Source organism: Lepeophtheirus salmonis, chromosome 14 (assembly GCF_016086655.4).
Source record: "Lepeophtheirus salmonis chromosome 14, UVic_Lsal_1.4, whole genome shotgun sequence".
NCBI classification, from domain to species: domain Eukaryota; kingdom Metazoa; phylum Arthropoda; class Copepoda; order Siphonostomatoida; family Caligidae; genus Lepeophtheirus; species Lepeophtheirus salmonis.
In genome coordinates this window covers 27,899,095-28,043,273 of record NC_052144.2, presented here as the reverse complement: position 1 = coordinate 28,043,273, position 144,179 = coordinate 27,899,095, and the positions used below count along the sequence as shown (strand labels likewise).

The window sequence follows — 144,179 nt, the reverse complement described above, 5'->3', positions numbered from 1 at the left end:
TTTTAAGAACTGTCAAATTAGGCATTTATAAAATAATTATAAAATTTTTTCAAAATTGTCTAAGACACCCTTAAACAAAAACCTGATTAAATCACCATATTATAACTTGACACTTGCAAAAAAAAAAAATATATATATCAATTTATTTCTTTTTTTGAACGTGTTTCGTGAAGGACTCGGACCTATCCTTAAGAAGGGACTCTTCGGCACTTGAAAACTTTGTAATTTACACATCCCTACTTTGTACTTATGCATATTCAATTAGCTTTTAGACTTTACATTTGTTAAGGGGAATTGAATTAAAAATTCCCCTCAATTTCTAAGATAAATTTTTAGGAAGATTCATTTCATTAAAAAAATAGTATTATAAAACTCAAATTACATTTCCATTTATTGAAATTTATTATTCCAACAATAATGGATAAAATGAGCGGGGCGTCGGAATGAAGAAAGGCAATTGTGATCTTTATTGTTGTTTGTTAAAAGTTATCATTTTCATAGTAGGAAATCCAAATCCCTCAGTTTATTTGTTCTATTATCACGTTTGGGTCTTGATTGGGACCAAAAACATACCTATTGAGTAATTAAATGTAGGTAATCGGGAATGAAATAAAATAAGAAATCCTTGCATTCAAAGTGTAATTCGTACCAAATCAAGAAATAATTTATGTTCTGTAAAAGTTGATTCACGGATGGTCAGTGGCGGTTCTACTTTTGAATGAATCCCTGAGTGAAACTCCCTATAGACACTAAATATTATGCCGCTAATAAATTTTCACAAACTTCAATGTAACTTTATTTTTTAAAAGTAAATACATATTTTTTTAATTGTTTACATTTCAGAAACAATGATACTGTAAAAGAATCACATAGTCCAGGTTCGTCCGCAAGAGGTAGGCTGGAGGGGCTGTAGCACCCTCCCGCCAAATATCTAAATTTCAAAAAAAAAAATCTATAAAAATAATTTCAAAAAAATGTAATATTTGAAATTTTTGTACAAAAATCAAATTTTGGGTGAACAGCTGTGGATTTTTGAAATTTTATTCCAAAAAGTTTAATATTTGAAATTTAATTTTTAATTAATTTTTTTTAATAAAAATTTTTATGTGTGAAATTTTTGTGAATATCTATGAATTATTAAATTTCTTTTTCTAAAACTTTTAATTTTTGTAACTTTTATCTCGAAAAAATTTAAAAAAACAAGCCCCCGTAACCTTTGCCATAAATTGAAATCAATATTTTGAATATCAAGTTCAATATTCAATATGTTTTGAAATCAATATTTTAGAGTTTTTAAAGATTTATATTATTTGGCCTTAAAATAACTATTAATAGCAGCAATTATATTAGTGCCCTATTACCACTTGTATATATGACAGGGTATGCGTGAGTGTGCGTGTTTATCTTGATTATCATTAAAAAAAACAAATAACATTTCTCTATACTTTACAGGGATGTAAATGTCAAAATATAAAAGTATATTGAAAGTCAAAATCACATAAAGAAAAAAGTAACGATTCACTTCAATAAATGTAAATAGAAGACTGATAATAATTTGTAACGTCCTCTGCTGGTACAATAATGTTCTCTATGTATTTTCTTTTCATGTAGCAACCTTAAAAATATAAAAAAATAGATAGCATCGTGTTATTTTTATTACATCGTACAACATTTCCTCCTCTTTAAAAAAGAAAAAGAAATAGAGAAAAAACACTAAAATCAGTTGGCCGCAGATAGCCCAATCTTCCCAACTGTGGGATGCAATTGTTTACGGGTAATCAAGGTTTTATTCGAATTCAACCAATCAGTCTTCAGAGGACCGATTAGGAGAAAAGAAGCAGGGCCATAGTTGTTAGAGGACAAACATATAAACTGTAAGATAATAAGGTAGTTAGCTATTACTTTTATATTATCTCGCAACCTTTACTCAAATATGAAAAGTAAAAAAGGCCCAAAATCAGCTGGTAGTCGCTAACCAATACTCCCCCCCCATATTGGACGCATTATTCAATGACGGGGTATATTCGTTGTTTACAAGGCCAATGATACCGTCTTGTGGCTAAGAGATTGAAAGGAAATACATCACAGAAGTTGTTATTGTTTATTGGTAGATTGTTTACTTATTGGTTTATTACTAAAGCTCAGTACATTCGCGCCATCTTAGGGATATGGATTTGTCTTTAGTTTTTCCATATATTCAAGTTGTAAATTGTGCATAACTCAACAAAAACTAATTGAAATTCAACCAATCAACTTTCAAAGGACTCATAAAGACAAAAAAATGTATGAAAACGATAGCTGACAACACATGTTAGTGGTCTAACAGCGATAATGATTTAGTGGGAAAAGAAAAAACATCGATAGCTGATATCAAAATACAGTGTAAATTATGTTGTTGTTGAGGTAATGGCGTTACTCTAAAACTGTTAAACTTATGATCAGTTGGGGAAAAACTTCAAAAGACATCCAATAGAGTATCTATGTATGCATATATTTCAAGAATAAAATTATTTAAAATTAGATAACAAAAACAATTTAAAATTAAATAACAAAAACAATTTAACAAATTTGATTAAGAATTTGAGTCATGAGACGAGAGAGTCATTTGTGTTTGATTAAATCAACAAAGCTTCAATCCTCACCCCCTTAATATCCATGATGTCCTCCATGATGATGATCATGATGTTTATCGTGATGACCACCTCCATGATGATGATCCCCTCCATGATGATGATCTCCTCCATGATGATGACCTCCTTTATGATGGCCTCCGTGATGTTTGTGTCCATGACCTCCGGAATATTTCACATCCGCTACGAAACCTCCTTTATATCCTTTATCCACATGGTAAGTGACGGTTTGTAAACGACCGTCGGGGAGTTTTACATGGTATTGCCCATGTGTTCCATGCCCGTGTTTACTTTCATGATGACCAAAGTGTCCTCCCTTGTGTCCTCCATTGACTTTATATCCATAGTCATATTTAGCATGCCCGTGCCCGTGTTTATATCCTCCATCTGCAGAAATGACGGAGATGAGAGTGAACATTACGATCAATATCTATAAATAAATGTTGCAAATATTATTTTAACTACATTGACTCGGGGATCACTGGATTCTTTTATATATAATATTTTTTTATTTTCTAAAAATTACCTTCATTTTACCCTTGGTTCTTCCTTTGTTATTGTCGAAGCTGTGTTTGTAAACTGATGCCATATCTTGCAACATGTGTAATATTTATATACGAGCCCTTTTTTTCCTGCGTTTTGTTTGGATGGAATGAAGTCGAGGAGTAAAACGATAATACTATTGGGAAGCGAAGAATGGCATTTATGTACGATCATAATAGTCATTAAATCTCACATCAATATCCTTTTTTTCGTTAAATGTTTTTTTTTAGAAGATCAATATTAATTAGTTATGTATAATTAGGGGAGATTAGATGTGAGATGTCATCACGTACTATGTACTCTCCATCCAATTTTTGACATACAAAATGGTATTATGGTAATGCCCTAGACAAAAGAGTAAAACAAACATCAATACTCTACGCTAACATTTAATTAACAACGTTGGTAAATAGTCTCTAACTATATAAAATATTAGGAATTATTATGGAAGATTTCCTATTTCAATAATGAAATTTAAAATCGATGACACTGATTTTTATACAAACGTTTATTGATTTATATATTTTGTTTATTTCATCTAATAAATGTACAGTGTTTCCATTTCCTCCTTGTTAAAGAATTAGGATTATATGGAAAAGAGTCATTTTAAAAAAATATTCATATGGATAGGATATATGACTGATAATCCGGGGTTTCCATTAGAAACTCCACATATACATTGAGGAGCATATACACTACCCATAGATAAAGATAAATATAGTCTCGGCAAGATACTTGACCGAGTCAGCAAAGACTTTAGGTGACACACAGGGTGACCTCACAATTAAGAGGTTAAGAATTGCATTGATATAAAAATCAGCAATTCAAGCCGAGGTTTATATATATAATAACTAGAGATTGTATTTGTTTAGGAGCACGAGGAGAAGTTTGGAGCGAAACGTATTGTATTACTGAATTAAGACACTTGCTAATATCAGTAGCCTGTTATATAATTTTGTGAGGTGAAAATAAATCACTGCCATAAAAAGGAGAACCTTCTACATTTATAATAGCTTAAGTGCAGGAAAAATATAATTTATGTATTTATTTTATTATGTATTATTAAAACAATTTACACCAAAGATAGAGAAGAATACTTACACCAGAGGGAAAAGTTGTCACCACAACAATCTATCAAATAATTAACATAAAAAAAGAAAAAGTGCACGCAAAAACTGTTTTTCCTTTTTTAATCCCTTTACTTAGTTTTTTCTTTACACAGATCCCTTCTTTAATTGTAACGTCTGGACAGTAGAAAATAAAAAAAAATCTCCAATCACGTCTCTTTTTATAATCACTTTTGAGACGTGATTTTACGCTTTTTACCACTCACATGCACGAGTTTTTGATAAAACTGATTCACCTAAAGCTTTTCCGAACATTTTCAACGCGTCAGCACATAAATTTTGTTTGCAAAACAAAATTTAAGGCAAATTCTTTTTTCAATAATTTCATTCATTCTAAAAATTGTTGAGTACTAGTGGGGTAGACTGACTTATCCAGCTGTTGCAAGCAAACTGGTCTACAGATCGCGCTTAAACTTGGAATCATAATGAAAGACTGTGCTGCTGACATAGAAGAAAATTTAAATTAACGATTCCCGGTACTTTTTGACAGAATGTATGTGTTAATAAATCAAAGTTTGTTTAAATGTCTGCCGATGCCTCATTTTTGAGTTGTTGCTTAATAACAAAATAATCTAAGAAATAACAATGTAGCAACGAGAGTTTGTGGTTCAAGCTCAGCACGTCATATTAAATTAAGAGAGTTCAAATTTTTATTATAAAAGAAAAGTGTGTCGATAATTGTGTCTGTTTGTCGTCTCGTAATCATCATACTGAAAACATTAACTGATGAATATATTTTTTCCAGTCTTTGTGGAAAAAATAACCACTGGATCAAACAATATTTATGTATATATTAGGAGTGTGCATTTTTTTCATTTTTTTTTTTTTTGATTTTAGAGAAAGGTCTAAGTTAAGGAAATTGTAATTCTGAATTTGCCAAAGAAGTCCGAAATTTAGTTACTTAAAAAAATATAAAATCCAAACTTCTTCTAACAAACTGTTAAATTTTTTATAAATCTTTAGTGCAGACGCCCTTAAAATTAATCTGAAGATGTATAAAAACAACTTTTATTTAATGTGTCCTCTAATTTGTTCAATTACTCCTTCCATACGACCACTGGAAGAGAAACATACCCTGGCTATCTCTACAGTGTCAGGATTCCTCACTACTGAGATAATGGATCGCTTTAGGGAGGTAATATTGGCATGATTAGTCCTACAGGTACTGATTTCCAACCTTCCCAGAAGATAATAATCACATGGATTTAAATCTCGTGAGCTTGGATGTCATACCTCAGAGGACCAAAAGGAATGTTCAACCATTCAATTGTTCTCCAGGCTTTTTGTGCTAGCTGTGAAAGGCATACTAGAAGCTACAGTCTTCATCCAGGGCACAACATCCGTTTCTAAAACATCTATATAAACATCTTGGTTGGTTCTGAGGCTAACACTTAAGAAATAAAGATTCATTACATGATCTTCACTCCCTTCACTCCTGATGACACCTAATGTCATAACAGTATTCGAAGTTTTGCTTCTGAAGATTGTAGGAACTAAATTAACATCTTGGCAGATCCACCTATTATTTTTTTCCCGTTAAATCAACTATCCAAAAATTTCATCGGAAAAGAAAAAAGATTAATAATAACCACCAGTACATTTTATAGAAGAAAGAAGTCTCTTCCGATGGATCCCTCTTTTGGTCTTGATTGGATCAGTGAGAAGATGTCAATGCTTTAGGCGATAAGAAGTAAGGCCAATATCATCAGAAACAGCTCGGTATGTGGCTGCCTTGTTAATCTGGCGATCTTTTGTCAACTTACTCCGTGGAGGACTTGAGTATACTGTTACTGACCGTTTGAGTCCAGCCAAGAATCGCAGGATACGTTTCTTATCTTTTCAATGATTATGCTTCTTCCTGGTAGCATTGTTGGACTGTTTAGATTTGTTTATAATACGATTGTGGAAATTTAGAGCTTTGCAATATCATCATTTGCTTCTTTGCCCGTGTGGAAGAGAGTAATAACAGCATCTTTTTTGCTCTGTTCCATATTTATCAATTGCTTATAAATAAAAAAACAACAACATTATTTTACTGAATTTAGGGATCTTTGTAAAAATATTGCTAATTATTATGAAAAAGTCTTTCAAAAGTAACAATGATTAAATTTAGGAGTCATCTAAGGTTTATAAAAATACAAGATTAGACCATAATGTAGTCGGGCTTGCAAGTATTTTCAATCTAATGTATTGTATCGACTGTTGGGCAAAACAGGCAGATTTGGACTTTGAGTCATCTAGCGAATAAAAATTGATGTGTGTATACATATTTGAACCAAATGAAGGCACTTTTAATCTAAAACATAACAAATAGACAAAGTTAATCTCTTAGCCGTTTAACATGTAGAAGTTAGCGTGTATAGAGGGTGTAAAATTTTATTTTCAGAAGCCTGTTCCACTTTATATAGTGCTCCTTGATCTATATCATATTCTTATTTCTGATCGAACAATTAACAATGTATTCTTTTTTATAAATGTTGAAGTTTGATTTGATCAAGTTGATCACTTCTTCTTTTTTTCTTCTTCTTATCTATCTAAAATATAATCAGTAGACATTTGAACTTTAAATACTTTACATTGTTGACCACGACGTTATTCGAAAAATGCCCCGAAAGCAAACTTCACCACTTGTGTCTCCCCAAAAACAAGCATGGTCGATTAAAACGGAAGAGGCGAATTTGGCAATGGCCGTTGCGGAGCTCCACCTTCCTAAGTTCTGTTATTCGGATGTTGAAAACTGGTTCTGGAGAATTGAACATGATTTTGCGTCGAGAGGGATTTGTCAAACAAAAGTTAAATATAGTTTTATGGCGTCAGCATTGCCGGGTGAGGTTTTCAATATTATTCCTATTAGTGAGGAGAATCTCACTTATGAGGGAGCGAAGAAATCCATATTAGTCCGATATGGGCTATCATCTTCCGCAAGGATAAAAAGAGTAGTCGACATGATGGTTGACACTTCCAGGCTCTCGATCATGGAGGTAAAAGATAAGATAGAACGTCTTCTGGATGAGGAATACTTAAAGGATTGACGTGGAAGTTTGATTAAAGAGGCACTAATAAGGAATGCTCCAAAGGAACAACAGGTATATTTGAGAGCACAATCAACACTTACGAACAAGAATTTAGCAGATATGTGTACGACTGCGAAGGAAGTTACAACCACTTCCATTTCTACTGTCGAGGATCCATCTTCTTCTCCCACTGTCGCACCTTTGATTAAGAAGATACCTAGTGGAGCTTTTTCAAAGTCTTCAACATCTTGAAAATTTAAAAAAATATGTTATTATCATTCAAAATTTGGTTAGAATGCAACTGTGTGCTCTGGTCCTGATTGTCATTTTATTTCATTGATTCAAAAAAACTGAATTATCCTTGGTTGCATGGGACCGAGTCATTAAATAATCCCTCAAATTTCTTATTAATTAAAGACAATATAATTACAATTAATTTTCTTGTAGATACGAGTGCCTAGGTATTTAGCATAGGATCTAGATCTGTTCTTCTTCCAAATTTAAGGGATTTCGTGGCCAACCTTAGAGGGATAAAATTTTAGTAAAATGGACTTGCACAGAGCTTACAATCAAATACCCCTGAGTGAAGACTCCATCAGTGAAACAGCTATAATTACCCCATTTGGGTTTGATGAGTACTTGAGAATAACGCTTTGCCTTAAAAACTGCCCAGACATTCCAACGACTCGCCGATTCTATTTTGAGGGGAATTAAAAATGTCTTCGTGCATCTTGATGATATATTGATTGCTTCTTGGACAAGGGATAAACATTGGCAGTCCATATATGTAGTTTTATTGCAACTAAAACTTCCGGGTTGGTAATTTCTCTCGAAAAATGCGAGTTTTTCAGGGACTCTGTTGAGTTCCTTGGACATTCTATTTCACCGGAGGGGTTTAAACCTCTTAGATCAAAAGTTTTGCAAGAATTTCATCTCCAAAATCGAAAGATGAGTTACAGAGATTTTTAGGCAACACTCAATTCTATTCACAATTCATCAAATATTTGTCAAAATAGAAAATGATGTTATATCCAGTTTCAAAGAAAAAATTTAAATTCATATGGAATGATGAATGTGAAAGAGCACTTCAAGCTATAAAATACAGTATATGCTCAAGTACTCAACTTTCATTCCGGGACAACTCCTTATCTTTAGCCCTTACAACAGATGCGTCTAATACTGGAATGGGAGCTGTTCTGGAACAGAAAGTGAATGGGCGCTGGAAACCACTAGCATTTTGGTCTAAAGCCTTATCTGAAATACAAAAGAAATATTCAACTTTTGATAGAGAATTACTTGCTATTAAGCAAAGCATTAAACATTTTCTGGTGGAATTATACGGACAAAATTTTAGAGTATTCCCAGATCATAACCCTTTAGTGTCGGCGATAGACATCCGCAATCCCTCCAAGACGATTCCGTACATTTGCATAAGTAGCAGAGATACATGTTTCAGGAAAATTAAAACCACACCGTGGATATTCTTTCGAAAAATGTCAACAATATCAAATTAGTCCCAATTTTCTTAAGGATGTCATTGCAGATCAAAGACTCCATTACCCTAAATTGTTAAATTTTAAAGTTAAACCTTGTCTCAAGTGTGTTGTTTTAACGAAGACTTATTTCGTGTCGTAGTGTCCTTTCCAGAACTTCGCCGACGAATTATTCATTCAAGCCACAAAGATAATCATCCGGGATTCAAAGATACTTTAAGAAGGGTATCACTTTTCTATGCTTGGCTTAAATTACGTTCTGATATTAAAAAATTTACGGAAGAATGCATTGCATGTCAACAACCGAAGCCTTTTAGAACCTCCAAGCCCACTTCCTTTTTCGATCTACCATCCGCGAGACTTGCCTTCATCCACATTGATGTAATTGGCCCGTTCATAAGTGATCCCAATTCCTAATATCACCTCTAGCTGGAGATTTATTGGATGGTTGGATATCAAGATTTGGAGTACCTGACATCATTGTGTCAGACAGGTACGCAATTTACAAGTGCTATTTGGACGTGTGTTTGCAGGGAACTTGGAACCGTAAATAGGACGACCACCTCAAATCATATTGAATCAAACGGGCTTATTGAACGGTTCCACAGATCCCTAAAAACTGGGATCGTTGTACAGATACTAGAAGAGAAAGAAAATTGGATGAATGATCTGCCTGTTGTTTTGTGGGTACTGAGGAATTCAGTACCAATTGATCAAAGATCTAAAGTTACTTACTAGTAGCTCTGGATCTTTGGTTTCAGGCTTCTTCGATTCGTATCCTATTCCTAAGGTAGATGCCGATGTGGGGCGCCTCTTCGAGACGATGGAGAAGGTGGCTCACGTTTCCCCACGAGTAACCCAGAGAGAAACGTTCGACAATCGTCTGAGAAAGGCTGACTACGTTTTTGTTAAAAATAAGCCAATCAGAGAATATCTTTCTCCAACCATCTTGGTTCCTTTTAAAATCTTTGGAAAATACGATCGTTATTTTAGATTGGACTTGGGCGCCAAACTCGACAATGTCTCCAAAGATAGACTCCGTCCTGCTATTGGAATCGCCAGGATCCTACCAGAATCTCCAACTTTGCGCGTTACAAGATCCATTTTATAAATTAATTACTCTTGTTTTTATGTATATATTGTTTGTGTGATCTACTGTTTATTTTCTTTTGTACTAGACGATAAGAAAAAAAAGTTGTTTTTTTCTTTCGTCGTAGTCATGTTGAGCAGATGTGTCCATTTAGCATTGAGCATCAATATAGCGATCCCTGATATATACCATATACATATTTTTGATCTAAGATATAAAAATGTAATTGTATTAATGAAATATGTGTTGCAGGCTTGTACATGTAGCATTGAGCATGTATATAAGAGACACGGTAAAGCAGAGCTGACAAGTGCTCTAGAGACTAAAGTGCTATCTGGATCGTTTTCAGCATCATATTAAAAAAAGTTTGTCAAACTCTTATTATTATTCTTTCATTTTTGAAATGAGAACACATCTTATGAATTCATATAAGTATTGAGTTACTACATGAGAGTGTGCTCATGAAAAACGTTGAGTAACACTCAGGATATCATGGGGACTTTTCTTCCATATTATCAAAGCAATACTTGTCTTTCAGCTGACCCCTAATTACTCCAGTAATGTAGGGTATTACAACTTGTTACCTTATAAACTTTAAAAGAAAGAAATATTGGACTTTATTGCTACTTGTTTAATTTTAAGCTTAGTTCGGCACCTTCTATTCTTGTTTGTTCAAGATACTAAAAAAATCATAATTTATTTTTTGAGATAAAAAAAAATCAAATAAAAAAAAACATTATTATATTTTTTGGGACGCCGTAGACACCTCAGTATTTTATATTATTTTTTAATTCCTAATATTTTGTGGCAAATACAATAGTTTGTTGTCACCCTTCGAATTAATTTTGCCCAAAAATGAAATCGATCCCCAATTCTACTTTAAGTCCAAAAAGGACTTACAATTATATCCACACAACAAATCCTCAGGTATTTCGCTCCGTCTTTTATGAGCAAAAACGAATATTAAATCAGGTTTTGAAAATAAATGAATATATATTTTGGAAAGTATGATCACTACTCAGGATTTAAATAATAATGACAACTACTAAGGAAAGAAAATTATCATTTACATCATTCTATATAGTAATAAGACGTACCCGTATTAAATATTTGATTTCGAATTATTTTATGAATGCTTTTAATAACTCCAAAATTTAGTAAAACTTGTCGATAGACAACATACATACTAAGACAAACTTGCTAATCCTCTTCCTAATTCTTTTTTTTTTTTTAGTGTGTTTAATATACATTCTCCCTTTTTCCGTTTGTACAATAATTCGTTTTTTTTTACTTTAATTTTTTTGGTGCATTTTCCCCTCTACAACCCATACTTTTTGAGACACGGGGAATCGATCTTGTTTTATGAAAAAAAATCAACTAATTAGCGATAATAAACAAACATAACATACACGAATATTTAATCAGGTTTTGAATATAATTGAATCGATTTAAAACGTATGTCCAATACTCAGGAATTAAATAATAATGAAAACTATTGAGGAAATGAAAATTCATTCTTTAGATTACAAAAAAAAACAAAAAAACAAAAACGGACCAGCTAAAAAAATCATAAGATTTACATCACTAGACATGACATGGTGTCAAGAATGAGTGCTTGAGATAGATTTCTACGGTTGATTTTAAATATGAATTTATCTCAAAAGAGCTTAAAATTGTACCCTTTCATAACTTAAAAAGGATGTATTTAAATATATAGTCATAAAATAAATGTCATAATTTTTTTATTGATTTAAAAAAAAATAACATATTAAAATACGTATTTTTTAGTGGCATCCAATGTGCCGTTACATCCCTTTAATAAACACTTGTCTAGTAACTACGAATGATAGATGTGGTAACTAGCTTTTGATAATTTTCAGGATTTTTTAGCTAAATATGTCCACAAAAAAGAATTTAATAAATTTCGTGACCTTGAGTTGGCTGGACTCTCTCTCTCACTATCTCTGTTTTTTTTTGTTATATTTGGTATTATAAAAAAATCTTCTATAGTTTTTACAATGAATGGCACTATAAAATGATTTATTGATAATGAAATAGCACAAATAATAAAAAAACGAAAAGTTGCATTGTTTTTAGACAAAAATCACTCGAGGTTAATAAAAATTAAATAATATTTGTGAATAACAAATAAAAATTGTATTTTTCACATATTTAATTCCAGATTGATTTGTTTCCTTTTTTGATAGAGCGTTTTTTTGTTACATAATCAATCAAATATTAATAAAATTATATACTTTTTTCATTATGATTTAGATGTTAAAATGGAACTGACAAATTAAAAGGCTTAAACCTTAATTATCGATCAAAAATAATATCCAGCTATACATATAATAATAAAGCAAAGTTTGTTCATCTTTTTTTTTTGCTTGGGAGGACTCCTTTTTAACAATGGGAGTGTGTAGCCAAAGCTCAGCGTGTCATATTAAATAAGAAAATGTATTCATATTATTGAAACAAAGTTTGTGTATATTTTGTGTATGTTCATTGCCACCTAATAATTTCCAGCAATGCCGGATACTCCAGCTAGTAATAAATACCGTGCAGGTGGTACAGGCCTTGGACTTAACATGCACCCAAAAGGGGAAGTCCAATCGATTGGCATCTGGTGAGTTGGGGGCCTCATTTTCTTGGGACAGAAAGGCAAGTTGTCCTCCAACCACTTCTAGACCTTTTTGGACGTATGTGCAGGCACACCATTCTGCTGGAACACCACGTTCATGTCCGGATATTTGGTTTGGACCCATGGTAACAATGCAATCTTCCTTGGTTTCTTGCCAGCCCCCAAAAGTGAGGGGATCGAAATTCGTTGGTCACGTTCAGGTGGCATTTTCTCGGGTTCTGAGACTCGTGTTTTTTTAGTATTTGACCAGAACTGCATTCACAAAAACCTTGATTTATGTAGCAAAAACTAAGTGTAAAGTGTTTTTCGCCGGACCCGGTATATTAGACCCTAAATTGTATTTAAAATATTTTATTACTTTATAAAAAATTTGTTCATGTAGCCAATACATTAATAATTACACCTACATGGAACATATACTTTTCTCCAATTATCCGACTTTTCTCGTCCCTAATTTATCGAAAATAAAAAAATAATACACATCTAGCCATTTGATAGGGTTTTTATGTAACTATTATTTGTTTAAATCAAATGTTACAGTCTTTCAAATTTTATTATATATCTAATATATTTGAAACTAAAACTTTGCAAGGGTGCCTCTTTTGAACAAAAATATTAATTAATCTGGAACCTTAATTGTCAAACATTATAGCAAGCAGTTGAAGGAATGACAATACCTTTCAATTCTCCCACTTTTAGAGACTTCAAATAAGTTAGTTTATTTGCGATACCAGTCTTACAATTTTAAAATAAAACATGTTACTTTAAATTGTAAGGCAGGTATTGATGCAGATCAATTCTATAACCGAAGGCTTTGTACGAAAGATCCAACAAAATCCCTTTGAATGAAATGTCTTTTCCTGCAGTTCTAACTCTTTTATTTTCTTCTCTTCTCTCAATCCCCTTCAAATTCTTCTGCAGAGTAATTCGTATTTCGTACAAAGAAGGATGAAGAGGCTTTGTGAATTAATAGGGCAGAGATCAATCCTGATTCTAACTGGGCAAGTGACTTACAAAAGTTACGCAAACGCGCAAAAGAGCAAAGTTTATCCAACAAAAATTGGAAGAGCAATAGAGATGAGGCAAAGTAGAACTATGATTTCATAGTTCTACTTTGACCCTTAGCCCGATGTTCCACAAAAAATTAACATATTACTATTAAATTATATTCTGAATATCTCAAAAATGATCTAATTCCTAGAAAATACGTACAATAATTTGAAGATCAATTTTGGTGTAAGACAACCAATATATTTGTCAACCCATGACATAATTTTTATCTAAAGATTTGATTTTTATCTATAAATGTCATCATTTAAATTATATGCTTTGTAATAATTTCAATCGGCCTTCCATTTAAAAATGGACATATACAAAAAAATATCTGTTATAGAAAAATTGAACCAAATAATATTCTAGTCTACTTAAATTTTCTTGGACGTCAAACTTACATTGTAAAGTGATGCTCATCATTTAACATCTTAAAAAATTCAAACTGAATAATACTTCAAAACAAACATATAAGTACTGGTACGGTACAGGGTTGTACCACGGTTCGGTTTAGTAAGTTTTTGATTTTGGTGCGGTACGACGGTACGTATATATGAGTATATAATCCCATATTTTGATATTATAGGATTTTGTTTATTTTTTTCCCTTGGTTTTTCTTGCTTTGCTAAGAAGGACATCACCACGTAATAAATTCAATATTTTGCGATGAAGTCATAAAAAGATGCAAAAAACTAAATATTTGTCTAATATGTCCAGGCTGTTTTACACGTCCAATAAATTGTCTGGTATCTTAAGGTCTAACAAAGAACCAATTTCTTATAGATATATTGATGTTTTCAAAAGATTTAATTGAAACTAATTAATCCATGTTCATAATAGGTGAAGTAAAAAGTTCTGAGCGGTTTTTTTTTTGCTTTGTTTTAACAATAAACTTAACATAGTTATGATTATCCGATTTAAATAGTTTCAAAAGGTTTTCTGGCTAATTTTAAGGTTTTGGGTAATGGAAAAGTGTGCCCATACTGGTCCAACTCGACAATTTCCATTATTTTATCGACACTTTCGACGTCCATATTACCAGAACCGAATCGTTGGAACCCCCGCCTTGCTATTGCATTCGATATAGTATTGGGTTCATAAACAGTACAATTTTTTTGGCCACCTGCTCTGCCTTTTCACCTTGGTCGTAGTGATACTGAAGAATGTATTGAATTTTCTATTCTTATACTTCCATTATAGAACGTTGTAACACACAACTGGCTTCATCAAACACAAAACTGTAAATGATCTTTTTTTAATTTGACGCTTAACCTTTAAGCATACTTCAAGTTTTTTTTTTTAATGCAATGTACTAATCGTGGGATATAGCTCACAAAAAACATCTAGCGAAAAACGCTCAGACTAAGCTAATATAATGAATCATTTTCTGATTTTTTTTTTATATAAATGACAGGCAATTGTCCGTGCACGAAGAAAATCTGATGAATCTAGGTTAGGACCACCCAGAGAAAATCACTACTCAAAAATTTCTTTTTTTGAATAAAAATATTAGACAACATTAAAATTTGAAAAATGTAAATTTTTGAAACCGAAAGTTCATACTTTTACAAAATTGATAAAATTCACGTTAATACAAGATTACAAACTGTATTGCACAAGATTCTACGTATTAATTATTTTTTAATGAGATTCGTTGTCATCAAATTCATAGAGCTGCATAAAAATGACCTTAACACGTGTAAGATATTTTGCTAGTTTGCAATCTGAAGATTCTTTTGTATTTTCAAACTTGTCCTTATTACTTAATTCTTGAAATTTAAAGTAAAGTTCTCATGAGAGTAACACTGAGGATTTGTTGGGGATTTATAAGTATAAGTCGTTTTTGGACTCAGAGCAGAATTAAGGATTGACTTCTGGGTAATTCTTGCTGACTCATATGTTTTTACTAGTTACTGAGTGGGATTTGTATTTATTTCCTTGCTCTAACGGTTGCTTGCAGTTGATCAAATAAAACATCATTACAGTTAATCTGTTCTCCTCCCAAATATTTTTTAAATTGTCAGGATTACAAATATCATGACATATTTTGGTTTATTTTATTTTTATATACGGAATGATCATATTTTATACAGCTCTATTTATAAATTTCTTTTAGCCTAAATTCTCGTAGTTTTATTTATCATATAAATAGATTTTGACATTATTACAAAATATTTAAAATAATACTTAAATCAGATCCTTTGCAGTGAAAATGACTTCTTACTTCGTTCTCGTAGCAATTACGGGGCTCATGATGTATCAACTGACACTCTATCTGTAGGTTTTATGGTATCCTTTTAGGTGTAGTTTTTACGTTAATCAGCAATGACACTTTTTCAATTTAGGATATGATTTTTGAGTGGTCGACGACAGCCAAGGTGGACTCTTTGTTTAGATATCATATGTCTTGATACATTTACTCCTTGTTTTCTACAAAAGTTAAAACCACAACTATTATGCTCTTAAATTGTTTTTTTGTTTATAAGTATCTTTATCACTTATTTATATAAGTGTCACTTTTGAAGAGCAGAAGGAAAAGAAGGGAGCAAAACATTTGTCACTGTTGACCTTAAGACCTTTTGTTCACATCAGCTACTCTTAATATGATATGGAGGGAGAAAAATGTATTAATATTAAAAATAGCTTTAGTATTATAAGTTTATTCAAAAATATATACCGGATGTCCACTTTGATGCACTCTCTTGGACAAACGCAGGGATTTAGGCAGCTGATTTTTTCCCCATAGCTTGTTCATACAGTCACAAGTTGAAAAGAAAAAAATAGAATCAATAGACAAATTAGTGGTCCCGAAAATTTGGAAAAATCACTGAGCCCTCCTTGGAATCTGTCCTGGCAGCGAAAACATAAAAATTAGTGGAACTCAGTGACTCAGTGTTCGTTTTTGTGAGGGGTGAGATCGAACGAAAACCCAAACAAACTCCTTGTAGCATCAAAGACGAACTTATCAATCGAATCAAGAAAGAATTTGATGATTGTCCAATGGATCAAGTGTTGAAGCCCTACTCACGCTTTCGGCGTTGTATATAGAATGTAATTATTGGTAATTAATGTTTATATTGGAAAACAATCATGGATTGACGAACAAGAATAGTATCATAATTATAAAAAGATAATTCATGAATATAATTAATATAAAAAATAATATTAAGTAAAAGAAGATTAATAAGTTTACTTGTTTCACATATATAGCATATGAACTATACTTATTTATCATAATATGACTTAAATCGAATTATAATATACAATCGCATATATCAATATATTAAATATCTTTTTTTGGTCAAATGTCCTGAATGGTCATTGGGCGAAATATCCGTTCAGCAAATCGCCCTTCAACAAAATTTGAATACTGCAAATTGTCCGTCGGCGAAATTTCCTGTTGTTATTCGCCCAAAAAGCCCTCGGTTAATTGTCTTTGAACCGTAGCCCCCTAGTCACGGGCCTGCTATTAACACTTGCATTCGAAATACGTGACATTGTTCGTAAAAATCCTTTTTTGTTCATATTTCAAGAATATAATTGGTATAAATGTTCTTTAGAACGAAAATTGAATCAATACTATCATACAAAAACCTCTTTCTAGGAAGTTTTATTACATTTTCTTTTTTGTATTATCATCTAAGTATTCCACTTAAAGAAAGACTAATAGAGGATCTTAATCTTATATCTTAAGTCATTATTTTTAGGAAAAAAAGTCTTTATCAATTTCCTCAACTCATTCAATTATCCATTTCACATACAAAATACAACGCTAATCCACATGAGGAAAAGGCACGTTTTCAATTGTAAATTGGCATTTCCGAAACAAATCCTTCATAATCCCTTCTAACCTTTTTTCAATTTAGTTTACCTCTTCTTTGAAGTTGCTGTTTTACCTTTATTGTATATAGCAACATTTTCTCCAAAAATAATCAGAAAAAAGGCCTGAAATAATCTGGTAGTTAGCCAAACGAATCAATCAGAAATCTAAGACTTACAAAATCTTATAGGTAAGGGTCATTCCACGTCAAGTGTACACACATTTTTTGCAATTTACCGATTTATCGGATCATCCCCGATTTTGTTGATTCTTTTTCAACCATTATTTAGACAGCAAATCATTTATTAAAAAATTAGAATTATCTAAAATTTTCTGGTGAAGATGTATTTACAAAAATATAATTAAACGTTATAGTTGATTTTTTGTGAGTTGGCTTTTCTATATGAAATAAGAGAAGGTTTTAAATATTAGGGCTCTGTGACTTACTTGGGCTGTTCTAGGCCACTCAAACTTGGGCCTAATGCATTGAACTTTTGATGTTCAGAAGGCTATAATTATAGAAGGCGTATACAAAATACGTGTAAAGATACACAAGAACACAAACTTTAACTTACATTCGAACATGATCTTAGTATTATTATTTTTATTGCGTTTTCATTTTATTACATAAGCAATAAATTAAGGAAGAAGGTTCACGTAAAATGATCACATGAATAAACATTTTAGTTTATTATTATCCCTTTCCAAAAAAAAAAAAAAAAAAAAATCCTAAGCACTATAGACATATTACTGATAAAAACAACAAAATAAAATCCTTTGACATACATAATTTAGAACACACATACAAGCATATAACTAAAACCGAAACAGGAGCAAATAAGATCCAGAGGTGTCACGAACCATCAAAGAGAAGGTATCATACCTTGCAATAGCATGTGATGTTAGCAGCTCTTATATCTTTAGCCGCTAAGGGCTTATAGATTTTATTTTTGCTGGCAATAAGAGCTTTGGAATTCAATAACGCTAATTCCAACGACTTCATCTTTCCCGCAGATCCCTTTCCTTTTGAAAGTCCAAACAAAACCAGTACTTTTTGTCAATTTTGATTATTGGTCATCTAGTCTTTTTACATTTAAGGAAATAAATAATTTCAGTATGCAAACACTGGGTCAATCTATGAAAGCGTTTATGGAGGAGTTAAAAGTTTTTCCACAGTCTCTACATGGAACATTATAAAAAATAAGGCCTGCCCAAAATTTGAAACTGCGATTTAAATTTTTTGTCTTCATAAATATTTGGTAAGGATCTCTTTACTTTTTTATTGCAAGATTTCGTGAAATATAAATTTCCTATAAAATTGTCTCATATCACAGTAAGAGTACTCTTAAAATTCTCAAATTTAACATTTTCAAATGCCATGATGTTGAAGGAACGTGGTTCTTAGCAGTCCTACAAAACGGAAAACAAAATTTGCCCTTCACAAATACCAAATTAGGGTATTTTCAAAGGTCTAAATAGATTTCTGTATATCCATACTTTCTAGGCAGCTCAGATCCTTCGAATTGTTGAAAAATGTTTCTTTTCTACGTTTTGATGAATTATATCTATGGTAGTGTTCTACTCACACATTGGCGCTCCATACCATAAAACACAATAAGTAGCACCCCATGAAAACGATATTTTCAGGACTGATCTGTTTTATAAAATAGTACCCATCATTAGAAGTATGTATAGAGGAGTACCTGATACAGTAACTCTCTATTCCCAGAGGGGATTTTTTGTTATGTCAATAACATTATTCTGGTATATCTTGGGGATAATAGAAGATAGTAGAGTAATCTTATTTTAATCAAAAATAATTGTTTGGGGCTCTGTCACAGCCTTCAAAATGGTGCACCTGCAAGGCAGAAAAAACGATTTTTTTTTAAATTTTGGAATAAACATTTCTCAGTATATTTGTTCAGACATATCCAAAATTCAGAGTGGGATCTTATTGGTATCACTTTGAATGAGAGCATTCATTAGAGTATGTAGGCTGCTTTTATAGTATATTATTTATTTATTTTCAAAAAAAATTCCAAGGAAAAAATATATATATATTATCCTGTGGACACCCTTATATCAATTAGTAATTAGATGTCTTTCTGTATAACAATGTTATTGCATTAATATATTTTTACATATTTCATAAGAAACTTCAAAGAAAACATTTTATTTTGGGAGATTAAAAAGTTATTTGCATGGGACACTATTCTCTGATATGCTTAATTCTTGGAATCATGTTTACATCATCACATAAAACAATAAACAATGCACATTCTTAGTTTTAATCAAAATAACAATATGTAATCCGAGACATTAGGGAATGCAAAGTTCAAAAATTGCAAAAATGAAAGAGGATTCCAAACTTTATATTTTGAATACCCACGATATATTCAAAAATGACAAATAACTGTGAGTTACCATATCTGTCATACTTGTACATGCAATTTACTTATTAAGAGCTTTAAATGTTATAATCTTGAAACCTCAACAAATCTCTATTTCAAAATAAATAAGTCATGTTAGAATGTTTCTTGTTTCGGGGAGGGGAAAGGAAATATCAACTTAGTAAGGTTCTGGGGGATCCACAGGGTGTGTGCTGTAGCCCCCCCCCCCAATAAGGATTTCCCCTTTTTACTAGAAAATTTAATATTTGATTATTTTTAATTATTATTTGAAATTTAATTTTTTAATTTTTTATGAAAAAAAAACATTTCCTGTGAATAACTATAGATTTTGAATATTTTTTTTTTAAATTTTATATTTATATTATATTTTATGTGAACAGCTGCAAGTTTTTGAATTTCTTTTTGAAAAAATTGAATATTTAAAAAATTTAATTTTGGTGAACACCTGTGGGTTTTTGAAATTGTTTACCAGAAATTTAATTTTTGATGAATAGTTGTGAGTTTGGAATTTTTTCGACTAAATTTAATTTTATGTGAATAATTGTGGATTTTTGAAATTTTTTTCCACAAAAAAATAATATTTGAATTTTTTTTTCCAAAAATTTTATATTTAAATATATTAATTTATAATTTTTTGTGAACAGCTGTGAGCTGTGAAAAGTACAAGCCCCCCCTTCACACCCAAAAAAATAATATATTATCCTACGGACGCCCCTGGGGTTGGATCGGTTTAAAAAACTAAAAATACTATCAATCCGGTCCTAATAAAATTTTCAGGCAAAGGGGCTAATGTCACCACAGCGTAGGAGTGAGAAAAAGTTTTGTTCATTAAAAAGATCATTTAAGGAATTGTGGAAATTAACCCGTAAAACAAGTTACGGTCATCGGCAAGTTTGTGCCTGATTGAGGTTCAGCATTTCTATTCGTCCTGGTTCTTCATTTCAACAGTCTTGGTTCTTTTTATATAAGCTCAGTTTGGTAACAGGCACACTTAATAAAAGACTAGAAAATTTGGGCCCATGAAATGATGCATGCAAGGCTGCAGAACCCTCATAGGCAGAGTGCGTAGTGCCCCATGTTCCAGCAGTGAATCAAAACTAAGGTTGCTTAAGGCAATGGCTTTCAAACATGGGCCATGGGAGGATGCTAGGTGGCGAGAAGGGATACAGGAAGATGGATAATTGAGGATTGCTTTCAGTCTGCACATACAATGTAAGCATGTTCGTATCAAGGGGGACGTAGCTACGCTTTTAATGAAATATTACTAAGCAATATTTGAATAGAATATCGAATAAAATACTATGTATGAATTATGTGCAATTCTGAATTTTTTTAAAGAAATAATAGTCAATGATAGTCTCGTAGTCCTTAAAAGAAAAAAAAGGGGCTGACTTATTTGGCTAACTATCTGATGACTTTTGGCCCCCCTTTATGGAGGAAAGGTTGTGTGATACAATAAAGTTAACAACGTGTTTCATTTACATAAAATTATGTAGATGGAATATTAAAATGTTATAAGTATACCAAAAATTCAACAAACGAAAATATGCATAAGAACCCATACCGATATGAAATATATTGTGATCTCGGTTCAACTTTGTCGGTTCCGATCTAACAGTTTAAATTAACGAAATTGCAGGAACTGTTTGACCGATAAGGGCGCAGCCTTGGTCATTGGTCCTATCCTGAAGATATATTATTGATGAAAGCATCAATAAGCACTTATAATACGAAATATATCCTAATTCATGAAGAAAATAAGACCACCACCAAAGTGGACTGTTATTATTATCAATTTGCGAAATGAATTCATTTATTCTATATCAATCAATCAAAGAACGGAAGTATTTTTTTTTTTTTTCGTTAATTGTTTATCAAGGCAAAAAAAAAAAAAAAAAAAAAAATATATATATATTATCAATATCATTTTATTTGACATCTCCTGTGGAGTCAATATTTTTATTTTATGGTCAAGGATCCCTGTTTAGGGGTGGTGACCATAACTAAAAGAAAAGAAACAGAAAAATCGTCATTGATATACATACCTCCTTTGCAATTTTTGAAGAGTATTACAAGCTACTTATTATTCATAATATGAAGAAGCAATAATGTTCATAAACAGGATGTGATATCGGTTGTGTATAATTAATTTGCTAATGATAATATTATTATGGAATATACGAATTATACTTTTCTTTGAATCAATGAAAAGTACAAACATAAATTTATATTTGAAGGATATTTCTTCTATAAAGCGTTTTCACTGACGTCACACATACCATCATAAATCAAAGCAACCCAATCTATAGCCCTATAGAGCATTTTCAATGACGTCATAAATTGCATTAATATCATGCCACCATTGACCATATCAATCTTCATCAATCAAAACAGATCCAAATATCTTAATAAAAAATACTATGTTTCAAATGGAGCCACTGCAAGTCCCATGTCCCCAACATACATGCCTCAAAACAAGCCACAAGTGTCGTTCAATGTTGAATCGGAAGTCAATAAATATGTTTACTTGTATGCTGAATTATGTTCCATTTATTAGAAGTTAATTATAAACTTTAGAACTCGATTACACGATGACGTTGTTATGTATACGTAGTGAAATCAAAAAAACACCTCCGAACTGATTCCAAAACTTAAGAGCCCCTTCTAACAGGACTGGGCGTTAAAGAGTCCTTATAGTATATTGAGCGGTTTCTTTTCAAATCACAATCAATAGGCAGCACCATCAAAATGCATAAAATGTACTAACCTAGCTTTAAAATATTCATCTACTTATTACTCTAGACAATAAATTAAAATTTATAATAATGGTTATTAAACCATGACGTACCACTTGAGAAATATATCTTTTTATTATAAGAAGTACAATTTTTTTAATAACCTTTCTTTAAGAAATGCTTTTCTCTTATGAAATACATATTTTTGTTTTTTTTCTATATGTTAATACCATATTGGTAAATTACCTTTTCATAAAACTCACCCCCTTATATTTAAACCTCCTCCCACAACAGAAGGGGAGAGTTCGTGTACCAAAGTTTGAGAATTATTAATTAATATCTAATCAGAAAAATTTCAGGTTTCTGATCAATTCTGAATACTACTTCCCAACTATATCCAACATTCCTGGAAATATATACGGAGTGGTCCATTAAAATCTGAACACTTACTCATTCTATAATTGATGAACGTTGTGTGATTGAAATAATTTCATATTTCAATATATTAAAGAATAAGCAATGAGTTACAAAAAAAATCTGAGCTTTCTAGCTTACGTACAAGTTGAGAAAATGACACTTGAACGTGATTGACGAATTTATATTCGTGCAGTCCAAGTAGTTGGGGGTCTCCAGGACCAAAGTCTACGCCGTCAGCAAGTCTGAAACGTTGTAGAGGAACAAGGGCTCTGTCATTAAGGCAAATTGGAACTAGAAGATTTAATGAAAACAGCCCTAGCCAAAACCCTTCTATTCTATGAGGGCCCAAGTAAGAGATATTCAGACCATCCAGAGAGCTATCAAAAAAGTAGGTGGAAATAGCCTTGTGACACTAGGAATGAAAGAAAATCCTCTCCTCCGTTGCAAGACTCTTTTGAATTACACTTTTGAGTTCTTTTGAACTCTTTCTGACCCTTTTGGTCCCCTACAGCCCTGATACCAGCCTGTGACCTGCAATGTCTGTCATCCATGCACTGATCCCCTCAAAGCTACTGTGAACCAGGACTTGGACGCCATGACAGTATACTACATCCACAGCGAGTGCCAAACCTTCGACTGCCTCCGCCTGGAAGCCATCATTGTCGCTAAAGGCCTATACTATTATTTAAAGTGTTCAGATTTGAATTGACCACTCGCTCTGAGAGCACAGCTAATTTAGAAACCTATCAAAAGACAAAATCTATTCGTCAACGATTGTTTTTTTTTCTTTTGTATGTGATTACAAGAGGAAGACAAAACGAAGATATTTTTTGAAGAGTTTGTCTGACTATAAATAATCTTATAATTCTTGATGAAATACTAGTGGTAGTACGGCATTGCCAGGATAAATTAGGCGTCGACAGACAAACAAACTTTAATAATATAGAAGATAACTCCGTTTTTCATGAGCACACTTACACATAACTACTCAATACATTAGTAATAGGTCTAGTAAAAATAAATCTATTATTCATTTTAAGATTAAGACTATAAGATGGATTCATAAAAAACCTCCCAACCAAGCTCCAGGAGCTTCCCACGAGTCAATTTCGATGTGTGTGGCCTGGCGTTGTCCTGATAGAACATAACTCATCTCCTATTGGCCAAAGATTGGGCGATGGCTTCCTTCAGACAGTCCAATTGTTGACAGTATGACTCCTAATTAAGAGTTTGGCTATAAGCGAGCAGCTTATAGTAGATGGTTCCCTGTCAATTCCACCAAACACACAGCAAAATCTTCCTGGCCGTTAATCATGGCTTGGCCACCGTTTGCACCGACTCACCACAATTAGACCTCGACCGTTTTCGTTTGATGTTGTTTTAAGTGACCCACTTTTAATCACCAGTAACCATATGCTTCAGAAATTGATCAATTTTCTTGCGATTAAGCAGGGATTTGCAGATGGAAATTCGATCAATGAGGTTTTTGTGAGTTAACTAATGTGGAACCCATACATCGAGCTTCTTTTTGAATCCAGCCTTATTAAAGTGGTTCCAAATGGTTTTTTTCTGCAAAGTTTATCTCTTGGGCAATTGAAACAGTTCTTATATGACGGTCGGATTTCCGTAATTTTATCGATATTTTCGATAATTGGTCTTCCACAGCGTGGCGCATCTTTGACATCAAAATTATAGGAACAGAATGAAAAAAGCCAAAATTACGCATGATTGGCTGTTACAGTATACAGATCATGAACATCATTTACATTTTTAGCGCCTGGCTTGTGTTTCTGCCTTTATCAAAGGAATACTGTAAAATATAGCGGATTATCTCTTTGTTTGTATCCATCTTTGATGCTCAATTAAACAATACTGAGTCAAGTAATAATAATTGTGTAAGAATTACTTTTAATACGAAATCTTATCTTTATATAATGTCATCTACTCTTACATTATCGGACTTATACAACACAAGATCCAGATTACTAAAGCTATCTATTGGAAAGATAATCATTTATTTTTGCTAGACATATTACCGGTCTAGAAGATCGAAGTTGGACCATTCATTCTTCAAAACAGTCCAACTTTCTTTATTATTATTTTTTGTACCTCTAAACATACCAGTCTAGGATTTTGAGACCGGCATGCAACAATACTGGATGACATATTAATAACTCTCAACATCCGTATAACTATTGAATAATTCCAAATATTTACATCTTGTTGATAAGGGAACTCAACTAATAGCCACCGACATAAATACACATACATGTGTATTCATGTAACCAGATCTGTAATATATTTTCATATTTGACTCTTTGTAGAGTTGTACTTATATAATCAAAAAAAAAATTTTTTTTAAATAAAAAACTTCTCAAAAGGGGATGCATATGTGATATGTCAACACAAAAATAATTTTGACCAAAAATCAAGAAAATGAGAAAAATTTTATTTATCTTTTTACTTTATAAATCCCCAATAATATTTCATTGACTCTTCATATTATTGTAATAGTAATCATTAAATAAAAATACCATTTTGGTTAATTATTAGCATTGTTTTTGAAATTTATGGTATGGATTGAGAAACCCAACAATATTAGGTATATACAAACGTGGTTTGAAAAGTTTCTGACCTCAACGTAAAGATGGAATCACTCAAATTGCCACATCTATCTATCATTGGTTGACCTTTATTCACCAAAGTTTCAGTCATTTTGGACGAGCAGTTGTTATGTAACAGTCGTTTGAGGGAGTTGATGTGAGGGTTATTGTCAAAATTGAAAAAATGGAGTATCAAGCTGTCATTAAATAGTTTTTATGAAGAGTGTAACCTTTAAATACATTCAATCAACAGGACACATATAAATGGTTGTTGTGTTAAAAATTGGTGGGCTAAGTCAATCCAACTCAGAGTAATTGAGGCAAAAAATAAAAAGTGTCCTCTGAACAATTATTTTCCAGAGAAACACGGCGAGTACTATTTGGACAGGTTACATAGATAGGAGAAGTGTGTAGAGTTACAAGGAGACTATGTTGAAAAATAAAATAAAAAATTCAGGGAAAAATATCTTTGATCTTTATTGGAAACTTTTCCGACTTCCCTCGTATAGTCTATAATAAGTAGTGTGCTAATCGGGAGCATTTTGGGCATGTTAACAAAACGAAACCGAAAATAGAAATGATAACCCTGACAATTTGGAGGAGAGCAGCTTAGCTATCATGACGTTTCATAAAATCTGCAACAAGCAGCTGGAACGAGGGATAGAGGTAGAGAAGGAAATACAATTTTAACTACACAGCACATTATCAGTTTTCTGTGATTCGTATATATCAATTATATGTAGTAGAAAAGGAAGTTAACTCCTCAGGAATTAAATAATAATGACAACAACTTAGGAAAATATAATTCACTCTTCAATTTACCAACTCCAAAAAACGGCCGAGCTAAAAAATGTAGCATATGTTCATCACTAATAATAAGATTACTTAGCTGGCTTGTCTAATTGGACTTTTACTATTAATAGCCTTTAGCAGCTCTACTCTTTAGCCTTTATATGATTCATGATAATTGATAATATTAGGTTGGGAAAAAAGTGATTTCGTATTTCCCGCCCTTTTTTTTATAAACTAAATATATCTTGTTCATGATGGGTCACATCGGATCTGATGATAAAGCGTTGCAAATGTGTGAATATGTACTACAAACGCTTTTCGAAATGTAATACGCTTGGAAGGTTCAGTTGTAAATTATCGTGCGTTGAGTATGGAAGTCTCAAAGAAAGAAATTCGTCAAAATTTATATTTTTAACACCTGAAAGGGAAAAACTTGTCGAAAGCGAGAGTGAAAATTTGCGCTGTATACGGGGCCGATATTCTTTCGCTCTGTTTTGCACAACAGTGGTTCAAACAATTTCTTTTCCCCACTCAATTCTGCCCTCTTTTGTGAACAACTCCACTGTTTGAAGCTAGTGATCGAGGAGAAGCAGCCAGTATTGACGAATAGAAGAGGAATCATATTTCATCAAGACGCACCGTCTCCGGGAGCTTAGATAGAAAGTTCTTATGGCTCCAACCTACAGTCAAGACCTGGCACAAAGTGACTATCACCTGCTCAACTTCTTATAACATTGAAATAAAGTAAAAAAAGGAAATTACTTTTTCCCAGAACTATTATGAAGTAAAAGAAGATACCTGATCCAATCACTGCTTATTTTAAGGAAGTTAATATTTTTTAAATGATTAAATACTTAATTTGAGTTTTTTTATGTTTTGGGAAAATAAATTTTAATTTTCTGTTCTTTAAATAAAAAATTACTTTTATTTTAAGTCGTTTTGTTTACTATTTTAACCCATAAAAAAGAGACATTTAATGTTGTTTTTATAAAAATAAAAAACACACACACAGAACGCTGCAGAGAAGATGTAAAAAGAGGACTTGCCCGAGCAAAAGAGGACAGTTGGTACTCCTACTTTATAAGATAATGATTAGTTGAAATAACTAGTGTAATACAGACTCATTTTTCAAAAAATTATCCTTGCTTGCTTTTTTGTTGACGCACCTCATAATATGTTTCCAAATGGTTTTAGCCTAGTTTTATGTATCTTTTATGTGGGGCATTATACTTATTTATTACGAAGGAAATCAATGAATGGTCTCCATCAAAGCAACAACAAAATCCTTCATTCTATTTTTCACGTATTGTTTTTTTCTTTTTTTTTTCTGCCATAATGTTATTTACATCAAGAATTGTTGGTTCCTTTATTATATTATTAGTATTTTATTCAAGGCATGGGGTATACTTTACAGCCCCCTAAGTAAGCTGACATCGTATTTGTTTCCTTAGCGCCCAAAATTAGTGATATAAATAAACGTATTTGATACACTGACATTTAATACTAAATATATTTAATTTTCTCAATTGCTCGAATAAGGATACGTATGGACTTTGAGGATTCAAGGAATTTTCTCTAAAATGTCCTTTTATATGAGCTGTTAGTTATCAAGTTAGCTACATCCCTAATTTATCACGTCTTAATGCGCATTCAAATTTGAAGAAAATAAAAAAAAGTATTGATAATTTTTCTCTTTAGTTTTCAAATACGGTTTAATTTATTACGAGCAAAGTCATTTGAAACATACTATCAAAATAAAGGAGTAGACATGAGTGAAATATTCCAGTGGAGGATATGGAACCTTAAAAGTGATAGGAAATAGGATAACAAAAGCACAGAGCACCATTTACTCAAGGAACACGTTAAGTCCATACGCAAACAATATGAGACTTTTAGAGACACCCTACTTAGTACTAATTATAGTCATCAAACTCCGCTTTTCAAAGTCATTAAGCGGTCCACTATGTTCGCCCAAATCTAATATCATTGGTCCAGATCCATTACACTCCACAATAAATTACATACAGCAAGACAAGGGCCTTCATGTTCTCCTCTCTTTTGAAGACTCGAGTTCCAACTGTTCAATAAGATTAACTTTTCCAAACGCGGAATCAAGATATTTCACTCTTAGAAATAACAGTGATGAGTTGAGCGGGTGGAAGCTCATAAGGGATACCAAATATCATCACATAGCCAGACTCATCAATGAGAATGAAAAAAGTGTCAAAGAAGGCTTTTACAAGATTACGTTGAATCGTTCAAGGTCTCTGGATTTCTATGCCCTTAAAAAAAGAAAACCTTACTTCAAGACAGAGAAAGAGAGACTCGATAACAAGACATATCTTATAAAAGTCAATCTTGGGTTCCACACCTGTCTATTTTATAACGAACATTTTCCATCCACGAATGGATCAAACATAGAAGTGATTTGTGATAAAAAACGGAAATGCTCGCCTCATGAAGTTTCCTTTGAGGCCTCCAAGTTCTACAAGTATTATAAAGTTACTGTTCATAATGAAACTTTAACCAACGCCAGTTTAGTGTGTTTCATTACAAATTTCCCTGATGAAACTCGTACATGGTACTCTAAACTCTCTTGGCCTGTTAATGAAGTCATTGAGCCTAAAAAAGTTCAACTTAAAGTGGATCATCCCATTGTTCTTATAGTTATGCTTAGTTTGAGTTGTATCATTCTTTTATTCGCAATGCTCGTAATCGCTGCGAATCGAATCAAAAATAGCTCTAAAAATGGTGCTATTCAAACCTTTATTGTCACGAATGAAGAGGAATTGGATCTTCAGTCTTCTTCTGGTACAACTGCAGCAATGATCATGGGAGGAGGAAGACCTCGATTACTCAGTTTACAGTCTACTACATCCACATATATCAGTAATAATACTCTTGTTTCATCTGGAAATCAATTTCTAGCTGTTCCAACTACTGCCATAATTGCTCATGGGGATCATCAAATCGAAATAAGTAAGATTGACGAAGAACCACTATTCAAGGATAGATTCACAGATTTTAACAATCTGGATATGAACAATGTCATTGGTGAAGGAAATTTTGGACGTGTAAAGGCAGCCATTCTAAGGGATTTTGGAGCTTGTTGGGAAGTTGCTGTCAAGTACATCAAATCCAATGGTTCAGTTGATAGTTTTGAGCAACGGGAATTGATCAAAGAGGCTAAAACCATGTTAAAAATTGGATATCATCCAAATATAGTTAATCTTCAAAGAGTTACAATGGATAGAGCAGGAACTTTTTATCTCATTCTTGAATATTGCTCAAACGATTCTCTTTTGAAATATCTTCGTCTGGAGAGACAAAGGTACAAGGAGGCTCTTGCCTTTGAGACATATAAGGGATATATTCAAGACGGAAATAACAAATGTAATGAGGACGTGAATACCATGATTTCCTGGGGATTTCAGGTGAGGAGCAGATTCATATTTCTCAATTAACATTGTCTCAAAAGTCTCTTTTTTTTTCTTCAACTCCAGATTGCAAGCGGAATGTCATTTTTATATGAAAGAGATGTCATTCAACTTCATGGGGATCTTGCTGCAAGAAATATTCTTCTTACAACAGATTTAACAGCAAAAATATCCGACTTTGGTCTCTCTCACCGACTCTACAATCATTATGTCACTTCAGATATGAGAACAGATGTACTCCCCTCTCGATGGATGGCTCCTGAAGCTTTGAGAGATATTAAGTTGTCGAAATATACGGATCTTTGGTCTTTTGGAATCGTTATATGGGAAATTTTCTCTCTTGGAGAAACACCTTATTCAAGTAAGAAATACAATGACGCTCCAGTAAATCTTAATAAGCTCTTTTTTATTCTTTGGAATTTTTCAGGCATTAGAGGTGACAACATAAACAAATTACTTTTAGAAACGTTTAGTAGTGGTCAAAGATTGATGACACCCCTTCATACGCCAGGTGAAATAGATACACTAATGAATGATTGTTGGAACTCTGTTCCATCTCTACGACCCACCTTCTCAACCTTGATGGGCAGATTAGAAAGACTCCTTTCTCCCGCATATCGCCGAAGAGAGCAAGCGCTAAACGATGCTATGTGGACCCAGTATTCAAAAATTTGCAATAAAATGTATTTTCAAATGTCATCTTCTCAAAAACTAGACGAGGAGAAGGAGGCTGCAGAGTGTGAATACACTCCTAAGAGTAGATCCTCTTATTTACGTATAGACAAATAACTTTGGATATCCAAGAACAAAAGTTGCTTTATCTTTCCCATTAAAATCCCAAACATTGTATTATAAATACAAGTCAATTTATTTTCAAACAACCCCATAACTTGTGATTACCAAAGAAAAAGTAATCAGGTACTTATGTAAATGTACGTGTCATAGAGATAAAAGTATTGAGTGATGATGTGAAGAAGAAAATTGTTCACTAAAACACTCTCAAATTGTAGTAGTTATCATTTAGTATGTTAAAAGCAAAGAGGCCACTTCCTTCAAATATTTTTATGCTCGATCCTCACTATTTTTTACTTTTAATTATATTTTTCTATATTGAACTCTTCAGTTTTTATTCAAGATCTGGAGTGATTGATGTATACATTACTATTTTTACTATATATTGTCCATTGGTTTGGTCAAATTTCCCTTGCTTTTGCTCAGCGTACTATGTATTTTATCTTTATGGTACGTATACACACCTCTGCATTAAAGACAGTAACGAAGTGGCAGGATTTGTCTCTGTACACCACAGATTTACAAAAGTCTATTTTTTTTTTTTTTAATTAGAAGGATTTTGGATCTTGTATTTGTTTTAGAAGGTACATTTCAAATCTTCTTTTGATTTGGCTATTTCCGGCTATTTTCTGACTTTTCTTTTCTAAATCTTTGTTTTTCACAAAATAATTTATCGTATCGTCCTAAATGACTTTTTTTCCCCCTCCGTTAGTGAACTGGGATATTATACAGACTTAGATTTTTTTTAAAGGCTTCTTATTTTATATTTATATCTACTCGTTGCCACGAATACTTTTCGTTATATTCCTGAAATACTAAATCTGATTATAAACAATTCCTAATTGATCTTGATAATGAATTGTATAAGATTTATTTGTATATTTAGAATTTTTTTAATCAAGGTTCAGTTAATTTAATTAAATGTTTTGCCGTTCCTTTGTATTTCTTTTTGATTTCTTGGATTCTTCTTTTTGTCGATGTGAAAACTTAGGCCTACAACGGTAGTTATTACAAAATTAAAATATTAGAGCCATTATTTTATATACATAATACAGGCAACCTCATCAACTGTTTATCATGTAATTAAATATGTTTACAGTTTATTCATTGTGTTATAATATGAATGTTCACAAACGGAGAGTTAAAGAACAATTTTACTTTTCAAATGCCTTTTTCCATAAATGTTGTTTATATTCAATTGAAAAAAGAATATTACTTTTTATATTTTTTAAGGCTCCCCTGCTGCTCTTCTACTGATTGAAAATAAACAAGTGATTCATTTGGACAATACTTTATACCCTACAATTAATTTGTCAATCATGATACATACAGCTTATTCAAAAACCTTTTATCCTTCGTATTTTTTAATTTTTTTTTTCAAAGAATTGTTGTTGGAATCAAATATAAGTTTAACATGTGATCTCTTATCTCTCACTTCACTATCACTAAGTCATTCTTTTATAAAGACCATTTTAAATGTATTATTATAATAATTAATGTATAAAAAGAATCAGTCGTTTTAAAGTAATTAAGCTTCTAAGGTATTTATTTAATAATGTAAATATTATCTCCTTAATAATAATATAAACTGAGCTCTTTTTTGTATAACAAATTTGAGCCTTCCAGATCAAATAAATGTTAATATAGACACTTTTTATGTAGATTTGTTTCTCTACTTCTTAAATATTATGTGAATCAAAATAGATCATTCAAAAAACTAAAATCCTAGGATTCAGTCTCCTTTTCTTAATTTAGTTTTCAGAAGATTAATTTGAGTAAGGTTTAGTATCTTGCTCTATCTCAAAATTGTGAACGGTTTTAAAAGTTTCAATTTGGATTATTATATTTGACAGAGGTGAGGATTTGGACTTGATTCCACATTTTAAAGACGTGCAACTTGATTAGATATCAAAATCAAAGTAAAAATTAAAGAACATTTTATTTTATGAAGGCTTGAACTAGATTCAATGAAAATAGTCAATAAGTTTCACTTGTCAGCATGGACTTACAGTATAATGACCTTTCCTTCACCTCTCCTATTTAAATATCACAACCATGGCAAAAGAAGAACACGGATCGACTCTGAGTTATCCTGATACTTTATTTGAGACGAATTCACAACTTACTCCTGCATAATCACACCTGAAATTAGATTTTACAATTCATTTAAGGAGTAATTATTACAAAAACAACTAAAGAGTGGATATCCCACTCTAAATCCAAGGCTTAATATCTTATTTGTATATGTTGTCAAGCAGTGAAGACGCCTTCTTCTTTCCTTCGTTCTTATTTTCAAATGTATTTCCATTTTCCGTATTAAAACCTCTGCAACGTTGTCGACAATATTTAGATGCATAGATAATCTCAGGCATATGAGCAAGATTGTGAACCGCATGTAATAATTTTTATAGGTAGTCAAAGCAGGAACATCAGCATAAACTTTTCAAAGATTTAACTATAGACGGAGGTCAAAAATCTGCAGAAAAAAAACAAGAAAGACTTGTGCACTTGAGTCATGGCTCGGAAGGTACTTTCATTGGAATCAGTGGTGGATCGGCCTAAAAAAATTAATAAAGACTACAGTCCTATTAGTACGGTCCTAATAAAATTTGTCAGTCTTTGGAGCGGTCTTTTATGATAAGTCAAACAGCTGAAATGACGTAGTTATTTCAGTTGTTGTTTGTCTTATTATATTATATCTCTTGTAAGATACCTGAAGTTTAAAGCAGTAGGTGTTTTCTGTATGAAACCGTGACAATGGTCCATTTAAAATCTAAGGCGTACATATTTTAATATTTATGCCTTGCTGGCCCAAAAAATGAGTTATTTATTAACTACCCAATCAAATACCCACGATTGTACTCTAAATTAATTTTTTAGGGGCTATCTACACAATAATTCTCTTACAAAGTAGGAGTTACTCAAAAAAATATTATGTCACTTGTTAAATTTGATAAATTCTGGTATGTTGAGCCACGAGACATAGAGCGCAAGAAAATTTGTTATTCTTAAAATTAGTCATATTATTGAAGATACTTATATATAGTATGTTGTCTCAAATTTCATTGGACACTTATATTATGTAAAAATAAAAGTTCCTAACTTTCATTATAACATATTAATTTTACACCATTTTTGAATTGTAATAAGTTAAGCTATTAGACGTATTATTTATTTTAAAAAACCCACTCTGTGCAACAATACATACATCGCTCCACCCTGAATAAAAACCACATTACTCGACATTAATTAAATAATAATGATTAAATATATAATTATGTGAACAAAGCCTTCACAGTGAGTCTCTTTGAAAAACATTACTCAACTACCTTCAGGATTTATTTTAAATCAAATAAACTCTAAGGCTCCCAGATAAAGTTATATTATTCTTCACACCCTTTTTCCAAAGCTTTAGCATAATAACTTAAGGATCATTTTGGCCCAGTGCTTCTTCACAGATATCTTTAGAGTGGTGGTATTTTGGGGTAGGCAGCAAAGGGGGGGAGGGTGCTTCGCTTTTGAAAAACTAACCAAAGTTCTCCGTCTCTTAATTTGATCAAATAACCTTTTTTTAGAAAATAAATCTTTTAGAAATTAATATCGCATCTTGACAAAACGATGATATTTTCTTTATCATGGCAAAACTAACATAATTTTTTTCGAGGGGGGGGGGCGTAAAATCCCTACATCTCCTATCCCCCTTCGATCGCCACTGATTTCACATAGTTGTCAAGGGGATTCAAGGTTTGGTGATGACGGTGGAAAAAGTTCCTTTGAGCAAAATTCCACTGACTTTGTTGCTATTTTAAAGTAGAATTGAGTGGACTTTGATGTGTGCTATGGAGCATATCTAGAGTCTATACCCAATTCCCAACCTCATAGGATCTGTTGAGAACAGAGAAAACATTGTGAGGTAAAATACTTGTTTATTAGATTCTATCCATAGTACCATTTTCATTAAACTTTTTCCAATGTATTTTAATTGGTAGTTATACCCAAACTCATGGCTGATTGATGATACTTTGATACTCTCTGTCGCTTTGTATACAAACTACTATAGGTAAACAACTCTTATGCCCATTAGAGCAAATTATTAAAGGTCTTGTGTCAACAAAAACATCTTCAAACGTTTTATTATAAATATAAGAAAGAGTCAATGAGCTATTGTTGCTCCAAAGAGTGTCTGAACAATATTGAGAATACATACAGTAAATGTTTTTGATTAGTTTTGTTCGTACTAGGGATGATAAAATATCAGTAATTGGAGCATCGACATAAAAATAGTACAGGCTATTTTGTTAATATACCGATGCTCAAAATAAATGGAATGGCCGTAGCTCATGGACAACGCCCTCGGGAGAAGTTATTCTCTAGAGCTTAATGTGTCTACGTTCGTGCTCAGGGGATTCCTACTTTATATATATATATTTCACCAAAATGGAGTAAATCTAATACTTTAATGTTTACTTATACTTAATAAGTGCAAATCCATAGACACTAGAATATTTTTGAAAAATCCAACATAAATACGAGTATATAATTATTTTTTCAAACAAGTTAAAATTATAAGTTCTATTAGGATTTCATTTAAGCTAAAAATGTACTGCATAGAATGAAAATCACTCTAGGTACAGAAGGATCTGTGTAAAGAAAGAACTAACTTTACTGATTAGGAAAAGAAAAACGGTTGATGCGTGTGCTCTTTCTTCTTCTTTTTTCATTATTTAATCAGTCGTGGGTGTGTAAACATCTCCCTCGAAAAGAAGAATTGTCGCCAATCTTTGATATAAATGGATATAAAATTTTGGATAATAAAATAAATGTCCATGACTTTAAATATAATTATAAAATTTTCACTACACTAATGCTATTTTAAATGTAGAAGGTTCTCCTTTTTTATAGTAGTAATTCATTTTATCTCCCAAATATCATATAACAAGCTGCTGATATTAAAAAAGGTCTTAATTCAGAAATATCATATGTCTCATTCCCGCCTTAATCCCATCTCCAAAGTGACTACTTAATGTCCGGCACGACTTCTCTGCAGATGCATGGGACTAATATCGCACCAAAACTCAATAGAATTATTATATACTCATAATGCATACATGAGGATGAATTATTAGATCTGTACCTCCACTGGGGAGGGCTCAGAGATTCGTTTGGATGTACCCAGACACTTACAGTCATCCACGGCGATGAATCAGCCCTATGATAGAGACTAAAAAAAGCAATTGCAATTATCTTAACATAATGATTCGTCTTCCTAATTTTATCCTATATATTGTTTTCTTGAGTATCTAATAATTACTAGAAATTGTCCCCTTCTATTCATGGGCGCGGGAATTATAACCTACTACCTCCAAGCTAATTCCAAATTTGCTTGGGAGTAGTGTGAGCTTCCAATTTATGAACATTTCTCAAATCTTAAGGATATAGTTTAAAAAAATCAAAGAGTGTCGAGTCTGGCCAAAAAAATAATATTGATGAGTATTTTGAGAAATTAGATTGGTCGTCAAAATTTGAAGTACTCCCAAGAGACATTTAAATAATCAAAGGTCAAAAATATTTTGATTTTTAGAAGTCAATTAAGGGCCCCTTTGCATGAGGGGCACAATCCAGATTCCAAAAATCACCTGTTCTTCTAAATTGAACTACGCCAGTCTAAGCAAATTATAAATTATGAACACTGGTATATTCAGGTAGCAGTTCACTTGAGTCTACTCAACCATCTATAAAGGATTCATCTCTTTTGGTATTTCGTTCTTTTGATGATTCAGTTCTTCTTCTTTTTTTAAATCAGTCCATTAATTAATTTGGTTCATTCACTGTCGTTTGTTAATATACACTACACATGTGTGCAAATTAGAGTACACTCAAGTAGCAAACTCAATTAACTACCGTGCGTTACAGAAATATATGCTCCTCTACTTGAATATTTCATAACTTAAAAAAATAGTCAAAATGGATCAGAATAATTGAAAGAGGATGAGTGGTAAATTTTATATGTGTGAAACTCACTTTACAAAACGAATCGAGTCACTTATGTTCAATGACGAAAACAGGCTTATAAGCGTTCCGCTACTTAGGGGTTCTGTTCATTTTTTTATTTATTCAACGTTCAGCAATTATTTTTGTTCCATTCCGCGTTCCAATTATAAGGGAGTACCAGGCTTATACCATGGGTGTCAGTGGGGTTATTTATAAATATATATATATTTTTTTTTTTTGGAGGGGAGGGGCTTGATTTTTTTCCATAAACGAATTACTTCTTTTTTTTGGAATCCACTGATAACTTTTTTTAGAAAAAAAAGTCTCTATAAACATTTCCTCCATCAATGACCTTGTTTTTTTTAAAGATTGCTCGCCGGGGGGCTACAGCCGAGTAACACCCCCCTTGTGGATGCTCCTGTGTACAGTATTATATATACCCTAAAACGTTCGTTTAATGAAGCAGTACAGTTTTTGAAGCATAAAAATGTTGGATACTCCAAATGAGATTGCTAAATTAGATTGAGCGTAGAAAAACAAAAACACTTTCCTGTATGTCTGGGTCGCCAAAGCTTTTTTTGTCTCTGAAATGTCTATGGGAATCATAAAAAAAGAATCAAACTAAAGTTCTAAACATTAATATTTTATTTTCACAGAAGTGAATATCCATGTCCGTTGTGTTTCATATCCATCCCCTCATAATCCCATTTTTAAATATTGATTAATTAAGTAATAATCAATTATTAAAATTGATTATATATAACTTATGACCAACTCTTAATAGTACTGTGTCATTGTAATAAAATTGAATGTTTATAACTCGTTAACCCAAAAGGCAGCAAGAAACATTTTTCTCAAAGTTGAACATGGAATTCATTTTCCAAGAAATTATAGTTCATTTCAATGAACAAATGATTCTGATTAATCTTTTGAAGGTACTGCAAATTGTACTTAAAGTAGCCAAAATTCACCAACACATTAACTGAATTAGGAAATTAAACAATAATAATTTCTGAAACAATATTGGGGCAAAATTAAGTCAAGTAGATACAACGGAGTTTTTAAACTACAGTTAACACTCTCGGGTATCTCAATTCATCCCAAAAATTTGAATTCAATCCCTATAATTGACTGTAATATCTCTTTGAAATATTGCCTGTCATTTTATAGATATAAATGATTGAAACTTTGAATATAGGCGACATTGAAAGATTACATTGCAGCCAAAATTAATAGAAATACTATTGACCTTATTGCAGCCAGTAACTCAAATATCCAATCAATGTGAAGTAATTTTAAATCCAAACCAAAATGCGTCTTTGATTTTTATTTTTGGCTGTTAAGTACTCTTGAAATAATTTTCTTGAGAATGTGTTTCATTGAGTACAAAAGAAATTAAATTAATACTGCGTAAAAGGGACATAAATAATTATTATGGACTTATTAGATTGATTAGTTCACATAAATATTAACATTAGGGGCGTCTGGAAAGGAGGAGACTTTAAGTCCCTCTCCAATTTTAAAAATTGCCCCTGAATTTGCATAGTCATGTTTCTAGGATACTCATCCTGCGGACAACTAAACCCTTCCGAAATTGCTATGACCTATTGAAATGGAACGCTAAAATCTCATTTCTAGCGTTCCGTCGTTTAAAAAAAAAAATAATCAATTCCGTTCATTGAACGCACGTTCAATAAAACACTGCTACATTTTGCGTTCTGTTCACAAGCCTGGATGAAATTAATACTATTCACTGTTATGCTAAAAAAAGAAACCAAAAATTAACGTGGTAACACTGACAATTTGAGAAATGTTTTGGAGAAGAGAAGCTTAGCTGTCATGACGTTTTATTACATTATCTGTGAGCAGCTATGAGAAGTTTGGAAAAGAAGTAAATACAAATACAATCCGTATCAACAATGTTAGCAACAATTATTTCGAAGTCGATCCTAAACTCTAGTCTTAGTCCAACAAGGCATTTTTAACATAACCATAATCATCATTTCTCAACCAATGTCGTATAGCCAAGAATGGTAACAAAATTAATTCATTATCTTACTAATTTTTTATCAAATGTTCAAAATATAGGAAAAGGGTCCAGTTCTGGATCATCTTTGTTGTAAAATGGTAATGTTCTCAATAAAGGCATGAGAAGTGTTGACGATATTAAACTGTCATTTCCTCTAAATATTGGAATGATATTAGCTTCTTAATTAGAAAATTATTGCCAAGAATCGGATTCAATCTTATGTAGGACGTCAAAATAATTCCATCGACATCATCAAGACCTAAAAAAAAGACAATCCAAATTGTTTAAATGTATATTTGTGATGGACATTACCGAAGTTTGATTAAAAATTATGTAAAAATGATGTCCAATTTAAAATTAAAAAATTAATTTATTTTTCGCCTCCGATTTCTGTGGCGAGAGACTTAAGGGGTTTCATTGGCGATGGTGCATCTTATTGTATAAAAACAGACAAAAACATTTTCCAATAATGCTGCATTTCACTTTTTTCCCTCATTGTCTGATAGAGTAGCAATGTTATTTCCTAATTACTTGGAAAATACCAACACTTTTGTTTCTTAATACTGGTAATCGAAAACTATTGATTACAACACCAAGCACTTTCATTCAGTCTCAATGGTACGGATGAAAACAGTGATAAAATCAATTATCAACGCAATAACGTTACCCATTCATAGTAATGATATATAAGACCTTTTTTAAGGGAAATTTGTAAGCACAACTTAAATGTGCACAAAAACAACTTGTACTGTACAAAAATCAAGATGTTAATATTTTTTTAAATCATATATGACGCATACTAGGGATGAGACCATGTGATTTAAATGTACTGAAGTCAAGTAAATGGAAATTGTAAATACAAGTATTTGGCTTATTTCTTTGATGTATTTAAGTGATTTACAAGAACTTGCAATGTATTGTGGTATAAGTACTATGAAGAATTTATTTAATTAATGTCTTGTCTCAATCCCATTTAATGAACTAGTCTACTTTTATAGGAAGTAAATTATTAGAAGGAGCTTAGAAATTCCTTGCAATGAAGACAATTTATCGTCCGAAATAGAGAGGACAGGCCTCATTACTAAATTAAACTATGTAACAGTAATCGTGTTTCATGAATACTTAAGTATACGTATACGTTCTAAATTGTAGGACTTAAGGACACTTAAGGAACAGTACCAATGTACTTGATCCAATCCCCGGTGCATACAGCCCAATATTTCATAGACATTCGAATATTTTGACGAATACAGAGTTGATGTTATCTGTCTTATTCATTTTATTATTTTCAATCCGGAATGACATTGGTGCAAAATCACAGAGGAGGACAACAAGACACCTTATCTTTGAACAGAGCAAGCTGAGACGGTTGGAAAGACGATTCTAAATTTTCTCAAGGCCAACAAAAATTAAATCTGAATTACATGATGTATTCCTTAACAAATCATTATTGGAAATTTCTATATACACATTATTCTGATTATTCATTTGGGGAAGGTGTCGCAAATTTTTTGGCAAAGTCTGCAAGGTATTTAGGCCTCGTATTAAAGCAATTATTAGAACTGAGGGCTCACATATTGAATCAAAGTTGTCCTGAGTACTCTTTTCAGATGGATTTGTTAAATAAATGACCATACAAAACCTCCTGTATAAATTTTAGTCTTGAAACATGGAAAATAATAAAATGTGTACTAGTAGATAAGATCAACACTGTATTTTGTTTTGCATTCAAACTTCTGGAATAAGCAGTGGATTGAATTATCCAACAAACTTAATTAAAGTTCATAGCCTTCAATTGATTTATCAGACTATATTTGATCCCAATGTGGCCTTTCAAATAGATACATTATATCAATGTATAACTCTTTCATTGTCACAATGTGACTTTTCGTTACTTAATGTCTAATTTGCGACACCTTCCCCAAATGAATAATCAGAATAATTTGTATATAGTAATTTCCAATAATGATTTGCTAAGGAATACATCATGTAATTCAGATTAAATTTTGAGAAAAATCATTCTAGCTTTCTTTCATGTTGGCGGCAAACTACGTAATATTAACAGATTTTACCTTCTATCATATTAACAGACAATAAATAGTATAAGTTATAATACAAAAAGAGAAGGCATTTTTTGAGAATAGTCTAACAAATAAAAAGATGATGAAACTACACAGAGTACCAAGGATTTTACAATACACAAAGACACTAAGGAGATCAACTTTTCATACGGCTTATTGAATGATTGAGAGGGCCCATTGAAAATTTGATAAATATATATACATAAAATATACCACCAGCTAATAATATTTTTATAAATGTTATTTCCTTATTTCATCAACATTTATGCTCCATTACCCTTTTTTATGGAATATCCTATTTGTTTCCGACAAGAAATTACGAATGTATAGAAATGACTTTGATAAAAAAGTAACCAAGGACAATAATACAGATAATTACAGACAGAAAACTATAAAGTATTTTATAATAATTTGCATTTAACAACAAAATTGTAGAACGAAAGCAATATAATTTTACATTAATCAACAAATATTATAACTCTAGAATCCTTAATACTAATATGTAAGTAATTATTTTTTGGTTTAATTACAGTGATTAGTTCGAAAATAATTATATTATAATATATATATAAACACACAATACTTTTGATGGCTGCTTCAACTTTTGTAAGTGCTGAATACTTATGACTCGATGACTAATTAATACACAGCATCACCCCTAGGATCTCGTAAGACGGATACAATATCTAATGTTTTATTGATTGCATTGACGGTATTAAATGGAAGATGTTGAATATAATATGATTTTTCCCTTGAATACTCTGCCAATATTTTTTGATCAACTCCTTGATAAGCCATCTCAAATCCAGTAGTTTCATTACTCACAAAGATTCGAGGTAGTTGTAAGGAAGACTCCAAGTCTTGTCCGTATATAAGACTGTTGCTAAGAACCTAAAGATTAACGTAATTAACATTTCACGTATATGGTAAGTGTAGTTCACAATTTTCTTTGTCCCTATTCATACCTGTGCAACATTGAAATACGAAGCACCTCCAATCCCAATCCTCGTTCCACATATATTTTCTGAATCCAAAATAAGAGCAACAACAGCTGGACTGGCAGGTCTTTTGCCTCTTGACAAACGATTTATCGAGTCTAGCGAGCCTTGCCCCTCGCTTGAAGGAATGTCAAAATTGCTCATTGCATTGTTGAGAAGAATTCCGTCGGATGTCATAAATTTGGATCCAAAATGACTATTCAATGACGTAAATGAGCTCACATATACATCCTTAGAGTCCATGGCAACTATGTTAGCCCCTGTTGGTATTCTATTGGGATAATCTCTGTATTCTTCAGAATCTGAAACATCAGAAATCAATAATTCACCAACGCTTCTGTCCATTAATGTTTGTACAATTTTTTCGACAAGAGGATCGGAGGGATCCCCCAGCTCATACTTGGATCTTTGCAATCGATCCGCTGCTGTGATAATTTTTTTGAAATATCCCCATGTGAGAAGTTGAACACCGCGTTCATTTTTTAGAGCATCAATAGCATTGAGAGCTGCTATGAGTTTTGGTCCAGCACTAGGTGGACCAGAAGCATATATTTGATATTTGTTTGCTATAGTTGTAGAAATTGGCTCTCGCTTCAAGACTTTATAACTCTGAAAGATCAATGTGTTAGTAATATCAAATCATTATTATATACGATCATATTCGGTAATCTTTCCTCAATCAGTTTATTATAATCACCTTTAGATCTTCTAAATTTATCAATCCTGAAGTCTCATCCACAAGATTTTTTCCTAACTGGCCATCATAGAAAGCATTTGAACCATTTGAAGCAATTTCAACGTAGGACTCGATCAGTTTGTCAAATAGTTTAGACTCATGAACTTCACCAGGAATCATCTTCTGATTTGGGCGAATAAATGCCCTAAAAATCAGTACAATTTAATGAAAAAAAGGAATTCATTTATTTTAATATGTCAACTTTGTCTAACCTAAGGTTGTTTGAATCATCAGCTTCGAGTTCTTTCCTTGATATTTTATTTACAGTAGCATTTTTAAAGCTCTCCGTAATTAAAAACTCTCTTTGAACAGCATTTAATGCCAAATGAATGATTGAATTCCAAGAGCAGCATTCATCTCCAGATCCAAAATCTTGATGGGCTGTTTCAAGTCCCTTTAAAAATCCTGGAATTCCAATAGAGCTTCTACCCGCAACAACCATATTAGGATTTGACATAAAGCGATCATTTCGAGCTGACTTGGGCGAAGTCTCTCTAAAATCAATGACTGACGTTTTATTGGATCTTCGAGCATGAATAAGTATGAAGCCTCCTCCTCCAATACCAGTCAAATGAGGAGCTACAAGTGAGGCACATATTTGAGCTGCTACAACAGCATCTACAGCGTTTCCTCCACGTTTCATAACGTGATTCCCCAACTCTGAACATCGCGGATCCTCTGCAACGGTTTTTTCGAAACGAGAATGGTCAATTTTATTACCGTAATAATAAATTTGAAGGAGTAGAATGAGTGTTACAATGGAGGCAAGGAGAAACATGATGAGAACGATGGCTTGAAGTCCACGACCTTGAATATGGGGTTTGGACCTAATAGAAGCATCGCTAGTGTCAAATCTGGTGTAGCATCCCAGTGATGGAGGACGAGGTGGAGAAACATCTTGAGCAATAGTAAATGTTGGATCCTCCTCTGCCGCAGTAGCTCCGTAGAAGGAGGAATTCCCTTGGTTATTTTTGAGCATGAGATCCTATTTTTTCTTCTTCTTCTTGGAGTAGAAGGTAAAAGAGACTGACTTTTTGAGAAGAAGAGCGCCTTCGTCCTGCCCCAACACATCATACAATATTCTGTTACTGTATAGTATTCACATTAGAATACATTCTTCTGTCGTTATATGACACAGGTACGAACTACTGTTCTGCAAAGTAACAATAAAACATCACATTTAATAGCATGTGAATCTCAACACCAAAGCTTAGTTCCTCACTCGCATTCAATCCATGTCATTTTAGGGATGCATCATCAAGACACAAAATCGGTGCTTCCAGTCACCGTTGTCGATCAAGACGACAAAAAGAATGTTTCATCTAAAAAACATTTTTCTTGTAGTGTTACAAATTGTCTCAGATGCTCAATCATTGCTACATTTATCTTCACATTCATTCTTATTTGCTATGCACTTCTGAGACAATATCTACCATTCTGCCTTAAATGGATTCAGGAACGAGAGAATGATAATATTGCTTTGGTAGCATTTGTTTTACTCTATACATTAGTTTCTCTACCCTTTACTTGGGGATACATTGTCGTAAATGTAGCCACGGGTTATCTCTATGGATTCATCAATGGTCTTGCAGTCACTCTACTCACAGCGACTACAGGAGTTTGTATTGCTCATACGCTTATGAAATGTTGTCTTCGAACACAGTGGTTAAAGAAGTAAGTCTTTATATTTATTCATTTCTAATACTTCCATGAAATAAGATATATCATTCAAATTATACATTTATGATCAGTGCATTCATTTTTTATTTCTAAATAATTTTACATCATTAGAACTAAGTAGATGAATTTAATTATAGTTAGATTTTAGTTATTATACACATATCTCTACAAGGATTTCTATTATTACAATACATGCCTCAATTTTATATTTGTTTCATAAGGAAGTGCATCATATTGAGAATTGAGAGATTGCTATTTGCTTGTTGGGCAACATACCTGCAAAAATGCTATTTATAAAAATTAACATCCACTGGAACGATATTTGAATAAAGTTAACTCTATGGGTAACTCTCGGAGTTTTTGAGAGATGCAGTTGTCTATCTATCTATTATATGAAAACACTTTTGTCGTGGCCTGAATTTCGTATTATAATTACTAATTATGGAGTATATTTAAATATTCTGTGGGTATTTCACGTAGCATTTAAGCTTTTTTTGAAAAGACGAAAGAACCGGAATACTTTTTAACTCCATATTGCATATACAATGTCCTAATAATATATATATATAATTTATTCACATATCATAATTTACAAATTGCATAATGACATTGCAAGATATTTTGCAAGTGTGTTATGATTTCAAATATTTCTCGTGTCAAGGACATTATAAAATTATAATTTATGGATTTATCTTGAAGAATGGAAGTTGTGGATTACTCTTGTGAGAAGGAGGATTGCGTCATTTTAACCGTTATCACTCTAGAGAGATCATTAATATATTTTCTACATTTAATTATTATATTATGGGAAGTACACAGAAAATAAGTGTTGGTTTCTTTATTCTATGGCTATTATTGGTTCAAAATTGTTTTCATTTTCCGCAGTATGATGATTAGTTACTCACATACGAGATTTCCTTGGCATTTTAAGTAATATTCATGTATATATAACCTTGAAATCCACTACCTATTGTCATAGTGTTGCTATAGTATTTCTTTATACAATATCCAGTTCTACCTTTGTATATATATCAGAGGAACATGTAGATTGTAGGAGTAACAAATGCATAGCATCTATATCTTGGAAATACCAAGATACTTAGAGACTTGTCTCTAAGTATCTTGATGAATATTATATATGTATATTCTAGAATTTCATGATATTATCTAACTCACAAAAATTTAATTGCATTTTTTTCTTTTGACAGGATTCTTTTCTCTTCAGATACTTTCCAACAAATCCATTTACTTCTGTCATGCTCTAAGGCCTTCAAATTAGTTATGTTGTCACGCCTAACACCTATTCCTTTTGGCTTTCAGAATGCTGTTTTTGCACTCGGAGATATTCCTACATTTCAATATCTTATTGCTACATTTTTAGGGCTCTTCCCATGCCAGATATTGAACTTATATATGGGAACTACGCTTCGCTCCATGGAAGAGGTACGCACCCACTTTTTTATTCCCTAACTCATAATTGGCATAATTTTTTCCCAGGTTTTTCATTCCAATTTGAGCTCCTCTAAATCTGGACTCTATGTCTTACTCCTCCAAATGATTATTGCCATTGTTGTAGGACTGATCATTGTTCGGAAAGCCAAGGAGCAACTGGCTAGAATTCAGGAGGAACAAGCTACCAACAAAGTGATGATGGACACAAAGGAATCTCCTCAAATTGTTCTCAAATAAGTTGCGCATTTGAGATGTAATACATAAAGTATACTTTTACGTCAAGTGTTTTTATATACTTTTGTAATGTAACGAAAAAAAAAAAAGGATTATACACAGTACCTAAGAGTGATTTTAAAGGTCTATGATTTTTTTAATAGTAAAAATATATTGCTTATTTATTTTGTTGATATTTTTTTAATATAATCCTAACAAGACTCAATAATCTTGTCTTATTTGCTTGGAGTATCCATTTCAAGGATATCGATTTCCTTATTGTTAATCGCAATGACTAAAGGACTCAAGGGTGTCACTTGAGTACTTCAGCAACGACAATAAATTAGAGCCTTTATCTTATTTACTAGGTCAATGATTACTAGAGTCTACTGGAAGGGAATTAATAAACAACCTTTCACAAAATATGGGATAAACACGCATGAATTGTAATGGTGCCAGGAAAAAATGACATGAGAAAAAATGGAAGGAAAAAAAATGAAAGTGACTAAGATGAAAAAATTGAAAGATTCTTTTAAACTTTTATTACACCGATCACAAATATAATATTTACATATTAAGGTAAAAGAAAGATAAACAAACACGAAAGCGGTTCGAATGGATTAAGTGCTATTCACTAAATTATCCTCACGCTCTCCAACGACCCAACCTTTGTCTTCTTATTCGAAACTTCTCTGGTTTGTCTTGCGACAGCCAACCACATAATTAAGGATATTTTGCTTCTAACTATAATTTTTTATTAGGCAGGCTGAAAAAAATTACGCAAAATAGGTTTTGTTTTTTTTAAAGATTTTTTTGTTTAAAAAAAAAGGTAATTTAGTAAAATTATGCATCAGATCAAAAAATTAATTTAATTTACAATTAAATTTTTTTGTCAACAACTGTGTATTTTTGAATTTTTTTTCCAAAAAAATTAAGTTTTGTGAATAGCCTTGGATTTTTTTGGAACTATTTTTCCAAAATTTAATATTAAAAAAAAAAATTCGGAAATTTTCTGTGAATACTTGTGCATTTTGAATTTTTTTTTTTTAAACTAAGACCCCCCCCCCCCAAATAAAAATATATATAACCCTGTGGAGGCTCCTGATTTATTATCTGTATGTATATAATACAGTTTGTTTGTCTGTATCCTTTATGGGTGCCCACATCATTGGGTCCACGAGACTGAAACTTTGCATGGGTCCCTCGTTTGAGCCTGCTCAAGCTAAGATGGGGTGCATATTTTGTGTGTGTGTGTTGGGGGGTTATTTATCACACAAAAATATTTTTTTATACTTCAAAGAGACTAAATACAGGGTTAAGTAGTACCCCCCCAACCCCTAAAAAAAAAAAAAACAAAAAAAAAAAACCATATAAATAAAGGTGGGTTGACTCAAGGTTAATAGAAATACAGCGTAATACCAAAACACGTGTACGACAGATGTTTGACTTCCACCCTGCTTTTTAATAGTAGCGTCAAAGAATATGATTGGTTGCGTGATTTTTCCTGTTTTTCCTGTCTTTCCCAGTAGTCGCTACGATACAGCAAATTGAAAAATCTAGCAATAGTGACGTCATAGTATATGATTGGTTGCGTGTTTTATCAAAATCTATTTATCCTACCCAAAAGTCGGTACAATCAATCAAATTAAGAATTCTAGCAAGGCTGATTACATGATGGCGGTCTAACCTTGTATTTGTATTTATCTTGTGTTCACTAAAGTCCTTACGTACTCATTAAGCACGCATAAGTTCTCCCTTTTTATTATTTCTATTACACTTCACTTCATAAATTATTTTAGAAAATAAAAAAGCTACTACATAAGGATAGTAATGTTTCGTCTTGACGAAGTGGATAAGACACAAACTATTAATAACAGGACATCCAGGAACGACCGAGTTTTCCAAATTTATACAAAATCAAAAAAGTTATAGGCATAATAAATATCGGTGAAAATGACATTTTTTTTTAGGTATAAAAAAATGCATGAAAACAATGTAATATTAAATTTGTAGATAAAATAAAGTTTGTAGAAATTTGTTTGTAAATTCGTTTGCGTATAAATTTCACGTATAAATATTTAGGTTTAACTGAAATATTTGTCATTTTCTGAATAATTTTTATTTTTTCCCCTATTTTCTTATCAAACGTGAATTTTTAAGAAGAAATTCGACAAAATGATGTATTTTTTACATAAAATTTAGATTCTAACAATACTTAATATTATTTGCTTCAATTTCTGGAACATTTTATAATATAAAGTTTTTCCAATATTTTTAAAAATGAACCAGTAATCGAGTGTTATTTTTCGAAACATTATTTATCCATAACTTTTTTGTTTTTAAAAGTACGAAAAAAAATATTGGTAGGTTTATCGTACTCTTTATCCATTTTCTTTGCAAATATCGGTTTATTAAATTTATTCACAAAATTTATAGATGAATTTCTCATCTGGACAAGTTTTATGATGTATTTTATTTGAAGTTTATAGCATATTTTTTTTTTTTTTTTTAATTCATAGAGAATAAATATTGTCAATGACCATTTTCAATTATATTTCCCACTCCCTCCTAATTGATTACTGATTAGTATATATTATAATCTATAGTTAATATGTAAATCCGGTGGGTTTTTTTTGCTGGTCCATTCATTTGTAATGGGTAGTCTGAAGAATGAATTTTCTTTTCCTTAGCAGTTGTCATTATTCTTTAATTCCTGAGTAGTCAATATCCTTCCTAAATAGATTCAATTATATTCAAAACCTGATTGAATATTCGTTTCTATTCATAAAATACGGATGTCACCTAGAGGATTTGTTGCGTAGTTATAATTGTAAGTCCTTCTTGGACTCAGAGTAGAATTGGAAATTGACATCAGAGTAATTTTAGCAAATTTTCTTGTTTATATCTAAACATTCTTCAAATTGTCAGGGTTACCATATTGATTTTTGTTTTTTTTTAACACACGAGATTTTCATAATTGGGTATAATATACTAGTAAGGTAGCTTAATAGACTCCATTACATTTATAAAATTGAGTTAAATCCATATCTAATGCTATTTTACTTAATCAGAATTAATACGCATTAGAATATTTGTGTTTATCCATTGTTTTTATCACACCTGTAAGAGACATATCCATCCAGTACTTAAATATGCCTGATTGATACAACATACATTTATTTTCATTGCCTGTGGTTCCATGTAATGCTTATTTGGCATCCCATCAGTATTTAGGAGATAAAAATTATATACACAGTATATAATAAAATGTTATAACAAGTCAAGGATAAAATTTGTAATTTGCATTCATATTGGAAGACGATCAAAAAATTCCTTAATAATAGATATATATTTTTTTTAATTTAGAAAAGAAAGTGGACGGATAAATCATTTCTTTTGGGTGATTCACTCGGAGATATTTAAGATTATATCAAACTTGGAGTTTGAACAAAAAAGAGAGCCGTTCATACTTTCCGTTCCTTTTTGTGGACTTCAACAGAAAATAAACTTAAACCTCATCATATATTTTCGCAATCATTTTTTCACTCCTTTTTTATCGTTCTCCAATGACATATTTTACTTCAAGACCAAAGCTAGAACCAAGTTGCAAAACAAAGACCCCACACACAATTTTTCTACAATTCATTTGGCTATGAAAATACCTTTTTTGTACGTCAGGAAGGTTGAGGGTATCGTGAATTAATCTGTAGACCATAACTAACTATATTACAAACGAAAACATTCATTATTATATCAAGCTGCTCACATCTCAAACATTCTTCAAATTGGATTATCATGTGAATGGTCGATTCCTTTTTTTTACAAACCAAAATTTTTAAAAATTTACAACCCTTATCATGATCTACGCGCAAAAAGCGTCGGCATGGGGTGTGCTGGAGGGGCTATAGATTATGGTATTCTTTCTTTTTAGTAGATTTTTTTTGGTAAGAATGAAATTTTTTTACCACTAATTAGGGATTTTTTTTTAACATTTACTTTCTTTAAAATAGGTCATTTGGTCAAATTATGTTGCAGAGCAAAAAAAATTACCTAAAATTCAATTTTTTGCGAATACCTATGAATTTTTGAAATTTTTTTAGAAAAAATTTAATATCTTAAATTTTCTTTTGAAAGTTTTCTAAAAAAATTTAATTTTTTTATATATTTTTCCAAAAAAAAAAATAATTTTCTTCAGAATAGCTACGGATTGATGAAATTTTTTTCCAAAATAATTTATATTTGAAATTAAAAAAGAAAAATAATTTTCGAAATTATTATCGAAATTTTTTGCAAAATATTATATTTGTTTCAGAGCAACTTTAGATTTTTGGAATTTTATTACGAAAATTAAATTTATTGTAAATAGCTGTGGATTTTACACATATTTTTACAAAAAATTTAGAATATGATTTTTTTTTTTTTCAAAAATTAAATAATCGAAATTTTAATTTTGAATGATTTTTCTAAAAAAATTATTTATGTTATTTTTTGTGAATAGCTATAGATTTTTTGACAATAGCCCTCCCCCAATTACAATCCTGCGGACGCCCCTGACATGACATCTTTTCCCCCGAGCAAGATATCACCTTTCCATGATACCACAAATGGCATTCCTATATAATTTTCCCTCATGACATATGCAACTTTTTCTTCCTTTGCAGAATAAACCTTGTTTATTCTATTAAAATGATAAATTTAAATAGGTTTCATAGTTAATCATTCATAGAGTAGTATTCTCGAGTATATTCATTACAAAAAATTTGACCTGTAGGCACCTTATATTTGGACACATATAGTTGACGTTGCTCTATATATTTTTTAAGGTTGAGTTTCCACGTCTATAATGTGTTAACTCGAAATTACTTATTTGAAAATAGGCAGGTCATTTCTAACAACTGTGGATTTAACAATATTCAAGCCTAAACAATTTTCCAATTCAAGTGAAGATATTCTGTAATTTCAAATTTTTCTTGGTTGGAGGAAAAAAATGCCACAAAAAGATACATTTGTAAGCTCGCTAGTAATTTTTGTGCATCCAAAATTAAATTTATTACGGCATTTTCACTTATACAAACAAGAAACAATTTAAATCAAAGTTATCTTTATTTTCTCTTTTAATGTAAAAATGTATGAAAACATACTATAATGAAGTCAATTGTTTGACTAATTGTATTAAGTAATTAATATTTTAGAGCCAGGAAGATTAACTCCAATTTAAATATGCTTTATATCAAATGTATTTGATTAGTATTTATTGATTCGATGTGAGTAGTATACTCGACTTTTACCTTAATTTCTGAACTTTTTTGTCTCTAAAATATTCATTAATTCTTATATTTATTCAAATGATCAACTTAATTGTATCTAATTTGGAAACATTTTCAAGCAATCTTACATTTCTTATTTAATACATATATATATTATAAGAAAATTAAAAGTTAAGCTGAAAAAATCAATTAAAATCGAACTTTTCTTTAGTAAGAATATAAGGTGTATTCTTTAATTCTATCTATAATAGAAAAATATTAGCTTCCAAATAAGACCCGTCATTTTTCTTGATTTTTGTATGATTCAACCCATTTTTTAGGAACTGTATTCAAGATAACTTAATAAATATTTTATCTTTGGAATGCTGAAATGTTTTCTTATCAATTGTTATAACTTTGGCCCGAACAACATAAGATCAATTTTTGTCCAAATTTAGTAATAATATTATTTTATTCAACTAGGTGCGGTGAGGGTATTTTGCCAAAAATCTTTATATATTTTTCCAAATCCTAGTTATTATCTTTAATTTTATCTAAATTTGAAATGTGGTCTTGAATAGTAATTATACTCCAACAACTTGATTTTAAAAGATAGGCTTCAAAGGCCAAACCTACTGGAATTGAAAATTTTAAAGATCTTTTTCGTCTTCTATGGCTTAAATAAGCATAATAAACGAGAATTTTAGTCGATGGGCGTCCCAAAACCTGAATAATGCTACATAGTGCAACTCCATAGTGATTTTGGTCCTTTTTTCTGTTTCTTTCGGAAAAAAAAAGATTGTGAGATATAATCAAAGTAACGACATGAACACCAATATGTACCTTGAGTTTTGAATTTTAATCTAACTAAAGCAACACAGAGTAACTACTTTGTTAAAATAAACTATTAACAATTTGATTAATTTATACATAGTTATTTAATATATAAAACAGTTCAGTTAATATATTATGTATTATGTTAAAATAACAATTAATACTGATTTCTTAATTGTCTAACAATAAATATATATAATCTATATACATAAAATTAATTAGTTCCTATATTATTATTTGAGAAAATTATCTTGAACGATCATCACAGTCCCTAAATGATTTCCTACATTCCTCTTCGGACTTTCCACGTTTAACACATCCATTAAAAGCCCAAACACATTCAACTAAAAATATATTTAAAAAATTAATAAATTACGACATATTCCTCGTTAGTGATGTATCAACTTACATATATTGCTGTAGACCTTTGGAGAATTATCCTCATCCGTGGTATATGGAATAGCATTCAAGGGATTACTTGTGCTACTGCTATTACTACCTGATGACTCAATAGCACCCGTGACAAGGTCAATTAAACTCGGCGTTGTATTCTGAGTGATAGGAACAATTTCTGTTGTGCTTTGAGACTCTTCAACTCCTTCTAATTTCGTTGATTGCTCCTCCGGTGTAGAGTTCGTGTCTCCTTCTTCTGTGTTTTCTGTTTGTGTACTATCCATACCGGTGGTAGTCTCCATGGAGATGTCAGTAACGGATAATGTAGGATCGGACGTAGAAGTTGTTTCATTTTCTGGAGTCAAAGTTGTTGGTCTGATTGACTCTGTTGATTCGTCACTATTTTTGATTGTGGTTAAGTCTGGTCTTGGTACAACTGTTGTACTCTGAGACTCTTCAACTCCTTCTAATTTCGTTGATTGCTCCTCCGGTTTAGAGTTCGTGTCTCCTTGTTCTGTGTTTTCTGTTTGTGTAATGCCCATACCGGTGGTAGTTTCCATGGAGATGTCAGTAACGGATGATGTAGGATCGGACGTAGAAGTTGTTTCATTTTCTGGAGTCAAAGTTGTCGGTCTGATTGACTCTGTTGACTCGTCACTATTATTGATTGTGGTTAAGTCTGGTCTTGGTACAGCTGTTGTGCTCTGATCCTCGTTATTTGTTAATGTGCTTACGTCTGTACTTGGTACAGATGTTGTGCTCTGATCCTCGTTATTTGTTAATGTGCTTACGTCTGTACTTGGTACAGATGTTGTACTCTGATCATCGGTGTTGATTAATGTAGTAGAGTTCGTATTTGAGACAGTTGTTGTACTCTGACTATCTATGCCGATAGGTGTAGTTGAGTCAGTATTTGGGAAAGATGTCGTGCTCTCGTCCTTAGGTTTAGATTGAGACTCGTTGTCGTTCGTTATATTTGTGAGTGTGGTTGTAGTAATGTCATCCGTCTTTGGAGTCGAGGAGGTTTCACTAAGATCAATGTCTGTTGTGCCAGTTGTTGCCATGAAAGAGTTTGTTCCTTGATCCATTGTCAAAGGTGTTGTTTCGAATGAACTTTCTGGACTGCTCTCTGTTGATACGGTTAATCCATCTCCTGGAGTGGTTGACACTTCTTCAAAGGGCTTTGAAGGTGTACTAGTGAATTCTGCATTCTCTTTCATATCAGTTTCCGGTATTACTTCGTTTGTTGGGCTTATGATGGGTTTATTAGCTTCAGTTGAAAAGGATGGTTTATTTGGTTTTGAGGAAATGGGCTTGGGTAGTTCATCTGTCGTAACTGGGGCACGCATACCCATGGATATCATTTTACATTCTTCAAAAATGGCATAGCATACCTCTTCATTCTCCATGGCCCTAAACTTACGTTGTATACATCCGTTAAATTTCCATACGCAGTCTCCTATAGATCAAAAAGAGTTAAGTAATATATTTATGTTTGTAATTATGAAAATTATGTAAATTCTAAGCACTTTCAGTATGTAAAAAAACATCCAAAAATGGCATGTTAGCTTTAACGATTTGAAGAAGGTTTGGGAGAAGAACTGCTTAGTTGTCATGACGTTGTAATAAATTAGCTACAAGTAGCTATGAAAGGAAGGAAATTACTACAAATTCAATTCTAGCTGGGACATAGGTGACCCATCCAGATGAAACAATCTTGAACAAAAATCCAAAAAAAGGAGAAAATCCTATTTTTTTCTAACTTCATATACACATACAGCCCAATATTTTATGAACATATTTGATTCCCTTAGAGGTTTTTTTTTCAAATTTGTGGGATGAGTAAAAGTGGGTTCAAGAGTAGTACTTACCTACTCATTTAGCACGCATAATTTCTCTCTTTTTATTATTATTATTATTGCAGTACACACCATATTTTTTTTAAATAAAAAAAAAAGTGATTAACTAAGGATAATAATTATTAAAAGAAAGAAGATATGCGTACTAAATTGTGAGTAAGCACTTCAGTGAACCCACCTATGAACTCCTTCTGAATTTTAGCTATAATGTATAGCCTTTATTTGATATAAGATACTACTATTAACCCATATCTGGCCTTTTAAATATAATATATCAACGTCTTCTTTTTTTGTAGTGACAGTTTATTTTGAATACATGAAGTACAATTTGCTGCACTTCTACATGGTTAATACAGGGGCGTCCGCAGGATTATACATATATATAGATTTTTTTTTTGGAAGGGGGGTGAGGGGCTTGGTTTTTGTGATTTTTTTTTGAAAAAATCCAAAAATTATTTTCAAATATTAAACTTTTTGAAAAAAATTTCAAAAATCCACAGCTGTTCACAAAAATTATATTTGAAATACAAAGCTTTGTGAACAAAGAGGTCAAGTATTAAATCTTTTGGCGAAAAATTACAAAAAACCATAGCAATTCACAGAAAATTACATTTCTTTAAAAGTTAAATTAAATTCCAAATATTAAATTTTTGAAAAAAAAAAAAATCAAATATTTAATCTTGTAGTAAAAAGCAACAATTTCTTAATTGGTTGGGCTGGAGGGGCTGTATCCCCTCCAGCCCACTCCCTGCGGACGCTCCTGTAATAAGAATATTATGTTGATAGAAACTTATGATAATTCGCCAAAGAATACAAAATGTAATGCACAACTCAGTTTTAAGAAAAAAACTCTTTTTGTCTATCATGAGCACACCTACATATACTAACTCTATACTTAGTATTCACTCCTCAAGTATTAAAGAAAAATCATAGCAGCTGTTCAGATTGTGAGGTACAAGGTATTTTTGTACTTAGTAAATACAAGCCTATAAACCATAGTTACCTATACTGGGTGGTGCCTGAGTAGATGCTTTTGGAATGTACCAGGATTCTTTTTTAGTAGTTGTATCCATTGGAATATTAGTTGAAGATGTATCACTTTCCTTTTGGGTTGTGGGAAAAACTTTCATGGTCGTCGATTCCATATTGGAATCGGATAAGATTTCGTCATTACTCTCCTTTGAGTCTTCTTTCCCAGGAGTAGTTTCGATTATCATATCCACTGGAGTAGTCGTGGGTTGATCAGATTTTTTTGAAGTTGTAGGGATCATACTCTCTGTTGTAGAAGGACTAGGAGTGGTGGTTGGAACATCATGGAGTTCTTCTGGAGGAACGACGGACTCTTCCATATTAGTAGAACCTGAGATAAGGGAATCACCAAGTTCTGAATCCGGTACGGGCTTATGCTCATTATGAGCAGGACGAAACTGATGACAACAGATTTCAAATCGTCCTTTACAACAACCTTTATCATTCCCTCGAGTTCTCTTTGAGCATGACATAAAATCCCAAAAGCATTCCCCTAGAACATAGAAGTAAAAATAAAGTAATATTGTTCAAAAAGGATCTCTTGTTTTCAGTTACCTTCGCTGATGACTTCTCGTCCCGCAAAGGAGATGAAAAATTTGGGCATGACTTGACACGTGTCAATTCCATTACCTAATTCATTCAATGAAAGAGTAATTATAGATAAACTCTGGTCCCATAGCTACATTAAAGTATCTTACCTTGAACATTATTACCTTGTTTTGAATCACCTGTAACAAAATGAATGGGATAATTTAATATGTTCTTTCAAATGTTTAGATGAAAAATGTGAATAGTTTCAAATAACATTTGAAGAGAAAAAAATTTAGTAGCGTAAAATCTTAATAAAATTGGTTAAGTTAATTACTTTTTCTTTATTAAATCCAAATTATCTTTAATCAGCAAAAGCTGAAATTCAAAAAAAAAAAAAAAAAAAAATCAATGGAGATTGTTACAACTATTGTTGATACTAGGAACAACACCGAATTTTCTCCAATTCGGTCTGACGTGATTTTTTCTCAAGCGATTTGAGTCGATATTTCTACTAAGACCTTGGTAACAGACTTTGAACCGATTTTATTACTCTAACTCATCTAGACTGAATTTTTCTACGTGACTCATTGAAGCCGAATTTCTTTAATGACCAAATTAGTGTGGTCCAACAAAAGTTATAATGGTATAAGATTAGTCTAAAATTTCAAAACAGAAATCCAATACTTTTTATAACTAGTGACGTTACATTTCCAATTAACATTGCATTCACAATACTTTTTTAAATGAGTCTTTTAAACTCTTTTGAAACACTTTTATCCCCCTATAGCCCTGATGCCAACTCCATCGACCACACATTTTTGGTGCGTGTCGAGAGGAAGGCATGCAGTGTCCGTCATCCAAACACTGAGGTAATCAAAACCACTGTCAGCCAGCAATGGGACGCCATGACAGAGTACTACATCCCCATAGGGTGTCAGGCCTTTTGCCATATGGAATCTATCATTGCCACTAAGAGTTGCTACATTAAAGATTAATACAGCTCAGACAAACATCTATAAAACAGATGGGAGTTTTAAATGTCTCAGACTTGATTACTTTCCAAGACGTATTCAATTGACTATGATTTCTTTTAAATATTTGATTCACTTTTCCATCTCCTGCATAAAAATATTTCACATATTTTTTAAGTAATAAAAAATCGCATCAATTCCAAGACCATATTCTGTGGTTCAAATTATGTAAATTCGAGCATCATTTTTAACATATTTTCAATATTTTTCTGCAAACAAACCCGGTCTGAAAAGTCCTTTTTTATTTTTTTTTATTAATAGATTGCTACTCGCGAGTGCTCAAATTATATGTTATATGTCATAGTGTGTGAGTGGTTGCGTGTTTTGTCAAAACCTGTCAGTCTACTGCCAAAGGTAAGGCCTTCCATTGACAACCATGTCGATGTAGGGCTTCACCTTGGTCACTATCACGTTCAGGTAGGCATCATTGTTGCCCCTGAGGCCTTGGGGGAACACATGAGAAGGCATGGTGTGGCCTTCGGAGCAAACCACAAAAAACATCATGAAATGGGCAGGAGCAATTATTATGTTGTGGCTCCCGGCGTGGATTCCAAGTAGAAGTCCGTGCCTTATCCAAATATTTGGGACAACGGATTCGTAAACTGATTCAATTTTTTTTCAACTGGTGTAGGTTTGAACAAGCTATAAGTTCCTCGTTTTCTCAAGAGAGTGCGCCAAAGTGGTGGCACAGATAACTTGCGTACCCCGTATATATTTAACTAACTACTACTGTGATGTATTACCACAAGAACAATCGTGAACAAAAATAAAGCCAAGCAGATATGTCCCTTTATTTTTTACATTAAATATCTTACTTACATACAACCCAATTTTTCAAGGATATGATATATCTGTCAATTATAGGCTTTGTATTAAAATTTCTCGGATGAGTTAAGATACTTAAGGATGTTACCTATAGTTTAGAGTCCTCATTTGATTTAGGACACTTAATTTGTTCCCAATATGACCTTCCAAATAAAATCTATCAATTTTTAATTGTGATGAACAGTTTTGATACTTTAAAGGCAATTTTGTGTGGAAACAAAGGATTAATTGAAATACTTTATTGATTTAAATTGAAAAAAGTAATCAGGACTCAATTTTAATAAAAATCATTCTAGCTTGCTTTTGTGTTTACGGGCGACATATTTCAAATGAACAAAATAATGAAATGGTAATTTTTTTAATTGCTAACATTTTATAAAATGTTTAGAAATACCTTACAATCATAGAAAATAAACAATTATAGGAAGTCTACAATCCATTGTCGTTTTTTCATAGTCCTCCTCCCCTCCTCACAAACCTACCTAAGAGTTTGCACACAGTAACCCATAATTACATCAAAAAGAAAATTGAGGTCAAGTATTTGTATTGTTATTGAAAAATAAAAAAACAACAACAACTTAGAAGATGTTTTTCACCTCAATTTCATTTTTATTCCGCAACTTGACTATTGATTATACTGTCCTGGTTTTGGATAACTATATTAATCTGTGTGGAAAGTCTATTTCTGTTGTGAAAATTTAAAAAACTGACTTTGAGAATATGTTTGAGGCCTTTCAGGACATTTTTGAGCTGTTAAAGAACAATTTATTTGATAAATAATTATGTATATAGACTTCAAAGACAATTCCTGGGTCAGATGGAGTAATTGTAACACTACAGGGGTAATGTTATCTAGGGGTTCACATTTATTTATTTTCAATAAGGAATACCATTGATGTAAAATCATGGAGGGGGACAAAAATACATTTTCTCACTGAACAGAGTAATATGGGACGGTTGGAAAGAGCAAAGAGGATTCTACATTTTCTTAAAACATCAACATTTGGGCAACGTTTTGTTCTTTTGCTCATGAAAACGTTGATGATATTGTGAATAGGCGACACAGCCACTTCATCACAACCAAACATCCAGATAATGTCTTAGCTTCAGTGAGAAATGTCTTCAGAACAAAAAATCTTGGGCGTTGTGTAGTTTACCCCCCCCCTATTTTTGTGGAGTGAAGGATCAGCTCAATGTAGATGCTTACATCGAACTTCTGAATAAGAAAGTGCTACCTTGGGGCAGTGAAAAGTTTGGGGGCAACTTTTTTTTTCATTCGAGACGGACCTCCGTGTCATTGTGGCGCTAAGACACAGGTCTTCCTGAGAGACAGCCTTTCCGGACTTTTGATACCTCACCATGTGGGCGCCCTCCTCTTCAGGCACAAAACCCTTGTACTTCTCTATTTCAGTGGGTCTGAAGAACAGGATGTGGCCTACTCCTCGCAGGAGTGCCCAGTCTCTAGAAGTTTCCATAAAGAAGGATTGGACCAAGCTCGAATCTGACTACATTGTCAAGGTCTGCAAGGGATTTAGGCTTCGTATTGAGGCAATTATTAGAGCTGAGGACTCACATATTTTATAAAAGTTGCGCCAGGCACTTTTTCAGATGATTTTGTAAAACCTCACAAAACCTCTTATTTAAAATTTACTTTTGAAAAATTGAAAAAAATAAAATGTGTACTACTAGATCAGATCAACCCTGTATATTATTTACTTATACTAAATCGATGTAACTCCACCTGACCAATTAAAGAAACCCTTTGTTACGCCCAAAGTTTATTTTAAACAAAATTGAACTCAAGTCGAAGTGAGAATTGCTCTAGTACAAAAAGTCAGAACATTATCTTTGATATAACAAAGAAACTGCAAAATCATTGAGCAGAACTTAAACCCCTTAAATTATTGAAAATAAACTGCACAATATTGTTTCCTTACATAACAAATCATAAAAATATAAATAGTACAATTTTTCAATATTTGAGATGGCTTAAAAATCCCCTATTTTGTTCCAAAAATCCTATTTAAAATGGTTTTTACTATGACAAAAAATGTGTTTGAGACCTCAAAGTTAAGCCAAAGTTAGTTTTTTGATTGTTCCCAGTATACAAGATTTTTGAGCAGTGAACAATGTATATCAACTCGAAAAAGGGGCAGTATAATCTACGGATATTTTAATATAATTCTACAACAAGGAACAATTATGAGTGGTTTCCTGCTTTAAAAGTGGATCCTCTTTTGGCAATTTCTATTTTATTTTTTTACGTATTTAAAATACTTTGTTTTTATGTTTACATTTTTTCCCTATTGTGAAGTATTACCATTTATAATAGCGTCTTAAAGAATGCATTTGAATAATCTCAAATACTATAGAATTCCATTATTACTAATTATCTTACTACATACTCGTACAAAATATATATGTATTATAAAATAATTTTCTTATGGATTATTTGTGAATGAAAGGAATCCTGCAACCAAAACAGGTCTAGTGTTGATATTTATGTAAGTACTTTCTCCTGTACGTTTGTTTTTTATATATTGTAGCTGTTATAGATGGGGAATTGTGTGTTTTGTACGTAGAGTGGAGGCACACCTTTAGGCAAAAACAATGACCTAGATAACAAATCATTACTTTGGGGGATTCAAAGGAATCCTAATTCTTGGAAATACTTAGATATATCTACATATGTATAATAGTATACAACAAAATTAGCCAAATAAAGTTTGTATATTTTATAAATTACATCCTAGGGGCAGTACAGGGTGTTTAGATCAAAAAGGCGCTTGCGTGCACCGATTTTTTTCTCTTGTTATTAGACGCGTCAAAAGGGTGTGGGTTGGAGGGCTGTAGCCCCCTAATTAAGGAATGTTTGTTTTTTACTAGAAAATTTAATATTTGAAGTTTTATTTCTAAAAAATTTGTATTAGATTTTTTTTTTCAAAAACTTTATATTTGAAGTTTTATTACCAAAAAATTGATATTTCAATTTTATTTTTTCAAAAAATTGAAATAATTTGTCAAATTTTTCCTAAAAAACTTTCTGTAAATAACTATAAATTTTTAAAATTTTCCTACAAAAAATTTAATATTTGTAGGGTTTTTCTACAAAAATACAAAAACAAGCCCCCCCAACACCAAAAAAAAAATAATATATATATATATATAATCCTGCGGACGCCCCTGGTTATGATGCAGCTGTATCATCGTGTCTCCTTTTAGTCGGCAGATACTTTGTTGCATCGAGAAACTTAAATGAAGTTTTGAGCATCAAGGTGACAGCTGCTCCAGATATGAAGAAGATTGAATCTACAGGGGAGGAACGGTCTTGCACCGTGACGACAATTTTTGTCCAAAACTATATGGAAATTTCAAAGCAAGAGGTTTCAAATGTGAATGGCACCCCAACCCGGACCATGCAAAAGATTCATAAATCGAATATCGCATGCCATCAAGGAATCTTTGATTTCCTCGATCAAGGAGATTCACCGACACGCCAAAGAACTACCTCGTCAATGCCTTCTCCTCCTTTCCGAACTCCGTGATTGATGCTAGAGGTAGACACATCAAATGAGCTCTTTCTAAAAATTCATATATATAATTCAAGCTAATTGTCAAGTAAATCCGCCGAAAAATGTTTCCTCATTTACATATTAAATATTTTTGAAAAATGCACCGATTTGATCTTAACACCCTGTATCTAGTAATATATGACGTCATATTTAATATTTTGACTAGCTTTTTATCCACTCTCAACCTCGACTGTCAAAAGGGAAAGGGAATGTTTGCAAAAACATATAGTAGCTAGCCTTCTATATTTCTCTTGTTGCTAGTTGTTAATTATTATATAGAGAATAGTTATTAAATACATTATCTTATCAATGGCGTAGTATAAAATGACTCAAATTCTAATCGAAGGTTCTTGATTGGCATACATTAATATAAAAATCCAAATCCTATGTTATACCTTTTTTGAGGTTATAATATTCACTTTTCTATGTCACTTATCATTTCATCTCTTTGTCATACGCGCGAAAAATGAGCTCCAAAAGTTTTTGAGTTGAAAAAACTGTTGTAAAGTTTGGAATAACAATAGTGATACAATGGAAGGGAGTACATAGACATAACATCGTATAGACCCTGAAGACAATTTCATTGATGATACAAAAAAGATAATTGGTTTTACTGTTTTGTGTGGATGTATGCAGAAAGGGCCAAAATGACTCGAAACATAATCGCTGTATTTTTTTCAAATATGACGTCACTTTTAGTTTGATGTAATTTATGACGTCCTGCACTCTATGCTCTATAGAGTGACGTCACAATTGAACAAGAAGCTCTAGCAAATAAACTAAACTAACCTTATTAGTTTTTTTCAATAAAATAACTACCAAAATTAGTAGATTTTTATACATTTGGTGGTATTGTGTATTAAATGTGACGTCAAGCAAAAATAACCCTTAGAGATTTGTCAATTTGTAATTATATGTACAATATACTAAATAATATTTAAAGGTATAATCATTTTAATTATAGATGTTAGGCTTTTGAGGCTCTCTGCTCAAAAGGATAATGATCCTAATTATGCAATGATCCATCTTTTTTTATAGGGAGGAGGATAATGAGGTAATTATGAGCCTGTCAGCATCCCACGATTCGCAAAGGGCTCCATTACATACCTCGGGCACAGGTGTTTCCCAAATTGGATACTTTAATTTTGTCAATTTGATGGTAATTGAAAATCATATGTGTTTGAGAAAGATAATTTGAATTAATTTTCCTATAATTCAAATAGAAGCCAACCTCCACTAATCATTGGGGGGATGTAGAGACGCGTTCAATCATTCATTCCATGGGATTTTTAGATCATACATAATGTGGTGGAAATATTCTTAAGACATTACAAAACATTATTTGATTAATAATTAATTCCCTTTAAACTTCACTTATTATCTGTAAATTTGTGAATTGATACATAAATTAGTTTTATGCTACAATATATATTTTATTTTTTAAGTCATTTTCGACCAGTAAATAAAAGAGTTCCTCAAATTCTCAAGAAATCCCCAAATTTAATATATCGAAAAAGAAACACTATAATTCATTTGGAAATTTGGTATTAGGGCGGTGAGAGCCAGATATAATTTTAAATAACTTTGTCCAACTTCCTTATGGACCAGTCTCGTAGTGAAATTAAGGTTAAAAAAAAAATGAACTTGATCCGGTCTTTACAAAAATGAATTTCAGAGAGAAAAAAAATGACAAATTATCTGTCCAGATCACCCGATAAAAAATTACAGAAGACCAAATGGGAATAAAATTCGGTATTGGACGTAGTTTTAACGTTATTCAAGGCCTTATCTTTTTAACACACAAAATTAAAATGTATTTTTTTATCAGCTGTATATATTTTTTTTATTCGCCCTCTTATCAGAGTACTGAACGTTGATTGGTTGAACTCGAATTAAATTTTGTTCAGCTTTGAACTATTCCCAACAATTATTGAATAATTATTCCATAGGTAGGAAGAAAGTAATTTGGGGTTTTTTTCTGCTTCTTTTTAAAGGAAGGTTGCAAGAAACAAATAAGGTAACGATGTTTATTCTCTTTTCAATTCAAAGATTCAAATGGGTAAGGGAACATGTTACACGTAGTAATAGAACAAATTGAGATTTTTGGAATTTTCTGACGACAATAAGTTTAATTTATATGTTTCTCTATTTTTTGGATCGCTTTCTAAATAATTCTCTTTTTCAACTGAACATTACGCCCATTCATACTTTAGAGACAACCAAAGATTGGTGGCAATGTCGAAGTAATAATATAACTATTACATTGTCCGGCTAAATCTCAATAGAAAATTTGTGGATAATCTTGTCAAAAAAAGCTTAAAGAAATAAATGGAAAGTTAAAAATCTTACATTAAACAATAAAATATGAAATTTCTTTTCAAGTACGGAAAAATGTAATTAGGTTGATGCAAAGTAGGAGTATATAACTATTATAATCGAAATGAAATAAATGTAATTATGCATTTGAGGAATATTAACCAATTAATCACTTTTGTCATATATTTATTTTCATCTTCAAAAAACAATTTTTTGCAAAAAACGTTCACTCGTGGAAAGTTACTTAAAAATCCTTTATGAATTATGGTATACAACTCATTTATGAATCACATTCCAATTTTCATATTAGTCAATGGAGTTTAAAGGAAATTAGGATCCAATTAGAGAGATTACTTAATCCCTCTAACTCCAACCCTGGATCTAAAGTAGATTGATTTCTAAGGAAAAAAGGAGCGTGATGAGAAGGCAGGAGCGATACATATGGTACTAGTGAATTATGACCTTTGTTAATATCAGTTTTCTGCCATATAATTTTGTGAGAGAAAATGAATTACTGCTATAAAGAGAAGACCCTTTTTATATTTAAAATAGCATTAGTGCAGAAAAAATATTATAATTATATTTAAATTCATATATATTTAATTTATTCTTTATTTTCCTAACAATTTACACCAAAGAAAGGAGAGAATGTTTACTTCTGAGGGAGAAGTTAAAACACCCCGACGACCTATTAAATAATGACCAAAAAAGAAAAAGAGCACATATATCAAACGTTTTTCCTTTTCTAATTTATATATTTAGTTTTTTCCTTAAAAGCCTGTGAACTCTATCCATGTCTACTCTACAACTGTTATCAAGGGCTTCTGCAGGATTTTTTGGTGTATGTGTGTGGTGGGGGGGAGGAGGGGCTTGACTGGTGGACTTTCTCTACAATTTTGACTCAATTTCTTTTTCTTTATTTTTATAAATGTCAAATTTAACAAATATATTTTTTGACGCGACAAAAATTTTAGAGTTTTAACAATTAACATTAAAGATGTTTTTTTATTTATTCAGGCCAGTATAAAACATTGGGCCTTATGGATCTGGCGTCAATGATATCTACGTATGATATACAAGAGTTTTGAAATTCTCCATTTGAGTGGGGTTGATTTGTTGGCTCAAATACTTTATGGATGCAATAGCTATAACAGAGTTGTATGATTTCACGACTCATTTTGAAAAACGAAAGTGTGTAGTCAAAACTCAGATTGAAAAAAGAAACTAATTTTTTTATTTATTTTCTCAAGCTATTATTATAATTATTTCATTCTTGAGGAGAGAACATCAATGTACTGAGTAACTTAATGTGAGTGTATTCATGAAAAATTGTTGGAGAGTTATCTTCAATTTTGTTAATAATTTTTTTTTTTTGACTGTTCGTCGAGGCCTAATTACTCTATGTACTACCATTAGTGTACATATAATAGTCACTAGAGCAGGTTTGCCCAGGGCTGCCCGGTACATTAAGAAATCAAAATGATTTCTAAACTCTTCTGCTTCATATAAACTAATAAAATAAAGACCGTAAAGTTTTAAGACTTATTTTCTCTCCAGTTTGGTAGGTATCCTTGCACACTTTGTTTATAAAATTTGAGACTATAAGGTTTGGAGAAGAAAAAATATAAAAGCGCAGACCGTTGAACTGTTGTTCCCTCAAATTTCATATTATTGTGAAAAAATCCTTTGTCTTATTCTCTCTTTTTTTCTTTCTTTTATAAACATCATAATCTCTTTTTTTTAAGTGTGCAAAAATACATAGTAACATCCAGCAAAAAAGTTCATATAATTTTAAGAGCTTTATTTTTTGTTTTATATAAAGTAGTCAATTGTTAGTAAAAAAATTTCGTTTAAAAAAATGCTATTCTAAGGCAACCACAGTCTTGAAGGCCATACAAATTGCTACAAAAACTATCCCGTGTACCTTAATAACCTTCATGTAAAATTTTAGTAAAATTCATTCAATGGTTTAGCTGTGATTCCCGGACACACACAAATACAGACATTCGCATTTAATATATATATATATAAGGTTGTGTGGGTCCTTATTTAGAACTGAAAACTGCAGTTCAGTCCAGTTTAGTTGCGGTCCGGGTCCAGTTTAGTCTTAAAACTGACTTAGTTCGGTCCTCGGTGACGTTACTCAACTATATTTCTTTTTTAAATCAGTTCTAGTAATGACAGTTCGAAGGACAAACGGACTGAAGGACCGTATCCAAGGACTGATAGCACCGATCCTAAGACTGGACCGGGGGAAAACCAACACAACACTAGTCATAAGTATGTATCAAAAAGCAAATTTTAACGATTATAAAAGATGTTTAAATATATACCAATCGTTATTCAGTAGGATTTATTTAGTTGGTGAAGACTATTTCTACAATTTCAACTTCAAAATGGCTCCTTCTAACAAAGAATGATTACTCCTTTTTACTACTCTCTCCTATGTTTTTTCTTTCCGATCATCAATATAGTTATGTATTGTAAATCTCAATTAAGCCATTTTGGGCAGAGGAATTTAATATATTATGTACATATAATTAATTATATATTTATATAGATACACTTGAATCAAAAGGTTACATGTGGAGATATTTTATTGAATTTCGAGAGTTGTTGTCATAAAAATTAATTATATTTATTATTCGTTGAATGGAGAAAAAAATAATGATTTATCATCAAGCTATAATAGGCAATATATATACATATATATAAAGTCAAAGAATGGACAAAAAAAACAACCCCATTTACCCTCGAAATGATTTTTTTCTTTGTCATTGTCCAAAAAAAAATTTCACTTTCTTTATTTTGACAATTTTTTAATTGAAATCATAAGAGTATACTTTTTAATAGTGATGAGACGATAAAACAAAATCGGGAATAGGAGAATTGGGTATTTTTTCTATAATTGAAATAGAGATCGTCATTGGGAAAAGAATGTTACTATTTATTACTTTTATAAGTTACGAAAAAAACATAGCTAATTGAAGATTTTTTGGCTTTTTATTAGAATATGTTATATTTGAAATTTTTTCAAAAATGTTTTGCAAAAAAAATCATTTTTTTTTACAAAAATTTAATTTTTTGTCAATAATCCGTGAACTTTTGAAAAAAATGTAATTATCAAATATTGAATATTCGATTTTCTTTTTCAAAAAGTTTAATATTTGAAATAGAATTTTTCAATAAATTTAATAGTTGAAATTTAATTTAATTTTTGAATTTTTTTTTTTCAAAAAATTAAATTATCTGTAATTAGCTATGAATTTTTGAATTTTTTTTCCAAAAAGTAAGGATATTTTTGTTAACAGTCAGAGATTTTGGAAATTGTTTAGCAAAAAAAATCTCTTTTTTTTGAGAATAACCATAGGTTTAAAAAAAAAAAATTATTTTATGTCAATAATCTTTGAATTTTTGTAAAAATATATATAAATGAAATATTCAAATTTTTTTTCCAAAAGTTTAATATTTGAAAATGAATTTTAAAAAAAAAATTTTTTTTTTTATTTTTTTTTCTAAAACATAATACTGTGGACGGCCTTGAAAGCAAAATAGTATTTTTTATCTACTAATTAAAATATTGAAGAATCGATATCGGGAATTTTTACTTGAATCGCATCGGAATTAGGATTTTTGTCTTGGAATTGTCCCATTCCATATATACGTTTAAATATATATTTGATATAATAGGTTAAAAGAGCTCAATATATATTTTTATATCAATATGCTTTGGAGCTGTTTATTTTTCCGTGGTGTCAAGATAATTTTGAATATTGCTTTTTTGGGGGAGTTTAAAGGTTTACACTGCCTTATGATACAAGGAATAGAAGGCGGGGACAGGGGACGATTAATCAGAATCGGGAATTGGAGAATTGGGTACTTTTTCTAAAATTGGGAATGTCATGGGGAAAATAATGTTTAATTTGCACATCCGATTCTTATTTATTATTTTATAAAAAAATTTTTTTTGTGAATAATTGTCGATTTACAAATTATGAAAACATCCCCGAAAAATATTTTTTAAACGATGTAATATCTATTAATTTATTAACTTTTTTTTGCCTTCTCGTAGAATATTATGCATAAAGTATTTTTCTATCCTTCTACAAAATGATTGGGATTTTAATTGACTGATTCCGGATATGAACTAACAATAAGTAATTTTCTTTTTAAATAGAGAAAACCAACTATATATTTTGTAATTATGTATATATAAATAGACCATTATTTGTGAGTCTTCTTCAAGCCGGTTTGAAAATATGTAATGCACAAAAAAATATGCATTTAGCACATTCCAGAGCCTTTTTTATTACTGCATATTACTATGTGAACTAATATATTTTAATTAGGGATGCAACGGTTTCAAAGTTTTGACGTCCTTTTACGTCCTAATCATTCACTGTGCGATTTTATTTCAAATGGAAACAGTAACCACAAAATTGGGTTGAATTTATCTTAATTTAAAAAAAATGGAATCTGGATGGGAATTCATAGTAGTTATGGATTTCGTTCTGAAATTATAAACTACTGTGAGACTGTTGTGATTTTTAGTGATTTTTGATTAAATTTTGATCTATGATCTGGGATTGTGGTCCGGACTGAAATATTGGTCTTGAAAAAAACAACTTAAGTTTATTCGTTTTTGACTGAGTCTCAACATTAAAAAGGCTCTAAACTCGTTTAAATTCTTATGGAAAGTATTCAAAGATATATCATATATATTACGATAGCAGGGCTAAATTTTAAGGATTCCTTCTAATGGAACGCAAAAAACGTCCATTGAACAATCTTTGCTGAAGGACATCATCAAGTACATCTTAGGGGCTAGTGACTAGAGATATTAATCGAACAAAGAATGTTCTACCCGTTATTTCTAAATGTATTATCCTATGTATTCGATCCACAGATTTGGAATTTAATATTTGGAATAATCTACTTAATAAAATCATATGAAAAATAGAATTTTTTCCCCTAAAAAAACGTCACCTCGACCATAAAAATAGGACCCCGATTTTATTCGAAATTATTTTATTATCGATTGAACTTGAAAACTGACAAGAATCGAATTTTTTGGTCATTTAACATAGATCTACGAGTGACGTATTCATCAATCTACTTAAAGGATCTAGGAGTATTTATTAATTCCCATTTTTTATGGGATTTACGGACCAATAACAGGGGAGATACGTGAGACAAGGTGGACTTTAAGGATGGAGCGGCCCCGGAATATATTTATAAGGGGGTGGGGGGGATTATAGAATGGTGACGAGTCACGCAATGTTTTAATTATATCAGAGAAATATTACACTTAGTTTACAAAAAGTGGAAGATTAATGGTCACTATTTTTCTCGCACCACTGATAGCGATACATGATAACGTTCATATATAATACTTTTTTCAAGTTGAGATTGTGCTTCAAAATTTCAACTAGTGTTGCTGAGACCATGACCAAAAAACTGATATTGTTGATGAACACGACACCAAAAATAATGGCAAAAGTTTGGAGGCCTGAGGCCAAAATCTTCAAAACTAATCATTCTCACCGATTCTTTACTTCTAACTCAATATCAACACCAGTAATTTTTAATTACCAATTATAAAATTGATAATATAATTTCATTTTGGCACATTAATTTATTGTATATTTATGAGTCATATAAATGTGGACTCATAAATAGAATTTAGGTGGCTGATAATGTGTCTAAAATTTATAACTTTAATTAGAAATGTACGTGACTAGAGCCAGTGTTGGTTAGGTCATGGGAGACCTCATAAAAAATGGGCCATAATATTCAATTGTACGAAACAAAGGAAAAAGTTACAGTTTTTTTCATGGTAAATAAATAAAGATTGAATAAGGAGCCCCTTTTGTGTCTCGTTCAGTCATATTCAGGGAATAGAGGGGAGAGTTCCTCTTCCTCCAACTCTGATCACATTATTTATGTATTTATGGTGGGAGATCAACCAGCTGAGCATCATTTTGTAAATTCCTTATTTACAGCTCTCAATTAATTATTTTTTTAGTTGCAGACAATCCTAACTTGTACCTGATATAATTATGTAGGGGAAAGTGAGGATACAGGTTACAAAAAAATCATTTTTTTAAAAACTATCATACGTTTCACAATTTAAAGGATAATTCAACGCCCGGGCAACATGACATGGGTATTTACCTAAGACAAATAACTCCAAAGTATTTTTGATGTAGTGCAATAATTAATAGCCATTTAATGGTGTTTTTGAAACTAACCAAAAGTAGTATACTTGATTTACCAGGAGGATACATGATACAGGATAGGGGAAGACATGGTACAGGGTAGGATTAGACATGTTACAACAGGTGGAAATATGTAAAAACTATCATTTCTTGTATTCAAGCATTAATTTTACTTTTTATTATAGTTTGTCAGTAAAAAGTAAATACTTATAATTAAACATATAAGATAAACAAATAAAATATTTAAAGAAATAGAGCATGGTTAATAATAAAATTAATTTTTTTTTTACTATTTACTGTGATTGATAATTAAAGTATAACATGAAATTACACAAAAAAAAAAAACATAATTAAACATAATATATTTATATATATATATAATACGAGTATAAATAAAAAAAATGGGGTGGAACAAGTCTTCTCCATAGTGCTTGAATCAGAATAAATGATGTGAACTGAATATTGAAACTAATAATTTGATTACAAACATGTTAATTAATTGACCAACATGCTGGACTATGACATTTAGTAAAATAAAATTAAAATCTCATGTTTTATGATAGAAATATATATCAACAAACACATAGCTAAAATGTTTACTTTTTGTGTCAAAAATTCAATGTCAAAATTCTCTATAACTGTAAGCATTAGGCAACCCGAGTTTTATATTGATTTGATAAACGAAGGTAGAACAGATGGTTATGCAACTTTGAATTTTAAAGTTATTGGCAGTGTAACATGTGTCCTACGGAACAAATATCCTCAATCTCCCCTACTTTAATATAGTTAATTACTCATTGACGGTCCGAAAAATAAGCTTCAAACTAATATGTATGGATAATACTCATCTACCAAAAATAAAATATGTGCTGAGTAAACACAAAAACAATCTTGAACAAAAATAAAGATAAGTAGAAATGTCATTTTATTGCATTATTTTTACGCACTGCCCAATATTTCATAGAGATCTATGGGTCAATTAGAACGTATATTGAAATTTCCGGAGCGTTATAAGATAACAAATAATGTTAACTATAGTTTAAAGTTTTATTTTATTTATGAATATGGTCCTTCTAATAAAATCTATCAATTTCTAATTTTGTAATTGTGACGATACTTTTTAGGTTCCTTATTTGCAATTTTCAGCATCTCCAAAGGATTAATCAAAATAATTAAATAATATAATTTGACAATAATTATTCATCAAAAAATTTAATTTTGGTAGATAATGGAAAAAAAAAAAAAATAAATTTGTGAATAGCTGTGGATTTGTAAAATTTTCTTCTACTTTTTGTGAATAGGTGAGAATTTTTGAGATTTTTTTCTCAAAAATTTAATGTTTTGAAATATTTTCCCAAGAAATTGAATATTTTAATTTTTGAAATTTTTTTCCACAAAATTTAATATTTGAAGTATAATTTTGGAACTTTTTTTATAAAAATATTTTTTTTTGTAAGTAAATGTGCATTTTGAATTTAAAAAAAAATAATATTTAATTTTTTTTTTTTCAAAAAATTGAATTTTTAATGGCTTTTTTCAAAAAAAAATAATTTTTTTCAAAGAAAATCCAAAAACCAAGCCTCCCTTAAAATATAATCCTACAGACGCCTTGAGCCTAGTCCAGTCTATCAAAAAACATGAAATAAAGTTGTGTGTCATCATCAAGGACCGAACCTTTTTTATGACGGATATGAAGGACTGAACTGGACACAGATTGAACTAGACGGAACTGCAGACTTCAATCATAAATAAGTACCGTCACAGCACTAAATAATATATATTTAATCACTTACCTGTTCTAGCGTAAATGAAAGACATATTTGAGAGCAATACAGCTAGGATCAGAGCTCTACTGGTATTTATGACGACTTCCATTTTGACGAGTTTTACTTAATATTATATATATAAAATAGTTATCACACTATGAATTCTTAACCCTTCAAGGGACTTTGTTTGAATGATAAAAGACGACTTGTATTGAATCTTCTTTCTTGTTAAATATTTATATATATAGGTATATGTAAATACACTCAAAAAAAAAAAAGAAGAAAAAAAAAAACTTCTGCATCCACACACTCATTCAAAAAAAGAAAGAAAAAAACCAACTTTTCTCCATTGACTAACATAGTGGTGCAATACTCATTTCATCCTAGACAAGGAGAAGAATAATAAGGCTACAGGAACTAATGTCAAAATGATTTTTGCGTATATATTTTAAATCCTCCTTGGCCGGATTTCCTCATTAATTCAAGGCATTTATTATTTGACCTTTGTAAATTAGACTGTTCCGCTTTTGGGTTGCTATTTTTCTACCCCTGTACAATGACCTTCCCTGTTGGGAACAATCAAAAAACGGAGTTAGAAAAAGTTACAGACCTCTCATGCCAGTACTGCCGTGTTAGTGGACAATTTAGATAGAAAAAAAATAATAGTATTTTTTGAATAAAATTCACCATTTTACTCCATTTTATAATATTTCTATTTCATAGTAATCTTATATAAAATATTTGCAGCCTCTAGATCCAAGATGTCCAACGTGTGGGCCACAGAGGGCATTACAGTCTGTTTAATGATTAAATGTACTCAGTCACACTTCGAATAGTATTTTTTTATAGTAAAATTGTGACAATATCATTAATATGCGTATTTTCTCAGACTCTAACAGAAGAGGTGTCCACAAGGAGAGGAAGGGGCAGTAGACCTCCCCAAATAAAGTACTTTTTGAAAAATTATCATTCTGGGGAAAATATGATAATAAGAAAATAGAGGAAAATATTTTTTTTCCAGAATACCATTAGCCCTCTGACAAAGAAAAAAATATATATAATCCTGTAGATGCCCTGAACAAGAGTTGTCAGATTGGTCTTTTTTTGAAGCAGTTTCCCCTTCAAAAATTAGATTAAGCCATATTTTATATTTAGCCTAAGTTTGAAATAAATATGTATCTAATAGTTTCATGAAATTTATCTTTAAAGACTCTGTGGCCCAATAAAATATTTCAAGTGGCAATCCGGCTCCTTATAATAAAAGGTTTGACATCTTTGTTCTAGATTGTGGTTATTACACTGTTGGATGATATGTTTTCTGTGGAAATCCAATATAATGGATACTGTATTCATTGTTTTTTTGAATTTGGCCGCGTTTCCCCAATTCAGTGTCAAAATCGCAAACATTTTTGGACAACAAATCCTCCAGTAGTGAGACTATCCCCGAAATCGGGAACGTCTGGTCACCTGAGCCTAAGATGTGCTCAAAGATTTGTATTTTCTCAGTTTTATCATAAATCACTCAAGATAATGCAGGGCCCTCCGCAGGGGTGGACTGGAGGGGCTATAGACCCCCAAACCTCAAGGAATTTTTGCTTATTACTGGAAAATTTAATATAATCTTTTTTTGAAAAGTTTTACACTTTCTGTAAATAGTATGGATTTTTCAATTTTTCTTCAAAAAATGTAATATTTGAAATTTAATTTTTCTATTTTTCTTCAAAAAATGTAATATTTAAAATTTAATTTTATTTTTTTCTAAACTAATTCAATTTTTGGGAACAGATGTGGATTTTTGTACTTTTTTTCAAAAAAATAAATTTTTGGAAAATAGCTATGGATTTTCCGAATTTTTTTTTGAAAAAACCAAGCACTCCACCCTCCACAGAAAAATAAAATAGATACTCCTGCAGACGCCCCTGTAAAGCTCAACAACTATCATACTTCAATTAGGGGTATATTTTTATAGGTTATATTTGATAAAAACGGGACAGTCTAATGATTTACTGATTCCCTTGGGTTTCTTGAAGAAGAAAAAACCCAAAATCCATTTTATCTGCCTTGTTCTTTAACTAGAAAACAAAACAAAAAAACGATTTTTATTGAAACGGACACCGGCTTGTAATACCTTTTCTTCTTTTTACTCTCTTACCTATGATTACTTTTTATGAGGCATACATAATTTAGTTTAATAGGTATTTTATTTTTTTGCTTGCTTGCTCGCTTGAGTTGTATTTTAATGCTATTATTTCATGTAGGCGCCAAACTTTCGCGGAAATTCCTTTGTTCAATAAAACAAAAGTATCCTTTCCGTCGTATTAATCTACTCTGAAGATTTCATTATTTGTAACTAATCTCCTCAAAGTTAGGTAGGTCTTGCAAATGATGGTGGCACTTTTGACAACGTATTCCGCTTGAACTATCAATAAACGTTGAAAGCATGTGATTTATTTCCAATCAATGCACATTAGTGTTGTGTTGGTCTTTATGAGGGGCCGAAGACTCCGTCAACACCAATTTTAGAGGGATAAATAGGGTTAAGTGAGTTAGGATCTGCAAATGGCAGGCCCCACGCTAAATACAATGTTGTAATATTTTTTTTTGTATACAGAGTGGTGATCCAAAAGCTTTAGTAGCATAACTACATTATAAAAAACGTAATGTTTATGGAATCAATAAAAGATAACTCAGTCCCAATTTGTGACATGTTTGAAGTTGTAATCAAATAATTCAGCAGAGAAAGGATCGACTTTTAGTCCAACTTTAAGCACCAAACAACCAGTTTTCAAAGTGAGCTGGAACAGAGAAAAATGCAGTTCCGTTTCTAACGTAATTAGACATCAGCTGTCAAATCAACGTGTCACAAAAGCAATGAACAGTCTGGGGCGTCAGCATAATTATGTATATATTATTTATTTTTTTTGAGGGGGAGGTTTCATGTTTTTTTAATTCAACAAAAAAAATTCAAAAATTACATTTTTGGAATAAAAAATTCAGAAATTCACAGCTGCTCACAAAAAATTAAATTTTACAAAAAAAATTTAAAAAGTTTAATTTCAAATATGAAACTTTTCGAAAAAATAATGCAGATAGTACATTTTTCGGAGAAAATTTGAAATAACAATTGGTAAAAACTTGAAAAATTAAATTTAAAAAAAAATGGAAAAAAAATAAATTTTGTAGCTTCTAGCAAAAAATTCTTAATTTGGGAAGAGAACGGGATACAATAATCCCTTGAGTCCACACCCTGCGGACACTACTGACTGTGTATTGACCATTAAATACCTCTTTTTTTTATTTGGCTTGAAAATATTTTTTCTAATATAGGGGTTTTTTTTTTAATCACTTAATTAGTTTAATTGCTCAAGTAAAATAACAATATTATCTGGTCAATTTTTTTGAACTCTTCATGAGTTTTTAAGTAATAATATATACTCATGTGAAAAAATAATTTAATGATTAATTGGTAGATATAAAGGATTTATTTATTTCGCCACTGGATTTATAGTACCCTATTGTTATGCTATGAGCCATTTCTTTTGTCGGCTGTGCGCATAATAATTTTATTCCACTTGGACTACAGGATGTAACCCGAACAAAAATGTATTATTCAAGGATGAAATTCTAAGAAGTTTTAAGTAGAATACTATGACCCTGAGTATTTATAACTGACAAAAATATATTTAGATATTATTTTCCCCTGGCTCTAGCTGAATATGGAAGCGTTTTCTCACAAAATTAGAACTAGTGAATCATGTATTAATATCAAAGACGTAATCTGTAAATGAGTGTTCCCTCTATTTAGATGACGTCACCATGACTCTTAATTGGAATGAGGAAATGGGGATATCCGAGGAATTCAAGGATGTAAGTATATTCTCCTTACTTTCTACAAAGAACAATTTACATATTTTTGGATATAAATACAGGTAGGTACATATTTATTGAGCTTCTTTAAAGTTCCAATCAAAAATTTGACAAAAATATATGGACAACTTAACAAGTCTGCATTAAGTATAGTGAGATATACAGAGGCGTCTCCAAGGGTTGGGCTGGAGGGGATGTAGATCCCCCTCCCCCCCCAAAATAGAATTTTTGCTTATTAGTAGAAAATTTAAAAATTGAAATTCTTTTGATAAAATTAATTTTTCCAATTTTCTGTCAACAGCTATGAATTTTTGAATTTTTTTCAAAAAATGTATATTTTTTGTGAATACCAAAGGATTTTTGAAACTATTCTCCGAAAAATTGAATTTTTGAAATGTCAGTTGAAAATGTTAAAATTTTTGCAAACAACTGGGGAATTTTAAAATTTTTCCCCGAAAAATTTAATATTTAAAATTTGAATTTTTTTTCCTAAGCATTTAATTTTTTTTAGAACAGCTGTAGATTTAATAAAAAAATCCCTAAAATTATATTATTTAAAATTTAATTTTGAAATTTATTCCCTAAGCATTTTTTTTTTGAACAGCTGTAGATTTAAAAAAACTTCCCTAAAAATTTAGTATTTAATCATTCTAACGCCAATACTTTTAAGGGAGGTTTAGCTACCTCAACACTCAAAAAGAGATTGTCTCAATTTTTCATTTTCTTTTGAAAGATTGTAATAATGATTATTTAACTCCTAGAATAACGTAATCACAAGTACGTAAAAGACAACATTGATTTACAAAGAATTAGAGCAAAAATATGATACAACCATAACATTAGAAGGATATTTCAGTCTCTGGGGTGGATAAACAACCCAGAGAACTAACGTAGGGTGAAAGATTCAAACAATTTCTAATCTCTTATACGGAAATAATGGATTTGTGCCTTTCATTTTCTAGTTTAAGGATGGAGAGGGAACCTCCCATACTTATACTGTCCTTGAAGTAATTTCAACCGATCCACTATGCAATATAATTTGTATGTGACATAACACACGGACTGAAAAGTCCGGGCCTAACAAAGTAAACATGTTGTTTTTTTCGTTCAAAATTGACTTTTTTAAATTATTTTGATTATTCGCTTTATGGAGGGGAGCCCTAAAACACTTTTTTAGCTATTCCTTAGCTTAAATGGTATTTTTTCCCATCAAGAAGGAGTTTAAAAATAAAACAATAAATTGTTTTTGATCCATTATTTTGGAAATTAGAAAAGTAGTGTCACAGTAGGGAGACTACCACAACTCACACACTTAAGAACAGATTATCATGAAATTTTGACAGCTGTATTTTGACAGAAGGTACTAACTGAAAATGAGATAAATAATAATAAAAAATAGCGTCATCTATTTGTGGATCCCGGTACCTTTCAGCCCAAGTGTTATTATGTAATGGATCAACTAAGTAATGCAATATTTTTATGAGACTAGACGGTATTGCTTCCTAAAATTTATTCAACGCAGAACCTTCTTTAGTAAAGACACTTCTCTGAAGGTCCCAAATTCTAATAATTTTATAAGTTTATCAAAAGAGGTCGTTTTGTTTAAAGAAATATTTTTCGAGGAATCCCAGGATGTCTATTAAGTATCCCTTGAGTTCCGCTTAACACGTTTTTAGAAGCACTATTCTAAATAAACGATATAAAAATTGTCAAAACTGTATTTAGTTATGTATAATATATATTATCGTTGAAATTTATCAGGTATTTTATATCTAACTAATCTTCATTTCTTGTTCCTAATACTGTGAAAACAAAATTTATTTCAAAAATCTAGTCATTTTATTGAGATAATAAGTAACGTATTACTTTGATTAAATACACATATCACTGTTCATCACTAAGAAGGTATTGATACAAAAAATTCTGACGTCCTGTCCGGTATAGTCCTAAATTTGAAGAAAATCGAAACGATGTGCCAGACAGTCACGTCATAGCCATCAATCTTACAAAAATCAAAAACTGTTTACAGTAAACTAAAAAAAATCAAACAAAAAATGGACAACTTAAATTTATTGGAAACAAATTCAAAAATTCCCTTTTGTACAAGGTGTAATTGACTGACACATCAACAAATCCTCCTACAACAAAAAATCTGAGCTGATATTCAGGATCCCGGATGAATTCTGGAAACTTGCCAATGGAGTCTGTTGTCAAGACCTCCTCCCATTTTTGAGGTCGAGTTGAGGCCGTTATTATGACAAAGGCGATTAATTTGAATGATATTAATACTTCGGAGTTTATTGAAATCGCATGATTTTGATAGGAGAAAATCCTTTTCAAATATTAAAAATAACAACTTTTGTTAGTTGTTAAATAGAGGTTGCAACACATATTAAAATGTTTATGAAGTTACCAGCCACTTTGCCGAAAGGACACTTTGTCGAATGATCACTTTGCCAAATGGACACATTGGTGGAAGACCACATTGCGGAACGGACACTTTACTGCTAAAAAAATATTTTCCGGGGCGTCCGCAGGGTGTGGCTGGAGGGGCTGGAGCCCCTACCTAATTAAGGAATTTATGTTTTTTAATAAATAGTTTAATATTTCAAATTTAATTTTTTCAAAATAATTCCTTAACCAAGTCCTACCCAAAAAATAATCCTGTGGGCGACCCTGATATTTATTTGATGATGACTCATGCTGACATACCATGTCATTATTTCAAAGATTAATTGTTCATTAATTAATTATACTATCTGATTATATAATTCTCAAGATGGTTTTGTCATTTTAAGAGAAACTTAGACCACAAAAGGAGAACAAGTCCCTGTCAAAACCAAGCATCTTCATTATGAAATAAATCAATTATTTTATTATACAAGGGTGTCCAAAAGTCTTAAACCTCTTAGATTTGGCTGGCAAAATTTTGGCAGTAAAGTATAGTAACTGCAATCTGAGTGGTTGCTATGCAATCTGAGTTCAATTTCTCTCTTCTGATATAAAAAGAGGACCATTAAGGATACTTTATTAGTCAAGATACATCATCTAAGAAAAGAAGTAGAGAGTCTCAATAGTGCTGGCAAATCATCGCTTCAAGTGAATCAGATTTTGATACCTTCAACCAGTCTCAGTTCTGTTAAATATAACGTTATTAGATTGGAAAGACTTGAAACGTTGACGATAAACCAAGATGTGGACGCCCAAGGTGCGCTTTGAACCTGAATAACGTCCGGAAAGTTAAATTAAAATATAGAGATATCACCAGAGATCAAGGACAAAAATGGGACAGGAGATAAATGTGTCAAGGACTTCGATGAATCAAATCATCCAAAAGTACCTAGTGATGGTTTCCCTGAAGTTTTGTTACGGTCAGAATCTCAGGAAAGATACACGGATGAAACGGATTCAAAGAAGTAAAACGTTATTAGAACTTTGCACACGGAGAATAAATATTGTCTTTTTTGGATGAGAAGACATGGGACCTGGATCAAAAACTCAACCGTCAAAAAGACCAAATCTTGGCCTCATTATCAAAAGATGTATCCTGAGACCAAAGAACAATATCGAAATGATTTAATAGTCGATCCCTTTTGATTTAGATAGGGATTTCAAATTAAGGAAATAAGCTTCATTGGGTTTTTATTCCGGAGGGCCTCCTTATAAAGATGGGTGACTATATTTTTATAGTGGTTTAAAACCAATTAATCTGAAACGATTAAGTTTAGTTTCAGTAAGATGGAGCTCCTATACATACTAGTGTTCAATGCCAAGAGTGGCATAAAGCAAACATTCCTTTTTGAGACAAATCTATCTGGCCCCCTTTGAGTCCAGATCTTAACCCCCTCGACATGGGTAATTGGTTCTAGATTAAGGTCTTGTAAAATTCAAGGGTTTGAAAAGTTTATATGGCATCAAGGTCGAAAACATTTCGAAAATTAACATATAAATTAGAATGTATTACTTTTTGAAAGTTTGGCAAATATATTTGATTTCAATTGATAAACTTAATTATATAGAAATATCTGTGTATGACGTCATTCAAACTGCTCTTCAGGAATACATAGATCATAATAGTTCACACTGAGAGATACGAAATCCTTTTTACCAAGTATAATAACTAAGGTCATACGACCTACACATGCACATAGGTTTCCACATGTAAATAAATATTATATACAATGCCTATCGATACTCATCTTGAATTTTCCTTTTTTAACCACGCCACACAAATAAAATGACCGTTACTCGAGTTCTTATTACATATTTATCATCTTCAAAATCTATATGAGTTTTAAAGTGTTAGCCATGATTTATGGAGGGATGGGAAGTTTTTTTTTTTTTTTTTTTTTGAAAAAGATCCCTTGTTATAGAAGTTTTATGAGGGGTAGTCTATTAGAGAGGCCTTCTACAATATTGTATAACAGTATTAGTGTTGAGACTTGGTGTCCAGACCTCGGTTTGAAACTATGGACCAACATTTAAATCAGGGACTGTTTTTCGTTTTTTTCTAAAACTAATTTTATAAGTAGACCAATTCACACCAAGGTGTGACCGAATTAAGATAAACATTTTAACGATCTCAGACCAATTTAGGATTTTCAGAATGAAACCCAACATACCTTGTGAAAAAAAAATAGCACACTTTTTGTATATAACTTCAACCAGATCTATTTATTGACTCAGGTGTCTAATTCAAAAAACTTATTTACAAATAAATGTCAAATTAGTATTAAAAAGTAGATTTTACTCGATATAGCTACTACCATCAGTGGCAATAATGACCTCAAATTTTTTTGAGAATGCTCCACAAAAATTCTTGATCTACTCCTCAGATATATGTATCCACTTCTCATTGGCAGAGTTCTTTAGAACACCAATATTGTGGTGTTGAAAGCAACAATGCTTGGCCTCAATATACTACTAAAATGCATAATTCTAGGGATTTGCATCGGTCAGTATGGTGACCACAAGTTCCTGGGCAGAAGTTCAGAAATTTTTGGTTTGGTCTTTAAAAGTTACAATGTTCGAGATGGCATTACTTAATTTTGTCAATCAGAAAAGATTTCAAATTCGACACAATTTTAGACCTCAATATCTTGGTAGATCTATGTTTGTGGAAGTGTGTTCATTAGATTTAGCCCAACAAAACTGTATAAGAAAATATACAAAATCTTTGAAATGTTTTCCGAATACGAACGCCGTGCGACCATTGTTATGTGAATTACATAATTAAGTTAGCAAAATAAATTATAAAATACATTATCCTTAAATTTTCCGGATTTCAAATCGCCACCCTGTAATTACAGTAAAGATTTAGTCAAATTTATTTAAGTTACCACGGATAGTTATAGATATCTCATTATTATCACTACTAATTTGATTTCCTCTTTGTAGTATAATTTCTTCAGTAATAAAAAAATACCTTTCACTCGGCATCACAGTTGTTAGAAAGAATAAATATTCAATGGGTTGCTGAAGTTTGGAAACGTGTTTTTTTTCCCCCAACAGTTCCACCATTTGGATGGATCTTATGATTGTTTAATGAAGAGTAGAATGTAAACTAGAAACAACAGGAGATACAAATTAATCTATGCACGAGTTTAGAAAAGTCTTTCACATAATATTTCGGGACAGTTCGAGTAACTTTAAGAAAATTGTCGACTTAAGTAAAGTTAAATGTTTTTTTCTGGTTTCGAATCCAACAGTAGTAGATTCCTTGAAGACATTTTAATGGTTTAATCATGATGGAAATGAAACAACTCTTTAAGTATGATAATAATTATAATCTAAGCAAGATATATGAACTTTGATTATGTTACTTGTATATATGTCATCCTTATAAGCTGAATCAGAAGGGATTTGAGTAAATGGATTAACGATGGAAAAGTCTTTTCTTGACTTCCTATATAGGTATATGTAGTTATGTTGTGTACAACTTGAACGTATCATTGCTCCTACATTGTACTATGTACATATACCGACATATTATGACTTCTACGTGAACTAATCTCGTTAGTGTACGGGTCATTTATTAGAGAAGAGAGTTGGAAAGAAGAAAAGTGAAAACATGTGTGTTAGACCTACATACTTACTGTAAACAATGTATATAAATACATATCCCGTCATCCCGTTTTCCCCGGAAATCCCGCATTTAGTTATTCCATAATATAAGATGTTTATAAAATATTCATTTAATTGATTAGATTGAGCTGCACTGATTTAGTATAAATAAACATTACTATAGTACTACCATTACTCAATTTGATCTATATATTGTCTTAAACTCAATATACAAACATGACGTACATATATTTCATTTTCTAGGAGCGAGTGTGAGTCGAGCATACGCACATTGAGTTTATGAGAATAATTTCTCCCGAGCGCGCTGTCCAATAGGTCTACAAAGTGGGGATCCAAAACGTGCAGTAGTATGATTAAATTACGCAAAACGTGATTTTTATTGAATCGAGAAAATACCACACAATTTTTTTTTGATATGCTTAAATACTTTATTTAACTATATTTCTTATTCAGTAAGTCCTCATTCACAAGAGGTAACAACTTCGACACGCCAGTTAACAAATTGATAGCTCTTGACGATGAAGGTAGTGGCCTATTACGCTCTCATGCTGGGAGCTCAGAGTGTACATAGTGTTCAAAGAACGCTACTTAATTATAGAAGTAACGGACCGGAGGAAGAGCTAATAAAGTAGACGATTGGATTAGGGGTATAACCATACACTAACTTATATTTATTAGTGTATACTATTAAAATGAGGTATATAAAACTACTATAATAAAATGTATATACAAGTAGACCCTACTGCTAAAAATGTGCATTGATTGACTATACCTATAACTAATCCCTACGTCATATCCATAAAAGTAAATAAAACGATAATGTTACACACCACAGAGCGAATACAACTTTCGATGAGAGGCGTGTCGGACATTCTTCTCTAACACGCCCCAAACTTCAAAATCAAGGGGGTTGGAGGGAGGGATATATGGAGGTAGACCGTAAGTCAGCAATATTGTATCTGCATAAGTTTTAGTTTTTATTGGCTGTATCGTAGGGGCGCACATTAATTCACTTCTGCATGTCTAACGGTTTCTGAAGCCTTCTCGTCACTGATACTGGCACAAGGAGATTGCATATTTGTAGCACATGTACCCAAATATGTCGTCTAGGGTGTTGGCATCAAGGCGCAAAAAGTGCTCAAAAGAGTCTTGTTACAGAGGAGATGGGTTTCTTCCATGGCTGGTCTCAAAAGGTGCCCTCTCCATCCTCACAAGTCTCTTCCACCTACTGTTTTGATAGCTTTCTGTACAGTCTTGTGTGAAACCCCGAGATCTCTTGCATGGCCCTCATGGACTTGAGGGAATTGACCAGGCCTGTTTTCTTTACTTCCTCCAGATCCATTTTGGCTTTTTGACAGGACCCTTCTTCCTCTTCAAATTTTCCGACTTCCTAACGGTGTAGACGGGTGTCTTGGAGACACACGACTTCATGGAATGCATGAATAGAAATTCGTCGATCATGTTAAAGTATCATTTTCTCAACTTGTACTTAAGCTAGAGATCTCAGGTTTGTTTTGTTTTGTAACTAATTGTTTATGCTTTAATATATCGCAATATGAATTAATTTCAATCCCTCAACCTTAATTAATTATTGAATAAGTAAGTGTTCAGATTTCAATGGACCACCCAGTATTTGTTTCCTTTGCATGGGGGAAATTTTTACGTCCGTGCCGGACTTGTCTTCATTTTCGCGACACGTATCGTGGCAAAACTCATTATGATTTTCATGAACAGTTATTTCTAAAAACATTTTAGAATTTGAAAAATCAAAAGTTGAATGCAGAGTTTATATCAACAGGAAATGTTGTCGTGGAGTAATTTGAATTTTTCGACAGACTTTCTCTTTGTGTTTAAAATTTCAGATCCTGTCAGGTTTGATTGGATAAAGGGAGTAAATATAATACTCTAATGTTTAATTATACCTAATAAGTGCAACTCCATCTTACCAATTCAAGGTAAATTAATTAAAAAAATCATTTTTGAATAATTTTTCTCAAAATGTAGTTAGAATTACATTTGTATTGTTCCAATTCCATCAACAAATTCTTTTGATTCATCTGTTTTGAAACGCTGTAATTTGCAAGTGAAGTAGCAAAATTCCTCACCACAATTAGACAAATAGATAAATTTAATTTGAAAGGTCTAATCAGTATCCAATTAAGTCTCATAAATCAAATGAAATTTCGAAACTATCATTAACATTTTTCTTATGTATGATCGCAGAAATTTGAATACAAAGTCTATAATTGAGAGAAGTACATATGTCTATGAAATATTGGGATGCAATTTGGGTATTTTCACTTTTACTTTATTTTTACTCAAGATTGTGAAGTGTGTTAATACTTCAAAGTATATATTATTTTTAGTTTTTATAGATATGTTTTTGTTGAAAATCAAATCCTTCAGAGGAGGAGGTTAGGGCGGAAAGGGGAACTTGATGAGCAGAACAAAGGGCTCGTAGTTAGTTTGGTAAATGATGAATTTCTCTTATACGCCTACTAACATAGGTTGGGGAATAAGTAATTTCGTATTTTTCGCTTTATTTCAATACTTTATAAAAAGTGTTACAATCATCCTAATTAAACCAAATATGCTCCATTCTGTTTGATAACTTGTTGCCAACGACCATCCAACTTCATAATGCCCTTCTCGTGGAAGCCCTTGTGGCTATTGGCAAAAAAACTCGGACAACCAACTTTTTCAGACCTTTATTGAGGCCAAATTTTTACTCCTAAGCGCGTTGCCCATAGGCAAGAACAGATGGTAGTCACTTGGTTCCAGGTACGGAATGTTGGGTGGATGCATACGAAATTCCCATCCAAACTGTAAGAGCTTCTGATGCGTCATCAAATATGTGTGCAGCCTGGCGTTGTCTTGATGATGTCTTGCTATCTCGTGTTCGCCAATATTGACTCTTCTGCTTAATCACCAGCTTTAAACAGTCGATTTGTTCATGGTACAGGGCATAATTGAGCGTGGAAAAAAACCCGCTCGAACAACTGTTGTGCAACACGAACCGAAAGAGTATTTACCCCGTATACATCACAAAAAAATTGGTCGCTTTCGACGTGTTTTTCACCTTCAGGTAGTACAAATGTAAAATATGGTGAATTTCTTCCTTTTAGACCTCCATACTCGACGCAGGATAATTCCCGACTGAACAGGCAAGTGTAATACCTCAAAGAAGCGTTTGGAGTATACACTCACACATTTAGAATACCTTATCGTATGATCCCGTGTGAACAATAATGAACTAGATATACTTAGTTAAAAAAGTGGCGGGAAATACAAAATTACTTTTTCCCCAAACTAATATGTATAATTGGGATGGGTCTTGGCCAATTGAACTGATACTTGTGTAGAAACGGGTATTTTAATACTCGGGAGTAATTTGAAACTACATATACTTATAGCCTTAATTATAAAGATCCTTTGAGAAATACGTAATAATGTACTTACCCCACTAAGTAATGAACACAAATTAGCTAATAAGTAGTGTTTTATCAGTCCTTATTTAGGACTGAAGACTTCAGTCCAGTTCATTCTTGGTCTAGTCCAATTCAGTCCTGCAAGTTCAGTCCTTGATGACGTCAATTAACTTTATATCTTATTTTTAATAAGTGCTAGTACTGACAGTCCGAAGAACTGTTCCAATGACTGGACTGGATCGAATAAATAAGGACTCACACATCACTACTAAAGAGTGATTATTAAGTGGGAGGCGTTAAAATAAAATTCAATTTTAGGCCTTATTTTCGCATGAAAGAGCATATTTTAAGCACTCTAGAAAAAATAATTTTTAATTTTCGTCGAAAAATGTTCATTTAATTAAATTTTACTTTAGTTTTCTTTTTGTTTTTTCGACATGTTTATCAAGTTAATTACACTGTCGATGATAAATTTTATATATTCGATGAACTAATATGTAATTTAGGTTACAGGGTCTACCCCACCACTGGGGCATGCTGCATCACTCCTTATTTCTTTGAAACTTTTTTAGTAACGACAATATTTTCGGAAAAAGATTATACTAACATATATATTTTTTTTTGGCTTAGACGTAGTCTCAAAAAAAAATTATATTTATCCCATTCCGGACGACAACCATAAGCCAACACTATAGCAGATAAAAGTATATTATTCTATCACAAATATTTTTGTCCTGATTTGAACTATAAATCATGGAATCAATTCAAATGATGGTTTACCCTTGTGCCGTGATTATCTACATATGATCATTTTATTGATAATATTGGTATGAAAAAAGGTTGGATTGCATTATCATTTGAGGAAGTCGATTTTCTCTAAATTTATCTAATAGTGGCATGTATTATTAGACATCTACTTAATATAACCTTGCCTACTATTAGCATCATCCACAAATGTTTACTACAATAAATTAGTACTAAAAATGAAGGAACTTTATCATAAATTTAAAAACAATAAATCCTTGAGATATCCTAGATATTTTCTATTCAAGTTAATTTATCTTGAATTGTAAAAATATTTTTTCCATCATAATACTACCAAGATATGATGTTACTTGAAAAGTTGGGATAAAATTGAATTTGCTCATTTTGATAAATTAATAACTGATAGAGCTCCAAAAGAGAGGGGCTGGGGGCAAAAGACTATTGGCCAACCCACTTTATGATAGAACATATAAATGAAAAGTGCCATCATAATATAGTATTAATATATGACGTCATTTTCACAAAACCTCCTTACTTTTAAATCTGTACTAAAGTACCCATACCAAAAGAAAGACTCAAAATAGACCCATAAATTGAGATACATATAAGACAAAAAACAGGTTAAAAACGGGGTCTGGCCAATAAATACATATTTGAACACTTTTTTTTAAAACTTTATCATTCGAATTAATTAATAGTGTAGATAATCGGGTTTAAGGGATGTTTTCTAGATCGATTTCTGTCCATACCGCAATCTTAGGCTATAGATCAAAATTTAATCGTTTTAAAACATTGCCGGTCTCAATATATAGTATATTCTTACCTTTATTTTACCTCGCAACCTTTGATCTAAAAAGAAACGGAAAAAAGGGACGAAATCCTCTGGTATTTAGCCAAATAGTTAAACCTTTTTTTTTAATAATTAAATTTTTTAAGTTATCCCGAATACTAAATAAGCTATATAAAATGGGAAATGTATACACTTAAATACTACGGGGGTTAAAAAATATATTGTATTCTTTTGGAAACAGAGCATGAGTATAATATGATTAGTGATGTAAATCCGGTAATTTTTTTAGCGGGCTCGTTTTTTTTTACTTAGAAATTAGAAAATGTTTTTTTTCTCCTTAGCAGTTGGCATTATTATTCAATTTCTGAGTAGTGAACACTCTTTCCTAAACAGATTCAAATATATTCAAAACCTGATTGAATATTCGGGTTTGCTCAAAAATGACGGAGTGAAATCTCTGAAGATTTGTTGCAGTGGTATAATTGTAAGTCATTTTTTGGACTCAAAGTGGAATTGGGGATCGACATCGGAGTAATTTTAACAAATGTCCTTGTTTACATCCTTTTCTCCTTCCTCCCTTGTCAGAGCTGATTTTAGCCGATCTAATGAAACGTCATGAGCATTATTCTTTCTCTCCTCTAATTAATTCTTTAAATTTTCTGGGTAACCATGATTGATTTTCGTTTTTTTTTTTAAATAATAATACTCAATGCCCCTTGTACACAGGATTTTCGTCACTAAATATAACTTATTACTTTGTTTATTTATCAGAAAGACTGAATTATGAAATAGCCATGAAGTATCAAGTGAGTCGAGGTAATCGACAAAATACTTATGTTATTTGTAATAGCAATGTAAAACCGTAATACATCGATTATTTCGGTTTCAATCTGTGGACAAATTTTCTCTTCTATCCTGATTTATAAGTTGTGCAAACATGATTTTTACAACACATTAACTTCATATGACGTTATTGTAGGCACATGTTTATATTTTTGAAACACGCATTACGTCATCAACAGTTCATCCATAATATCGGTCCATCCAGACCAAATTTTATATGAGACTGATTTAGACTGAGTTTTTCTTTGATATTGACCCAGACTAAATTTTTTAACACATTGCGTACGAAGTGACCCACTTGTGGGTCGTTGATGCTTCAATTACAGTGCAGGTGACCCACCACCAATGGGTCATTTCAAATATTTAAGTAACTTCAAAAAATATTGTATACAGGGGATAATTTTAATTTTTTCACCATTATTTTTTAAAACATACTGAGTTTACATGTGAATGAAAACAATCAGTATTTTTTACCTTCAATAATTTCATTATTTATGAGCACAGACATTGTGGAATCTCTAAATTCTCCCAAACTCGGGAGATACTTACCTAGGAATCATCGCACACTAAGAACCGAATTAGTTTGGTCCACTAAAAATAATATCTGTCTCAATTTGGGGTAGGAAACCCAACTCCTACCCAATTACCCAACACGTACCCATTTTTGCGAGTAATATGCTGATTTTTTCTACATAAAAATTCTGAGTTCGGGTATTTTCCGTACACGTCCCTAATACCAATGAATTTAATATAGATTATATTTGCTGTCAGATTTTGACCTCAATTTCATTCACGTACAAATAATTGAATTTCATTTGTGGTACAATATTCATAGAATGTTTATAAATGCGTTTAAATCACTTTATTATCATTTGTGGGTACATAATGTGCCTACCTCTTTGAAATTAAGGTCAAAGAAAGTGAAATTATATATACAATACATACTTACAATGACTACTTTAAAAAATAAAAAAATAATCATGAAACATCTTATCAATTCTCTATTTCAAAAAAAACAAAAAAAACATGTACAATTGTATATATTTATAAAAATAGACTTGTCTGCTTGTTTTCTTATCATATTTTGTATGCTAGGGATTCTCAAACTGTAGTACGCAAACTAGTCGTGTTTAACTAGGAAGGGGGATCTTTGGAGTCATTTTCCCAGGCCCAAATAGGGACACCATACAATGTAAACTTTTCTATTTTGAAAAAGTAGTCTATTTTTTAGGGAGTTCATATAAACCATAAGGACGGACCAGGGAGTTTTCTAAAGATTCGAGATGTATTTTCTTTGTTACTATTGTTTAAGTAAATGAACAGAGTTCCCGCGTTGTGACGTCGACATTGATCGATACTACGTCATATATGTATACTGAATGATATATTGGAGAAAAGGAAAAGAATGAGTGAGGATCTAGAGAGGATAGGAAAAAAGCGCCTTCAAAAAAGTTGTTTACCTATTTTTATGTTGACACATATGCAATATTGTTTTTTATTCATTTTTAAAATACTGTTATGATATTTATGATTTATTATAACTATGTACCGGGATTTTTGTTTGAATTTTCAATATTGTAATAATTCCGATCTTGGACTGAATAAATCAATAACCACTCTAAAGAAAAACTATTTTGATAAAACAAAGTTTGCCTGTATGTACATATGTAATGCCTACATACATTTTTGAGGAAAAAAATAAAAATGTATTTATATTAATGACATCTCGCTGGTATTTTGTATTTAGCATCGAGCGTGTCGTCATATCACCAGATTCGAAATGTATTTGCAATTTCACATCATGACGGAACAATGCCATTAAACTTTCTTTTTGACAATTTCAAAAGGATGTTATTATTTTTTTATGAATGACAAAATAATTTTAAAAAATAGGGGTAAAACATTTACTACAAAACTAAATTTGAACAAATAACCTTTCATTTGATAAAAAAAGGCAAATTAAAATAATTTTTCCCTATAGAGGTACGCGGAAGCTTGGACTGCGATAAAAGGAGTTTAAAAAAATAAAAAGTCATCCAAAAATAGAGTGTTTTTTTTTCATAGACCTAAAGACACTTTTCTACTCTAGAACATGAATGAAAAATTCCAGTGGGAGTATTTATTTAATACATGGTAATTCTATTTATTCTAATTTTTCTTTCATGTCCTGTATTTGAAGATATTTTTGGGTCAGATGTAGTTGCACCAATCCGGTATAAGTAAACATTTCACTACTACAATTAATACCTCAAAAATATATTGAAGTAAGTTTACATAGCCAAGGACTCCTGTAAGGAGGACAGGACTCTGCGCTCACGCGTTTCCAATATGGGTCTTATTTATATGGGTTTATTCTATATGGAATATCTCTCTTAAAGTGTATTGCTGCAAAATAAAGAGTTTTTAAAAGTATTTTACTAGGGAAAATCGGCAAAATAATAAAAATGATGCTATATATTTCTAATAGAAGTGGTATTTTATTAGTAGTTTAATCAAAATAAACATTAAAAACATATAAAAAGGAAAAGGCACTATCAAAAAGTACAAAGTTGGTTCAAGTCTACAAGTCAGAAGATTTTGATTGAAATTTAGCTTCTGAATTCTTAGCTCCCATTCTCTTTTTTGTTAAAAACCGGATGTCATCATTCATTTTAGCACTTAAATTTTTACCCATGACATTATATAAAGCGAAGGAAATTATTGGAGGAAAAGCTGACCAGGAGTGTCCTTCCTCGCAACTTAACTCCCACAACGGCGATAATGTCAAGGGTTTAAACTGTCCTGCATCCTGTCAATGAATGTGGCAACAAATGAAGCTCTAGGATTTGGGGTGCAAAGTAAACTGTCTTTCTCTTCAGGAGTAGCTGTGATGTAAGAGAACATGGAGTAAGCATAAAGACAGGAGAGGTAGAGAAGGACGGATGGAGTCGACAACCCCCCTCTGCTCATTATTTCGATGAGTTCTTTCAGGTCTACATGCTGATTGGTTGGGAAATCGAAGGTTATTGAGTCCGGAGATGTGTCTCTGATTACTACTAACTCTTGACAGGATGTACAGCTGATCTTCTTCTTCAAAGAAAAGCCAATATACCCGACAACAAAGTAAAGAGCATTACTCTCTCCCTTGGAACTTAGTTCCAGGAGGTCATTTGGTTGCCAGTTAGTCAAAATGGGCTCAGCTTTTACCAGGTCTTCATCCAGCAGAGCTTTAATTTCTGAAGTAGTCATATCTGAAAATTTAAAAAAAATAAAATATTGTAATAATATTATTATATTGTAAAAATAAGTAATACCTAAATATTACTATTAACTATTAATGTAGTAGATCCCTCTTCTTAATTGCTCTGAAGCCAGGTGCTTTACTGTTTTTCCACTCGATGAGAAACCGTCAAAATCTCTCAAGAAGGTGAGGCCAAGTTTGTTCTTCTCAGAGATTGGTTCCCAAAGCTCGTCTCTCTTTTCGTAGCCAACTCTAGGTGACTCTGAAGAGTTGAGGAACTTCACTAACTCGTTGAGAATGTCTTCCTAGGTCTCTTGTTTGATTCAATTCTTCTTTTGCTCCCAGAAAGGAAGCCAAATTGATGGCTTGAATCACAGTGTTGACCTTGCCTTCCGAGGTGATGCGTGACACTGCCTTTTTGTCAATCAACACACCAGAGTGGTACGTTTTGAATGACACATCTGTCTTAAACTGGATGCTGGCTACTACTTGGCGGATGAAGTCTGATGGGAGTGTCTCCTTGGCCAATTTGTCACCAAGTTCTTCCACAGAGAGGACTGACTACTCATTCAAGAATTCAAATTCCAGATGCTGTTGGTCATAGAACTGTTGAGCCCTACGTGACGTGGTCGCAGCTTGAGTTGGCCTTGGGACGGTTTAGGAGTTCAGAGGTAGTTGGGGTAGTTTGGCTATTAGGATGGTACTACGTCTGGTTTGATGTACCTGTAAAATAAGGGCAGTTATAAGAATACTATCTTTACAACATTTTTTACAAATTATCAATCGCTAAACGGCAATCCGTAGAGAACGCATCCTCTTGCCTCTTCTTTAGAGCCTTGCCAAGGGTCTGACTTCTTTTAGACTCACAGATAAAATCAGAGTCGTTGAAATGCATGGAACACAGCTTTGTACTTTTGGATGTTGCCTAATCTGTCTTCTTCAGATCTGTTTCTCTTGGAATGGCTCTCATCCAGGTGGTATCAAGTCCGGGGGTTTTCTCTTTGTTTGGCTACAGATGGATTGTAACACCATACTGTTGTGGCTCGTTGTCATAGCCTGGAGCACAACACTTAGTAGGCATGATTGGAATTACAAAACACAATAAAGATGGCGTTCACAAAGTAACTAATAGTTATTACTTATTAATTATTATCTTAACAAACACGTTGCATTGTTTTTTTTTTTCAATAAACCCATGTTGCAGACGTATTTGAATTCATGTTTGCGCGTGCCCGGTCCTGCTTACAGGAGTCCTTGTCATAGCATATGTAAATTGAATTCTCAAGGATTTCATCTTTCGCACTATTAATTTTGGTGGACAATAAGTTTTTGCCTAGCGCGTTGTCCACTATAAAAGTTATCTTTTTATACAAAAGGCAGGGGCGTCCGGGGGGGGGGGTCTGTATACTCCCAATCGAGGAAGTTTTGCTTTGTATTGGAATTTTATTGATCAGGGTGAAAAAATTTAATGCCAAAATGGAGAATATATTTCTTTTTTTAAAGGTTTTCTTTTCTAAAAAAAGATGTCCAAATTATGAATTAGAGGAAAATTAATTCAAAAAAATAAAAAAAAACAATCTCATTATACCCTCCCCCCTTTATGAAGAAGATCACCAGAAATTAAGGTTTATATTAAATAAAAGCAGTATAAAGAAATATCTGATATTACAGACAATTTTTTTCAAAAATTGTCAAATTTTAAGTAATGGTGGATTTGGGAGATCTAGATTTTTTTTCGCTGATGGCAAGCAATGTACAGAGCTTAAGAATATAAATATAGTTATTTGTTTATTTTTACTTCATTTGATACAATGCAAACAAAATAAATACTTATTTATGAGCTTTATTGACAATGAACAAATATACATATTTTAGGGCCTCAAAATCACTTATTCATATAAATATATGATGTATATTTTGTGATTGATATGGCTATTTATAAATTCATTTCTTAGATGTGATCCAGATTAAACACTCACTAACAGAACAATATAATGAATTCTGACTTATCTTTTAAAAGAAGCCATATTGATGATTGGAATTAAATCGCTCAATATTAACAATTTCATAAAATATAACACTTCAGGCATAATTCAGAATGATTTGTTTATTCCAGGTAATTTATATTCAACTTTCAATGTCTTGGAGAAAGACAATAATATGAATCAAAAGAGATCATTTTATAATAGTTTTAACTTTGTATCACGATCAACGACCTTTGAAATTGTATTTAATGATGCTATAATTACTTTATCTAAGAAATCATTTAATATATAACTTCTTTTGATTCGATATCATCAACCTTATGATCACATCAAAATCCTCAAATACAAAGACATCTGTTTTCTGTCGATGAAATCCTTCGGTTAGTTTGAGAAGAGCAATTACTTTTACAATTCTGTCTAAATTAATTGAAAGGTTGGATAGGAAATATGTAGGATATCTCCAGAATTTATTGATTTCAAATTAAAAATTATTTTTTCTGGAGTACTTAGAATATGTTCTTTCATCCGAAAATTAGACCTAAAATTGAATTGAATTATATAGCCCCCCTCCCCCCTACTTCTATACTAAAACAGACTGTTAATGGTAAGAATCACTCTGTCTCGACAAAATTTTCCCATTCATGTCCTTAAAAGGAGATAGATTTGTCTTATTGGAGTGATTAATTAACTTGTCACCAATCGCTAACTTGAAAGATATCTCGTTTTCTAAATATGAAAACATCACCAAATTATTTTGCAAAACAAACCAAAATCAAATGTCTTGTAATCTCAGATACAACTGTACATAAGTAATGGGAAAATGAACTCTTTTTTCGTTTAACTAACTTTGATAAAAATCAGATTATAAGCATTCCGTTCATTTTTTTTTTTTTTTTTTTTCGTTCAGTCTTTATTTTCATTCCGTTCCCCTGTTCTGTTCTGTGTTCCAATCCTAAGATAGTACCATATCCACTGTACGACTGCAAATTGGGAGTTCTATTCTGATAGTGTCAGGACGACTTAACTTGAGAACTAAGTGTCAAGATTTTTTAAAACAATAAGTTTGATAAATGAGCTACAACTGACTCAAATCGGTTCATTGATTGTCAAGATGGAGGCCAAAAGTCAAAGTATGGCCAATTTGATTTGCACATCAACGAGACAAGAAAAACTCGACCGTTGACTAGTAGAGAAACTCCAAGTACAAACGCTACATTGCCTTCGTAGTCGATGAAGTTCCACCGCTCAACCAGACTAAGTTCCAGCCTCCACGATACTTCTAGGAATCGTGGCATCAGACAGGAATGATGGCCCCTTATTGGCTCCCAAAAGCCATAAAATTGGGACCAAGGAGTACCAGGACGTCCTCAAAGAATTGGTCTTGCCCTAGGTGAAGGTCAGTTACCCGGAGGAAAAAAATGTGTTCCAGCAGGACTCTGCACGGCGCACAAGACCAGCACTATGCAGGAAGGACTCGTAGAATTTTTTTTTCGATGTCTGGAAACGCGATTTGTGGCATTCCTCCTCGCCCGACATGAATCCTCTCGACTATGGTATCTGCAGCTTTGTCTAAAGTATGGTTTGTGTCATACCCCATCCCAGCTTCGACGCGCTAAAGACATTTGCCGAGAGGTAGTGGGTGGCCATTTCCGAGTGCCACGACGTCAAAATGTGCACAAAATTCAGGCCCTGGATCGAGGCTATGGTGGCAGCAGAAGGCCATGCAAAATATATTTTAAACTTTGATTTCTTGAATTTTTTGTAAGTACTATTGGAACAAAACGTTAAAGTATCTTTTTAGTGTTCAACGTTCAAAAAAAAAAAAAAAAAAAATCCGTTCCATTCATTGAACGCACGTTACATGGAACATCGTTCAATTTTGCGTTCCATTCACTAGCCTGACAAAAATGAAGGACAATTCATAGGTCCTTCAAATTTTTGTTTTTTTAATAAGTGAGTAACAAGCTTAGTAACACTGTTTAACTCAACAAAATAATGAAATGCACTCCATTGGTTGAATACTTCGAAATTTAAAAACAACCATTTTGTAATAATTTTTCTTAACTTTTAATTTATCAAAGACCAGTTTGCATTGATAAATATCGACTCAATTACATTTTGAAGGACATCACTTATGTATATAATATGAGTATCGAAATATTATTATACTTATTATAATATACTTTAGGTAAGAAGGCCTTAAATTCATAAGTTAATCTAAGCATAACTAATTTTATTTATCCTAAAAAACCACTGTGTAGCGAACAATACAACAGTTTATCCAGACAAACACCGGACACCTTTAACTTCCTTGTACTTTTTTGCACAAATTCCCATCGAAAGTTTATCCATTTTATACTATTTTGTAGTCCAATAATAACATGAAAGAAGGATATTTTTTGTAAGAGACAAAAAGAGTCAAAAAATGAAATTATGTTTCATAAATATTTGATATTTAATCACTAAATCTTTTGTTTGTCATCTTAATTTTTCTAATTCATCTCATTTCAGACAATTTTTATGGATCCGGACCAGAAAAATTTTAGTCGTTTTGTACGGATATCAAGTGTATTATGTACTTTTGAAATAATGGCACTAAACAATAGGGTGGTTTCTTTTTCAACTTTTTTCGAATGTTCCTTTTATTGGTTAGATGAATTCTAGCAAACCCGATTAGATAATGGTCTAACCTAGTATTTATATTAAACTTGCTTCTAACCTAGGTTTTTTTTTGGTGAAATCCATATAAATAAAGTATATTTCTTTCTCTAGACACACATTAAGTTCAAGAGAATAACTTCTCCCAACTGCGTTATAATTGAGCTCCGGCAACTCCATAGCATTATTTTGCATTTTTTGATTATGATGGCCACTATTTTAACCTATAGAATACAGTTTTAAAGTTTTTTTTCTAAAGTTACCATATGGAAAAAAAAGAAGAGAATAACAAAGAAAATTTTGATCTTTTCTTTTTGAAAATCTAAAAAAATGTGGTGCACTATATGAAAAACATCAAATTTTGTAACTTTTTTCTCTTTTACTTGTTCAAAAGGATAATTATAGAAAAAAAAATTATGAAAAATATAAATTATTGTTTTATATAGAATCTAAAAATGTATTTTTATATTTTATATAAACTAAGTTAAGGGTTTTAGTCTTTTATTCATAATTTGATGTAGATGTGCAACCTAAAGATGATTTCGTAAGGAAATGAAATTTTGCAATGGTAATTTTCATAGCATATCACAACTCCCCCGCACTTGTCATAGTCGAAATTTTAAAAAAAGTTGAAAAATGAACCACCCTACTAAACAAGTATCTACTTCTTTGCAATATCTTTGAAATAGTTGAATGGAAGTTTCTCAAATTTCATATTCATCGGGGAAAAAAATAAATAATATGCCAATAACCCCCTGTTGATACACGGAGGCCCATAAGTATCCAATTTTTGGTTTGCTTAAGTGACACACCTCCTTTTCATGCTACATATTATTCAGAATGAATAAAAACATACCTACTATGGGGTTCTCCATATTTGAGTTCCCTAAGAAAATAAATGGTCTTAATTAAAAATGAGGAAAATTAGTGAATTTTTTTTTCTTTACTCTTGCAATTTTTCATTTAAGAGCCTTAAATGTAAGGCTATAATATTTTTCTCAAAATAAAGACTGCATTTGTATTATTCGGCGAATTTTCGTGTATCTTTATTATCCAATTATTCTTATCAATCCTTTGGATACCTAAGTTGTCATTTATGCCGCAAAAATTCCTTGCCACAATCAGATAATTAGAAAGGGATGGATTTTATATATTGGTAACAAATATCCATATTTATACGGCAACGTTTGTCTGTTTTTATGCATGTTTACCATAAAGTGATTTTTGACTCAATTTTAGAACTGTGTAGATACTTAAGTTTTATACGGAATGAGTTGAGGACTCTTTTTTAATAACGAACGAGTGTGTAGCTAAGGCTCATATTTAAAAAAAAAGAAAATAAGATTATATTTAATAAAAAAATGATGAATGTGGCTTTAGATTAAGTTTAGCAACGAGTGTGGTAGCTAACGTTCACCCAATTAGCGATTTAGAGACTTAAATACTCTCTGGTTTCATCATGTCATTAAAAAAAATATCTATCTTTAATTATTGTTCTTTCATTCTTGAGGAGAGAACATTTAAGTATTGAATATTTACGTGTGAGTGTGAAAAAAAGTGAGTAAGACTAAAGATTTACTGTCCAGTTATTTTCTATATTGTTAAAACAAAGTTTGTCTATTCGTCAGCACTTAATAAATCCAGGTAATGCCGGGTACAATTACAAATAGTCTCATAAATGAAATATAGGTTATAAACTATAATTAACATTACTAAGTGTCTCCCTAAAACCTACCATTTACCGAAATATGTCCATGAAGTATAGGGTTGTATTGGTCCTTATTTTTGCAGTACAGACAATCGGTCCTTGGGAGCGGTCATTAACTGTCGGTCCTTGGATTTTTCAAATATAATATGTGTATTATATATACCTATGTATTTGAATATAATAACACATGTCTCACAAAAAATATTATATTTTTCATTATAATAGTATATAATACGAACATTTATTATTTTTAGTAAGTATATATTGAAAAGTATTTATTCTAAAATCTAACGGAATAATTAAAAAAAAAAGGAAAAACACATTTATTGACGTGACGAAGGATCAACTCTACCTTCTTATAGGAATGACAATTGAGACTGTACTGTACTAGACCGCAGTCCTCGGTCCTAAATAAGGACCAACAGATCTGTTGTTCTGCTTCTATGAAATAATAAAAAAATCGACATTTCTACTTTTTTAAATTTTTGCTCAAGAATGTTTATCTATTAATTCCCCACATTTGTGTAAAAAAATGTAAATTAATCTGCATATATTTATCAGGGAGAAAAAATTTACACATCATATATTTTCGTTAGTGTGGCCCTTAAAAATCAATGTTTAACTTTTACTCGGCTCAACCTTTCATTTTGTTCCGCTCTTCGCTGTGAAAAACAGTTTAGATTTTAATTATATTTCATGTTGGAACTCACTTCTTAATATTATGCCCTATATGGAAAATTTAGGGGGAAAAAACCCGACAAAAACTCCCATTTTTTCTAATAACATAAAGTTAAAAAATTACAGTATTAACATTTAATCCAAGCACAAATAAATGTTATGTCACCATATATACCTTTAATAGTTTTGTAGTTTCAATATTCAAAGAGATAGGCCGGGTCGTGGAACCGGATCTGAAGTAACCGGGTTCAGTATGAGTAACCTTGTATGCTCTGAAAAGATCTCCAACTTTATATGGATCTTAAAAAAGATCCAATTGGATTTTTAAGATCGTATAAAAGCTTATAGCATTAGTTAATGCTTGTTTTAAAAGAAAGATATTTTATATTGAAGGTAGCGACTATTTATCTTCTTGGAGCGACAGTTGCATCACACACGTCGTTTTTTTATTATTGTAGTACTAAAACTTTCATCCAAAAAGAAACAAAAAGAAGGCTCAAAATTAGTTGTTAGTTTTTTTGCCGACTATGGAATGATTATTCTATAGTTGTGAAGAATTGTAAACAGCTTAAGAGGAGCTGATCCACGTTGAGAATATTGATTAGGAGAAAAAAAGCAGAAACATCAATAGCTGACAGCAAAATTTAATATATATTTCTAGGGTGTTATTCCACATAGCATTACCTCGTTGACACAAAATTTACACTGTATTTGGCTGTCTATTTTTCTTCTTCGTTTCCTCCAATCAGTATTCTTAATATTGATTGGTCGGATTTGAATTAATTTTTATTAAGTTCTGAACAGTTATCAACTATTTTGCAATAATAATTCTAAAGTTGGAAGAATTGTCCAACTACTAATTGATTTTTTTTTTTTTTTTAAAATTCTTTTTGGAGGAAAGGTTCCTAACTATGGCTTAGGGAAGGACGTATCCAATGATATTTTAACTAAATATTATATTCTTATAGTAACAACATTGGGTTATTCATTGTTTCGGAATAAAAAAACAGTAAAAATGTAACCCCAATCCGGATCTTATTTTATTAAGGTCAAAAATTTGGGTAATATACTCATAAAATTCGAGACAAGTATCTTTCTAATTTTAGTTTCGGATCTGGATCCGAAAGTTCGTGTACTCAATATTTAGGCAAATATTTACGTTTAAAGTTCCCAACTGACAAGAATCCGAGAAAATATTGATCGTCCGATCTTTATATTAAACCATTTTTAAAATCAATCTGATTATTAAATATTTGATTCTATTACAAAGTACTTTATATACAGAACGAATCCCTCGAGTCACTAGTGGATTTAAAAAAAAATTTAAACCACGTTTCATTTGTGTTTAAAAGTTAAAACATACGCAAATGTGGATAAATTATCAATTTTAGTCAAAGGTTTAAGAGCCAAGCGGCACTGCCCCTTTCAATGTCGCTCAAATATTACAATTTTAGACTGGGAGATATATTTTTACTGATAAAAGAGGTTGGGGGAGAGAATAAAAATAAAAATATTGAGTATTTAAGTACAAAATAAGGCCACCCTAACGTACATACAATAAAGAATAGTCTGAACCCATCTTGGGGGCAAAAACCCCCATTAATAAAAAAGTACAAAGTGATTAGCATATTCAAACTTTCTACCAAAATAAAGTAAAATATAAACTTTTATTTAGTATATACCATCATAACTTACGTCCAAAGGTCCACCTGTGCAATTAGAAATTTTTCTTTTGGTAAAGTATTAAATTACATATATAAGTAATTGCGTATAACATGAGTATAAATAGATGAGTTGGACGTTAGTTTAATGATTATTAAGTAAAAAAAAATTAAAATATTCCAAGTTCCATATAGGTATAACTCTCATTGAACTTAGTTGTTGCTACTTTTTATTCGTATCAAATTTGGTTATTGAGCATATTTTATTTCAATCTGTAGAGGATTTTAAGATCCTTTATACGCTGAGTTAATTTATGAGTGATGTCAAATTATCAGTTTTTGTGCACCAGTTCCGTTACCAAAATATTTAAGTGTCGGCATTTTCGTACATTTTGATACTTTTTCGACTAAATATATAAAACGAAATGTCGTCATGAATAGCAATTCACGTGTACTTACAGGGGGGTCTTTTAAAGATAGGATGGATCCATATTTTCTCAGATCCGGATCGGTTCGGATCGTTAGACGTAAATATTCAAGGAAATTTCGGGTACTCGAACTTTCAGATCCAGATCCTAAACCAGAAATGGCTACTTGTCTCGAACTAATGGGATATTTTAGCCGATTTTTTGAGGTAAATAAAATAGTATCCAGATCAAGGCTACATTTTTCCTCATTAGAGATGCCAAAGCAATGAATAACCTGATATAGTTATTATTAGAATACAATTCTTATAATTTTAGGTTTAAAGATCGAATTAAATAAACTAAATCAAGTATGTTTATACTAGAATATTGTCATCTATTTAAGGGTTATTTGAGGAGTTTCCTTTAATAGACATCTATGAAAAATTATCCTAGCGGTATCCAACAGAAGAAAAACTATTTTATTTTTTTCTCTTCTCTTCTCCCTGCTACATAAGAAGTTATAACATTGGTAGCGTCGTTAACTATATTATATCTCTCAACCTCTCATTCGAACAGAAATAGAAAACAAGCACAAAATGAGTTGGTAATTAGACAATTCTTCCACCTATGGAATTATTATTAAATAATAGTTGATAATTGTTCACCGCCTAATAAGAACTCATTCCTATGCAACAAACAATGTTACAAACACTGATTAGAAGAAATCAAGAAGAAGAAATATTAACAGCCAAAAACCAAATATTTATTTTGGAAACGAAAATGAACGTGGTAATCCTTAAAAATTGAAGAGTCTTTGAGTTATGAGCAGCTTAGCTGCCATAACGTTTTATTAAATCGGCTACAAGCAACCGTGAGGAGAAGGAAATTAATGCAAATCCCACTCCGTATATAGCAAGGACATATAAGATGGACTCTGACTGTTATTCACTGTCTTTTATGAGCACACACATTAGTTAAATAATTTTTTTATACTAAGATATTCTGTCATCAGAAATTGAATAATAATGATAACAGCTTTGAAAAATAACAAAGCCTGTTATTATTACCAACTGGAAACCCCACTCTTACAGTTTAGGGCATACTTTATACATCCCTGAAGACAGTAGTCGTATGAATTCTATTTATGCATGCTTGAGTTTTTCAGAAATAACTACTGGTATAACGTCAAAATCAGGAAGATTTAACGTCTAATTCATTATCTACTGCAACAAATGGGGAAATGAATTTCAAACGTCCTGCACGTTGTTACCTCTATGGTATATCGTTCAATCTCTACCCAAAAAGAAACAGAAAAATCAGTTGGTAATTAGCCAATTATTTACAACAATAAAATCATTATTTCACCATTTTTAGGAATGCTTCATAAAAGCTCATTCGATTTTTATAAATCAACGTTTTAGAGTAATTCATGACACCTCTAGTTGACAAAAAAGTATTCTAGTTGTCCACTAAATTTAGAAAATAATTGATAACGTGATGACCATTTTGTTACCTAGGCTTAACTTTGGTCTTGACAGGGAGCACTAAAATTATTTTAATATTCCATCGTCTTTTTAAGAAATGAATACAGTTCAATTTTTTTTTGATTTTTCCGGTTCAGTGCTAAGACGTTCAAAAATGAACGGTATTGAAGTATTGACATCGCTCATTTTCTGCTCAATCCTTAAGCCAAATCATATTTACTTTGTTGTACAAGGTTATTTCGTCAGCAATATCAATGCGGAACCATATCAATTATACCAATTTGATAGCTACTTGCAGCTAATTTTATGAAACTTCATAACAGCTAAGCTACTCTCATCCAAAGCAGTCTTCAAATTGATTAACTAAGATGTTTTTCTCTACGAGAATTAAAAAAATAATTATAACAGTTTTATAAAATAAAAAACCCTATTTAGTTTGAAAACACAAAATGCATCACAAGTGTTCTAGGTCACAGCTAATACAACTCTATTTATAAGACAAAGTTTACTTCACAGTATAATGTACTTCACAGTAGCTCAAGTCATTTTTTTTTTTGTATGCATCCAATTTTTTAATTTGATGAATAGAAAGTTGTTAATCATTTTAGTGATTAAGTTATGATTACAATCCTCCAATTTTTTAATAGATATTCCAAAATAAATAAAATTAATAATACGAAATGATGATAACCATAGTTATGACTCCTACAAACCATCAGGCTAAAAAGAGAGAGAGCAAGAGAGACATCCTGCATTCTAATTGCATTATCCTTCATTTGAGCATATTTATTTTTGGGTCAAATGAATAATATTTAATAGAGTAGACTGTTGAGAGTTACTAGGCTGTTTATCCTTAGTTCAATTACTCCAAGGTAGTTTGACTTAGACACACCAAAATGTAGGACAATATATTAGCTTATGTCTACTGTTGTTTGAATCTATTTTGAGATTATAAAAGTCTGCAGCTTGTTTATAAATTTCATTTGAATGTGACCTGTCAAATCTTGCAACTGTGTCCTTAGTCAGAGCGGCTACAACATGAAGTGACAAACAATTACCTATTTACCTCCTGTACGGGGGTTATTTTTATTGATTCATAATATGTCCAGTTTTTTTTTTTTTTTTTTTTGAAGATAAGTCGGTTTGCGTTTCATTTAATTAATTTTCCCAAATTAAAGATAATCAATATATATTTTTTTAAATTTGTTAATATCTTAAGTATACTGAAAGGATTATTATTCCTCCCAAACATTTCTTATTACCCTTCAAATCATTTATTGCCCTATACCTTGATAGAAATTGGACAAAAAATATTCAACTTGTTTCTAAATAACCTACAATTGGATTGTATTGTTCCTTAATTTTGGACTTAAAATAGATCTTATACCAGTACAGCATTAATCTTAATTCAAGTATTATTATTAATTTAGGCATTAGTAAAGATTGATTAATCATAACGTTAGAGGCTTATATCTTTGATGACCGCCATTTTGCAAAGATTGTTTCTTGAAATAGTTCTTGAAGGTAAAGTGAATTGACGGGAGAGTCAACATTTTGGGGACAAATACATCCATATTTTTCGGTTTTCGCCAAATTACCTAAGGGTAGTTTGACTCAGGTGTGAAAAAATTACATTCCTTTGAACACCTTCATTTGGGCTAAAGGAATCATATGTAGTAGGAGAGACAGGGCCGGTTTTAAGAGGAGACACCGATTTGGAATTTTATAATAATGAGTATAAAAATAAGAAAAAGATTGACTCTTTTTTTTTTAAACATTTTTAAATAGAAATAAATAATTATCTTTAAAAAAAATATCATTAAATGAAATATGAAAATAATGGATTAAAAAGGTCATAAGATGGTTTGGTCTTTCTTTTTAATTCATTAAAAATTAACAATACATTTTTTTAAATTATTATTATCAATATAACAACATTAACTAATATACAATAATATAAACATTATTTATATTTCCCTACTTCCTCCGATGTAAGAAAAACAAAGGAGATAAACGAAGGAAAAGGAAAAAGAGTTGTTGATCCCTTCCTCTTAGCAATTCCGGTTGATCGTAGAGAGACTATGTAAACATAAGGAATAAAAAACTATCATTTTAAAACCAACAATTAATATAAAGTAGAAATCATATACATAATATATATTTTTTCCCGCCATCCATCCATCCTTTCCTATACAGATTCGTCTGTCCATTCTCCCAACTCAAGCCAGAATCCCCTATCTGTGAGGTATCCGAGGATACGGATCGATTGCTCCATATATTTCTCGAAACCACCTGGGATCCCCTTCCCTCTGCGACGGATCGCGGAGAGTATTAAGAGGACTCTTACATCCAAACTATCGATTTTTCTGCTGTTCGCATGCCAGCTAAACGTCGTTATGAGGCAGTCTAGGACGTCTAGTTTCACCCCGGTATCTGCAAGAATATTCCTCTCTACAGCCTTCCTAATACCTTGAATCCTTGAGCACTTGTAGAATATTTTTCTGCTTGTCTCGGTTTCTAATCCACAGAAGGAGCAACTCATCTTCGTTGCATCCGAGAATAACAATGCATTATTTTCCTTTAAAAAAATAAACCCAGAAGAATTTAAAAAAATCAAATATTAAAAAAGGAAAAAAATATGCCTTGCTATTGCTAAAACTAACCTTGAGGAGAGACCTTGGAGAATTGGAACACTTTTAGCTTTTGGCTTAATTAAAGAGAGTAATGGTGATGTAGACGAGCAAAATTTTCCACAACATAGCAAAGTAAATTTGCAATTATTAGAATCTATTTATAAATATTAAAATTCTGTAGTTTGTTTATAAATTACATTTGAATGCTATCTGTCGAATTTTGAAACTGTCCCTGACTGCAACCGCCTTCTTTCCGTTACCATGTCTTTTTTTTTACCTCCTTGCTGGAGCGTTCATGGATTTTTTTTAAAATTCATTAAATGTCGTGTTTTTACTGATTAAGTCGATTTATAATGCATTTATGATAAAATCCTAATTAAAGATAATAGGTCGATTTTTAGTGGAGCAACGAGCAAAGTAGAACTATGCCTCATTGCCCAATGGATCTTTCTTATTGTCCGTATTGTTTTTCGGTAATTTTGTGGAATATTTTTTATCAAAATAATTTAAAATTCTTGGTAATCTTAAGTTTTATTGTTCCAACTTTCAAAATTAGTCCTTGTCATATAGCTTGAAAAAATGTTGACAAAAAATATTCAATTTATTCTTCAATAATATATATTAGGCTGTATCTGAGCTTTACCCCCCCCTCCCCCATCAACTATATTAGAGTTGTATCTGTACTTAATATGGTACTTAAAATTCGTCCCATTTTATTATTATAATATATAAGTCCTTCATTTTAACAATTGAGTTAGTTAGGTAAAACTTAATTGTATGCTTCACTCCAATAGGACAAATCCCTTTCACTTTAGAGGACACGAATTTGAAAATTTCTCGTGACAGGTTGATCATTTCTATTAGCACCCAGCTTTAATTCATTTAATCTAAACTAAAACTGACTGCTAATGACGCGGAATATGAACTTTGTTTAATATGGATAGTACTTGTAATATAAGATTTTGTTGTACATTAGGGTGTCAATATTTTCAACTTTTTGAAATAGGGAGGTTTAAAAGTGTTGTTTTTGTTAAAAAATACAATTGACAAAGTTCAAACCATTTTATGAATATTTGAATGTAGCTCAATGGCCCTAAAGTCTTAAAATTTTAGACTTTTTAAAGGAGAAAATGGGATTTGGTTTTAGTATCATTCGTATACAATACATTACAGCTTTTTAGTAAATGAACAAATTTAGATAAATAAAATTGTTATCAAAAGTTGTTTGAACATTTTTATAAGTACTCAGTATTTACTTGTCTAAAAAAAGGATAAAAGTATTTAAATGAAATGTTGCCTTCTCCCTAATTGTCTATTCGTTAGCGTATAATAGCCAAAGGATTCGGCTGATTTATACCAAAATTTGTAAATACGTTTATTTGTTAGTTAGATAAACAAAAAAGTGATAAATTTGATGATCTTGGTCGTCGTTACCTTTAATGTATCACACACCCTTTCTTTAAAAAAGAAACAGAAAAAATGCCTGAAATCAGTTGGTAGTAAGCCAAACAAGTCTATCAGACCAACTCCTATTTATCTTTTAAATACTCCAAGACTACATTTTCTCATATTATTTATCCACTAATTTTAAAAATTTTAGAATACATATATGTATTCCTTAATATTAAAATCAAACATATTGTTTTTTATTTTATACTATATTATAATATTGCTATTTGTAAATGATACCCCAAATTTCTTCATATACTGGGCCGTGCAAAATTATTTACAGATGATGTAAATATACTTTTTAAGAGGTTTTATGGCAACCAATCTGATTGTTTCGTATTTTTACTGTTAAAATAAACAAAAATCCTTCCTGTGAGAGCGTAACAACTTCCACACGTGAGACCATGTCCAATCAGGAAACAAAGAGGATCGAAATTGCAGCCCTCCTCCAAGCCGGAGTGCCTCATAACAACATTAAGGAACAGGTTGGGGCCTCGTTGAAAATAGTTTACAACGTTTCCAAGCGCTTGCAGGCTGGGGGTGATAAAAAGCATTCCCCTGGGGCTGGCAGGAAGCCCACTGTCTCAACAAGGTAAGTAAAGGCAGTGTTCAAGATGACTCCCAACAGGTCCATTGCCGACATGGCCAGAAAGATGGGAACGTCGACATCAACTGTTTCACGGGCATTGAAAAGGGCTGGAGGAAAGTCCCTGAGGCGTACTGAACGCCCTCTGCTAACTGAACGTCAGCGAGAAGTCAGACTTGAGTGTGCCAAGAAAAGCTTGAATGATATCAAGAGCTCATCTGAACGCATCATCATTTTTTCAGATGAGAAAACTTTTACGGTCGATCCTGTTTTCAACAGGCAAAACGACCGTGTTGTGAGCTTTGGAGATGTTTGGAGATCCAACGGGAAGACCCTGAAGCCGGTATGGTTCCCACTGGCTCAGATTAACAGCGGAGGATTATGTAAAGATTCTGGCGTCCATGGTCCTTCCGTGGATCAAATCCATAGTCGGCAACTCTCCTTGGGGTTTTCAACAAGATGGAGCACCTGCCCACGCTTCCAAGAAAGCTCATAAGTGGGTCAAGGACAACATGAACTTTTGGCCAAGGACTACTGGCCCCCTCAGAGCCCAGATCTGAACCCACTAAACTTCTCTATCTAGGCGCACGTGGAGACCAAGGCCTGCAAAAAACGACACAAGAACATAAATGCCTTAAAGGCTGCTGTCAACAAGGCCTGGGCCTCCATGGACGTCGATTACATCCAGCAAGTCTGTGGCAGCTTCAGACGTCGCCTGACCAGTGTCATTGAGTCAAATGGTGGCTACATTGATTCAATTTGATCACAAACTATTTTATTATTCTAAAAATGTATGAATAAATTGTTTCTCAAGTCATTCGAAATGTCATTATTGTCCGCGATATGTTCTAAACAAAAATCGGTAAATAATTCTGCACTGCCTGGTAAATAATAAAATGGCCTATATATATACATAAAAGGGGGTTTGAAACGTTTCCGATCCAACAAAGATACAAGACATTTTTTCTGATTGTTTTACTTTATTTTTCAAAATAGTAACCTTGTAACACTACACACTTCGAGGTGGACGATTTCTGTCCATCTGTTTTATTGGTGACATTTCTGTTTCGGTTGCAGTTCTACATTGGTTTTTTAATGTTTGTACCCTTGAACATACCTGTTCAATCGGAGAAATGAGCTCAGAAGTTTTATTCGATGTATTTGCATTAATATTTATGATTTTTTCATTCAGAAATTGTGTGTATTCAATTATTTGGAGCCTTTTTTCGGTGCAATTCACCGAGGATGTCCAAAATCTTTGACATTGTAGACTAACTCCGGGAAATCGGAGATTAACAAAACGTTCATCCACAGATATTATTTGTGGGATATTTAAGAGATCCCTACCACCACAAAAAGATAATTTGAGGTCCTCCATTTCAGTCTCCAGGGTTTTGTTCCAGGTGGTAGTCGACAATGTTTACAAATTGATCAACAAAATCATTCAGTCTGCTTTCGTATACTCTTTTAAAAGTATTGGCTATAGTAATCCAGTTGTTACAATTTAAAATTGTCAATGTTTTTAATTTTCATATCAATAGCAAAATTTCACCCTTAGGTCCAGTTACTTCGGTTTTGTAACATTTTATAGTCTCTCCAGCCTTGGAAGAATGTCCATAGGGACCTTGGTGTAAAAACAAGAGTTCCAAATCCCTATCGGACTTGTTCACCAGCAATTTGTCTTCTGCAAAACCATAATTTATAGCTGCCTTGTAAAAGGGTAAGTGCTTCATATTTACATTGTTGAAAGCTTGTTGGCTTTCTGACTATGTCAAGGTAATAACAATAGTTTCCCTCTGGAAACTTGCACCAAGGTCATTTTTTTGTGCGTTTTTGACATTTTCCTCTCTCTTTGGAAGGACTCCCGCATAAGACATGATCTTGCCCTTTTTTTAAGCTAAGTTATTGGACTCTTTGCATTTTCTTCCATTTCAAGGGATAGATTATAAATAAATAAATATATTACACTTTCTTTGCGTAGATTACCTTACCTTTTTTTCTTTATTTTCAAAATAGTGTCCTTGAAACTCTACAAACTTATCCCAGTGATGCTACCATCTCTTTAACCCGTCCAAATAGTACTGTTCACAAGGTGATTGCCTCTTCATTTGACAAAAATCTTTGTTGATGTAATAAATCTGAGTTTTGGTGGCGATAGTTAACTATAAGATAAAACTTGGATACAACTACACGATCAAGCAAAACTACAGTACAACCAGTAGACTTCAATAGGGGAACTGGCTCAAATAAAAAAAAATGTTTGGTCCATTTTTGCAAAAACATTCGAATCAAGTTACTCAAACAACTTTTACATAACAACTGGGCGTCCAAAATGGGTGAAACTTTGGTGAGTAACTGTCAACAGATGCTAAATAGATGTGATTATCTTTTATTTACTAGTGCTGCCATCTTCACTTCCACGTTAGAAACTTTTCTGACCACCCTCGGGACGAAGGATCAACAAGAAATTGTATTCCTGTAGTTTATTTATCAAAAATGCTTTATTATGAAATAGCCTCGACGTATCAAGTCAGACAATGAAATCGACAGCTGACAACAAAATGCATAAATAGGGTAATTTTGTCTTAGCAAGGTAATGCCGTGCTTATCTATGATAACTTTTTTGAGAAAAAAGTACTTATAAGCCAAATTTTATTAAATTTACTAAAGATTTATATTTAAGGAAACAGGAAATTTAGTAAGAGCTTCAAGGTGATTTGAGGCCGACAACAACTACAATTTAAATACAAATTGACATTTTAAATATTACATTGCCTTATATTTGGATTACAACTATTGTTATCGAGGGTTTTGTGAACAAAAAAGAGTCTGTTGCAAATGATCCCAGTCTCCCCTATTTATAATTTATGAAAAATATTTTTGTAGGAGTGGGGAAAAATGACCGGGAGCAACTTTATGACCATCTTCCCAAAAATGAACTGCAATTTCACTTGGTAATAACAATATAATTTATATATGTATTATGTACCTACGACCTGCGTGTTTACTTAGAAAGTGCATTCTACTTGATCTTTAAGCACATGCTATGAATTAATTACATCATATTCTATCATCGTCCCACGTACACAAGTTGTATCTTTATTTCATAGTCCTTGTTTGTAGTGTACATGAATGGTTAGCAATTAATGCATTATATCCCAAAAAAATATATAAATGAAAATAATCAATGTGACTTTGTCAAATAATCAAGTAACTCACGCATTGAAACATTATCCAATATGTACGTACAGAAGGAACGTCTTTATACAGTGTGCACAAACAATCTATGGCGTAAAAAGATTTTTCTTTCATATTTAAAAATTAACCCCCCCGTTATCATATTTAAAAAATCAATCCAGATTCTGAAAGCTTGATAGATTCCTGGTATTCCTTTTTGATCCAACTGATAAGTTCGTCTTTGGTGTTGGAGGGGTTCGATTAGTGTATTGTTTGATCGTGCCCGACACAAAAAAAAATATCAGATTCAGATGCTACGAGTTTGGAGGCCAAAAGTCCGTTGAGATGAAGTCGTCAAAATTGTCTTGGAGCCATTTAAGAATTTTTTTCGAGGTGTGGCATGGAGCCGTGACCTGCTACCACATGTAAGACACCCATTGGCAACCATGTCGATCCAAAGTTTCACCTTGGTCTGTAGCACTTCCAAGTAGGCAACAGTGTTGACCTTGACGCCTTGGTGAAACGCTTGAGAAGGTATGACGTGGCCTTCAGAGCTAAGCATCCAAATAACATGGCTTTTAATCATAGAACTTACAAAAACCTTAAGAGTTCTTAAATTGCCCCCTAACGTTGCCAACCAACGTCTTACTGAGTCCCAGAGTCAGTGTTAGTTTGTTGCTCTTGGAGTTGATTCCAAGGAGGGCTCCATTTCTTTTCCAAATATTTGGGTCAACAAATTCTTAATTTGATGTCGTTTTTTCCAACTGGTGCAGGTTCAATAAAGCTATCTAACAAAAAAAAAATAACCTGCAAACGCTCAAAGAAAGAGGCCAAAGTGGCAGCATAGATAGCTTTAGCACCCTGTATATTATAAATGATTATTATTATGTGATATGAATTTTTAAAAAAGACCATAAACATCACAAAGGATTGACCACTTTAAAAAAATTAATTAAATAAAAGGTTCATTTAAAAAAAAGATGTATAATATAAATTATTTACTATACATATACTAGGACGTATTTTATTTCGAATTACTTTATTAAAGTTTTAAATAACTCAGAATGTAGTAAAACTTGTCGATAGAAACATCATTAAAAGAATAGTTCTCCTTCAGCCATAATGAAAATACATAAAAAAGATGCCGACTATTAGAGCTAGTAAGATGATGCTAAAAACTAGGATTTTTACCTCCCAAAATACGTATAGAACCCTACCAGTATCTGTCTCCGTTTTTGAAATAAACACGCAAGTTAAGCGTTTTTATTAGAAAATATACACACAACTATAATATTATATTATAACAGATGAAATCAAATCTTTTATTCAGGGTTCAGGTAAGAGAAACTAAAAAAGTTTCTGCTTGTCCCATGTAAATACCTAAGCTGTTTGATATGTTTTTTGTCTAACATAATATACATTATTTAAACTTTCTATATATTGATTAGGGCAATCCTATTTTTTATTTTTATTTTATTTTTAGAATGATTATTTCTTTTTGCTCCACGGGATGTTGGTAGATTGTTAAAATATTTTTTATTTCTAAATATTTTTTATAGAAACTCTTAAATATTGATTTAAAATTTGCATTGCTTTATGGAAGAGTTCGTATGATTATTTTAAAATAATTATTTCTAAAATGTAAACAAATAAAAAAAAAGAATTATTTTATTTAAAAAAATAAAGTTACTTTAAAGTTTGAGTAGTGTTAAGTGACAATACATATATCATAGCCAGTAAGAAACTTTCACCAAGAAGAGCGTTTATTTGTAAATTTCACAAATTCAACAAATCAAATATTCAATTATAGCACCAAATGACCTTTTATATATATAATTTCCGTATATTTTTGAGTCCCAATTTTATTCCAAAATGTCAATCTTGATGAACTTTTATAAAAATTTATTATTCAGCAAAAATGTTTAAATAAAGAGTGACAACATGGACGTAGCGTCTCGTCCGTGTCATCAATCACAGCTCAGAACGTCGTAAGAGACAGTTCCTAACTATGTCAAACCGGGAGAAAAAGGTCATCCGAACAAAGGCTTTGATCAACCTCAAACAGAAGCCTTGTGTGAAAGATCTTATACGGTTCTTCTCATACGAGAAAAATTTCTATCAAACCCAGAACCATAACTTGAGGAACAATCAAAGAGGTTAAGTTCTCACATAAAGTTATGATTGTTGGTGTTTCTGGCAGTGTAGGTCACGTTATGCCACCCTTCATTTTCAAGTAGGGCCTGAAGGTGAACGTCAGTGTTCTGCACACCAAAATCTTTTCTTGGCTCCCTAGCATCATGAAAAACCGACCTTGGATCTGGCAGCATTGTCGCACCATCAAAAGAACACTCGATTTTCTAGATTATTAAAATGTGATGTACATCGCGCAGAGTTCTTGGCCTCCTGCCTGGCGGGAATTTAATCCTTAGATTATTTTGTCTGGAGAAATGTTTAACAAATTTCCAATGAACGTCCCCACAACATCCCTGACAGCTGGGATAATGAGGAGCATTATGAATTTTAGTCGGTCGTACGGCCAAAAGGGCAATAGGACGCTTATGTGGACGTTGTGAACGTGTGGTCCGAGCAAACGACGATTTTATTGATTGAATGTTAAATTTATTTTATAACGTTGTAAAGTTTTACTTTTTTTTCGAATGTTTAAATGAACCACCTCTTACTTCTATAAAAATTATCCAACACGGGATTATCTCTAGAGCCGAGGCCTCTGGGGCATTATCCCCTATTGTATTCCCTGAAACCGACTCTGGACATAATTTTTCTAAAAATATTCCAATAAAGAGTGGTCATAAAAGTTAGTACTAAAATACATAGTCCCGTACAATTTAGATTTCATATAACACGGATTTCTCTTGTTAAAAAAAAAACCATTATGTGGAATACTTTGTATAAGAAATGAAATTCCTTATCTTTGCCAAGTAATCAAGTAACTCATGCATCGAAATATTATCGATTATATATTAAAAATTATTTATATTTGAGTAGTATTTGTAACTATGTTATGTTAATATTTTTATATAATTTATTTTTACAGCATTTATTTCCGTTCATACAATAAAAAGTTAGACCATTGCATTTATAGGTATCAATGTGATGTGTGATCCAGAATTAGAATACCATCAAAAAGTTAAATTGTTAACAGATGTATAAATACCATTATATTTGAGAAAAATTATTTTTTTTGTTAAGCCTCAAATAATATCATATAATTTTTTTAGAATTTTATATATATTTACATCCCATTTTATTTTATTTCTTAATAGGAGTTGCCAAAACTCCTGCATGTTTAAAAAAAAAAAGATTCTAAAGGCATGATAGATTTGATTTATTTAATTTAATAATTTCACCTCCAACCTTAATAACATTCTTTATACGAGGCAGAGAGCGCGAACAGGCCTTGGTCACTTGGCCCATTGGCAAATCTTGGAATTCCATCTTGATCCGATTGATACGTTCGTCTTTGCTGTTGCAGGGGGTTCGATTAGTTTGTCGGTTGATCACACAAAAGAATCAATTTGATTAAGACCAAGCGAGTTCTTGTTTAACCTCCGTGAATAACCTGGTATAATATACACCCAATATTATAAAAAATGCTTCACATTCTTTCTTTTTCACATTTTATGGCTAAAATTTTCAGTATGCTCTTGAAACATTAAACCAGATTATTTGCAATTCTTTATTTATCTTGCTAATTTTTGTCTATAACTAATTTCGTCTATTTAGCATTTTTTAATCGAGGTTTAGTTAATTTAATTAACGGTTTTGCTTAAAAGTCGTTCATTTTCTTCTCCGTTTGATTTCTTAGATTTTTTCTCTTTGTCAATGAGAGGACACAAGACTAGCTTATTTATCCACTCTCAACCTCGACTTTCAACTGGGAAAAGAAAAAATATCTGGTCTTCCGTATTTTCGTGTTGCAATCTGTAAATGATTATTTGGAAAATAGTTATAAATTAAAAGATATATTGAATTGATAATTAATCTAATCAATGTCTAAGTAACATATGACAAAGATTCTTAACACAAGCCCTTTATTATCTTTATTAATATAAAAATCCGAATCCCATTTTAGAACTTTTTTAAGTTCATAATTCGTTGAGTCAGCGGTTTTAAATGATACAAGAGCCAAATTATAAAAATGAATGAAAACAGCTGAAGGAAAATACACCATATCTTTGTTTATTTCAAAAAGCGAGCAGTGACTGAGATGTACAAGAGTGCCTACAAAAATTAAATATTCTAGCTTTTATCTTATGTAATATACACAATCTTCTCAAAACTGATGGGTACTCAGGGTCGTCCAAGGGGGTGAGGGGACTGGAGGTACAGTAATTTAAATGAACAAACAGTGATGACAATTTTTGAAAGGGGAAGCGGAGAAGATAGAGAACATAAGAAGGATTTCTTTAAATCAAATGATCAAATATTGAAAACATGCTCTTTGCTATAAAAAAAAGTCGTTTCAACAAATCTTGTGAGGGAGCAAACATTTTCATTTTTGAAATTAATTTAATTACACCCCCTACTTATTTGTTTCCCAAAATTCAGATAAAATAACTAATATTTGATAAAAAATTTATCATTTTTTTATAACAAATTACTCATGTTGTTAAAATTAATTTAAATATATAATATATTTTTTTAACCATGTCAAAATTTAACTGATATTTCCGAGTACAAAATAGATGAGAAATAGTTAACCTTCTGTTAGTGAACTGGCTAAAAAATAAAGTATATTTAATTACATGAGCAACAGTTAAATGATTACAATAATTACGTCTTTTACTTTTTGTATCATTTTTTAAAACTATTTCATCCATTTTCCACTCGTTAATATCAATTAAGATGTACAAATATTTTAATGAATATAAGATATCGATTAAAAATATATAATTATTTAAAAATAAGCTTTGATATTTTTTTTTTTTTTAAATATTCATTACTTTATACAAATTTTAAGAATCTAATTACGGGCGTCCGCAGGATCATATTTTGGAAGGGGCTTGGTTTTTGGACTTTTTTGGTAATAAATTTGAAACATAATATTTTTTGGAAATCCATAGCTTTTGACAAAAAAACTTTTTTTTTTTTGAAAAAAGTTTCAAAAATCCATAGCTAATCTAAAATAATCAAATTTTTTCAAAAAAAAATCCAAAGCTGTTCACAAAAAATAAAATTTTTAGGAAAAAAATTTCTGAAATTAAGTTTTTATTATTAAATTAAAGAAAAAATTTTAAATATTAAATTTTTCGGATAAAAACTTCAAAAACCCATAGCTACAAAACATTATTAAGATAAATAAAAACTTTTGTATAATCAAATTTAATGTTTGAGGAGCATACCAAAAAGTATTGAGGGTCAATTTTAAATTCAAAAGAATAAAAAGCACTTTTAATCATATCGGGCTGTATAATTTACTAATTCATTGACGGAGGGCTAAAAAAATAACACAAAATATAAATGATGTAATTATTAGAATTGTTGATCAGTTTATAAATAATAAAATACTTTTTCAGCTCAATTTTTCCTAGAGAAAGTCCTCGTATGTAGCCTGTAAGGGAAACTTAGTCTATAACTACTACCAAATACGAAGATCAAGAACATATTTTGGAAGATTACAGGAGGAAGTGGACCACTTCAAGGAAATAAGGAGGTAAAAAAAATTCTCTTGGCAAATAAGAAGGAATTTGACCCTAAATAATATAAATGATGTTTTATAAGGCATTGAAACTACTCAGCCTGCAATAACGATGATAAAGTGGCCCTTCAGCTCTCCGTCAGCTCCACCAAACCATGAAAGTAATTATGAATGTTCCAAATCGCTCCATCAAAAGAAGACTGCGTTCGCAAAGTTCCAAGTCCGGATTAACTTCACATTTTTATGAAGGCTACAATGGAAAAAGAGAGTACAAGAGAATATGTAAGAACAATATGAGATCCTATACTAACAGCGCAACAAAGGTATACAAGGTACAGAATAACTTAACTGACTTGCAGCTTGTCTTCTTCCGGAATATTTTGCCCCTGTCCAATTCCATTCTCGTTTTACAAGGACAAGGATTACAAGGTACATATATCTACAATTGCTTGAATATATTTGTTAATTAGAATTGGCAGTAGTTTTTTTCTACACAAATTGTATCAAATGTTGCAACTGTCCGTCTATCCATGGATGGTTGCAGAAACAGTTAAAAAATATTTGAGTTAGAAAATTAAAAAAAATAAAATAATGGAAAAGTGTTAGAAATTTTTAAAATAATCGAGCAACAAATATCGAACTTGAGTACGAAGTTTACAAAATTAGACTAAAAAAATTGAATTTAAATACGAAACTTAAAAAATTAGAGTAGAAAATATTTTTTATGAGTAAATAACTCGACTTTACATGATGCTGCAAGATTAAATTTCAATGTATTATATCAGATTAAGATATAATAAGAGTTATATTATATATTGCTATTCAATATTTTAGGTTAGATAAATTTACTCTCAAAAAGTCTTCAGAGCCCTGCAATGCGATGCTAAAAACATACTTGGTACAAATTGTAATCATGTATAATAATAAAGCAAAATATATTGGTATTTCTCTCCGTGTGAATGTATTTGTGGACAAAAACATTTTTTATCTGAGAATTAATAATATAGTCATATTAATGAAACCACCGGTGCAAGCCTTTTGAATGTAACATTGAGGGAGAACTGTATACAAGAGTGGTCTGAAAATTTCCCGTCCTAACAAAGATACAAAATATTTTAAAAAAAATGTTTTTATCAACATAGTCTCCTTGTAACTCTGCACATATCTCCCAGCGTTGCTGCATCTTTGCGACCCGTCCCAATAGTTTTCCGCGTTTTTTCTGCAAAATAATTGTTCACAGGAGACTTTTTGTTTTTGCCTCAATTACTTAGACGCGTCAAATTTTAATACAACTTCCTTTATATGTCTGCTATTGTTTGAACCTATTTAAAGATTATCCTTTCTAAAACAAGTATTCAATGACAAATTGATACTCAATTTAGTACATTTTTACAAAAACAAACCCATCAATTCACTCTAACGACTGTTACGTAACAATTACGTGTTCGTAATGGGTGAAACTTTGGTGAGTAACTGTCCTCAGATGTTAAATAGATGTGACTAGCTTTTATTTGTGTATACGAGTGATTCCATCTTCATGTTGAGGTCAGACACTTTCCAGAACAAGCTCACTTAGTGCATCCTGATGTATATTACATACATTTATATATTAATACAGAAAAGTTTGTTTTATATATGTATTTATGCTATCCGTAAGTAATTTTTTAGTGTAGATACTTGACCTAAGAAACAACAATACAATTTAGTATGCGTGTCATGTTAAAAAAAAGAGACTGTATGTATAGAATTGTCTAAAAATAAAAATATTTGGCAGGTGTTTAGGTCAACTCATATTAAAAGAGAAAAGAAAATGGGAAGTACTTTATATAAAATTTTTAAAAAATGAATGAGGTTTTTTATGAGGTTTAGCATAAAGTACTCCCTGGCTAATCATGTCATATTTAAGTTTTTTTAAAATACAATTCATTTTTGGTTTACAGTCTGAGATTGTGGTCTGAATCAACTCTCAACCCTGCTTAACATACATTGGAACGATCTAATGAGGTTATAATGGAAAAAAATAATTGTACATCCATGCATTAGAATTTTGGCTCTTACGGTGGCATTATTTTAGGTATAATTCATACATGAGTTTTTCATGCATTGTTTTTCAAAATGTTTGTATCCTTCACGAAATGTTTCCCTAAATCCCTCTCATGTTTTTGACTATCCTAAATAGTTAGTGTATTTTCATGTATGAAAGGAAAGTTCATCCTTTTTTTAAATTTTGCTGTAGAAGCTTATAATATACAATTAATGGTTTTGCATTTTTGATATTTAACTATATAAATGGGAACACAGGATTATGTATTATTTTGAAGTTTTTGTTATTTAATGTGTGTCTCTTAATGTCTAAAATGTTTCTGCATTTTTTCAGTAAATTATATTTGGTTAATTGAATCCATATTTGGCAGATAAATTTAATATCAAGACCCTGTACATATTTCATAGGTGGTCGACATTTTATATACCATAATACACCAAGGCTGACCTTAGCTATTGCAGCTTTAATACCAATCGGATTATTAATGATATAGATAATAATTAATAAATTAGACCAAGGTGCCCTTTAGCGTGACCGGAGCCTGGAGCAAATATATATGCCTCTTTTCTTTCTTTCCATTTAAACAAATTGATTTAAAATAAAATGTTAAATTTTAACTTTTACCACGCGATGTTGCGAACTTTTCCGTCTTTCATGTATTTTTTTTAATTTCACACATAATCTTACCGGGCCGTGCAGAATTATTCACCGATTTTTGTTCAGAACATATCGCGGACAATAATGACATTTCGAATGACTTGACAAACAATTATTCATACATTTTTAGAATAATAAAATAGTTTGTGATCAAATTTAATCAATGTAGCCACCATTTGACTCAATGCCACTGGTCAGGCGACGTCTGAAGCTGCCACAGACTTGCTGGATGTAATCGGCGTCCATGGAGGCCCAGGCCTTGTTGACAGCAGCCTTTAAGGCATTTATGTTCCTGTGTCGTTTTTTGCAGGCCTTGGTCTCCACGTGCACCTAGATAGAGAAGTCTAGTGTTTCAGATCTGGGCTCTGAGGGGGCCAGTAGTTCTCGGGACAAAAGTTCATGTTGTCCTTGACCCACTCCTGAGCTTTCTTGGAAGCGTGGGCGGGTGTTCCATCTTGTTGAAAACCCCAAGCAGAGTTGCCGACTATGGATTTGATACACGGAAGGACCTTGGTTTCATGGCCTTTCCGTTGGAGGCCACGAGGCCCAACATCGTCACCGAAGCAGGGTACTTTGTTGTTGCCACATAGCGGTGCTTATCTTACACATCACCAAACCTCACAACACGGGAATTTTTGCCTGTTGAAAAAAGGATCGACCGTAAAAATTTTCTCATCTGAAAAAATGATGATGCGTCCAGATGAGCTCTTGATATCATTCAAGATTTTCTGGCACGCTCAAGTCTGACTTCTCGCTGACGTTCAGTTAGCAGAGGGCGTTAAGTACGCCTCAGGGACTTTCCTCCAGCCCTTTTCAATGCCCTTGAAACAGTTGATCTCGACGTTCCCATCTTTCTGGCCATGTCATCAATGGACCTGTTGGGAGTCCTCTTGAACACTGCCTTTACTTACCTTGTTGAGACAGTGGGATTCCTGCCAGCCCCAGGGGAATACTTGAGATCACCCCCAGCCTCCAAGGGCTTGGAAACGTTGTAAATTGTCTTCAACGAGGCCCCAACCTGTTCCTTAATGTTGTTATGAGGCACTCCCGCTCGGAGGAGGGCTGCAATTTTGATCCTCTTTGTTTCCTGATTGGACATGGTCCCACGTGGGGAATTTGTTACGCTCTCACAGGAAGGATTTTTGTTTATTTTAACATTAACAATACGAAACAATCAGATTGGTTGCCACCAAACCTCTTAAAAAGTATATTTATATCATCGGTAAATAATTTTGCACGGCCCGGTAGATGTCCACTCTTCCCTAGAGTCTATTCATATTTGTCAAGTTATTTTATAATATTTCTTGGTTTTATAGTAGAATTACCATATTTTAAGAAAGGCCAAGTCTTCTTGTGGCTGCAGTGGCCTAAGCATGTGTCTCCAATACACAAACCTATGTGGTAGAAAATAAACAGGCTGGGACCCGTTCAACTTTTTTTACTCACCCGTTATTTTCCCAATAAAGAGACGATTAGGTGTATATTTGTTAATTTCTTTCCAGTTTTCGTTCATTTTTTTAACCAAACGATGACCACGTGATTAATTTACGTCTAAACTTTTCTTGTCGGAAAAAGTCTCCGAAATAAATAAAAAATCTTGTGGAATTAACCTTGTAACTTTACACTGTTAATATTGAGTAATTCATTTTATTATCAGCACCCCCTTGTCGAAAAAAGAGTATTCTTAAGGCTAATTAAATTTTGGCCAAAAATTGATCATGTAATTGCCGTTTCACCATTTGGTTTTAACACTGTTATTGGGCAATAGATGTATTTGGAGAACAATAAAAAACAGGAAATAAGAAATAAATGGCTTAGAAGACATGAGCAAACTATGAAATATATATTATCTACAAGGTGGTGTGACAGTTTATAGTCTAGGTTTTGCCCAGTTCAAGTTGCTTCATTTCAAAAGTTTCGGACTCGGTTAAGCTTTATCGGTTTCAGTTCCGGTCTTCGGTCTCGGTTCTTTTTTTATTCATGCTAATTAGATAACAGGCACTCAAAACAAGGGGCGTTGCTAGAAAATTCGGATCCAGGAAATGATATTAGATACACACAAGGACGTAGCTACCTTATACACAAAGTGCGTACGGCCTTAAGTTCTAGCAGGGGGGCCGAAAACTGAGGTTGCTAAAGACAATGGATTCTCCCGTGAGGGGAGGCTAAGGGAGGGGGAGTTGCAGGAACATGGATAATTGCGTATTGGTTTCAGTCTGCACACACATAGTACACATGTTTCCTATAAAAGGGGTATCAGCTAGAAATATATTAATGTAAGAGGGACTTGGCATAGTATAGTTTGGGAACCCCTGCCTTAAGAAATATTATAGTTATCATATTATAGGGAACATTAAAGAAACAGACCGATCTGGCTGAAAGTTCGTGTGTGTTCTTCCAAGAGATTCTACTAACTACAAATAACCTCCATATACGACAGGAGTGCTATCTCTCGGACTTTTCAAATGACTCTCGTATGTATATAGGTCATTCCACAATTGCTTACTATTTTTCATCGGCTAATTCTTCTTATTTTCTCGTTTTACTAACGCTAATAAATCTGCAACCGATGCTGGAAAATGGGTGGCAGAATGTGAGTAGAAATTATAGGCTTAAGGACCAGTTCTTCCTCACTCTGTCTCCAAGAGGTGACTCTAACAAGACCACTCCACGGAGACAACAGATTTTTGAAGTCGTTGATTTACTCTTGGTTTACAGAGAATTACAGAGAGAAACTACAGATTAAAATATCACGTTTACTTAACATGCTTATCTCAAAGTAAGAAAAAAGATGGCTCTCACATTTTAATAAGATATAAAATTAGTTGCGTGATACTAAAGCACTATTACGGACATAAAGTCTACCACAACTTTATTTATCTAATTTAAAGTATCCATGGACAAATGAAACTGTTTGCATAATTTGGACGTCAGGTTTTTTCTTCCTATTTAAATAAAATAGCTTACGAATAAGCTAATCTTGTTCCAGAAAAATAAGAAAAAATCAAATTTGATATGAACAACATTTTTCATTTGGCATTACTGAGAGTTGAAAAAATGTATGTTAGTGAATACAATTCGCAGAATTTTGGTATTCTGCTTATCACCCATTCGCTCATCTACTAATTTTTACTTAGTCCTCTATTACTATAAGTTTTTAGCAGAATGTCCACCTCCCTACTTGACATAATTCACTCTCTCTTTTGTGCATACACTACCTTTTAAATTTTAAATGCCGTCTATCATTAAAAAAGTTGAACGCTGTATGAGTTTGTGCTTGTTTTTAATGTTCTTCCGTTTAGGAGCTGTTTTAATTCCACCATTGTCTATATTTCTTTTCGATATTACCATGATAAATAATTATGTAACAAATATACCATAAATATTACGCCCTATTCAAATTGGATATTTTATTTCTTAGTCCTGTTTTATCTTCTTCTGTATACCATGTTAAATATAATGTTAGTTCATCCGTCACTCTTTATTTGTTCCGAATACACTCCAAACTTACAGCATCCAGAGAGTTAAAAATTTACAAAAAGGAACATGACTGTTTGAAAATTGTAACAAATTTTACTTGCTAGTTAATTCACATTAATAATGACAAATAAAATATTAGTTTCAATTTTAGTATCAGCAATAGCAAAACAAACTTTCAAGAGAACAAGTACGAGGAAGCTGAATCAAAGTTTAGATATATCAAAAAGTGACAAAATGTGCCTCTTGCCTTTAAGACATTTTGTAGACAACGACAAAACTCTCACTCCCTGCAAGATGTCGGTTTTTATCAATATATATATATTTTTTTTTTGAAAAAGTTACTTTTTAGATCTAGATTACGGTTTTTTTTCTTTATAATTTACTGTACTTTTAGTATTTTTTCAACTTTTTGCCCCACAGAATACCATACATTGTATAAATGTATAAAATTCTCTACGGACAGGCTCTAAAAAGAGAACTGATCCGGAGAAAAGAAGACTGTTAGTCACTCTACTTTATACAAATACTTTCTTAATTAATTGATTTTTTTTTCCAATTAATGTTTAAATCTTTTTGACAATCAAAAAAGTTTTTACATGACTGTCAGACTCGACGATTTCCATTACTTTATCCAAACTTTTGATAGAACGTGATCCATACCGGAACGGAATCGACGAAACCAAAATTACAATCAATTGGCTGTTACAGTATCAGGACATTTAAATAAGGATTTAAAACACTTAGTTAATTGATTTAAGAACTTTGATCGCCAATTTTATCGTAGGAATTACGCTTTGAAGATATGTATCTTTTGTGGTCCTTTTACCAGGGAACAAAGCCTTCCTCTAGGAAGGTGCTGATGTACTCCTTGGTGTTGATCTACACTCCAGATGGCACAATCACAAGGGGGGGGGGACTTCCCTGACTCAGTCATGGTCACCCAAACCCTCACAGACTGTGCTTCTCCACTCTGTTGACTCCATGTTCACCAAGCTTAACTTTTTTGGCCAGAATCCGATCATTTTCGAGTTTAAAAAGTCTATTCCACAGTGAAAATCTTCCCATCACTGAATACAATGTTGGGAGTAATGCCAGTCCTTAGTTTCCGCAGAATTTCATTGCTTCTCTCAAGTCTTTTAGCCTTGATCTAGATTGAAAAGTGCTGTTACTTCTTCAATTTGTAGGAAGACATCCCAAGGTCATCTCAGATAAGGTCTCTTGGTGCACCCATGTTGAAATCCTTGGCCATCTTGTTAAGGTTCCTCCTGGAATTTCTTGCAATCCTAGCCTTGACTACTTTGACGACTCTGGTCGTCCTGTTTGACCTTGTACTGCCTAATCTGGGTCTATTTTTGATGGATTGAGTCTCCTCGTACCTCCCAATAGTTCTTTTGATGAGCATGGGGTTGACCTTCAGGCTCTTTAGGTTTCTCAAGATAGCTGGTTGAGATTTGCCCTTTAGGTAGTCCTTGATTATAGCCTCTCTCTTGCCTTCTATTGAGTTTAACAAAACTGTCATTTTATTCAAAACTGTTGGTTTTGATCTAATTTCGTCGCTAAAAGAGTTTCAACATAATATCTCGGAACCTTACATCCAATTATATTATGTAAAGTTAATTAAACAGGATTTAATTGGACCCTGTATATGCTGTTTTTGTTTTGTTTACTTCATGGAATCCAAAAAAGTCAAACGGATCTGTCTAAAATTTTGCAAGTAGACATATAAAATAACCATACATGTTTTTATGACTTTTTTGTGCCTCCGAGGTCATAAAGAGGCTGTTTTTCATAGAAAATGAAAGAAAAGGTATATTTTATCTTCTTTATTTCTATATCTCTCTGTTTCTTCCCTGTTCTATTATATCTTTTCTTGTACCTTCATTCTTTGTTTATATTTTTTCATACAACGCGGGCACCCTCTGCTTTTAATTAATAAACTTCCTGACATTATCTACATTCACATATAACATTGCAAATATTTACTTATTAAAAAATATTTATAATGACACGGAACTTTAGAAAATTGGGACTGGGTGATAATGGCGGTACTATTATATAGTTTTAACTTTTTATTATTTTTTATACCTATGTTATTGTATAAATCAATTGGCATTATAGAAGAGATAATAATGATTGACAATGTCTGCAATATTTTAAATTTTATCTACTTACGTATTCATTCAAATCCCTAATATTTATTATTCTTTGTGCCCCATTGATGAAGCTCTATTAATTGATGGTAGGCATATTTTGAGATCCCGTCTGTAAATAATAAATACTTTGAAATTTAATTATTTATTTTTATAGTTAAAAGAAAAAATAATAAATTTTAAGATAGTCAAGCTCAGAATCACTAACTACCGAATATATGCTCGTTTTTTTATTTATTAAATCAATATAATTGTTGCATTAAAAAACCTTGGGCGTTTTGACCAATTTATCCGACTCATAAAAATGTCTCACGATCTTAAATTGATCAATTTCTTAACTTCTCCTAAATTATATTTATCATTATTTATTACTTTCATTTTTCATTTAGCATATTTTTTTAACTCTAGTTTTGAATAATAGTTTTTATTTCGTATTTAATGATAAAAATATAATAGGTAACAGTTATACTCTTTGATGTCACTATTAAAAAGCATAGTGAAATCAAACATCAGTCAGAAAAGCGTTATTCTAAACCTGGTACTTCTATTATTGTTGATCACAACGTATTTTTGATATTGGACAACATACTTAAAGGGTAATTACTAAGGATATACTAATACCAAATATTCAGCAGCTTCCAATATCATCTTTATAGAAGATTCTAATACCGATTCCCATTCCTATTATGTATAAAGGAATTTAATCAATAAATAAATAAATTGTTTAACTTTTTTTTAATTACGGATAAGACAAAATTTATACATAAATTTATCTATAATAATTAGTTGTCAATAAATTTTAATTTTATAAAGTTAATTACTCTCAGAGATCAGGAGTCAATTAATTTCTGATTGGCTCATGTAAGGGGCGACGGGGAATAAATTTAACTTGCCTTAGGACTCTGCAGTTCCCCTAAACAACCTATGGGCCAATGGGTATTATAGCATATTGGAATGGTTCTTTGGTACTTAAAAATGCGGTGGTGGTGGAAATTAACTGCCTTTTGGCCAAACACTTAACTTATTCAACCTGAGGGCCGGGGTGAGTTTTAGGATATTAGACAGGTTTCTTGATACTCAGGGAAGTGGCAGCAGATAAATTTAACTTCCCTTGGGGATCAGCAATTAAGCTACACAACTTGTAGAGTAGTATGTTTTATAGCATATTAGAAGGGTTCAATACTTGGATGTTTCTTTATCATTCAAAAATTTTATCGTCCTAATATAATATATTAATTTCAAAGAAATTCAACGCGATAATATTGTCTTGCTATGAAATTACTCAGAATCATATTGCTTGCAATTATGTTGCATCCCGATGATATTATCTAAAGCAGGAGTTCCCATAGTGAGGATCACGAGACACAGATGTGGGGTTGCGAAATGCTTTCCAAAAATAAAATAAAAATACCTATGAGTTGATATTAGAATAAAACCATCAAATTGTAGACAAACGTTAAGTTGTTGTTTTAAATAAGGCCTCAGTCTAAGAAGATACATGATTTATAGCAGCAATTTAGTACAGAAACCCCTTCAGGTAAAATCCCTCTTCAAAATAAGAGTCACTTTATAAAATAGCTTACACATTTCCCATCAATTTTTTTCTGTTTTTCCTCCTTTTTTTTCCACAAAAAAAAAAACCAACAACATTTCCTTTTTTTATCTTACAACACAGGTTAGCCACAGTTCAATTTACAGCAGCACCAGTCACACAGTAGCTGGCCAAAACTCTTTTGGAATAGCTGAAAATTATTGACAGTCACGATGAAACGTTGGTTAATACCAAAAAAAATCGATGAGACCATGGGAACAAGACAGGCTAGCAGAGAAGGAGATGCTAACTGAGCATGACAAGCTAGCTAAGGAGAGACCGGTGGAGCTTGATGCAAGTAGAGGTAGAGATGTAAGCGGAGGTAGAGATGCAAGCAGATCAGGAGAGGTCAACAGAGGTAGAGAGCAGACAAGTATTCCCGTCCTCAAGTGCATCTATATTCGGCAGAGGTGGAGACCTCCGTGGCAATATCTATCACCAGTCTGAATAGCAGAGAAAGGATCATAAATATTGAGATGAATTTATCCAGTATAGATTTACATGCTTCATAATCAACGACCGACAACATCACCAATGTGTGATATGGACTGAGGTGCTGGCATATGAGAGCCTAAAGCAAAAATTTCCCGACATTTAAAACCAAACATCTGTCACTCGCTAATAAACCATCCAATTTTTCCTACAGAAATGAGTGAGAGGTCAAAAGCAAGTTCTTCCCTATATAACAAGAATCCCAGCCAAGCTCAAAGGGCATCATCATATTAGGTTGCATATTTAATTACACAGGCTAAAAAGCCTCACACAATTGGTGAAACCTTAATTAAACCTGCCGTTATAGCTATGAGTCGGGCCATGCATTGGGATAAATTATCCTGTGAATTGGAATTAGTGCTGCTGTCAAACGGAACTATTGCCTGGCGTATCAAAGACAAGAACAAGGGCATAATGTGCCAGCTAGTGGACAGAATAAAAGGAAGAAAACATGTTTTACAACTACATAAATCGACAGATATATCCAACTCAAGCCAGATGCTTGTTTTTGTCAGATACAGCTTTGACAGAAAACTAAATGAGGACATTCTGTTTTGCTTCCCCGCTTGAGGAAAGTGCACAGATTAGCAAAAGTTTTGAAAAGCATGACAGCAAACTAAGAGAAGAGGGGGAAATTGAATCGGCGTGTGTACAGACGGTGCTGGAGCGATGCTGGGTAAGAAGAAATGGACTGAAAGCAATAGTATAACAAGTGGTGCTGTACATCAATTTTACACACTGTATGATTAGCAGGGAATCGTTTGCCAGCAAAACGCTTGAACCAGACCTTAAACATGTTCTCAACACTGCAGTTAAAATAGTAAACTACATTAAAAACAGACTGTTTGCATTTCTGTGTAATGAACAGGGATCAGAGCATGAGGGACTGCTGTTCCATAGGGAAATCCAATAGCTCTCTCGGGGAAATATACACAGCCGCCTTTATAAACTGCGGATGAGGTGCGGCTTTTTCTGATGGAGCAAGGATACCAGCTCACCGACCTCCTCAATGACCCTGCATGGATAACCGAGCTGGTGTATTTGTCTTCCATATTTAAAAAATTAAATGGACTTAATCTGGCACTGCAAGGTGAAGGCACTAACATCTTATCAATGAATGACAAAATATGCCCATTCAAGGGAAAACTCGAGTGCTGGTCAGGGTGAGTGAGAGAAGGGAGCCTCGATATGTTTTCTGAGCTGGATGTTTTCATTGAAGACGATGTACTGAGTGTCAAAACAGTGCAGAAGTTTATCACAGCGCACCTTCAGTCTCTCCTGGAACACTTAAAAAAGTATGTTCAAGAGGAAACTGCTCCAGAGAAATATGATTGGATAAGATCACTATTCACCGTTACTGGGGCTGATCATCTCACATCCGACCTGTAGGACGCAATGGTTGATATTATAAGTGAAATAACCTTACAGGCAGCATTTAAGACCAAAACACTTGCTGAGTTTTGGATTTCGGCCGAGAGGGAACTTACTTGCGTGAAAAAACGTTCTCAGCACTGATCAACTTAAAAAATAAATATAGATCTCGGCTAAATGTGTATACTTTTTACTTTTGTTGAAAGTGTATCTTTTTTTTCATGTTCTGAATTAATTGTATTTGATACAGTGTATGTGATGGACCGTTTAAGCTCACTACTTTAATTTCGAGCCACATATGAAAGTAAAAATTCACGATGAACTCCACCATAACGTACAACGTTTTTGCTTCATCTCCATTCAACCCATATTTTGAGATGTAGAGTCTTACGAAACGACTTGCAGTTGTGAGCCATCTTGAATATGAAACAATGTCAATTTTGATTTTAAGAAGATCTTCATCTACAATTCCTGAGATAACCATTTTTTGTCATACGATAAGCATAAAATTGATCATTAGACAAATCATCAATTACACTTTCTGACATTTCACACAGGGGAAAATTGTACTTATTTTTTCAGAACTTATGATCAAATTCTAAGTTTCAAACCTAACCACAAATATTTTTCCCATGTTTCCCTATTTATAACAAATGAAAACATAATAAAGTTTATATATATTATTCATATAATCTAGCCTACCCGAAAACGAGTTAGCTCCATTTTTGGGACCATGGAACTCAGTTATTATGTGACATAGTGGTAATTCATAAGTATGAGGTTCATACACTATTCGAACAAGTATATGCCCCAAAAGTTTCTGTATTTATTGCATAATACCACCATGAGCCTTATTGCTTACAACAATCGAGTCTCCTCCAATATAGCGTAATGTTTTATCAATTCCATGTTCGGATAAAAATGAAAATATAGAACTAGTCGTTGATTCGGCATCTTTTCCTTCGGGAGCAAGATGACCAAGTTAGGAACCTCCTGGTTTGGATGTTAAAGTTAGTTACATTACTAAGCGACCTTCTTCCATGCATCTTCTTCTTCTTCTCGGTGTACTCTGATATCTTCATCGTTGGGTTGACATTAAGGCATCCATGATGTATTCAGGCTTCATTTTAGCTTATTGATCCGACAGACTGTGGCCTTGCTAACATTTAAGACCTTAATGGTGTCCGAGGTGGTCCTCCCAGTGCAGATTAAATTGCCTATGATGGCTCTTCTGGCCTCCATCGTGACATATACCAAATTTTTGTTTAAAACATGTACATGATTACATGAATCAAAGCCTTAGTATCTAAACTATTTAAAAATAATCGGAACTTTATGATTTAATCAACAATACCTATTCACTACTGTATTTTTAGAAGCTCTCATTACTTTTTCTACAAAAGGTAACTTGCAATTACAGCTTATTTTTTATACTTTATAAATTCAACGCTGAACAGAACACTTAAAAGCCTGACATTATCAATCAAATGTATATTCTTTATAAATATAATTATGTAAATATTACATGATTAATGCAATTTTATTATTCTTAATGAAATTCTAAGACAAAATTAAGTAAAAAGTATTCCTTAACAACTTTGCTCTGTATTTGTTTGTTATTTTTTTGCGAATAGGAACTCAATCGTTATTCATAGTTTAATTATGATTAAGTTTGGACTTCATATTTAATTAGTCTACTTGTAGGTGTACACCTTTCTATATATTCGATTCTTCTTATCAGTTAGATCTATATATAATATTGAAGACCTTGTGTTGTATCTGTTGCTAATTTTTGTTTAATAAAGTCTAAGTCTAGGCATTATTGTATTATTATATTAGTCTGATTTGAGTTTGTTTATTGTTCTAACTTGCTTTAATATCCTGGCACAATGAATTTCGCTTGGACCAGTAGTATATCACCGTGACCAGTATTTTTGTCCCTATCATTTTCGCCCCATATATTTTTTGAGCCTACATTTTTTCCACTGATAATCTTTCCTCGAGGAAATTTTGTAGCATGACATCTTCGCCGCCATTTTATGTTTTTCTATCATTGGTTCGAACTTTACTGTTGTATTTCGATCAGATTAATTATATAGCTAGAAGAAGAAGAAAAAAACAATAATGATAAAGAAGTAATCTGTAATTTTGTGCCGTTTATATATTTGAAATTATAAGGAGAAGGAGTAAGGAATCACGGATCTGGGATGCTGAGTCTATTTCGAAAGGACTCAATGACTTGTGACACGTTAATGAATCATAGTCGTGGCCTTAGTTGAGGCTTGAAGAAATGGAAAAAAATTCCATCAGTAGAAAGAAAGGAATAATTATTGATGAATCATAGCTCTTGTCCGAAGATGGTGGGTACCCTCTTATTTCTCTACCGTATCTACTTTTACTATCAACGGGATAAATAGCTCACGAAGGCGCATCTCTTTTCTTGGATTCATCTCACTTGGCCTTAGTCTGGAGCACTATATACATGGAGAATGCATATCTTTTCAGCAAATACATAGGATAGGTTGACATAAAAAATCATCTTTAGTATGTCTACATAGCATTGAAAACTGCTTGATTTAATTAAAGATTATACGTAATAATCTAATTAATTATTCGACTAAACGACTTTTTAATTGTCAATCGATCTTATGTATTCATGAATAACGTGCGTTTGCCATGAGGAACCCATATATTCGTCTCCTTGCTTCTTTATTCGTTAAGGACTCCTAAACGAGGTTCGACTAGCTCTCATCCTCATTTAATATTTTATATGATAATCGAAAAGAAGTTCAACCATCTGAGTATGTTTTTTAGTTACTAAAGACTGACTCACGAAGAGATGAAATAACTCCTATCGTTTTGTATCGTGATCTTTCAAGTCTCACACGAATGAATATAATATAGATTTTGATCAATTCATGAATTACTTCTTAACCTAAGAGTGATATTGATGGATGATTAACTAAAGGAATGTTTGGTAATGTCTAAACTAAATAATACTTGTTTCCTCTATTTAAGGAATATGTGTTTACTATTATTCAAAAAAACATTACATTTTATAATTTTACAGACATATTCAATTACAGAATAATAATCACGTTACATTCAAAAAATTGTAGTTATTATTTGTATTTCAGAATACTGACCCATTTAAAAACATACTTAAATTATTATTATATTTTTTATTTTACCATATTATTTCATAGGCTATTTCATATATATGTAACTGTAAGGAACTAAACCAATATTCACTTTTAATTTGATTAAAGCTATTAATTTTGTGATATATATATGTTTTAAAGGGCTCTTTTCTTATCTTTAAGGAACTTGGCTATTTATTTCCCAGGATTGACTTTTAGCGAACAAATAAAACATTTGTAGGGATTATATCCAAGAAGTTACTGAAATAGTGAACGTTTTCACATTTTGATTTCATTATCCACGTTACATTATCTTCCTCTTTTATAATTGTACCCATTGTAGCAGAAAACATCCAACTATTAAGGAATTGGAGGCACGAGACATCAGCTCAACTTTACCTTCATAAACTTTAGACTTCGACTTGTACTTATGTTACACATAGGTAACACTTGTAACAAAGGTTATGAGCTACAAAAAGTCGACATAACTCAAAATTTAGCTTTGGAGTCCAAGTCGATTTGCAAGACCTAGGCATTGAGTCTAAATCAAGTCTTGAGTCTTTGATTGTGAGATGGTCTTCAAAATACGGACTCAACTTCAAGTCGAGTCGCAAGCCTTGAGTCAAGTTCCCACCTCTGGCAATAATTCACCATGTATCTTAAATTACACATATATTATTATACTATTAATTATTATAATAACAATTAATAAATCATAAATAAATGTATAGTTAATTGAAAACTCTTTTTTAAATTTCAAGATGTGGCTGGTGATCAGGTCAAGAGAAGTCCGAAACATCACTATTACTTACGTCATAAAGTTAAATCAATTAACTAAATTAATAATTACGTATTGTATGGTTGTTAAAAGATTGAATGTTTGGTCGTATAGTAGCTATTTATTGTATAGGGGTGAAAATGCTGGGGGTAGAAGGTTCAAGGGCTAGATGGCTCGGGAGTGAATTGCTAAGAGGTAATTGGCGGGGGCTTAAAGGACCCTATGATTCATCAATAAATATTCGTTTTTTTCGGAGTATTTTTCATTTCTTCAAACCTCAACTAAGGCCACGACTATGATTCATTAACGTGCCACAAGTCATTGAGTCCTTTCGAAATAGACTCAGCATCCCAGATCCGTGATTCCTTACTCCTTCTCCTTATAATTTTAAATATATAAACAGCACAAGATTACAGATTACTTCTTTATCATTATTGCTTTTTTCTTCTTCTTCTAGCTATATAATAAATCTGATCGAGATACAAAAAGTAAAGTTCGAACCGATGATAGAAAAACATAAAATGGGGGCGAAGATGTCATGGGACAAAATTATCTAGAACCTCATATCACATTGTTGATGTTATGGGCAATTTGTCTTCATTGTTTTTACCATAACTAATTCAAACTTCAATTGTCTAATTATTGATAAACGAACTTCTTTTTTTCCAAATATCATGAAAGCTTTAAATCGATATTATCAATTTTCCTTCAAACCGGGGAAATTGTAATACGATAGAAATTACTTTTTTGTATGACAATATGAAAAATATCTAAATGAGTGCATGATCCTCCTCTAGAGCGCTCCCTTATTAATCCTACTTCTACTTTAGATACTTAGAAACTCTAAGTATCCTACTTCTACCAAAGACTGTTATGTGCTAAAAGAAAGATTATAATTTATGCTTTCAAGAGGTGACAAATCTTCTTGATATGCTGAAGTGTAGAAAGGCCTTTGCCATAGTGGCTCGTTACTACAACATCAATTAAAGTACTTTATCATACATCGAGAAGAAAGAACTTAGCATAACAGTAATGCAATGATTTTATCAACTGTTAGTGATGAGTCTGTTAGAAAGATGGAGACAGAATATAGGAACAAGATAAATAAATAATTTGAATTTACTTATTGTGTGTAAACAACATTAAAGCATGATCATTTGTACTTATAGTGGTAGGTCCGTGTCTTTAAAAACCGTGAATAATGAAGGCTCACTGTATATCTTCTTTGGGATTATATTTCATATTATTGTTTTCGAAATGTTGGGGCGAGATAGAGTAAAAATATTCATTTTGTTAATAATAAAGTGAAGAAATACAAAAGTTTGAGCCATTTTGATCAATGTTTTTATCATTTGTCCTTATATATATTTTTTAATATTTTCTTACTAAATAAAATAGCCAATACGACTCAAATGGAGGATTTATAATAAATAAACATAATCTTGCTAAAGTTATAATGAAGATTTCCTCCAAAAATGATAACTTTTCATTTAAAAAAATATTATTGTACCACGTATAAAGCTAACTTTTTTGTTTTTTATGTAAATTTAAGACTTGATGGACATACATTAAAATACTTTTATTTCACAGTTCTTTCATTAATATACTTAAATATACATATAATTATTCTTTCGTGGCAGAATATTCGTTTAACTGTTCACTAATAATGTCTCAACAAATTTACAAACATAAAATATTATACATTTACATGCAAATTAAAATTCAAATAGTTGTATTACAATAAAAAAATATAGACAGCAAACTTTTATAATTTTTTCCAAAAATTTACAATTTTTCTCCTAAAATATTTAATGTATAGCAGACAAAAAAGGAAAATATTTTATACATTTTGTTACTATTCTCCAGTATGTAGATATCTTCTTTGTTAGAGAGAGTCATTTATATCTTTATGTTGTTGCTAATAAAACACATCTTAATTAACTATAATGTATTAATTCACACATGCTAGATTACTTGCAATCTTAATAGAACTCCATCTGTTACAATGGAAAAAAACAAAAACATAATTGATCGGAATGAATTAACATAAATATACTGATTTGGAATTTAAAATAGGACATCCATAGCCTTTATTTTAGCCAAATTATGTTTGCTTCTTCTATAAATGCCAAAAATTAGTAGTCTATTTTGGTATTCATAGACACAGTCTTTATAAAGTAATTACTTCTATAATTTTCAAGAAAGGATATGACGTATTGCTATAATCCTGCCATAATTATTTCACTGCATATAAAATGGGACTTTCAAAAATTGGAGTTGAATAATGATTTTTTTTTATGAATCTAGTAGGTACACATTCTATAAGGAAATAATTATTACCTATTACCTTCGTCGAATGTCAAATAAATTTATATAAAACATCTAAATATTTTCAGCACACACTTGAATGAGGTAAAAAAGGGCTCCATACAACTCCCTCCCCATTTATAAAATATATTGGAGTTCAGTAAAACTGAGGACTTAGATCTGTTCTTACTTTAACTGGGGATTTGTGTATTAGAGCATATTTTCCTGAAATGTGAAGTCAAGTCATTTGAAGATTTATTTATTCTGTACTCATCAATAAATAGATGATCCAAATTGAAGCAGTTCCATTACTTCGTTTATAGTACATATCTTCGATGAGCCTTTGTTTTACGATATAAAATGCTGAAACACACAAGCTGAACACACTTTGTTTTTCTCAATATCAACAGAAACCGCCAATTATTGAAAGTTCACAGTTTATACCAATCTGAGACGCAAATCATGCTAATACTGCCATATCAATTATACTTTTTACAACTTCAATTTACTACTCAGTACGGTTATATTAATGACTCTTGTTAAGGAGCATCTAATTAATCCATATTTTTGAACTGTCTTCATATTGTCTTTCACTGACTTATACATTATAATATCAATGACATTAAAATTGTGATTGATAAAATATTTGTAGATATTTTTTGCCAATGTCGGTCAAAGTATACTATTAATATTCCGAAAAGTGGCAAATCCAAGTTGGAAAACAAACCATTAGTAGAGCTCCATCTGTGACACCCAGAAAATAATTAATATTATTGATGGGAATGGGTTAGATTATTGATAAAATTTAACGCATTACAGCCATTTTTAAGTATTATCATCTCTTTAAACACATTGGCATTATTCAACAGCATTTTGTTTCTGTTCTTTGACAACGAGAGTAGATGATGGGACCTCACAATGCTACAAATATGAGAACCAACAATTTCTATGATGTAATTGGATAACACTCACTTAAATGACTGAATAAATTTTCTATGCATGAATCTGGTGTGAGTCCATATTTTTGTCGCCACATAAATTCATTTAGATGGCTTGACAAAGTAGATGAATGGACTCCAGCCATTTTGTTGAATGCCAATTTAACATTTTTCAAAAAACATTTCACATCTGTTGTATGTGTCCAAGCAGGGAATGGATTAACAAAATCCTCATCATCGTTAACGACAAAATGCTCATAAGGAGGTTCCACGGGTAAGTCCTCTATTCCCCGATATGTCTCCCGGTCATAAGAATGAATTATTGAGCCAGGTAAAATCATATTTTGTATGGTCGACAGAATAGCTTCAGATGATCTATCGGGAATATGGGATAAAAATCCTTCATCGTTTTCAGGGCAATAACCTCCAAATACACATTTTTGAATAGGGGCATTATTTTCCGTTTTACCAAATAGAGATTCGTCGATTTGAACAATCTTTCCTGGTCCTGTAACAAATAGATTATATATAAATAATATATTATCCAGGGTGAATATCAAATAAATATGATTATTTACCACCAATTTTATAGGATGAAGTAATTATAGGATCCGAACAAACTTGTCGAATACTCCTATACCATTCAATAATTGTATTTTTATCAATCTTCGTCAATGTGGCACAATCCTTGATGGATGTTTCGAATACCCATAGATGAAGGAGCAACAGAAGCTGAGAGAGGTCAAGCTTTGATCTTTCAAAGAAAGATCCGTGCCTCAAAGTCTTCCTAACGGTTTTGTGCTTTGTACATCTCCAAATCCTTGTTTTTCTATACTTTACTTCCGTCATATCTCCTTGGCAAACTTCACAATTGGGAGGGTCGGACCGGAGTAAATCATACCTTCGAAGTAGGGTAACTGAAGTTTCTTCACTAGCAGTAATTTTAACTAGTTCATTTAACATGATTGCAACTAATAGCTATGAACACAAAAACTCACAACATTTGAACTCTGCAGGCTGCAGGCTACTAAGATAGAACATTTTCCATTGTATTTACTATTTTGTCAGCTGTTCTTTTATTTGTTTGTTTATATAACGCACGATCGCGCTCTTTTATACTCTTGACGGAAGTGCAATAAAAATTTCTTACATTAATATACTTAATGGAGTAAGTTGAATTTTAACAAGTAAAAAATTATCATTTCAATGACATAGAATATTTGATATATTTGTAATTTAACCTAATTTTGAAAATAAAACATATAATATATATATATGTTTCATATACACAATATGTATCTATGCCAATTTCTCTTAAGGAGAGAGAGCAAATCAATTAATTTCCTATCTAGCTAACATGGTTTCAAAAACCGTCATGAAATAATAACCAACTATCCAGCAGCACTTTTTTTCAATAAAATTGCATCAAAACTTTTCGATATATAAGCCAATAATTATGTTTTGGAAGCGAACAGCCAACTTCATGCAAATATTGATAACAAAGTGCTTGAAAAAAATCTTCAACTGTAAATTTTTTTCTCCAGAATTTTAAAATGGGGAATTATGAAGCAAGAAAATATATAATAACTAAGGAGCTAGACAAGCAACGTATCAGCTGAATGAAAAGGGCGCAATCATTGCGTTACTCAAAGAATATGGGAACAGACATGGGCATCTCTAGCTCAAGACGTCCATGGAACAGTGCTCCTACTCCATGTCTTTTATACCCTTTCCTTTTCTATCATTGTTATTGAGAAGTACATTTAGTAAATGATGGAGGGCCAAAGTAATTAAATAATGTTATGGTTGTTTGGAGAGGCTGTTGAGCAATGAAACTTTCAAGTTCGAATCGGAAAGTAATCATGAGTTCTATCACGAAATTTTAGAAGGAAACAGGGCTCCTACCACCGAACAACTTCCCCTTGTCTCTTAACCCACGACAAACTACCCTCCTGGGCCCTTTACCCTCATCATTGATATAGAGAAGTACAGTTAGTAAATGATAGAGGGCCAAAGTAATAAATGAATGTTATGGTTGTTTGGAGGGATTGAAGAGCAATGAAACTTTCAAGTTCGAATCGGAAAGTTATTATGAGTTCTATTAATCATCAAAATTTTAATACTAATAAATAAATATTTTTCAGTTAAAATAGATATATCAATGTCATAATTGTAATGGAAAGTTTCAAAATACTCATATGAATTTTGTACAATTATAAGATTATACAATGAATTTTCAGATATCTAAGAATTCATTGGATTATAATATTTGTCGTAGTTGTAATTTTTCCTCAACATCACGTTGTATTTTAAGCAACTATTTCATTTTCTTATATCTATTATTCCCATGAAGATAATATTAGGACTGATGAGTTATTTACTCACGGAAACGGTTTGGAGCACTGAATTTATCTATGATTTGTACCGCAAATATTAAAATACCTGCAGATTTAGAGCCGGGATCTCTAAATATTAAAATCCAAACTCAAGAAACTATTCGAATTATACTCTAGAAATTAAATTTAAATTTTCAGTCCTTAATATAATCAATCAACATAGACAATTGTATTAAAATTACAAACATCTAATAATCATTATTCTTAATTTATAGTTAGTAATAATATTCTGTTATCTTGACTCTGAATCCAAACATTTGAATTATGCGACTCTAAATCCACTTAAATAATTGTAAAAGTATATTGACTTGGTGAAATAATCACATTAGTATTGAAAGATCAATCGAAGAATAATATTTCATATTAATTAGTTATTGAAATGAAGCTTACAATATAGCAATCCTTTACAAACACAAACTGAAGTTGATAAGTTTTATTTTTGAGGGACAAATTCATCAGTTAAAAGAAATAATTTAGTTCAGTAAAAATAATATTTCACCCTGAATACAGAAATGAAATCCACATTATTTTGCTACAATATTATAGATACAATTAAAATATTAAAAACAATAATTTTTGGATTTAGACACATACAATGTACTAAAAATTGACAAATTATTCACTATTTTCTATTTGCTCCAGGATCACTATGTCTCTTGCATTTTCTATTTTCTTGCACATTAACAGAGGACTTTTTAACTATGAAATTAGACGTTTTTTAAGCTATTAATTCAATCAATTTAAAAATCATCGTATAATTTTACAACACACATAACACTTGAAAGCAAGGTTCATTGTATGTATTATTCTTCCTCCATCGTAATTGCGGGCGAAGAGCAAAATTCGCACAATATACACGAGCTTTGAAACTAGAAGCTTCTTATGATTTAGATAAGGGTAAAAAGTCAGTTCTTGCTCTAAAAACAATTTTAATTGCATATCTGACAAATTATTGAGTTGATCGAAGGAGATAAATGAGTCTATTTGTTCATTTAATAATTTCAATTATTTCCTGTGTCTATTTGCTTCTGAAGATACCCACTTCGTATTTCACCTTCAGCAAGATTAAAGAGTGTGTTTCGGGTACAAATATTGATGGAACTACACATATCTTTTTTTAGTTTGCTTCTTTTTATTAGTTCATCACTTGTAAAACGATATAAGTTTTTTTGATTAAGTTCTTCTTCAAAGTCCTTATTCAAAAATGTAATAAGCCCACACTAGAATTCTACTAGGTGTCTAATCATTTCTACATATATCTTCAACCCATAGCTTCCAAATATTTCGTAATGTCGTTCTCACTCCTGCAGCTTTTGACACCGCAATAGTCACAGTAGGCATAAGGTCTTTATACTGCAAGTCCACATAATATTTGAAGTCATGTCCCAATCCCTTGAATATTTTCAATCCTCAGTCCATAATTATAATACGGGGTCCACAGTGTTAAGGCTTTCCTTGAGAGCACAATATACTAACTTTGGAGTTTAAGTCAAGTTGCGAGACCTAGCTATAGAGTCTAAGTCAAGTCTCGAGTCTTTGTGAAATCGTCTTCAAAATATGGACTCAACTCCATGTCGAGTCGCAAGCCTTGATTCCAAGTTCCCACCTCTAGCAATAATTAACCATTGTACATATCTTAAATCATACACTTATTACTATACTATTAATTATTATAATTACAATTAATAAGTCCTAAATAAATGTATAGTTAATTAAATCTCCTCTTTAAATTTCAAGATCTGACAAGTGATCAGGTCAAGAGAAGTCTGGTGCATCACTAATACTTAGGTCATGAAGTTAAATTAATAATTACGTTTGTACGGTTGTTAAAAGAATGAATGTTTGGTCGTATGGTTGTTATTTGTTGTAATGGGGGTAAAATGCTGGGCGGTGGATAGATGGCTCGGGGGTAAAAGGAGGTAATTAGTGGGTGGAGGGAGGTTAAAGGACTGGGGGTAGTTGGTCGGGGGTAATATCCCTACAACCGACTGCAGTCTTTTTAAACCGATCAAACACTAATATTGATTAATGACTTATGAAAGCTATAAAAGAGGCTGATTTTTTTTTTAACAAAAGCAGGAAAACTAGGCCAATTAGAGTAAATATAGAGCTCAATGTAATTATCTTGCTAAAATAACCGAATATGATGCCTTAAATAAGACAATTTTGCCTTGTGATTCCTGAGTCAATAACTTACGAAATTTCAACGACATTCAAATATTCCAATAAAAACTACAGAAGTTAAGAAGTCATTAATAATTTAAAAACATAATCACTTAATAGTTCACAATAACTATTTATATGCAATAGCAGAATAAAATCAACTATCAAGAAAAGAGAAATACATTAATTTAAAAGTTTAGAATAATTTTCTACTTGTTTTTTATTCACAATAGGGACTTATAAGTAATAAAGAAATCATTAATCAGGGGTCAGGATTAAAGTGTTCAGGTTATATAATTATCCATATAGACCATTAATTTCTGTATTATATGCATCAAGCAAACTTATCAATGAAATAGTTTTCTTAGAGTAAAAGACGAAGTAGAGTTGACTTAAGGAGAAAAGGACGCAAGAACTTCAATTAAGGAGTAGTGGATGGAGAATAAGAACTATCAATGTTCCTCACTGGATCTTTCAATCGATTATTCTGTCGTTTTATGGAACTCCGTAGTTCTTACATGTATAAGTATACGATGATCTCGTAAAAAATCTGGAGGAATTTGTGTATTCTTGAGTAGAGACAATTATTCACGAGGTCAGAAGTCACCATTATAGACCTTGATGTGAAGCACATTTGCGCAATGCAGGATTCTTCCATTAAAGGAGATGATATCCACCGAGTGGGGCACAAAGCCTAAGAAGTGAGATGCCTTTAACATGAAGTTGAAGAGAGGATCAGAAGATGTATTGGATATCCAAATAGAAAAAATATGAATTCCTAGGAACAGAAAGGATGAGTGAATGCGGATTTATAGATCCAAATCATTCGTGCGAAAGATCAGTCCAAATTACTCTGAATTAAATGCATTTGCACGCAATTCACAACTTTTTTATTATTCGTCGGCTCCTATTATTTATTATAAATAACACTTTTCAGTAGTTAGTAATACTGAATTTGGGTCTCCTGTGACGTCATGAAAAAGTTGTCAGCTAACGTCAACCAGACAAGTGCAAGTTTCTTATCGACACACTTTAAATATAGTCACCTTGGTATTTTATCTCTATGGTTAAGGCCCCAAAATGTCCCAGATCAATAATGCTGAGGTCATATTCAAACACATTATACATCAATATTTTGAGTTTTGATCCTTTGAGTTCGAGTTTTAGTGCCTACATAATGTTTATCAATTCGTCCTATTCATCAAAATAGACAAAAAATTTACCATTTACCTCATCACAAAAAAGATATATCTTTATGGTACATCTTGTACAATTTGCTTTTACAAATTACAACTTTTAAAAAATTGCTACTTATACACAGCATAATTGCTTGGGTTTCTCTCTCAGAAATCTCGCCTTTAATTATTTCATCCCATAAAAATCCTTTGTGTAGTTCATTGATTGAAAGGTTGAATTGTGGATTCATTTGAAATAAAGTTTTTAACGATGTATTCTACAGTCAAAACAATGATGCCAAACAAAGAACTTATAACAAGTAAAAAACCAACATATGAATATTTAATTATAACTTCAACTTTTAATGTCAGAAACTTGAATTAATTTTGGAACTTTCACAACTAACTTTAAAGGTATGTATACCTCGGCAACGAAGTTGAACGGAGGTTATATTTTTGCCTCTGTTTGTTTGTATGTTGATCAAACTTGGTATGAATACAGAATAAGGCCATTAAATTCTGAGAGATCAAGGTGAATAAATATTACATTTTAATAGTAAAAATTTGGTTGTATTAGATTATTTACTTAAGTATTCAAAAATTGTGTTTTTTTAGATACCTTAAATATTAAAACAATCCTCATATTGTCAACTTTTTATCTTAAAAAATTGTAGTGTTCATTATCCGGATTTGATTGTAAATATACAAGCGTCATTCTATTGTAAAAATAGTGATAGTAAAAAATAATCACATTTATGCTACATTTTATGTTTAGTTAAAATTACAGATAAGTCTTATAGTATAATTTTAAAAATGTGCCTTCAAATAAGGTCGATTTTTATTGATTTATTTATCAATTTAGTATTTAAGTTTCTTAAGAAACTGAGGGAAAAAGATGTTATACCAGGTTGCGTTATATAAAATTTTAATAATTTTTCGAAATAAAATAAAATAATAATAATATAATAAACTAGGCAAGATTGTCTTAAATTATCCTGACTTGGAATGTTGATTACTGAACACAGGAGATGCACCAACACTCTTATGTAGTCATTTATGAACCCTATTAAATTTTATCAGAAGAAAAAAAAATCACGAAACTCAGAGGGCATGAGTATTGTTTACTTATACTACAGAGAGGGGCGCTTTTTACCTTCCTCAGGTTCTACAAGGGGATAGGCAACGACACCCATTCCTACTTTGGAGGCATCTCCGAAGACAGCGAGAACCTTGTGCTTCCCCCGTAATAACGTGGGAAACGGAGATCTTTCATCAAAGGGATCTATTCAAGCCATTTGGTAAATAACTTAACGGCCTCTTTAGCAGCTTCGGTGTCTTTAAACTTCAGGCTTTCGTCCCACTTAAACTTGTCTTCACATAATAAAGGAGGAATTAGTTTAAATTGCATGATAAATGGTGAGGCATAACCTTGAGTGTCAAAGACTCCACTTGCAAGAGGTACAATATCCCTTCTTGATAATGAATCCCAATCAGGATTACATCTTTTAAAATTGCTTGCTAGATCAAACATAAATTCATCTGTACATGTGTCCAACTTTAAACCAAGAACTGAAATCTCACCTCATGAATGAGCAATTCGTTCTGGTTCAATCTTTGAAAGAATTTCTGGATGTGAAGATGCAATCTTATGGTCATAAAATCCTCCACTTTCCAGAATTTTTAATATCTCTAAAGTAGTTTGGAGGGTAACTTCCGGGGTATCCTAGGGAATGTATATATCGGCCATGTAGGTTGTTTTTATGGGTATTTCTTTGAAACCTTTTTGGTAGTTTCTTTATGACACCATATAGAAATATATGGGGCTGAAACGATTACAAAGACAACGACTTTGAACATCATCAACTGGGGTTGAACTCCAGGCCTTCCCCAAATAAAATGGAACATATTCTTATCAAGAAGGTGGCCAAAATTTATCGATCAGAACATATTTTTAATGTCTACAGCGACAAAATACTTCTTGCATTTAACCTTTAGAATAAGTTTCATTATTTGTGGAAGCATATTCTTACTTGGCATTAGTAGCTTGTTCAAAGATTTAGTTTTATCTTTGGGATCAGGTAAGGATGCATTTACCACAATCCTACATTTTGTAGAGTCCTTATCAAGACGAAAGACAGGTCTTGATTTAAGGACTTAGCTGGGATGTTTTGTAATTCTTTGGATGTGGCGTTTGTGAGTTCCTAAGATCATCAGCCTTAATTCTAGCTCTTGTGAGCTTAGCGAGAAATAACTTCACACCGAACACCGAATTGGCTTCTTTTGAGTTGGTGAGATGCTCAAACATTCTTCGAAGAACGGGATTTAACCTCAATAAGGCCACTCAGCAATCCGCAAACACCTTTTCATACTCGGAGTAACGAGATGCAACAAAGGGGAAATTATATTTGACGAGACTCTCAATGTTTTCCTTAGAACTCTCAGTGTGGACCTGATATAAAAGTCTCCTCAATGTTAATCGAAGCAAGCTTTCCTTATCAAGAAGATAAACCATAAGGAGGGCCTCGATCTGTCGAAACATTGATATTTCCTTTTCTTGAAAAAAAAAGTGAGAATTAATTTATAATTTAGGTTTATTCAAAATTCAAAGGAGATCAACCAAAATTGATCAGAAAATGTCCAAATAAAATTAGACTTTGGTTCTAGTCATAGGGCGGATTCAGGAACCATGGTACGTGATCAACTTTCAGGAAGCAAACCAATAAATTATTCAGACACAGCATGCTGGACTTGCAGACTTAATTCTTGTCAATAAATATCCAATTCGAATCCCCTAAAACCAGAACTAGAGTTTCTACCTCTTTTGAAAAGTGAATTCGGGAGTCAGGACCAGTAATCAAAACTCTAGGAAGCGAGATAGCCAATATACTAGTCAGCACAGGATGCTGGTCTTGCAACTTAATTCCTGCCGATAAAATATCAGATTCGAATCCCTTGAAAACACAACTATAATTTCTAGCTCAGTTAAAAAGACGAAGTGAATTCGTGAGTTAGGATAAGCTTTTTTGACTCCAAGCACTTGTTTAAAGAATAATGTGGAACTTTGTACAATAAGCCCTTCGGAATTGTACTCAGCAGATGATTAATTTTAGTTCTTTCCTGAGTTATTTTAGCGAACTCAAATTGTGCTTCAATACGAAGGAAGTATACTGGCGGCCGAAAGGAGTTAAAAAGATGGCAGTTTCACTGACACGTGACTAATTTCACTCACTTCACAGTCTTTAGGAATACTATCCACCATCATAATTCGTTTAGTCGAGGTCACACTTGTGTTGTCCTTAGATACCTTAAAAAGGAACTCACTTGTGAATATGCTGAGTGCTAATTTATTACTTACTCTCAGATACAATTATAAAGAATACAAAAAATAGAAAAGAACAACAGATTAGAAACACCAAAAAATCCCTTTATCGATATAAGCATGAGTCATTCGTACTACGCATATTCGCCTTGTTTATTATGATTATTTTTTTTTATAAGTAAACAACGCTGATGCACTATTATTTCGTTTACTCAGTCATGACTCTTCTACATCAATAATACAAAAATTAAAAGGATCGAAACTCCTTGTCGAGCGTAATATACATATACGACAAATACCCTGGTAAAAACAATAAATAAAAGTCCGACTACCTTTTAAATTTTACCTGGTCACCAGTACTCGTTTTTGCGCGTAATATACGAATTACACAGTTCGTTTTTTGGAATAAAGATAATATTTTTCATAAAACTGTTTTCATTGATTTTTATAAATTGACTTTCTAAGAGAGAGGAAAATGTCAAAAACACACACAACAAAATTGACCTTAGTGCAATTTCCGCTAGGAAACTTTTTGTTATAGCCTTGACAGAGTTAAAAATCCAGTTGGCTTTCAACAATGTAAATACGGAGCAGTTACTCGTCTGCAAAGTAGCTTTAAATTATGGTTTCACAGAAGACGAAATCGCTGGTGCACATGCCCGATATGGCTTTGGATACTCTTGCTTTTATACCAAGGTTCTTATATACATTTGTTCAAGGCTGGAAAGACTAAATAAATATTACAAACCCCAAGTAACAGGATTTAAGGGTGAAATTGTCAACATTGATATGAAAATTAAAAGCATTGGCAATTTTAAATTAGATAAGAAGAAAAACTTCAGGATTATTACAGTCAATACTTTTAAAAGAGTGAACGAAAGCAGACTGAAAGATGTTGTTAGTAAAATTGTTGACATTGTCGACTCCAAATCGAAAAAGAAAAATCCTGGATACTCAGAAGTGGAGAAATGCTTCAATAATTACAAAATGAAATGTAGGACTTCAAATTATATTTTTGAGGTGGTAGAAGATCCCTTAAATACCCCCTAAATCAGGGGTTCTCAAGGGGTACACGTACCCCTTGGGTACTTGGAGGTACTCCAGTGAGTACTTGAGATTTAAAAAAAAAATATATATAAGTATAAATTCAAAAGTAATTAAAAATATCCATTTATTAAAATTTCAATAAAATCAAAGTATGTACGTAAACAAATCAGAAGGCACCATTTATAAATAATATCATACACTAATTTTGTGTACTTCAATTATATTTATTACTAGCGGAGGGTGCTCCTGGTGCAGGCTAAATGAAGCATCGTTTTATTATTATGAGAGAGAAGGAGAGAGTGAGGATGGTGGGATCTAGGAAAGCTCGCTTACGAAAAATTTGTGTTTGGTATGTTTATCCTGGGATTACTCACACTGGGAAAATTGGCATAGAATAAAGCTCATCGGGCAGAAGGCTCGCCTTCCTTAATTTAATGATAATAATAATTTCACTTAGTTATGTAACGACTAGTTTGTTTGAACGAATTTTCCCAGTGCGAGTCATCCCAGGGCCAACATTCCCAATACAAATTTTCGCAGCAGCGTCAAGGACTCATCAGGCGTATTCAAGAGGAAAATTCCGACGTGAAGTGGACTAAGTGTGTGATACACAGGGAGGCATTGGCGTCTACGATAATGAGCCCTGAGCTGCAT

General features: G+C 32.0%; 6 protein-coding genes and 4 long non-coding RNA genes across 11 annotated transcripts; 3 read left to right on the top strand and 7 right to left on the bottom strand.

Moving 5' to 3' along the window:
* Window positions 1–2,470: 2,470 nt before the first annotated feature.
* Window positions 2,471–3,566, bottom strand: LOC121129135 (uncharacterized). Its single transcript, XM_040724813.2, has 3 exons — window positions 3,367–3,566; window positions 3,157–3,309; window positions 2,471–3,060 (listed from the first exon to the last, which is right to left on the bottom strand). The coding sequence occupies exons 2-3, from the start codon at window positions 3,229–3,231 to the stop codon at window positions 2,647–2,649; spliced, it is 489 nt and encodes a 162-aa protein (XP_040580747.1). The 5' UTR covers window positions 3,232–3,309; window positions 3,367–3,566; the 3' UTR covers window positions 2,471–2,646.
* Window positions 3,567–28,014: 24,448 nt separating this feature from the next.
* Window positions 28,015–32,318, top strand: LOC121129259 (uncharacterized). The gene is made up of 3 exons (XM_040724969.2): window positions 28,015–29,800; window positions 29,870–30,164; window positions 30,231–32,318. The coding sequence occupies exons 1-3, from the start codon at window positions 28,250–28,252 to the stop codon at window positions 30,590–30,592; spliced, it is 2,208 nt and encodes a 735-aa protein (XP_040580903.1). The 5' UTR covers window positions 28,015–28,249; the 3' UTR covers window positions 30,593–32,318.
* A 5,680-nt stretch (window positions 32,319–37,998) lies between these two features.
* On the top strand, window positions 37,999–38,958 carry LOC121129558 (uncharacterized). Its single transcript, XR_005868452.2, has 2 exons — window positions 37,999–38,619; window positions 38,675–38,958. It is a non-coding gene; the product is annotated as an uncharacterized lncRNA (long non-coding RNA).
* Window positions 38,959–41,093: 2,135 nt separating this feature from the next.
* Window positions 41,094–43,409, bottom strand: LOC121129008 (glutathione hydrolase 7). The gene is made up of 4 exons (XM_040724649.1): window positions 42,643–43,409; window positions 42,392–42,575; window positions 41,662–42,303; window positions 41,094–41,587 (listed from the first exon to the last, which is right to left on the bottom strand). Exons 1-4 carry the CDS (start codon window positions 43,407–43,409, stop codon window positions 41,336–41,338), a joined length of 1,845 nt encoding a protein of 614 aa, XP_040580583.1. The 3' UTR covers window positions 41,094–41,335.
* A 150-nt stretch (window positions 43,410–43,559) lies between these two features.
* On the top strand, window positions 43,560–46,004 carry LOC121129009 (transmembrane protein 64). Its single transcript, XM_040724650.2, has 3 exons — window positions 43,560–44,104; window positions 45,319–45,553; window positions 45,608–46,004. The coding sequence occupies exons 1-3, from the start codon at window positions 43,560–43,562 to the stop codon at window positions 45,797–45,799; spliced, it is 972 nt and encodes a 323-aa protein (XP_040580584.1). The 3' UTR covers window positions 45,800–46,004.
* A 5,971-nt stretch (window positions 46,005–51,975) lies between these two features.
* Window positions 51,976–71,608, bottom strand: LOC121129500 (uncharacterized). The gene is made up of 6 exons (XM_040725223.2): window positions 71,423–71,608; window positions 55,835–55,864; window positions 55,692–55,766; window positions 55,111–55,629; window positions 52,265–53,707; window positions 51,976–52,199 (listed from the first exon to the last, which is right to left on the bottom strand). Exons 1-6 carry the CDS (start codon window positions 71,502–71,504, stop codon window positions 52,102–52,104), a joined length of 2,247 nt encoding a protein of 748 aa, XP_040581157.1. The 5' UTR covers window positions 71,505–71,608; the 3' UTR covers window positions 51,976–52,101.
* Window positions 71,609–89,629: 18,021 nt separating this feature from the next.
* On the bottom strand, window positions 89,630–91,533 carry LOC121129803 (uncharacterized). Its single transcript, XR_005868516.2, has 3 exons — window positions 91,166–91,533; window positions 90,466–91,115; window positions 89,630–90,402 (listed from the first exon to the last, which is right to left on the bottom strand). It is a non-coding gene; the product is annotated as an uncharacterized lncRNA (long non-coding RNA).
* An 11,302-nt stretch (window positions 91,534–102,835) lies between these two features.
* Window positions 102,836–104,911, bottom strand: LOC139907271 (uncharacterized). The gene is made up of 3 exons (XR_011783743.1): window positions 103,637–104,911; window positions 103,124–103,551; window positions 102,836–103,052 (listed from the first exon to the last, which is right to left on the bottom strand). It is a non-coding gene; the product is annotated as an uncharacterized lncRNA (long non-coding RNA).
* A 6,998-nt stretch (window positions 104,912–111,909) lies between these two features.
* On the bottom strand, window positions 111,910–122,920 carry LOC139907154 (uncharacterized). The gene is made up of 2 exons (XR_011783567.1): window positions 122,831–122,920; window positions 111,910–112,760 (listed from the first exon to the last, which is right to left on the bottom strand). It is a non-coding gene; the product is annotated as an uncharacterized lncRNA (long non-coding RNA).
* An 8,824-nt stretch (window positions 122,921–131,744) lies between these two features.
* LOC121129276 (uncharacterized) lies at window positions 131,745–134,486 on the bottom strand. 2 transcript variants are annotated; one of them, XM_040724983.2, is made up of 3 exons: window positions 134,004–134,468; window positions 133,460–133,933; window positions 131,745–133,408 (listed from the first exon to the last, which is right to left on the bottom strand). In XM_040724983.2, the coding sequence occupies exons 1-3, from the start codon at window positions 134,386–134,388 to the stop codon at window positions 133,401–133,403; spliced, it is 867 nt and encodes a 288-aa protein (XP_040580917.1). In that variant the 5' UTR covers window positions 134,389–134,468; the 3' UTR covers window positions 131,745–133,400. The 2 variants fall into 2 exon arrangements, with proteins under 2 accessions (XP_040580917.1, XP_040580916.1); XM_040724982.2 differs by having other exon boundaries at window positions 131,745–133,933; window positions 134,004–134,486.
* Between the last annotated feature and the right edge of the window lie 9,693 nt (window positions 134,487–144,179).

What these genes read in the sequence shown, in the direction of transcription:
- LOC121129135 (XM_040724813.2), bottom strand. Translation starts at nt 3,231, where the DNA reads ATGTTGCAAGATATGGCATCAGTTTACAAACACAGCTTCGACAATAAC. An exon ending in GAACCAAGGGTAAAATGAAG is followed by an intron (nt 3,061 to 3,156) that starts GTAATTTTTAGA and finishes ATTTATTTATAG; the next exon opens with ATATTGATCGTAATGTTCAC.
- LOC121129259 (XM_040724969.2), top strand. Translation starts at nt 28,250, where the DNA reads ATGAGACTTTTAGAGACACCCTACTTAGTACTAATTATAGTCATCAAA. An exon ending in TGATTTCCTGGGGATTTCAG is followed by an intron (nt 29,801 to 29,869) that starts GTGAGGAGCAGA and finishes CTTCAACTCCAG; the next exon opens with ATTGCAAGCGGAATGTCATT. An exon ending in TGGAGAAACACCTTATTCAA is followed by an intron (nt 30,165 to 30,230) that starts GTAAGAAATACA and finishes GGAATTTTTCAG; the next exon opens with GCATTAGAGGTGACAACATA.
- LOC121129008 (XM_040724649.1), bottom strand. Translation starts at nt 43,409, where the DNA reads ATGCTCAAAAATAACCAAGGGAATTCCTCCTTCTACGGAGCTACTGCG. An exon ending in GATGATTCAAACAACCTTAG is followed by an intron (nt 42,576 to 42,642) that starts GTTAGACAAAGT and finishes ACTGATTTTTAG; the next exon opens with GGCATTTATTCGCCCAAATC. An exon ending in CGTATTTCAATGTTGCACAG is followed by an intron (nt 41,588 to 41,661) that starts GTATGAATAGGG and finishes GTTAATCTTTAG; the next exon opens with GTTCTTAGCAACAGTCTTAT.
- LOC121129009 (XM_040724650.2), top strand. Translation starts at nt 43,560, where the DNA reads ATGACACAGGTACGAACTACTGTTCTGCAAAGTAACAATAAAACATCA. An exon ending in CGAACACAGTGGTTAAAGAA is followed by an intron (nt 44,105 to 45,318) that starts GTAAGTCTTTAT and finishes TTCTTTTGACAG; the next exon opens with GATTCTTTTCTCTTCAGATA. An exon ending in CGCTTCGCTCCATGGAAGAG is followed by an intron (nt 45,554 to 45,607) that starts GTACGCACCCAC and finishes ATTTTTTCCCAG; the next exon opens with GTTTTTCATTCCAATTTGAG.
- LOC121129500 (XM_040725223.2), bottom strand. Translation starts at nt 71,504, where the DNA reads ATGGAAGTCGTCATAAATACCAGTAGAGCTCTGATCCTAGCTGTATTG. An exon ending in ACGAGAAGTCATCAGCGAAG is followed by an intron (nt 55,630 to 55,691) that starts GTAACTGAAAAC and finishes TCTATGTTCTAG; the next exon opens with GGGAATGCTTTTGGGATTTT. An exon ending in AAAGGTCTACAGCAATATAT is followed by an intron (nt 52,200 to 52,264) that starts GTAAGTTGATAC and finishes ATATATTTTTAG; the next exon opens with TTGAATGTGTTTGGGCTTTT.
- LOC121129276 (XM_040724982.2), bottom strand. Translation starts at nt 134,388, where the DNA reads ATGTTAAATGAACTAGTTAAAATTACTGCTAGTGAAGAAACTTCAGTT. An exon ending in TTCATCCTATAAAATTGGTG is followed by an intron (nt 133,934 to 134,003) that starts GTAAATAATCAT and finishes TATTTGTTACAG; the next exon opens with GACCAGGAAAGATTGTTCAA.